The sequence below is a fragment of the Halichoerus grypus genome, chromosome 3 (assembly GCF_964656455.1).
Source record: "Halichoerus grypus chromosome 3, mHalGry1.hap1.1, whole genome shotgun sequence".
Lineage (NCBI taxonomy): Eukaryota > Metazoa > Chordata > Mammalia > Carnivora > Phocidae > Halichoerus > Halichoerus grypus.
The window spans coordinates 17,955,126-18,099,304 of record NC_135714.1 but is presented as its reverse complement, the minus strand read 5'-3'; the positions used below and the strand labels follow the sequence as shown (position 1 = coordinate 18,099,304).

The following is a 144,179-nucleotide window of genomic DNA, read 5'->3' as shown; positions in this document are numbered from 1 at the left end:
TGTATAACACAAGTGTTCAATTACTTCCCTATTGTTTGTGATCCTTTGCTTCTAACAGGGATCTAAATTTTGCAGAAGGCAAACCAAATCTCAAGTCATTCATTGGCCATTATGACGGTGTGCTCTGACATTTGGAGCCTGCCTAGCTCCTAAATAGAATTTAAAATCAAGGGATTTAACAATTGAAAGAAAGGTGCTTGACAGCTAATCAAGGCATTTGGGGAATATTCACTGGGCCTAACAAGGAAAATAATGGGGTCCTCAGTCTCCACCTCCAGGTAACTTCCAAAGCCTGCCCTGCTAAGGTTCAATTAAGATGAGAAAGATCAGGTAACTTTGCAGGAGGACCATAATTCCTGCAATAACAAATGTCAAATGTTGCCATTTTAGCTGTTCTGAGCGACTGCCTTGTTATTTCTGAGGGTTTTAAGGGTAGTATTTGTCAATGGCAGTATCACTGACTTTTCAAAGTAATTAACTTTGTATCCAAAAATAAACTTAATTGTTTAACCACGGTGTATTAGGCACCATGGGAGGGATGTACCACTTTCTTTGGAAATAAATCTGATTCCTTCAGTCTCTAGATTTATTTCTCCAGGAACCGTGTTATTGTCTTGTAAAATGGTCCACCCCTCCCATTATCTCCTCAGTAGCAGTTAGGCTGGGGAGAAAACAGTTATATTGATATATGAAGTTGGAGGCAGATGCCAAGCTAATTGATCTGAGGAAGTTAAATGGGAGAAAATACTTCCAAGAATCAATAGAGGTGCTAATTCGGCTAATTGTTGGATAGTGTTTCTTTTTTAAGTGAACGATTTTCCCAATTACTGTTTATCATGTTGATTTTTTTTTTTTTTTTACCCTGAGTTTATCAGTTTTAACTTAACTAAACCTTCTATGATATTGGTTTCCAATGTGTCTCTGTCCCAGAGTTTTTATCACCAAGCTGGTGACAGGTAGTTTTGCTGGATAAGCTCATCTTACAGCGCAAAAACTAGGCTTGGTCTTTTACCAAAACAACTCTAGTAGAGACAAATTTCTGCCAATGGCAACCAAAACAAAAACAAGAGTCCTTGTCTTACCAGAGTTGATGGACCACCAAATAGAAGTTGAAGCATATATTTAAATTTACAAGGATAACCAATAGACAAACAGAAGATTAAGATCTTTCTAATTAAAAAACTGGGAAGAGAAATGCAGAGCAAGTGGATAATGAACTAATTTCTTACCTGTCCATATGTATGGGAAGAGGGGGTGTCAACGGATGTTGCTAAGATTGAGAGTTCAAGATATGGTCAACGATGGATACAAGGAGTGGAATGTGGGGGAAGAAAAAAAGGGGCAAGGTGAGAGAATTTGTTTTCTTTTTTTAAACCCTTATGTATAATCATTTAACAATAATAATAACATAAACACAAAGGGGTCGGGAGTTTGGAAAGAATACTGAGTAGATGAGAAGGAAAGAGAAATCCCCAAATACCACCCTGTAAAGACTAAAAGAGACCTAGGAGACTAAATCTTTTTCCATTCCCCCACATCACAAATGACAGACTAAGAGACAGATGGTTGAATAATAGAGGATATTACAAACATCGAGACTCAAAAAGGACAAAGCAGAGTATATTCAATTGATATGCATGATATTTTCTTGGAATAATACTTAGAAAGTTCTTGCTAGCTCCCACCCCCAAGCCTGCTCTCTAATGCCTGAAAAGATGGGACTAAGGCTTTCATTCCAAAATGAGGGATACCCTAGGGGAAAATTTACACATTAACTCAGGGTTCTGCTTGAGTAATTTTGACCTAAATTGGAACAAAGGTTTAAATGTCTGATATTAGAAGAATACAAAACTCTGAATGCAGAGATAGAGAAAACTCTGTCAATATGAGCTCAAAAAAGGAATGACCAGAGGCATCTGATACAAATATTTTACATCATAACTCTTTCCTGCTGTGTTTCCTGCTGTCCACTATCTGTCTCCAGCCTCTTTCTTTCTTTCTGTGCAATGGTCCATGATGTTCGAATTGTTTTTATAGCTAAGATCAGCATCAGAATTGGAATTTCAAATAGTTACTGCCAGATTTTGGCTGGGATCTTTGGCAGATCCCCCTGCTGGGGTGTTCACTGTCCTACCAGGGTGGTAATGATACACTTGCACCAACACAACCACTAATGGCTAACCTGGAATAGAAAAGAACTTTTCGAGGCAGAGTTCAGGCTAGGAAGGAAGTTGGAGTTCACTCATTAAAAGAATTCACAGGGAGGTTAGAGTTCCCTCATTAAAAGAATTCACACAAACATCAGAGCACCAACAAATGTCTCCCTGCAAGTAATGTGTTCTCAGGTGAAATAGAACAACTTATTTCACTTCTCAGACAGTCAGCCTACTCATCTATGAAATGGACATACTGGACTTGGCCCTGCCCATTTTGTAAAGAGACCTAAATGTGGAAAAATAAATGAGGCAAAGACTCATAGAAATGCCACGAGAAAGCACTATGCAAATATGAAAATAATCAGAAATCATTCCAAGGTCTTGAACACATTGAGGTCAGGGACCCACAGAGCATTGCATGGAATGCTTGCTGCACATGGTAGATATTCAGATGTGTTTTATGTCTGTGTAATGGAGAGAACAAGGCAAAAATAGACAAAAGTACAAATGAAGATGTAAGTGATTCCATAACATAGCATACTATGTTATGGCATAGCATAGCAAGGGGTTTGAGTAGTCAGTGCCATGATTTTGGAGGACATGGAACCCTCCAGAGGGACTCTGGAGTGAAACTGGAAGAGAAACTTTAGTTGGGCTTTGAAGGACAGGTCAGGTTGGCTATTTATTGAAGAAAAGAGAAGACAATCAAAGATAGGGTCAAAAAATACTTGGTAAATTATCGAATACTTCCAGTATGTCAGATATGATTACCCAGTAGTCCTTTATGTGTATTCTTTAGTCTTACGAAAAACTTTCTAAGGGATAAATATAAATATTAACATAAGTTCCCAATAATTTATATCTCATAGCTAAACCATGATTCAAAAATGTTGAATTGCCTGAGATTGCACAGCTAATCATGGGGAGTCTCGTATGACTGACTCCGAAGTCTTAACCGGAAAGCAGATGTACACACTGGAACCTGAAGACCACCATTCTTCTGACAGTAAAATGTCATTGAGCCCTCAAAGGGTGTTCAGTCCTGGTAGCCCAGAAGAGAGTTTCCTTTGTAGCCTGAACTCTGTGAAAATGCATACATATATAAAAATCAATCCTTATTATTTGCAGACTCTGTATTTGCAAATTTTCCCACTAGCTAAAATTTATTGGCTAAAATCAATACTTGTGGAGCTTTTTGTGGCCATTTGCAGACACGTGCAGAGCGACAAAAGATTGGAGTCTGGTGACACACATGTTCCCAGCTGAGGTCCAAGACAGTGCTCTGCCTTCTTGCTTTAGCTGTCATCCTGGAAACAAGTGTCCTCTTCAGGATCTCTATAGTGCCATGATCTTCACATTTTTGTGCTTTTGGTTGGTGATTTTGCTGTTGAAAATGGCCCCAAGTGTAGTATTAGGGTTCTGTCTAGTGTTCCTTGCACAAGAAGGCTGTGATATGAGAAAGTACATGTGTTAGGTAAGTGTCACTCAGGCAAGAGTTGTAGTGCAGTTGGCCATGAGTTGAATGTTACTGAACCAAAAATATATATTAAATAAGGAGTCTTTAAACAGAAACACACATAAAACAAGGTTATGTATCCATTGGCTGACAAAAATGTGACCAGAGGCTCACAAGAACCTGACCCTGTGTGTCCCCTAGAAGAAATGGTTCAGTGCTCTCCAACTCAAGGTTCACAGCCACTTTATAGACATAACTACCACAAATAACAAGAATCAACCCTATTCCCTTAACCTGTTGCATGCAGTATCACTCATTGGTTGCCTATCACAAATTTACTTACTGGATTTACAAACTCCTACTGGGGATAGAGAAGTTAGAGGCAGGGATAGAGGTGGAGAATGGAATGGATGGGTAGTGTCCTGAGCTAGATGGACAAACATAGATGGGTTACCACCATGGTGAAGAAGACAGCATCAGCCTTCCCAGCTAAAGAGAGCTGGGTGTTTGAGGCTATGGGTATAAGAGATTCCAAAGAAGGCAAGTTGGGGACTAGGGAGAACAGGCTTTAGCTACTCATCATTTTGTCTTTACAAGCAGGACTACAGTAGGCGGTGGCCATTGTACTCAACAAGGAATTACCCAGTAGGACTGCATTCTCTCTAAAACATCTGGTCAACCATCCAGTGAGGGCCAGGAACTCTGCAGTTCCCCCTTCAAGGTCTTCAGCTGTGATTGACCCATCCCAGTCTATGCTTCTAAACCATTCCATGGGCACATCAGGTCAGAGGAGATTGGACAGAGTGTCCAGGGCCTGAGGTCTATTACCACAATTCAAAGCTTTGAGGGTTTATGTTTTACCACAGAAACTCAGGTGAATTTTGTTACACTCTATAATGCACCTGTGCCTATGGGTGCACCAAAAAATAACAGAAAATTAGCACTTTAGGAATAATAGTTAATGTGTGTGGAACAGTGACCATGGGCCAGGCACTGTTCTCTGCATTTTATTTATATTGTCTTTGTTAATCTTCACAGCATGAAATAGTATGATTATTACTGTCATTATATCCTTTTTACAGGTGGGGAAACTAAAGCTTAGGAAGGATAATGACTTTGCCCAAGCTCACTCAGCTAATCAGTGCTGGAGGCATGATTCAAACCCAAGCCAGCTGACCCCAGAGCTCTGCTAGGTCCTTCAAGGGCCAACCACCATTTCCCCTCCTCCACAGGTCTCTCCATGTCCCTATAATGATCTCAGCTCAGTGTCCTCCGAAGTCCTGGAATTCACTGTCTGTACCCCTTCCCTAATGATACACTCCTTATATATTGCCATTCATATTTTCAGTACAACGTGCCTATCCTGGGACTTCTGGAACTCCCAATTCTAAGACCCCCAAGCTTGAAAAAGACAAGTCTACATGATATAAGGCTTGCCAGGGAAATTCTTGGCATTATTTAAGCTAAACAATCAGTTTCAGTATGTCACAGACAGCCTTAAGCCTTCAAATGGGGCAAAAGGAGGACCAAAAAAGCAGTGGTGAGGGGAACAAAATGGAAGAAGGTAAAAATAAATTAATTAATAAACTAAGTTAAATTAAAATTAATGGAGGGAAAGGAAGATGGGATAGAAAGAAAAATAAAGAAACATTGTATATGAGCCTGGGCATAGTAGAGAGGGAACAATCATGGTAAAAGTATCTATAATTGCACGTGTCCCCTGGGTTACCAATCCCACATGGATTGGTCCAAGCTCAAGGCTAGTAATTAGAAAAATGAGCTCTGACCTTGTGTTCACTACTAATTTGTTAGGCAATCTTGAGCAATTTGACCAACTTCCAATCAATGCACCTCACTTAATCAAGTTTCTTCTGCTCATTACCTCTCCTGACCACTGCATCAGATGATTGAGAGAACAAAATGAGTGCATATCGTGTGAAAACATTTTTGGGGAAAAATGCACTAGACAGAATATTCCATTGCACTTCTGGGAAGTATGGCACATCAGCCAAGTCTCCAGTTTAGGTATTAGAGATCCAAAGGTAAGCAAGACCTAGTCTCCACCTTTGAAACACTCACGAGCCAGGGATAAACATAAAATGGGTTAATGCATGCTTTTCGAAATAGTAGGACAAGTGTAATAAGAGAGACATATTCCAGGAGTAGGGAATGGTTAACTCTATCAAGGGAGGTCAGGAGGATTGGCATAGGAAGAAAACACAGGTGTCAATATTTATTTTTTATGGGGAAAAAAAAGGAGCTGATGAAAGACAAGAAGTAAATAAAAATGTCCACCTTTAAACCCATCTATTCCGAATCAAAGTAACAATGTATCTGTTAAAGTCTGACTTCCTTTGTCTGCAATTTTAATCAAGTCCAAAAGGACAATTGGGAGATTAAATCACCACCCACAAAACCTTGATTTATCTAGGGAAAAATGGACTCTTTCAGCCTCCATCCCCTGAGCAGAACAGACAAGCCAATTTTGCCTTTAAAAAATCAACAGGTAGAGACATAACAAAGGTCATATATTACGAGGCTGCAGATGGAAATTCAGCCCCAGCAGTTACATCGACACAGTTATTACTGTTATTACAGCTAAACCTCCTCATTCCGCTGACATTATTAACTAAGACAAACGTGGCCCTGCAGCTTTATTTCATGGGGTAGATCACCTATTAAACCAAGAACAATATCATTGTCTTTTGCAGCACTTCCAAAATTGCTTCCTGCCTCTGAGAGGTGTCCTGGGCTTTTTTTCCCCTTACCATCAAAACAGGCACCATCCATCTCATACATGTTGCTGTATGGCCAGATTCTATTTTGCATATCCCAGTATATCCCTGCAATATCCGTTCAGGTAAGAGACATGCAATTGTTGTAATCATTTGTGAAATCATCAACATGCTCTCTGGCCATCTCATTTAGCCGCTTCCAGAGGGAATCAGCCCTTTAAAAAGCACGAAATGTATCAGGGTGTTTTTTTTTTCCCTTCTAACCAAAAATGTATGTTTCTGGATCCATTCGTGAAACTGATCCCAGAATTTGGGAGTGCTACTTCAATCTGGAGGAAGAAACCAAGTCTCAGACAATGTAGACAACTTGACTAAAGTTACACAGCTATTAAGTGGCTGAACAGGGACTAAACCTGAGGTCAGATAACTTTTCTTCACTTGTTTTTCTAGGGAAAAGGGCTACTTTTTGGAAACAGGATTGTAACTCATTATTTGCTATGTGGGTGATAACTAAAATTCAAGCTATCTTCTTTTGGATTATGGGTCAGGCTGATTTTTGCATGGAATTTCCCTCATTAATTTTACTTTTCTTACCTCCATTAATTTAGTGAGCCAATCTTGCTCATACTCCATGTCACGTGCCTTGGATTTGATAACGGTCCCTTTGTATCAAAGAGAAAAGAAATTCCCTCTAAGCACTGATGATCCTGAAACTGGCAAATATTGACTGTTTTTGAGGGAGCCCTATGTGACCATGTAATTATAAATAAAAATACAGACAGAAATAATTACGGCCATCACTCAACAGCATCCTCAGTTCTTTGGGAACAGTAACCTCAAGAGGCAGAGTCCAGCAAGAAGTTTACGACAATCTAATCCTTAAGAAAGGCGGAATGTCTTTTAGGTTGTGTGGAACTCCAAATGATCAAAGCCATCCAAGGAGGTTTGCCATATGGCTTGAGCTCTTTACATCTTTTCTTAAATTTTTTTCTCTGATAAAACAAACCATCATGTCACTGTTGAACAACAACAAAATAGCGGGACTTGATGTTCTAAAGGCATCAAGGTCGGGAGCCTGACCTGGAAGGGCCTCTGTGGGCCGTTTCTCCCTCAGCCTCCATTCGCCCAGCCAAGCTGGCTGATGGCAGGCAAGCCTGATGAGTGGAGGCAGAGCCCCGTTGTCTCGGTGGTTCCTCTGGTCTGTGGGCAGCCAGACTGATCCAGGGCCAGACCTGGCTCCCCAGCTCTTTGCCTTTTGGCGACCAGCCACCTGGAGTCTGTTCAAATGAACAAGCTGCCTTTTCTTCCTACATATTGGTTTCTCCTCCATTTGAAAACAAAACTCTTCCCCATCTGCTTGCTTCTGGGATCGCCATAATTGCATGGAGGATAATTGGCGGCAACTCAATCTGAGGAAAACCCTGTTGATTCGAAGCACAGACTCAATAAACGTTTGTGTTTCATCGTTTTTCCAAATGGAGCCTGTGTCCCAGCCAGCTTTGCTAATGCAGGAGTGGAAATTAATGGGAGGCATATGAGGAGAGGGGGGAGCATCAAACAGTGCTCCACCATGACCCTCTTTCTTTCTCAGAATCCTCTACTGTCAGGGGATCCATTGATTTGTCTGGATTGTGTCCCCCCTCAATCCATAAAGCACCAAGGCAAATGATATCAGAATGGTGCCCTGAAAGCTATGGGACTGCCAAGAATGGAGTCATTTTCCTGACCCCACATACTAAACTGTGGCCCTGGATCTGAGCCCTGGACTGGTCAACTCCAATAAAAAAGAAAAAAATCATTGCCTTAATACCTAACATTTGCTCTCAGCAATGGCCATTGCCAGCCATGAAAGAAGCAACTCAAGTCTATACACAGTCTGAACAGGGCATTGGGGTCAGAGAGTAAGCTTGTCATTTGTACACCTGGGTTCCAGTCCTGCCTTTGACACTCACAAGTTGTGTGACCTTGAGCATGGCCTTTAACCTCTCTCAGCCCGTGTCTCAGCTCTAACATGGGGGGTTAAGAGTCATTTCTAACTCACTGGGTTGCTGTGAATGAGATCATTCATGTAAAGATCACATTAGTACCTGAGGCAGAGGAAGCTCTGTAAAATGTGGCTATTAATGCTAATTACAGTTGGGGTTCATTCACCTTACTGAGCATTTACTACCCACTCAGCACCCCTTTATCCTCTGGAAATATGTAGAAAAAGCATAGCAAAAGATAGACACAGTTTTGATAATCATGGATATTAGATACTTGGAGACAGACAACACAGAAATAAATTAATAAATAAGATCATGTGAAATAGTAAGAATTTCTACGAAGAAAATGAAGTAGATGGGGTAGAGAGAGACTGGGGTGGGGACTACTACTTCAGGCAGGCATTCAGAGAAGTCCTCTCTAAAGTGGAAATATCTGAGCTGCAACTTGAATGCTTGGTGTAAGAAAGAGCTGGGGCAAAGGCTGGTCACAGGAATGGTCTTGACATGTTTGAGAGAAAGAAGAGGATCACAGAGGCTGGAAAATAGTGAACAAGGGATAAGAGAGACATGAGATGAATCAGAAGACTTGGCTGGACCTTGTGTTTCAAGGTAAGTATGGTCCCGTGCACAATGGAAGGGTATGTGAGGAACTAGCATTATGTGATTTGCATGTTTAAATGTTCCTTGGGGGGCTTTGAGACCACTGTCGTGGGGAAGAACAGGAGCAGACCAACATGAGGCCGTGCTGTGACCTTGTCAAGAGATGACGGAGACTTGCACTAGGGTGGTAGCAGCAGAGATGGAAAGAGGTAGGCAGTATTCAAGTCATATTCTCTTTTAGCAATGTCAGCCAGCCTGACACACATTTTCACTCATCTGATTAAGCTCAAGTTCTTAATTTCAGTCCACAGTTACCTGTCCAGCAGCATACACATAAACCATAGTGAGGACCGAAATGAGATCCAGTCAAGGACTTCTTTCACTATGCCCTATAGGCGGGATGGGGCAATAGGAAGTTCCTTGGCTTTTAGTCAAAAGAATCTAGATTGACCTGGACTCCTTCATCCACTAGCTGTGGTACTTTGATCAAGCCACTCAATGTCCAAACTCTGTTACCTCAACTGTAAAATCCAGGGGCTCATATCAAACTCAAAGAGTTGTGGAGATAATGTATGTAGAAACTGTTCTGTGAACTTTAATGTGGTATTGAAATACAAGAAAGTATTTCCAAACAGAGAGCTGGAACAGATGGTTTTAGCTTTTCTTGATGTTCAGTGCCCAACCACAGGGCCAACTGGGCCACATCTTGTTTGAGTTTCTATATTAGCTTCCTAGGGCTGCTGTAACAAATTGCCACAAACTGGGTGGTTTAAGACAACAGAAATGTATTTTTTCCCAGTTCCAGGGGCTAGAAGTCCAAAATCAAGGTGTTGGCAAGACCATGCTCCCTCTAAAGACTAGGGAAGAGTCCTTTCTCACCTCTTTAACCTGCTGGTAGCCCCAGGTGTTCCTCAGCTTACAGCAACAGTAGTCCAATCTTTGCCTCCATCTTCACATGGCCACCTTCCCTCTGTGTCAGTGTGTCTTTGTCTTCAGATGGCATTCTCCTCCCACTGTTTCTGTTTTCTCTTCTTATTAGGACACCAGTCATAATTGATCGGGACCCACCTGATTGATTATGACTTCATCTTAACTTGATTACATCTTCAAAGACCCTATTTGGGTGCCAGGAACCAGGGATTAAGACTTCAACACAACTCTCTGAGGGACACAAAAAAGGAATTACTCAGCTCTGGACTGTCCTGTTGTCTTGTTAGACAGGAGAGGAATGACCAGTTTTGAGTTTGAGGAGATGTCATGGCCAAAAGGGATTAGAATCCAGGGATTAGAACCACGGGTAGATGGGATAGGATAAGATACATTGGATGTGAAGATTACAAATTAAGCTGGTGGTCCCAAGGAGGGTTGTCAATTTGGAAGATGGAAGGAAAAGAGGGATCAGAGAATAAGCCAGTACTGTAATAAGGGAAGGAAGAGCTAAACTGGTACAGCTGGGGGCAGTGGGGACAGCTGCCACATACAGTGGATACTGCCTGGGCATTCCATCGGCCAGGCAGAGAGTAGGTTACCCCAAAGGAAACAAAGAAAACTCAAGAAAGCATGTTTCAAGTTCTTTAGTTCATTAATTGAGCACAGGTGGAAGCCCGAAAGAAATTAGACTGTAAGTCACTCCGAATTGTATGCGTGTTTTACGGTGGCTCCGTCTGGCAGATGGCCATGTTCCTAGGTAGACAAGTTCAAGAATTTAAAAAAAATTTTTTTTTTCTTTTGTGGGTTTCCTTTTTGGTTTTGTTTTAATAAAACTTCAATTTAAACCCTTTTTGAATATACACTTAACTGTACTAAACAAAGATAGTGAGACATAATCCCCACTTAGTCAAATTTTTTTTCTTTCTTTGCTGGGGGAGGGGCTCTAAGAATTAACTAGGTACATTAAAAAAATATTCAAATGGAGCTTTATGGGATGTTTTCTGAAAGAAATTAATTCAAGGAATGCCGAATTTTATGTAGAAAGAAAAGAAACAGAATATTCTCTTTCCACAAGAAATCATAGTGGCTTTCAGGGATCAAAGCAGTAGGCAAATCATTATCCTAGTGCTGGTGAAATGAAATGTAGACTTTGAATCCATAAAGTGGAACTGACGGTGTTTTTTCATAGCATCAAGTGCTGCCACATGAATTTCACTGTATGTAATGTCACCTACATATGTCATATCAAACCACATTGGCACATATTTATTAACATCAACCTTGTACCCACCTCTGAGAGATACGTGTTAGTGTAGTTTATGTCTCTGTGCTATAAATATGTTTACTGACCTATCTCCCACACTAGACCAAAAGCCCCCCAAGAGCAGGGTCTGACTTTCATCTCCGTATCCCTGGGCCACTGTGTCATCAAAACCCAAAGAATGAATGCTCCTAACATACAAATATCTCACTTTCCCCTAAATCTATAAGAGGGAAACTCTCTGGGGAAGGTGACATCTGAACTGAGTTTGAAGGGAAAATAAAAGAACATTCCAAGCAGAGAAAATGGAATGAGCAAAAGCATCAGGTGAGAATTAGGAGATGGCAAGTCTAATGTCAAGACCAAAAAAAATAGGCTAGAGCCAAACAGCGGCCCCAAGCACATGATCCCATCATGTGGGACTTCCCTATCACTTAGGGCGCAAAATAGAAACAGAAGGCACCCTAGGTGCTTCATCGGGGAAGGATTTAACATAGGGGATTGAAAACTTACGGGATTCTTGGAGCTGCTAGATATGTGTGTTCTAGGCTAGGACTCCAGGAACATCTCCTTGGATCAGTCTAGAATGAGCCACCAGGAGAGTTACACGGACTCTGCCAGCATCACAAAGCTACTACCACTTCTGCAGCTCCACCATGCTGGCCTCCAAATGCTCGGGAAGCTGTGGCAACAGAAACACCTACCTGCCCATGACCTTGTCCAAGAAGGGCAGGAAGCCAGCACCTTCCGAATATTGCACAAAACCACTTGTTGGTAGAACCCAACTCAAATCTAGAGCCTTATCCACAAAGAATTCTAGGAAATGTAGTCTTAATGTAGTTTTCAGCTTTTTAACCTCTCCAACTAGAAGAAAGCTAGTGGTCTGAGGGATCCAAACCACAGTATTGAGAAAACCTATTACAGTATTAAAGTGCAGATGAAAAGAGTGACGGCTCGAGAAATTTTACCTGGTGGTCAAATGCAGGATGAATGAAACAGAATGTGAAAACAGAGAGACTAATACAAACAAATGAAAGGATTTATTTTGTAACGTGGACTAAATATTAATCGGAGATTTTATTTATGACAAAAAAATCTTTTGAAAAAAATATATCTTTCCTTCTTTGGAGTGTGTGTGTGTGTGTATGTGTGTGTGTGTGTGTAAGAAAACTGTTTTATGACTGATAAGGGCATTTGTCAGAAGGGAACAATGAAATACTGATAAGGAAAAAGCGTCCCTCAGTTCAGAAGGACTGCCTACAGTTGTCATCTTACACTGTGGCTTGCTGAAACTTGGAGCCATCCACAGGATTTCTTGAATTCATCCAGCATTTCAAATATCAGCTGCAGTTTTAGGTCAAGCATTGGCTTAAATTTCTATGGGGTTTCTTTAATATGGTGCCTCAGGTTTGGGTATTGGCGAACTGTCATTGTAATTGTGTGTCTAATTTGATGTGACTTTAGTATGTACCTTTCACTAAAACCTCTTGAACAGCTTTTAGAATCCCTGATTAGTTTAGGAAAAGAAAAAAGTTTCTCCCTTAATAGAATGAAATAAAAATGGCCTCATTAGTAGTGAGGCTTTCAAGATTTGTGACAGTGGGAGAAGCAAGTTTCTATCACTTCACAGCTACATCCTAACTGAGCTTCTGTCCCGTGCACCACTTAGGGTGGCGAGGACATGTGTCTTCAACCTGCACTGAATCCCAATGCTGCTCCTTACCAGCTATGTGGTCTTGAGCTAGTTATTTCACTGCTCCAAACCTCAGTTTCATCTTCTGTAAACTGGACATGACATTTATTTTATAAGATGGTTGAAAGGATTAATAAGACATATAATATCTGACATATAGTATTAGTTTTTTTAAAAAGATTTATTTATTTGAGAGAGGGAGAGGGAGTGGGGGGAGGGGCAGAGGGAGAGAATCTCCACCAGACTGCCCGCTGAGCATGGAGCCCTACACGGGGCTCGATCCCATGACCCGTGAAATCATGACCTGAGCTGAAACCAAGAGTCGGACGCTCAACCAACTGAGCCACCCAGGCGCCCCATAGTATTTGTCTTAATAAATGTTAGTGTTCACTTTCTCTCTCCTTTCCTACTGAACCATGTGCTTAAAAAGCATACTGGGCATCTCTTCGCTGCTAGTTCCTGTGTGTATACGTGGCACGTAGTAGGTTCTCAATAACTGTTTTTGGATATTAATTAATGTTAGCGTGGATGGATGGATTGTCCACAACAGCCACGCATCCTCGGAGCCACTGCTGGTTGATTGTCTGGGCTGTACCTGCATGTCCCTAATACTGGGCGGTGAGTGTAGAATGCAGGCTCCAGCCCATGCTAAGGGGTAAAGCAAGTCATTTTCACTCCTGACTAGAACCAACCGGGACCCTCCCTCTCACTGCCACGGGAGACTTGACTTGCATTTGAGGCTCCAGAAGTAATTGTCCTTTCCAACAGGCTTATTTCACAGTCGATTATGCTGTGGCAGCCCCAGACATCCCATTTTAAACATGTATAGCATGTCCTTGAAGAACCCAGTCGCTTCAACAAGAAGCAGTCACTCAAAATATTAAATATCACTCAATCTTCAAAGCAACTTATCATATCAGCCAGCCCCTCCTGAGGCAAGATCTGCTATTGTCAAAAAATAAAATAAAAATAAAAAATACTAGGCTTGGAGGTGCAATCAGTCAATTACAGAGCCATAGTATCCATAGTGCTGGACACCAACAAGGAGGTATCACCCGGTGTGAGGCTCAGACATAGCTGTTTGGCTACCAACATCCGAGTACTTTAAACCAAATAAATACAGGACTCTGATTCTGCACAACTTGTAAGGACTGAGATAGACAGACCCCATCGTCCCGGTGGGAGCCCCATGGCTCGCTCTCCCCTCTCCGTGCCTCCCAGGGGTTATTTATCTGGGCTGTCTAAGCCACCCCTGGTATCGTCAGTGATTGCAGGAAAAAAATGCCAAGTCCTTTCCACTGCTTCAACTCACTGTGGACAACAGAGCCTGGGTGGTTTGGATCAGTCCTGGGAAGTAGGCTGCTAGAGCAAGGCTTTTTTCCCCCTGAGAAGCGCAATTATACAAGCCTTTGATCTTACTTTTATTTTCCTTCTCTAAAGTGAATTTTATGCCTGTGGAAAGTGCCAGGCTGGCAGGCCAGGAAAATGGAGGATTGTACTTGCCAATGAGAAAGGTCAGAGAGAAGGAACAACCTTGCTCACAAAGGTCAATTTTGTCCTCCCTTGTCTAGGGGATTGAGGAGAAAGCAGGCCAAGAATCAGACTGTCTCTTGTCTCTGCAGCAGTCTAAGTTGAAGACTTAGCCAATTTCCTTGCTATACCCTCAGTTTTCCTTCCTGTTGAATGGGCAGAATAGTAAGTGCTCCTTTCCTTCCTCAGAGGGATACTTGAGTGTTTTCAGGTTTGAAGTGCTTTACTTACCAGAGCAACAAGCATGATAGCAACTCAGTCAAAGACAACTCTGTCAGCTTCTGGGTGATAAGGAATGTACACAAGTGAAATCATTCATCTCCATGTGCTTATCAATTTCCAACCATGCTTCCCAGACCATGCCCACCTCTGTGTGGAGTAGACAGAGTTGTAGAAATGGGATCCTGCCCTCAATCAAAGATGGTCTATGAATTTTCTTGATTTCTCTAAAAATGGAAACACGGATCTACCCAGGAAAATAAAACTAAGCCAATGTATAATTGAGAAGGAAAAAAGTTAAACCAAAACGGACTTAGCATAACTTTAACAACTGTAAAGTATTATGAAGGTTGCAATTGCACCAAATTGCTACCACCCAGAGGCTCAGAAAACCTAGGTAAAAGATTGGCATCATTAAACCAGAACGATGACCTGGAGAGGCTGAAATTTAGTCCTTTGAGGAGGGAGCACTGTTGGGCTGGAGCTGGTGTCTCTGAGGATATGTGAAGGGGTAGCTCCTGGGAAAGAAACAGGAAGTAGCAGGTGCCTTCTCCCCTCCTGTCTTGCTCACAGTCTCCCTCTAAGCTCCCTCCACCTGGCAGGACTTAACAGGCAGCAGTGGGCAAAGCAGAATGGTGGTTGCTAAACCCCAGTGCCAGCATCACAAAGAACAGAGAAGGGTCAGTGTGGAGTGTGGTGACAATTCCTTAAAAATTGGCACTGGATGGGGGCGCCTGGGTGGCTCAGTCGTTAAGCGTCTGCCTTCGGCTCAGTTCATGATCCCAGGGTCCTGGGATCGAGCCCCGCATCAGGCTCCCTGCTCCGCGGGAAGCCTGCTTCTCCCTCTCCCACTCCCCCTGCTTGTGTTCCCTCTCTCGCTGTCTCTCTGTCAAATAAATAAATAAAATCTTTAAAAAAAAAAAAAAAAAAAAAATTGGCACTGGAAGATAACAAAGAAGAAAAAGAGATGTGTACCATTTGGAGTTGGTGCTTTAAAGGCACAGAGTAAAGAACAAGACTCTGGAGAAGAACACTGGAATGAGAGGCAGCCAGTAAAAATAAGTAAATAAATAACCCCCCGGAATTCATAAGCAAAATTTGAAGAGGATGTAAACATACTACAGAATGTAAGATTAGGGTGAGGCAGTTGGGGCAGGGACAGGTGGTAGGGAGCCAGATAGATCTTCAAGGGTAAAACGTCAGGGGTATGGACTTTGATTTTAACACAATTGCCATAAATTATTCAATGTATGACATTGTGCAACTTGCTCAAAGTCCTTGAGTTTTATTGTCCACATCTGCAAAGTGGGGATAAGAATGCCATCGATGTTGAAAGTTTAATGTGAAGGGTGAATGAGATAATTCTGTGAAAGAGATTAGTGGAGTGATTCCCGTAGACTAGGTACTCATTGTTTATATATATATATATCTTCAAATCTATTTACACCTATTATTCTCATCAATGATGCTATGAAAGAAACTTACTTGTTCCCCAATATCAACTTTTTCTTTCAAACAGGAGAGTGGAATTTTAAGCTGAATACATGACCATACAGTCATGACTTCCTTTCTCAGCTATGTTTGTAACTATCACCAGTAGACTAAGTTTTGGCCAATGGGGTAATAAGCCAAGTGATGCGGGCAACTCCTAAGTGGTACCTTTGAATGGAAGAGGCCCCCCTCTCCTCTTCTCTTTCCCTCTTCCTGCTGGCTGGAATGTAGACATGGTGTGGAGTCATCTTAGACTTCATGGATGAGAGCAACACCCTAGGAATGGCAGAGAAACAAGATAAAAGGAGCCTGTTCACATGATAACATCACATAGTCACAGCAGCTCAGAATTTATGTAAGAGAAAAATAAACTTCCATTGTGTTGAAGTCACTGTATTTGCAGTGAACTAGAATCTGTCACTGTCTTCGTGGACCTTGCATTCTAAAAGGAAAGTGTAGCTGTTATAAAGGTATGTCAGACAGGATACTTTGGTTTCAAGAAAGAAAAACCAGAAACAGAGGCTTTGAAATAAAGGTTTGTGTGCCTCACATCAAAAGGAATCTGGATGGTTCCAGGATTCATTCGGTGGCTCAGCAATATCAGGGCTTTGTGTCAGTTTCTCTGTGATGCCCTTGGCCCTCTCCTCATGATCTAAAAGTGGCTGGTGGGGCCCCTGGGTGGCTCAGTCATTAAGCGTCTGCCTTCGGCTCAGGTCGTGATCCCAGGGTCCTGGGATCAAGCCCCGCATCGGGCTCCCTGCTCTGCAGGAATCCTGCTTCACCCTCTCCCACTCCCCCTGCTTGTGTTCCCTCTCTCGCTGTGTCTCTCTCTGTCAAATAAATAAATAAAATCTTTTAAAAAAATTAAAATAAAAAAATAAAATAAAAGTGGCTGCCATAGTATCAGCATCACAGTCTCACACAAATAATATGTAAAATAAGAAAAATGGAGAAAGATATGCTCCTTGTTTCTCTTCCTCTTACCTCAGGGTGAAAGTCTTTGACAAGTATCCTTATCACTTTTGGTCTCAGGTCCCATTGGTCAGTATTGGAACACATCAATGCCCTAGCAGCAAGGGAGGCCAAGCAAGCAAGGAACTGACATTTATTTTTATTTTCTGTAGGCTGTGGAAGGTGGGCTTTGCAAAAAAGGAAGGTGTAGGCTGACAGAGCTTTTAGGCATCAATCTTTGCAGGAACCCTCTCCCACTTTCTGTAATTTTCCTGTGGGCAAGTTAGTGGTGAAATTCTTCTTTAAATGTGCTTATTTATGTCCTGACTGCTTGTTGAGTTGTCCTCTTGCATTGCAGAGGAAGTAGGTTAGTGTTAATTACTTTTTTGAAAAAGTAGTTGTAACTACTATTTAATTCAATTCTACCACGCGTCAGGCTCTCTGTTGAGTGCTTGGTACACATTATATCATTTAATAAAGCATGCTTTCCGAAAACTGCTGGTCCTCTGCTTGTTACCTTCCAAAGCGCTGCATTTTAGTATGAATAAAAATAAAGCTGGGTGATAGAAGGCACCGTGAATCAATTTTCAATATGTTCAGGAATCAACATTACAGCAAGCAGACATCTTATTATCTTGGGCAAACTACATAAAGTGTTAGCTTAGCTTTCAGCTATGGCTTCAAATCGATTGTGATAATGGTGACAGAAAGCACAATGAAAAACTGAAACATATCTGGCATTTTCCTGTCAAATAAACTGACCACTCCCTGGGAAATGAGACATTGGTCAAGAATTTAGATCAGTTCACCAGGACCATTCTAGGACTTGATGAAAAGTCCCAAAGTTCTTCCAATTTGCTTAAATATTTGAAGAATATTGTGAATTCTGCCAGTTATTTGCAACTCATGAATTACAATATATTCTACTTTGGACTGTGGGCTTGCCTTTAAATCTGCTGACTTCAAGGGATTAATGTTTGGAGACTTTATTAAAACTGTCACCATCACACCCCATCACCCTCAAGCAAATGGTCAGATTGCAGATGTGGTAGAAGCTACTATGATTGCAATGAAGAAGGTTATTGGAAAGACTGTCCAATAAGGCTAGACAGATTCCTCATCACTCAGCATGGCCCAAGGGTGGTGTCAGGTCTGTGGCTTAGCCAATTGTACAAGGTTTCTTGTCTTGGCTACGTCTACACTTCTAGATGCATTGGCTCAGCACAATCATAGCCTAGAATCATTTGTTCTCAAACTTGAGTAGTCATGATAATCATGTAAAGAGCATGTTAAAAATATGGATTCTTGTGTCTTATTCTAAGATGTGTATCCAGTAGATCTGAGTTAAAGTAAATGATTCTGCATTTTTCATGCACACCCCATGTGGTTCTGATGCAGGTAGACCAGATCACAGATCATAATTGAAGAAACACTGATCTAGATGCTGCTTGGTTGGTGTCTACTTTTCCAACTTTAAGTTATAAAATGTAGTCTTTGCAAGTAACTGTGAAGTTGGCCTAAAAAAGAATTCTTTTAAAACTGAGATCATATACGCCAAGTTATACAATGGTTAGACATCAGAAAAATCAATGCAACCTTACCATGTTGATTGGCATGTGGTTTGTAAACACACACACACACACACACACACACACACACACCAGCCCAGTGACTCAACAGAGGCAGAGCTATTAGAGCATCTCATCTCAATCACTTAACAAATGAATTATCAAGTATATTGGAGACATAATGTAAAGAAAATGTTAAATAATTTAAGATACCAACAAACTCCTACAATCAAGTCACATAACAGTTTTATGCCTACAGGTATAACAAAGATAAACTTGAGATACCCTCTTCCAGGATAAAACCTATATTAATATTTGGGAATATGGGTAAATGTTTGGTAGCCAAGTGCTTCTGAATTCTCAGATCTTACCCTAACAAATATCCTTACTTCCCCATAAGGTTTCCAAGAGAGATACATGCAAAATACAGAAGCAGGATATTTAGCATAATAGAACCACTAAATTAATAGCAACAAGAAATCCTCCTACCACTTCACTCTGTTAAATGGCAGAATTAGAGCAAGTTCGCTTTTGGTGGAGGGACACCCAGGAGGGGCCTTAAATTCCTCCCCTCCTCCTGCAAATCTAAATTATGAGACAACTATACACAGTCAAATCTGTGGGGGGTAGAGAGGCAGGTGGGGAGGGAGCACAGAAGGGAGCATTCAGAGAAGAGAGAGAGAAAAGGAATGGGTAAATATGGTCCTTGGCCCTGACCTAAGTAACCACATAGTCATATGCTAAGAGATACTAAAAAATAAGTAACCATGGCTCTGGGGGATGATGGGTCCTGCCCAGATCTGCTTATTATAAAAAGGAAAATCACAAGAGACAAGGAAAGATGCTATTTCCACCTTTGAGGATGGTAAGCCCACCTGTAACAACAGTATGGCTCCAAGAACTGCTTTGGTCTGATAAATCATATTAGCAATCATAGCAGCATGCTTCCTTGGTGTCAAGTGCAAAAGGGATGGGGTAGTGGCAGTGGAAGAGAAGTCCAAGATTGCTCTGGCTATGATTCACCTGATAATTGGATTTGACATTGAAATGGCATGGTCTGCTGCAGCCTGCCTGACTCCCCCCAAAAGACCCATAATATTTCTACCTCCTATTTCAGGCCTTCTTTTTAGGCTTTGAGGAGGGGCTGTTGGAATGCCTGAGCCACCATTGCCTAGGTGATGACTTGGTTACTTCCTTGGTCTCAGTGCTTCCAGGTTGGGGTTGCCATGGTGTTTCAGACAGTGGGAGACTGGGCTTCCCATGAGCCTGAGCAGCACCAGGACACTGTAAGCCATGAGATGTCTAGTCTGAAGGGGAAACCCTTTGTATATGGCAGCCTTGCCTCTATTGTTGCTGAATTTGGAACTTTCCCAGTGGACCTGCCCAAAATGCAACTTCAAGACCAAAGCATTGATGTCCACTTTAAAGAGAAAAAATACTGAGGAATATTTCATGCCTTGTTCCAAATCTATAAAGAAGAAGGTGTATTGGCTCTGTATTCTGGAATTCTCCTGCTTTACTAAGACAGGCATCATATGGCACCATTAAAATTGGCATTTACTAAAGCTTGAAGAGATTATTTGTAGAATGTTTAGAAGATGAAACTCTTCTAATTAATATGATCTGTGGGGTAGTGTCAGGAGTGATATCTTCCACTATAGCCAATCCACTGATGTACTAAAGGGAGAGATTTGGCTTTAAGATGATATATTTTGCACAAAAATAAATTCAAAACAGATTAAAGACCTAAATGTGAGATCTGAAACCAGAAAAATCCTAGAAGAGACCACATACAGTAACTTCTCTGACATTGGTGGTAACAACTTCTTCCTAGAAATGTCTCCTGAGACAAAGGAAATAAAAGCAATAATGAACTATTGGGACTACATCAAAATAAAGAGCTTCTGCACAGCAAAGGAAACAATCAACAAAACTAAAAAGGAACCTACTGAATGGGAGAAGATATTTGCAAATGACGTATCCAATAAAGTGTTTGTACCCAAAATAAAGAACTTATAAAACTCAACACCCAGAAAATGAATAATCCAATTAAAAAATGGACAGTAGACATTTTTCCAAAGAAGACAGATAGATGGCCAACAGACACATGAAAAGATGCTCAACATCACTTATCATACAGGAAATGCAAATCAAAACCACAATGAGATATCACCTCACCAGTAAGAATTGCTAAAATTAGCAACATAGGAAACAATAGGTGTAGGCGAGGATGTGAAGAAAGGGGGCCTTCTTCACTGTTGGTGGGAATGCAAACTGGTGCAGGCACTGTGGAAAACAGTATGGAGTTTCCTCAAAAAGTTAAAAATAGAACTATCCTACAATCCAGCAACTGCACTACTAGGTATTTATCCAACAATACAAAAATACTAATTCAGAGGGTTATATGCAACTTGATTTTTATAGTAGCATTATCTACAATAGCCAAATTATGGAAATAGTTCAACTGTCCATTAACTGATGAATAGATAAAGAAGATGTGGTACACACACACACACACACACACACACACACACTGAAATATTACTCAGCCATAAAAAAGAAAGAATGAAATATTGTCATTTGCATTGACAGGGATGGAGCTAAAGAGTATTATGCTAAGCAAAATAAGGCAGTCAGAGAAAGACAAATGCCGTATGATTTCATTCATATGTGAAATTTAAGAAACAAATGAGCAAAGGGAAAAAAAAAGAGAGGCAAACCAAGAAACAGACTCTTAGCTATAGAGAACAAATTGATGGTTACCAGAAGGGAGGCAAGTGGGGGGATGAGTTAAATAAGTGATGGGGACTAAGGAGTGCACTTGTGATGGTTGTTGTATGGAAGGGTTGAATCACCTTTCAGGTTGAATATTGTACACCTGAAACTATTATTACATATTAGTATGTACTGTATGGTATAGTATTATGTATGTACTGTATGGTAACTAACCGGAATTCAAATAAAAACCTAAAAAAAAAAAAAAGAAATGGCATGGTCAATCTGTTCCCTCATCTCGACCTGCTTTTTAAACCTTACCCATCTTTTAGGGTTCACCTCAAACCCATTCTTCTGCCTGAAACTGATGTAGGCAATTCTTCCCCTCTGATCATAGGGCACACATCTATACCATTCATTTGTCAGCTCACCTACTGACAGATTATAAATGATTGTACTCATTACAAAGGAGTCTAACCCTTGCATGAATTCATAGAATGATCAGAGGGATCTTAAAAATGTGGCTATGCCTGTGTTCCTAACTGGATTCTCTATTCCTTGAAGACAGCAACTTGGTTTGGAATATTTTTGCAATCTTTGTATCACCTATAATGTATAATCCAAAAATTCCCTCTCTTACAAACATTCAATTTACAAACTTTTGTAGTAACAAAGGTTTTCACTTGGGTAAAAGTGAAGCAATCTCCCAGCCATCAACAGATGGTTGGGTATGGTCCCCTAAGATGTGGTGATCAAGTCTCTCACTAATTAATTGCATGTCTGCAGCTGCATCATGTTATCAACTTATTTTTGATTAAAAAAATGAAAATGCAAGCCTATTTGGGAGAAATGTTTGAGGATTAAAAAAAATCAGAACTGTCAAATAGTCACAGTTCTTTTACAAAACTTTACATAAACATGCTGACAGAGATTGCTTTCAAGTATCTGGGACTTCAGAACAAATAAGCTAATGAACAGCCTTTTGGATCCTGACTTGATCATAAGATAAAGATGATTTTGGACTATCCACTCTATGTTGTAAGGATTCTGTAAATTTTGACCTGGTTTAATTTCTTTGATTCCAAACTAAATTTTAACCCTTTTGAAGGGAAGAAACACATTAACTGCTTCTTCGTACATCCCTCTCAAATGGCCAAGCAAGGCACTAAATAGCATCGTCAACCACAGAAAGAACAAGTTAGAAAAATCATCATCAGTATAAGCCCATTGTAAATATATGTGTATGAGATTCTGCATGCTAACCCAGACGTTTTCCCTTCAAGAAAGTACCCTGGAAATGAAGGGAAAGGAAAAAATATGGAGACGATCTTCAGACCCTTGGGTACAGCCAAGTGTGTAGGTTCAGGTCAGATGGCCTGGTTTCTTCATATGGAGGCAACCATTAAGTATATAAAGTTGGGTAAGTTAGATAGCTATTCTGTGCTTCAGTTTACTCTTCTGTAAAATGAGGGTGATGATAATAGCAGACCCTATCTAATTTTAGACACTCTGAGTCTTAAAAGAAATTAGGAGTTTGCAAACTACAGCCCACAGCCCAAATCTGGTCCACCACCTGTTTTTTTTAAAATAAAGTTTTATTGGAACACACACGAGTTAATGCATGTGAAGTGCTTAGAGCTTTGCCTGTCCCCTAGCAAATGCTCAGTGAGTATTAGGTATGGCTTTTGCAGTGTTGGGAGACATACACTGTAGTCTTAGTTCTGCTGGTCTTGAGACTTGTAATTTTGTTTCCTTATCTGAGAAAGGGAAATATTTAAATATTTAAACCAGATGATCTCTAGCACTAATTCTAACTTGGGTTATTCAGTAAAGAACATGCAGATGGTATCTGAAAGAAAAATATAGACAAGGAAAAAACAACAACAAATTATGTGACAGAAAGGATTCTTCCTCCTCCTCTTATACTCAAAACAAAAAGCAGCGGGACGCCTGGGTGGCTCAGTCGGTTAGGCGTCTGCCTTCGGCTCAGGTCATGATCCCAGGGTCCTGGGATTGAGTCCCGCAACGGGCTCCCTGTTCCGCGGGGAGCCTGCTTCTCCCTCTGCCTCTGTCTCTCTCTCTGTCTCTCATGAATAAATAAATAAAATCTTTAAAAAAAAAAAAAATCTACTCTTAAAAAAAAAAAAGCAGCTAAGAGAGGGAACAGGATACAAGAAGAGATAGTGATACCGTAAAAAGTAAGAAGAGGAAATACTTCACTCAGAGCTCTATTGCTTTTATTAGCTGAGAGACAAATTCACTCAGAACTTTTAATTCTTCAAATAACAGGCATCATAAACACCATTATTTGTCTGCTTGTGCCTGTAGCTTTTTACTGTAATTCCTCAGATTAAAACCACAGCTTCTAATATTACAGGACAAGAATGGAGTGAGAAAGGCTTAATGCAATTCAAGATATTCAAAGGTAAAAAGCTGCAAATGAAAATTATCACAATGAGCAAGAATAAAATTATTATAAAACTGTCACATTTCTAATATTTCATATCACTTCTGACCATAAGCTCTGCAGCTATAAAAGCAATATCTTTTACTCCCCAGTGTGCAGTGGTGATGGTTCGCATTCTTCAAGGCTTATGATGTTAAAATGCCTTTAATTATGTTCCGGATAGCTATTCATAAGGCATTCTTAAACCTCTCCAAGGTCAGCATCTTCCTTCTCACTGATTCTCAGATAATCGCTCTATGATTCTAGCTTCACTGGCACAATATTCATTTTATCCTGGGGAAAGACACAATTGCTGAATTGGTCACACTGGCATCCGGGACGGGAGCAAGAATTGTCCCGGAAGGTTCCTTTGCTGGGCACTTGATGTCTGCATTGGTCTCCTCTGCCATTCTTTAGAGGTCAGCCAAACAGAAAATTCAGACTGGTACTTAATGCAATTCAAAAGTCCAAGCGCTGCAAACAGCCACCACCTTTTGGGGCCATTTGGAGACCCTGAGAATCAAGCAGATGGTAAGCGGCAGAGCCCCTTATAGATTTGTGTTTCTGGTGACACCTTGTAATGGGGAACATAAAAGTAATGTTGAGTTGACAATCGCTGTGCTATGTGGGCACCTTGAAAACTGAAAACCTAAGTCTATCCGTAGTTTATCCTGAATTTAAGCAATTGCTGGCTATGCTACATACAGTGATAGACTTTACTCTCAAACCATTAATTTAAACACTCAGACACCAAAACCCAAAAAAGAATCAACTTCATGGATCACTGGCCTTGTTAACAAGTAGCGAATGGGGTAAGTTATATTTCAGGAGCAGTGGCTCACTAAGTTCTTGTTAAGGGCATAGCAACTTTGGAAATGTCCTTGTTTTCAGGGATTTTCTTTTCATTCGAGCGCATACACCTACACAGGCCTATACATCTGCTTCCCCTCTGTGAAATTTCTAAAAGGCTGTGACAAACAAGTGGGAGTGGGGGAGGGGGACCCAAAGCCAAAGCCAGGCAGAAGGAAGACCAAGTACAAAATGAGATATGAAGTCATTTCCAGGAGCCACTCAGATAATGAGGAATGATTTCATTTTCTTTTAATAACTTTTAATAATAATTTTACTGTGGTTTTTCTGCTTACTGAGAGAAATTTATGCCCATTATAGTAAATCTGGAAAACACAGAGATGCCATGGAATAAATTCTACTACTCAAAGATCATCACTGATAGTATTTGGTATCTTTTCAGGTACATAATCTCTTTTTTAAACATTGTTGTATTGTCAATTTATTTTATATCTGTTCATTTCTAGCCTAGACCTAATCACAGTCTTTAATTACTTTGGTTATTTATTAATTTATTATCTGTCACCCTGCCCCTGTCCCCAAACCCTCCTCTTGCCCTGGAAAGTATGCTTTCAAAAGGAGAAGAGTTTTGTTCTATTCTTTGATTTCATAGAGCCTGGGGACCACTTCAGTACTCAATAGATTATTGAATGCATGAATCAATTGAGATCCAATTGAGCATGTAACATTAAATCTTATATTTCTCTCCCAACATCATAACAGTGTAACGAGCACATCTTGTATGTCACTACATAATCCCCTCAATCTTTCTGTTCATTCCAAGTACTGCAGAAGTGGCTAGTTCCCTGTAGGGTTTCATGAACTTCATGCAAGAGTAGTTGGAGAATGCCTCACCCCCACTTGCTTTGGCTGTAAAATATGAATTACTCCATACTGTGTAATACTTTCAGTATTACTGAATGTTTTAGTGGTCTTACAAATAAAGCTATGATGATCATCTTCACATGTAAAGATGCTCATTATTTAGGAAATGGAATTAGTGAGTCAGTGAGTTTTACATCATAGTGAGCAATTACTTCCAAAATCAACTGGACCATTTTACAGTTTCACTAACAATATATGAGCTTGTTCATTTCATTGCAACCTTGTCAGTATCAAACATTATCTGTATTTCTAGTTTTGAGCATTTGAGAGGTTGGATATAATTTTTTATTTTAATTTGCATTTTTCAGATTTCTAGTATCCCTTCCTTTAGCAACTGCCTCTTATGGAAGATTGAGACTTTTCAGAATTTTGTGGGACTCTGAGTTATACATATCCTACAACACAAGCCAAATCACCCTAGGAGATGGCCATTAGACTAAATGAGGGTTGGAGAGGAAGTCTAAGGGAAGGTTTGAGCTGGAACGAGAAGGAGAAGGGAGCTCTCTAATTGCATAAACATGGATGCCTATTACATACTGGGAACATAGGAAGATAGTGGAGATCCAAAGATGAAAGAGACACGAAACTGTCATCTTGGAGCTAATAGTCTAGTGATCATGCTAAAGAGAGAACTGAATGGCTGAAGAGAGAACTGAATGCCTAAACTAAAGTCATCCTAGAGAAAAATTATAGAAGAAAGGTTTATTAAAGTTTAGCTTTACTGGAAAGGGAAAAAAAAAAAAAAAAAAAACTAGTTCAAAATCTAGCTCAAAATCCACCCACAGCAGGTTAGGAAAAGTGGATTGCTTGGAGTACATTTGGTTGGACTATGAAAGAAGTTAGACAATGCTGGTGGTTTAGAGCTAAATGTACCTGGATTAGGCTCAAGTGATACCATGTGGAATAAATGATCATGCAACATTATAATAAGGAAACCTGAACATAAGAATTAGGCAGCCCAGGTTTCAAGACTGAATTCAACTGCCTTTAGGTTATGGCCTTGGGCATGTTAATTTCTTTGATCTTCTATCTTCTTATCTGTGTAGTGAAGATTATAATACCTTCCTGACAGGGTTGTTATGTAATTTTAAATAAGATATGGAAGAGCCTAGCAAATCATAATGGTACAAGGTAGGTAGCTGATAAATTTCATAAAGAAAAAAATGTTAATTGTTTCTGAAGTTGAAGACAAAATTCCTCTGAGGATGATAACTGTATTTTATTAAGTAAAATAGATCAATGTCCCATTTGACTATGAAGAGATAGACCCAAGACCAGCAACTGAAAATGGAAAAAAGCTCTAAAAGGTAGAAACTATGAAGAAAGTAAGAAGTAACAACCAAACAACAACAGCAAAATGCTGATTAAAAAACTGTCCCAGGGTACCTGGGTGGCTCAGTCGTTAAGTGTCTGCCTTCAGCTCAGGTCATGATCCCAGGGTCCTGGGATTGAGTCCCACATCGGGCTCCCTGCTCAGCAGGAAGCCTGTTTCTCCCTCTCCCGCTCCCCCTGCTTGTGTTCCTGCTCTTGCTATCTCTCTCTCTGTCAAATAAATGAATAAAATCTTTAAAAAAAAAAAAAAAAACTGTCCCAACAACTTTTTTCAAAAATAAGGAATATGAAACAACCACTTAAAAGTTACTTGCTGCATGTTGACTATAGTTACTAATTTTGTATGCTATACTTGAAATTTGCTGAGAGTAAAACTTACATGTTCTCATCTCCAAAAAAAAAAAAAAAAAAGTAAACTATATGAAGTGATGGACGTGTAAATGCAATTGATTATGGTAATCATTTTACAATGTATGTGTGTGTCAAATCATTACATTGTCCTCTTAAATATATACAATTTTTATTTGTCAATTAAACCTCAATAAAGCTGGAATAAAAGTGGCTTTTTCCTAGCTACCAACATCCTACCAATATTGGATGTTGTCACTCTTTAAATTTTGGCAATAAGTTTTGAAAAATGTTGTATTTGATAACTTTAAATTTGCATATTTTATCATTAGTGGGGTTGAAGACCTTCCTCACGTTGAAACAGTAAAAAATTTTCTCTTGAAAAAAAGTTGTTTGCTGGACAGCCCCGAGATACAACCCCTCCTTTTATGTCCAAAACCACAACAAAACTAACACCTCCATTATGGATGTGTTCATTAACTTGATTGAGGGAATCATTTCACAATGTATATGTTTATCAAATCATTACATTGTACATTCTAAGTATATCACAATTTTACTTGTCAATTATACCTCAATAAAGTTGGGGAAAAAACAAATACCTACAGAAAACTTTGCTAATACCAAGCATATTAATTAATATGTTTATATGGATTTAAGATTACTAGCAACTCTCTTTTCTTCCATAGTTAGGACTGGCTTATTGGGGGGGGAGGGGAGCAGTAGGTTAGATTGAGGAATAAAAAATTACATACATATCTAAAATATTTTTATCTACTAATCTTTGCATGTGAATCCAATGCCTTTTCATCAAGTGAAGTTCTTGCAGTTGGCTTCCCTGCCATCTTTCTTACAAAAACTATACCTAAAATGCCTATAATGCAACATTAGTTTTCATTTTGGTTTCTTTAAAGTGGAGCAAGAAATTAAAAACAATTGCAAAATAATCTGAGTACATAATCCTTCTTAGTTTTTACAAATTTTCCAAAAACTTTTACTGTTGTTTTCCCCAGGTTTAATTGAGTGCTCTTTTATTTAACAACCTCCTTTATTGAGACTTGCCATCAATATTTCATAATAAACAAAAGCTCTCTTACTCAACTATTTAATTAGTTAGGATAATATTTCCATAAATTAATTAGTTATACTAAAATAATCTGTAATAAACAACTTTGGTAACAGACATGTCTAATTTTGGTAAGCATACAACTTGACTGGTAGAGGTGTATATGCATAAGTATAGTGGCTTGAAATGACTTATTTCTAGCAGTATGGCTGACTAGATAATTCTGAACAATCTTCCTGGCTAAAACAGCTAAAGTGACAAATAAAACTTATATATTCAATCTTCTAAAAATCATTGCTGAATTAGCACAAAAGGAAGTAATTCATAGAGGCCAAAGAAAAAGTGAAAGCAGGAACCTTGGCAAATAAGAGGATACCAAAATCAGATTATATGTAGAGGTTTCTGGTAAACCCTGGAGTTCTTGAGCTTCTGTTTTGATGCTAGAAAAGGTACAGGGGAATGGAGTTAAAATCTAGGATCTGCCAAAGGATAGAGCCTATGAAGACAAACTCCATGATGCTCAGCCCCCAAGGACTGAGGTAAAAAGAGACAAGAAAATTGCATTTATCAATTTATTGATTCTATGCTGAGTGAAGAGAGAAAAAAAATCATATTTGAGAATTTGCTATCATTAAACAATCTTTATAGAAGTATACAATCCAAATTCATGCTTTCATTTTGGTCAAAAAAAAAAAAAAATCCTACAGTGAAATAAAGTGGTGCTGGGTTACTAATGCTGCCAAATAGCATGAACACATACAAATGTCACCTGGAGGAATCCAACTACAACCTGGGCCTCAAGAAATTCTCACAAAGTGCCAATTAAAATGAGTAGGTTGTAGCCAAAAATCACAAAACACAAAAGTGACAGCCAGCAGGAACAAAGAGATGGCAAGATTAGAAGTGAAAGTCTTCAGTGATTGCAATAATAAGATAGTGAATATAAAATATACAATACAAATTCAATATGTTTAAAAAAATAAGAGAGAAGCTTGAAAATACAGAGAAGAGAAACTATAAAGAACAACTAAGTAGATTTGGAAACACACAAATTACACTCCCAGACATGAAAAATAAATTAATTAAAATTAAACATACAATGAGTAAATTAAATAGGATATTGAAGAAACAGATAAGAGTTTTAGTGAACTGAAAGACAAATCCAAATAAATTATCTAGACTGCATCCTAGAAAGAAAAGTGAAAACTTTAAAGAAGGTAAGAGACATAGAGGATAGAGGGATAATGTCTGACATAAACCTTAATTAGTGGTCCAGAAAGAGAATATATTAGTCAGAATAGGCTAATCTATGATGCAGCAACAAAGTAAGCCCCAAATTTTAGTAGTTTAACAAAATAAATGTATTTCTCATTCATATAAATTTCAGTGTGTATCAGGCAACTTTTCAGGGAAATATCTAACACCCTCAGTGGTACCTCGGGAATCTTATGAATCTTCCACCTCAGCAAGTGGTTTCCACAGTTGCTGCCAAAAGAGAAGAGAAGCCTGGAGGTTAATGGAAGAGGCATAAATGATACAGTGAATGCATAGCACTATTTCTGCCGCTGTTTGCCCTTCAGTCATAAAATCATTCCATTCTTCTACCCACACACAGAACATACTCAGCCCCAAACCCAAGCCCCATCTGGTTATTGACCTCAGCTCATGATTCAAGAATTCTGAGTGATAGTCACTTAGTCTTTCCAAATATGGCTTCTCTTCTAATGAGATCTATGAACTAAAAAGTCACCATTATGCCACATCCTATCTAATCAGTGACTGTGAAACAGGAACAAAATAATTACAGTAAACATTTCCATCTGAAAGGAAATGAATGGGAGACATATAATATAATATACCCTTCACTGAAATCCACTGGGCAGACACTGTGCATGCTCCTTACTCAAGGGAGATTTTCCTTAATTCATCTCTGATTCTCTTCTTTGTCCATTGATTTCATGTTTCATGGTGTCACACTCCATGAAGTTACTCTTTTTTAATTACTATCCTTGACCACATCTGGAATGAGCTTTGGGGGTCAATCACCATTGTGGTCTGCATAGGTTTCAAAACTGACTTTCTATTTATTAAAAGTTGGAACCCAAGGGTTGTTTCAAATCTTAAAAGTCATATGCTTTTTCCAAATCCAGACTCATAATTTCTTTGTCATTATAGGTTTCCTAAAAACTTATTAAGTTTCTGATCTATTTGTTTCCAGTCAGTTAGAGGTGCCAGTAATGATACCAGAAGTACTCTTAAAGACATTGTTTTTGGATATGATTTCCTTATTTTCTTGTCCTTCATACCTCTCTCTCTTGATTTAATGGTAGGTATTTTAAGGCTATCTGGAGCATAGCCTTAAAATATGGGGATGGGGGAAACTATAACATGATTTCATCCTGGATCATTTTATCTATTGATAGGTTTTGCTAGTTGCCATTTGTAGATCTTTTGGCTTTCCCAATTCTGTAGGGTTTGAGTTTCTATTCCCTTTTATTGTGCAAACTGGCCCTATCTCTCTTGAATAAATCCCATTTTCATAACATTGCCACAGGTTGGGTTCTCCAGAGAGCAGATTCTAATGTTGGGTTTAGCGTACAGGATATTTTTTTAAGCACCTTGGGATCAGCATCTGTGAAAGAGAAGGAAAAATAGGAGGACTGAAAATTGGAGGCCCATGACAGTTTCAGCCTACCCCATAGGGAACTCTGGAACTAAAATGGTCTAAGAAAATTTTCACATGCTGGTCCAAAATGCCTGTATGATTATGTATCCGTATTGATCAGTCATTGGATATGAGCCACCCCATGAAGTTTGTGCCTTTGTGAAAGCTAGCTAACTATAGCCAATGAATTCTGTGGAGAGGCTATTATCTGAAGGGTCTCTGTTAATGGAACTTCCAGAAACAGGGGAGTAAGTCCTTCTATGAAGAGAGATCTAGACAAAATATCTTGTCCATACCAGTCCACCCTTGTGTTTCTCCACTATACTTCTCAGCATGTTGAGTAGCAGGTTCTCTAAAATTCTGGTAGGCCTCTCTTCCTGGGGGAAAACTTATTAGAAGGTTAGTGGAATAAAAGACAATCCTTACTGCAGCAGATGGTCTCTGGGCCACAACTGATATACAATGTCTCCATCCTCCACTATAGGATACAATGCATGGATGTCATGGTTGTAAACCCACCTGCACATTTTTTTTGTTATCTACTGGGTCCCCTGGTCTGACACAATATAATGTGGGGTGGACCAGTGAGTCAAAGATTTGTAAACCCTTCAATAGTAGCACTGGTTGAGGTCCTACAGGAAGGAAAAGAAAATGCACACACAGAATATGTATCTGTTCCTATGAGAATTAATTACAGGATCTTTAATGGTAAAAAAGAGCCCAATATAGTCAACTTCCCACTAAAGTGGCCCATTCGTCTCCTCAAAAAATGGTGCTATATCTGGGGCCCTTCCTTGGTATCTATTATTGATCAATCAGACATTTGACAGTGGCAATAGCTATTTCAGCTTTGGTAAGTTTAACTTCATGTTGTTGAAGCCATTCATGGCCTCCACCTCTGTTACCATGGCTACCTCATTCATATGTACATCTACCAGCACTGAGGAGGCCAATGACAGAAAAGTCATTTTGAATACTTGGTTGTTTGGTATCTCTTTCATGGAGGCTGTTCTCTGATGGATATTAGTATGTCCTAATAAATATATTTATAATTAGCTCCTACCCCCATTAATTCACTCACATGTTTCTATCCCAGATCACCCTGTTCCTATTCTTCTACTCTTTCTCATTGCAAATTTCTGACTAACTGTCCAGGATAATCAAATATGCCCTTGAATCCATATATATTTTTTAACCTGAGGTAGTCACTCCTCTGAACACACAAAGTTGATGACCAGGTGCACCACTTATATGTCTGCCAAAGCTGGATGGGAGAGCCATCCCTTCTACCCACATTCTATTGTCCATAACTCAGTCACATAGTCCTAACCTAATTGAAAAAGAGGCTAGACCAGTTACTCTTATTCTGTGCCTGGAGTGTTCAAAGCATTGTCTCTGCCACAGAGATAACAGAGAATGGAGGAAAGGTAATGTTCAAGTCAAGAATTGTTGAGAATTTTCCAGAACTATTTAAAGACACCATTCTCAGAACTAGGAATTGCAACAAATCCCAAGAGGATTAAATAAAAAGAAATCCACACCCCAATCATCATCATAATACTGAAGAACACCAAAGAAAAAGAGGTCTTAAAAGACAGAGTGCCCACAGAGGAACAGAAATTAGACTGACTGATGACTTACCAATTGCAATAATGAAAGTCAGGTTATATTGGAATAATGCCATCAGTGTTATCAGAAAAAAAGAAAGTTGAACTGTTGTTCATGAAAGAGGGTAAAGACATTTTCAGATAAATAATATGTGAGAAGCTAACCTAGCAAAGATCCTCCCTAGATTACAATCTATGAGATGTACTTTACACAAAGGGAAAATGATCACAGATAGAATATCTGAGATAGAATGGTGAGCAAAAAATAAATTAAATGAATAAGACTGAGAAAAATGTGGGTAAATCTAAATCAACATTGACTATTCAAAATAACTACAAGAATTTTTAATTGTTAGAGAAAACTAGAAGAGAATCAAAATGCAGAATAACAGTAAGACTTAAATTAGAAAAAAGAAAAGAGTGATCAAGTATTTAGGGCCCTTGAATATCTGGGAAGATGATAAAGTGGTGGTGGTGGTGGTGCTGTTGGTTGAATAAGTCTGTTAAAGATGTTAGAGTAACAAAAAAATACATTGAGCACATAACAACATCCAAACATAGAAAAAGAAAAAAGAAATGAGAAAAATGATAAACATAATCATATTATTTTACCAACATATAGATCAGAAAGCAGTAAAATAAAACAATATATTTTTAGGTGTATATATCAAACCATAAAGGAAATTTAGAGAGTAATGTAGAGATAATTCAGGATAGTGGTCACCCTGGGGAGAGTACGCGGGGAGAAGGGGCAGCAAGAGGGATACAAAGGAAGGAAGGGAGGGGGACCCAGGTTTCTATTTTTAAAGCTGGATGGTGAGTACCCAGGTAGTTATTTTATTATAATCTTTTAAAGGAATCCAAAATGTTTTAAATATGCTTTTCTATGTATATTTCATCAAAAAATAAATCTACTAAAAAATGGTAAGGATGTGAGTTGATGGATGTGTTAATTAACTTGATTATTGAAATCCTTTCCCAATGGATATGAGCATCAAAGCATCATGTTGTACACTTTAAATATATTACAATTCTATTTGTCAATTAGAGCTCAATAAAACTGAAAAAAAATAATAAATAAGTAAATAAATAAATAAACAAGGAAAATGACTTACAACATGACCTGCCAACTCTGAGTATTCCAAGTGCCATGACTATTAATCAGTATAGGTTGTCAGCACATATATTTTAGAGAAGGAATGGAGATTGTCAATTAATGCAATCAATCAATCCAGAAAAACATTAATCCAGCTATTTGATTAAGTAGAAATCAATTAAGAGTGGTTCCACTCTGAGCATATAAAACTATTTGGATGTGCTCTCTCTGGAGAAGGGAGGAAAGAAGAGAAGACCCAGTAGAATTCATTGCTCCTGGTACAGTTTCTCAGAAACTACTCTGAATCTTGGGTTTGGGTTTGTCTGACTGCAAGGTGTTAGATTCTATACGTGTTCATGGCATTAATATGGTACAAACACTGAATTTCAAGTTTTATGGTCTATGTCTCTTTCTATACAGCATTTGTTCCTCCGTGGAAAGCACAGCAACAGGTTATTGCTTAACAGCAACCAAAAAAAAGATAGTTAATAAGGCTCGTATTTCTTCTAAAGTTGCTTGAATAGTGTCTGCTCAGTTCCCTGAAGAACCTAGGATAAAATAACAGTATACATTTTAATAAAATATGTGGGGATTTTGAACATTAAAACTGCCATTATCAGTATTGCCATTATCAGTAGAGAAGTTGTATACCTAATTCTCCATACATTATGCTAAAAAATTAAAGCATTATATCTAATACAATGTCAACCATAATGTTAATGTAAAAATTAACTATAGGAAAGTACAAATGTGAAAGAATGGAATTCTAAGTGAACAGATTAGAAAGATGGTAGCAAGAAGACATCTTCAGCTTCTAGAATTAATAGTTTCCTAATGTAGCACTCTGAAAAAATCATTCATTCATGGAAGGTCTACCTATCGTCATCTACATTTTCATAAATGATATATAAAATGACTAGTTGTTAAGATGCAATATTAACACCACATTGATAATGAATCAACAACCAAGAAATGCCCAAGAGTATATCCATCCAAACTATCATAATTGGCCAGACCCTGTGCTTTGTTAGAGAGAAATAGGAGAATAAGATGATCAGGATCCCTGCCTCATTGGTGAGTGAAGCAAACAAGTAAAGTGAGTCCCCAGTTCCCAGTTTTCTGTCTCTTGGTGGGTGCTTACTCCAAATGTTAGTTGGTTGATGGCAGTGTGGTAGGTTGAGTCCAAGTGCTTTCAGAATACCAAGGAGTAGGTAATATTTGAGCTGAATCCTCAAGGAAGGACAGGACCTTTCCAAGAAGAGAGATATTCTGCTAACAGAGATCAATGGGAAGAAAGATATGTTTTTTTCATCCAAAATGTACATTAACACAGGTATAAATGGACATGTAAGTCCTGGAAGATTCTGAGTGCTTTAACAGAGGATGAGGGTGGAGATGAGATTGGGAGGCGATTGGGCCATGTAGGAGAACCATCTACTCCACATTAGAGAGTTTGTACTTTCTCCTACAGAAGATACAGGGCTTTGAGAGGTTTGCATGCACGGGAGCAGGCATGCAGGTTTGTATCTATAGGGGGGAGAGCTCCTGCAGCATAATAGGGAATGGATTGGTTGAGAGGTGCCATGCTGTAGGCCCTGGCTTAGTGACCACACACTGATGAAGAAGACACTATCACTGCCTTCTAGGTAGTGGAAACCAAGTGGGGAAGGCAGGTAAAATCAGGGGATGGATACTTGCTATACAAAGGCTAAGTGCCGTGATAACAGTGGTGCTTTGGAAATACACAGGAGGGCTACTACCTCATGGTGGAGAAGTCAAGGAAGGCTTCTAGGAAATGACGGGTGAACTGAGCCTAGGAAATCAGGAAATAAAAGCAAACACTGTATTTTAACTCACAGCTCAGACTACAACCTAAGGTTAAGAGTTCATAACTGATTCTTACCCAATAGTATGTATTTGGGGGAACATGGCAGGGTATATGAATGAAAGTAATTAATGTAATAAATCAATAAAATCATAAGAACAGCATTTAATCTTGTTAAGCACAAGGAATGTTTAACTGATTAATCATACACAATGAACATTTATCAAGGACTATGCATCAAAGAAGCTTCAAGATAATTTTCAGGAGTGCCAGTATTATGCCCGATGGGATTCCCACCTTGGAAAGGGGTTCGAATGGGTCCTGTTTCCCTAAGTCCCTTTGAATACCGAGGTCGCATTTCTGCCACCTTCCAGCTCAAGAAGATTATAACCTAATTTGATGAAGCAGATTTTTCATGCTGGAAAAGAATAAAGGGCTAAAACAAGGCTTATACAAAGTAGGAGTAAGTAGTTTGGTGCAAACTGAAAATTCCATGGGGTTTCTGAGAGATGAGCTGAGAAATGTGGACTAAAGCATCCCACACAGAGGGAATATTCTGGGTAGAGGACCTAGGAATGAGCAGAAGCATGGCTTTCTCTTTTCTCTTTTTTCCTTCCTGCCTCCCATCCTCGCCCCCTCTCTTTCTTTCCTTCTTTCAGTGGATATTCACTGAACCTAGAATTTCTCTTTTAATCAAAACCTACTTCTTCACGGCAAGTTGCTTGCAGTTCCACGAAGCGACACCAAAAGGAGAAACTACGCTGCCCTTCTTTCCTTCTAAATCTAATTCCATCTTCTGGAGACAGGAATAGGGCATTGATCAGGGAATATATCCCATAAGAGGTGATGCTCAAACTAAATCACGAAGGAGTCTAGAAAATACTCCAGGCAGAACTATAGCTCACACCAAAGCAAAATACAGAGTGTGGCATATTCCAGGAATTACAAGGATCTGAGTAGCACAGAGGCTTAGGGTACTAGAGGGGGGCAAGGGGTGGAATCCAAGGAGAAGTGCAATAATGACTCCCAGGATGGGAGACAGACCAGGCTCAAGGCAGGAGCAGTAGCAGAGAAGGCTGAATGGTCATCTAAGGTCCTGCTGGCTAGAGAACAGCAAACAGACGACATAAACAGGTTCCTGCTAGTCCTTCAGAACTGTGTTTGCTAAGCAATTTTGCACACTTGAAAGCAATCTGGGTATACTTAGGCCTTCTGACTATTGTTGGTATTACCTGTAATTATTATTAATTAAGTATATGAATGTAGTGTGGAAATCTGCAGGGTTCATTTTTGTATTTGTCAACTTTTATTTGAAAACAGCAGGTGAAATTCTGATTTGAGCAACGTTTAGCCTCAAACTATCATGCAGATTGTTTTGGTATCTATGTAATTGCAAAAGGCTGCTTTGGTCGAAGCTCCTGAACACTTTTTATTGCTAATTTTGGCAATAAACCTGTTAATTAGTTAATTGTAAAACATTAGTGAATCAAGCAAAAAGAATCCATCTGTTTATAAAATTTCAAAGATCTCTTCTGGGCATAACATTTAAAAACAAGAGCTGGCTTGCACTCTCTTGCCTACTAACTACAAACCATCTCTTTGGAATATTTGTACAGTCTCCACTTAGGACGAAGAGGTGGTATTTGAATGCAACCATTTGCCATATTTGAAGGCAATTTTGTAGGCACATGGTGCTGCATACAAAGTTTTCCAGAACATGAAAAATTAGTGAGGGATATACAACTTTTTCATCCATATCCCAAGCTGAATCTAGAAATAATTAGCCAAGCAGGAAAAGAAACAGAAGGGCATTCCACACAGAAAAGCACACTTATAAAAAGCAAGTCAGAAAAACAACAACAACAACAACAACAACAACAGAGGACTTCAAAAATTCCTAACAAAGAGAATCAGTAGTATGTATAGGAAAAGTACAACAGAAAAGACTGATGGGTTGGACAGGGACCAGACTGTAAACGACTTAAATTTCTGTAAAGAAGAAACTTCCTGCAACTTTACCAACAAAGTTAGAGGAATCCATTGAAAATCTTCCATCTAGTGAGTATGATGAAAAATTTGTTTTTAGGAAATGTTGCGAATCTTCCACCTGGAAAACTGGGAAGAGTCCTGAGGTCTTCCTTGCCTCAGTTCCCAGGGGGAAGTGTAGTGGGAAGCCCAGGAAAATCCTGGGCACCCATGAATGAAGTAGGAGAAAAGGTCACCAACTAAAAGCCAGACTGTGTATAACTAAGTTATTGAGAGCCATTGGGATGTAGGGATGGCTTTAAGGAATTCCTCCCACCCAAAATAACAACTAATCTGATCCCCTGACATGAAGGTGCAGGTCCAGAGGCCATATGGCAATATGAGCAAAACCACCCATAACTGGAAATATGGAGGTTTGGGGTAGGAAACAAGGTTTGGAGTGTAAGACTACCAGAAGCTGGTCCGTGACCTAAAATCATATGCAGATGATGTAGTTTTGATGGAAACCTAATCATAATGGAAGTTACTACATTTGTTATAATCTGAATTTTTGGTTATAACTGCGTCTCGATATCAGAATGATTTCCATTGGGGTTTTTGTTGTTGTTGTTGTTTTTAAAGATTTTTATTTATTTGACAGAGAGAGACACAGGGAGAGAGGGAAAACAAGCAGGAGGAGTGGGAGAGGGAGAAGCAGGCTTCTCCCGATGTGGGGCTCGATGTGGGGCTCGATCCTAGGACCCTGGGACCATGACCTGAGCCGAAGGCAGACGGTTAACGACTGAGCCACCCAGGCACCCCTCCATTGTTTTCTTTCTATTGCTGATCTTCATAGATTTTTTTTTTGTATTCCATTAATAATCTGAATTTGATCTTGGATCTTTAATAAATAAATGTAAAGTTAACAAAGGTACCCTTCAGGTATATAATTATCCAAATCACTCGTTTTTTTTTTTCTTTCAACAACCTAAAACATCTTAAATATCTTTCTAAAATGAGTATAGAGTAGGCTTCTGGCAAAGAGCATCAAAGGACCCCAAACTCAAACATTCTCCTTCATTTATGTTTTTCCCTTCTTGTGGACTTTATTATGTCTTGATGCAACTAGTTATTTTGACATTATGAGGGTCCCAGCCACCAATAATTCCCATGCTCATATTTCTGCCTTATCATAGATTACCTAGTTGTAAGTTGGAATTCCATTTATTTCCATAAGACCTTCTGGCTTTGATATTCCCAACTGGGGAGGGGGGGTCCCAGTGGGCAACTGTTATTAAGTATTCTGATTTGTTCATGAAGTCCTCACTTAAACATTCAACAAAACATGAAGAAGATAAGGTATCATGATGTGATGAAGTAGAAGGAGCACTGAGTTAGGAGTCAGGAGGCTGGTACAGTCTTGAGAGCTGGGTGGCCTTGAATAACACATATAATCTCCTTCAGCCCCAGTGTCCCCAGCTATAAAAACAGGGTTGGACCAGCTATCATTTTAGATTTCCTCCACTTAAAACATTCTGAAATTTGATTTCCCAGGTTGCTTTTGGGATCATCCATTTGCTTCCAGCCCGGCAAGCAGAGGCCAATGCTATTATAACCTGACAGCTGGAGAGAGAGACAAAGAATAAAAGCTTCCCTAAGTGCTCCTGATCCTCCTTTTCTGTAAATAAATGAAAAGACTTCATTTTCCAAAGCAAATCCTGAGTCACAAATGCCTTTTTTTTTTTCATGGGGAGGTAAAAAAAATTAGCATTTAAAAATATGCCAGCATGTAACATTTCGTTTGTTTCCATAATGTCTGATTTAAGGATAAAGATCTTTTTTCAACACTGAAAGCAAAACCTTCTAATTCATCTGGCTTACAGGATCATTTACATATCCAATGGAACGTTTATTTTATCTGACCAGAATTGAAGATGATACAACAGTCTCGGCTGAGATTAAAAATATATAAGGATGGAATATTGATGGCAATACACAATATAGAGAGGAGTGGCCCAGATGATGCACTGTGGATGATAAGAATGAAACAGTGCTAGCTAAAGTAAGATGATAACCTCAAAAGATATAGATTAATGACAGTAGTTTCTAAGATTGAAAAAGGAGAGGCAAGGATAAAAGAGGAATAAATTTAAGCATTTCAACAAAGGATGGAGAAATTTAAAGGATAATGTTAATTGAATTATGTGTTGTAACCAGATAATACTCTATTATACAGAGATGAAAGCCACAGTCATATCAAACCATCTAGTCGCAAGACACCAACTTGAATCTGCAAGGGTTATTTTTAAAGTGGCAGACTCTAATAGGAGTCTGAATTTCAGGAGTACAATTTTAATTTAAGCTTCTTAATTTATAATGGTGATTGACTTAGTTTGATTGCTCAGGAACATATTTCCAGATTTATGACAACACCAGGGTTACTGAATGCATTGTTACTTTTCATCTAGAATTCACTGATTCATTTTATGGCTATTTACTGAGTTTGCCTAGGAGTTCTCCATAATCCCAAATGGCCCAAAGGGCCCTGTTTTTTCAACCTTCATTCATGCAACTAACCTTTCCTAAGTACCTTCTGTGTAGAAAGCATTGTGCTAAAGTTCAGAGCCTAAAAGACACTGATATACTTTTTGAGGACAAGAGCTATATCATCTTTACATTTCTATGCCTAGCAAGAGGGCCTGACCTAATTTTTGTAATTGGTAAATAGGAAGACGAACTGAACATTTTAGGGAGGCAGATATACATGAAACTATGAACTAAGAAAATCAAATAATATTTTATATGCTTAGAATCATGAACTAAAGAAGTTGGAAGAGACTTTATATGTCATTGGATCTAATGTTTCCTAAGTTTGTTTCATGTAATAAAAGTAATGGATGTTACTAAAACAAAAGGGAGTGGGAGATTCCTTGGTCGAGTAAGTCTGGAAGGCAGCTATGCTCACCACCATACCACCAAGGCTGCATAGCACTGGTCAAAGAAGTTTGGAAAAACACAGAATCAAACAAGTTTCTTTACTTCACAAAGACTTTAACATGCTAATTTTGTATTTATTTCAAAATCAGATATAGCACATGATATTTTCAACTTGATTCATCCAGGGTGCACTTTTACTGAGCCACGTCTTGTGAAACTAATGTTCTGAACTGGGAAGGGCTCGACTGGTCCATTTTCCTGGCTTTATCCTTCAATCCCAACCACCTTTCATCTAGCAAAAGAGAACTTTGTAACTCTGCTTAAATAATTCTATGAAGTGATTCATCCTATTTTTTACTTTAAACTCAACTTAGTTAACATATACTGTATTATTAATTTCAGAGGTAGATTTCAGTGACTCATCAGTTGCATACAACACCCAGTGCTCATTACTTCCAGTGCCCTCCTTAATGTCCATCACCCAGTTACCCCATCCCCCCACCCACCTCCCCTCCAGCAACCCTCAGTTTGTTTCCTAGAGTTGAGTCTTTTATGATTTGCCTCCCTCTCAACTTTCATCTTATTTTATTTTTTCTTCCCTTCCCCATGTTCATCTGTTTTGTTTCTTAAATTCCACATATGAGTGAGATCAAACTGTATTTGTCTTTCTCTGACTGACTTATGTCACTTAGCATAATACCCTCTAGTTCTATACATATCATTGCAAAAGATTTCATTCTTTTTGATGGCTGAGTAATACTCCATTGTGTGTGTGTGTGTGTGTGTGTGTGTGTGTGTGTGTGTGTACACATACCACATCTTCTTTATCCATTCATCTGTCTATGGACATCTGGGCTCTTTCCATAGTTTGGCTATTGTGGACATTGTTACTATAAACATCGGAGTACATGTGCCACTTCATATCACTATGTTTGTATCTTTGGATAAATATCTAGTTGGGATGCGGAGAAAGGGGAACCCTCTTACACTCTTGGTGGGAATGCAAACTGGTGCAGCCACTCTGGAAAACAGTATGGAGGTTCCTCAAAAAGTTAAAATAGAGCTACACTACAACCCAGCAATTACACTACTAGGTATTTATCCAAAGGATTCATCCTATTTTTTTAACAAACTGTTTCTATCATTGGATAACCATTAGAGATCTTTTGGAATTTGAGCTGAAATCACCTCACAGTCCACTAAGAACAGGTGTCAGCAAACAATGGTCTGCAGGAAAAATCGGGCCCATCGCCTACTTATGCATGGCCCTCAAGCTAAGAATGGTCTTCATATTTTTTTTAAACACTGTAAAATAAAAAACAAAGAAAAATATGCAGCAATGATCATATGTGGCCCACCCAGCTTAAAATATTCACAATCTGGACCTTTACAAAAGAGTTTGCAGAACCTGTGCTTTAAAGAAGTAGTCTCCAGAATTTTTGAACATGTGCTCTGTGCTAAGGAACCTCAAAGGTAGTCCCAAAAGATCCCTGCAACCTTGTGTCCAAGTCCTTGTATAATCTCTTCCCCTTGAGCATGGACTAGATTTAGCAACTCACTTCTATTAGATTCCATTCCATTCCACCCTATTCAACAGACTTGCTTCTATTCTGTTGTGCTGAATAGAATATGGCAAAAGTGATGGAATGTCTCTTCTAAGATTAAGTAATAAAAAGACTGGCTTCTGACCTGGATATTCTCTTGCCCTCTCTCACTCGCCCACTCTGAGGGAAATCAACTCCCCTATTGTGAAATACGGCCATATTTCTGACCCCATAAAAGGGCAAGGAAAGGAGAAAGACCTCCAGTCAATAGCTAAGGAGGAACTATGGCTTTCAGTCCAACAGTCTGCAAGGAACTGGATCCTACCCACAACCAGATAAGTGAACTTGAAATGGATCCTCCCCCAGTTGATCCTTCAAACATGACTACAGCACTGGCCAACAGCCTTATTTCAAGTTCATGAGAGACCTCGAGCTAGAGGCACACAACTAAATTACACCCAGATTCCTGATCCATAAATACTGTACGATAATAAACATCTGCTGTTTTAAGATGTCATGTTTTGGGATAATTATTACCTATCAAGAGATAACTAACACACATTCCCATTAGTAAAAATTTTTAGAGTGTCTAGTCCAGTCCCAATATATGTATATTTACTTATGAATTATAAACATGCACTCCTACACACTTTACTTTAATTACTAGAAAAGCTTACACTGTTTAAAAAAATTAGGTAAAAATAAATACAGAGGCAAGTTTTAATAACTTTTTATGGGTATGGACCCTACCGGATTGGTTTGTCCATCCCTTGACGTGCCCACATCTACTTTGAAGATCACTGTGATAGAATAACATATAAGATCGACACAAACACTCTCCAAAATTGTAAACATAAAATTTTATTTGTATGATCACTATATCCTTTCAATAGAATCAGATTTTTCTGTCTAAAATATTTTATTTGTTCAGAAGTGTTGGTTCTTCATTCTTGTTAATCAGTGGACAACTCATCACAGATGTCACCTTGGAAACCTATACTTAGGTCTGTAGAAAATTTTCAGATGTCTGAGAGAGTTTGTTCCTGTCTTAAGGGTTGCTTGGCCACTGAAGAGGAATGTTAACAGCTGTGGGAGAAGCAATTAGTGTCCATTCTATCCTGATTGACAATTCTGTAAAATGCCCAGTAGCATTTTCTATGGTTTTACAAAATGGCGACCTTCTGTTTCAGAGTGCTGGGTAGCTATTGAGTTCCGGGTATAGATATCATCATGCGGATGCCCCATGTGGATTCCAATTAGAGAATTGAGCCTAATTTCACTCCCCAACCAGACTGAAATATAAAAGAGACAGATAAGACCTTCATAGTGAAGCATGGACAGAAATTTCAGGCAAGCAGAATACATGAATATCAACTTTTAGAAGCATTCGATTAAAAATGCAAAGGCAGAGCTCTCTGAGAAACTGGGAGGCTCTGGATGAAAGGAGAGAGATTAGGGAGGACGCTGCAATGAATGCACTGTTTTCATACAATGCCCTAATCAGGAGGACAAGTGGCAGTCGTTATGAAGCAATGAGATTCAGAACAATGCCTTTCCCAGGGAAGTAGTCACTACAAAACGAGGCCTGCAGTAGGACAATACTGACTTGTACACATGAAAAAGAATAATTACTTTAAGACACGAGGCCTGACATTTGGTAAGCTTCCTTGGTCCAAAAACAAAAATACTAGAAACTGGAAAGTAGTGGGTTATTTTTCCCTTGGCCTCTGAACTTCCTATTTTTCTCACTATGCATTTCATATTATCCCAATTACCTAAGTTAGTGCATTAATATAGAAATACTATGATCTTCCATTTTCCCTAATTAAGACTATTAGGAAGACATTTTATGCTCTTATTTTTTTAATGAAATTCAATTTAAAGTCACTGTATCAGATCTTATTAGCTGCTACATTATAACATATAATATTTCATTGGGGGCAAAATGCCTAAATCAAAAATTAGATCCAAACTTCAAAAATACAAACTATAATAGTAACATAGTCATGGTCCTTTGAATATATTTCATCCTGTATAAAATAAAACTTTCCTTGTGTCAAGTTTTAATCAAGAATGTCCCCAGGAAATACTATGGCATGGAAGATCTAGGAAGAAATTGTACCATTCCATCTTTTTAATAATAGGGTGTCCAAATTAAAGGTTGTGAATATTTTAAGGATGGTCTGAGAGGTGAATAAAGGAGTTGAGCCACCCCATACCATTTTCTTAAAGCAAAATGGGAAAATTTCATTTTGTTAATACAGCAAGTATACTGGAGTGTTAAGTGCATGCTCAGCGTGAAGCTAATCACAGTGGGACAGGATAACATCCTGGAGGAAGACAGCTCCTGTGCCAGCACACAGTAGTTGCTCAATACACGATTCTTGAATAAATGGATAAAGACCTTCCTCCCTTTCCCAAAGCAACATACAACCGACTTGGAATTAACAGACCTTCCTTCATGCAATCTTCACCAGATGTCTGTGAGGAAGGAAATATTTTTAAGCTAATTTTTTAAAGGAAGAGACTGAGGTTCTTCATCTCAAGGTCAGAGAACTAGAGGGTGGTAGAGCAGGGACTTCAAGATCCTGTCTGTCTGCCTCTGGAGTCCAGGGATTAACTTGGACTTGCATCTTCAGCTACTGGTGTTTGGTCTTCTGAGAGAGAAGGACTGCCCTCAGTGATCTCCTGCTAGTCCTTCAGTCCTGGACACTTTCTCATGTTTTCTTCCCTTGTCTATTACTGTCCCTTAGAAATGCTATAGAATAACAATTCAGTCTCCTGCAGGAAATCTTCCAGCCGTAATTATTAAGACACAAGTAAACATGTACCTCTGAAGCTGGAGGGAAAACCATATTTCAAGTCAAACCTTGGGGGCTACCTGGAAAGCCACTTGGCATGTACCCAGGGCTCAGAACACCACCAGGACAATTGATACTCAGGGATGTTTTCTTTGTCATTGCTGGACAGGAGGGACCTTTCTCAATGATTTTCTGTCACCACATGAAAGTGATAAGTTCTATGAACAGTTTAATGACCAAATAAAGGATTTCTGGAACGCCCATAGAGGGGATTCTCAATTTTGCTGTGCTCCCACTACATCTCACAGATATGCTTTGAGGACACATCGATGTTCAAATTTCCACCAGGGCTCAGAATTGTCTATTTCTCTTGGAACAGCTCAGCACTGGCAGGGCTCAGCTCAGACTAAGGATAAAGCACCTTAGGAAGTTGACGGTCAACAAAATATGGGGCCTTGTTTCTCACTGATGGGGACAAAAAGGTTCTCATATAAGGTCTGATTTTTTTTAAAAGCCCTAATAAATTTGAATAAAAGGAACTGTACAATGGGTAAATATGCCAGAAAATAAAAATGACCCCTGGGATTCCTCAGCTAACAGAAATGAGTGGCCTCACACAGCCACAATAGCTTCTTGTTTGGTTTTTATTTTTGTTTTTGTTTTTACAACATTAACTACTCAAATTATACCATTCCTTCTTAGCATTTTATCACTCTTGAAGGAGGTCAAACCACTCTTGGCCAACAGGCTTCATTCATTCACCCAGAATCGAATCTGACTGAGAGTATGGGCAACTCTGATTCCCCCAAAACTGACTGATTGCCAACTGTAACAAAGACAGGACCTTCTGGAAACACCACAGAATTGGTCACACTCACATTTCTATAATGTCTGATTTGTAGCATGTTGAGAGTCTGCACCGCATTCTTCCCGTAACCGTGGTTGTTGGAGGTTAGAGATTTGCTCTTCACAGCCTCTAGGATGCATTATCCAATCTTTGGACCTCTGTTTGTCAGACATGCTAGATAGAGGGATATGATCATGATGAGAATTAAGCAAGAGTTTTAAATCTCAGAAGTTCTTTTCTCAGTTTACGAAATGCTTTCAGATGTACAATTTGGTCCTTGTAACAACTTTGTTATGGGAACATGCATGCCACAATGAGGGAAGAAGTTTGGAGACGTTCAATGACAAGATTAAGATGATCAAGGCATTGGGGAGCCTAGGTGGCTCAGTGGGTTAAGCATCAGACTCTCTCTCTCTCTTTTTTAAAATTTTATTTATTTATTGGACAGAGAGAGTGAGAGAGCATAAGCAGGGGAAGCGGCAGAGGGAGAGGGAGAACCAGTCTCCCCACTGAGCAGGATCCCAGGATCCCAGGTCCTGAGCTCAATCTCAGAACCCCAGGATCATGACCTAAGCCAAAAGCAGACACCTAACTGACTGAACCACCCAGATGCCCCAGCATCAGACTCTTGATTTCAGCTCAGGTCATGATCTCAGGGTCATGAGATTGAGGCATAGAGCCTGCTTGGGATTCTCTCTCTCTCCCTCTCCCTTGGCCCCTCTCCACTTCCCACTTATGCACTCTCTCTCTCTCAAAAAAAAAAAAAAAAAAAGATGATCAAGGCATTTAAACAGTGGTGCTGAGAATCTACGTAGGTCTTCTGATTCTTAGGCCAATACTGTTTCCCTCCCCACCACTAAGGTTAGTTGACCCACCGGCATACACCAGGGGCTCTCGAAGTACAGGGCAGCAGCATCTGGCAACTCGTGAAACATGCAAGTTCTCAGTGCCTCCCCCAGACCCGCTGAGTCAGAAACTCTCAGACAGGGCCCAGCAATCCAGGTTTTTACAAACTGTCCGGGTGATACTGATGCCCACCGCTGTTTGAGAACCACTGGCATACAGTTCCTATGTATGGTACCGTAAAGTCATCCCAGAAACAGACTTTCTATCAGTAGTCCTTCTAAAAGCTTCCAGAAGACTTCAAAGCCATGAGGGAGCAGAATGTTTAAAGCTCATCCATATCATGCAGGTGCTATGGCCCTTACTTGCAGCTTTTCTTTCCGCTATCCCTATCATCTGGAGATAAAGGAAATGGTTTTCATTTCTTGAAGTCAAGATTGTCCAACTATTTGATTTTGTTGTTAAAAAAAAAACAAACACTTTATTCTATGGAAGTCCTTTCTCAAGGGTCTTCAGGTCCTTCTCGGTCTGCCCAGAACAGTGTTTTTATCCAATTCATGGGCAGCCCAAAGGAGTGACTCCTTCTCCCCACCCCTCACCCACTCCAGGCACACTGTAAACACCTCCTCTTTCAAGGGCTTTATTCCACTAGTTGAAACTGTGCATGTCTTGGATTTCATCGAGAGAAAAGAAGGGAGGTTAGGCTCCCCTGTCATATGCTCCACAGCACTCTGTACTTCTCCTTTACAGTGCTCATCACATTTCTAATTACTTGTTCAATGTCACTGTCTAATTACTTTTCCCCCACATGTTCTCTATTAAGACTTTTAGAGGCCCTAAGCTCTGACAAGATAATGGTGTCTCCTCCAACACCATATGGATTTTGAAATTAGGGGAAAAAAAATCAAAACTTTCAAATAAGTTGAAGGTGTTCAACAGGTTTTGATATTGCCCATGATGACTGCTTCAATGCTTTCCTCCAAATAGCAGAGACTGAGCATACTATTTTTTTTTAATGGGAGGGGGCGCGACTCCTCCTTTGCTGGTGCCCTAAGCACAGGGGTCTTCCTGTTGGGTAAGCCAGCCCCATTTCTCATAAATTGTAAGTTTCATGAGGATCAAGCCACATCTGTCTTAGTCACAGCATGGTCCCAATGCTTGAGCCAAGATGCATTCTTAGGAAAGGTCCGATGAAAGAATAGGAGGGTGAGTGAGTGGATGGATGGAGCAAGAGGAAGAGAATGAGGTAGAAAAGTTAAAGTGACTGGGAGGAAGGGAGGAGAGAAAGAAAATTGGGAGTAGAGATGAGGCAGGCAGGGAGAGAGGGCAGAAAGGCAAGAGACAAATGCAGTTGGTTACTATCTTAATTTTGCGGTAGTTTAAGAGAGAGAGGTCCTGGTACTAAACTCCCTAGTCTATTGCTAGAGCTCAAAGAATCATCTGTTTCATTACCTCTTAATTCTAGAATAAATGTTGCCATCATCCTTTTATAGAATTATGAACTGTGTCTTTATTTACTTACATGGCACAATTTTCAAATACGTGACAGCCCATTGCTCATGTCTTTGTCATGGAATTAGGGAAATGTAGCATAAGCTTTAACTTTGCAGCTGCTGTCCAATCGATGAGGAGGGCCCACCCTACAGATAGCGCTGTGATACATGACGTTGGCTATTCAACAGTTGCAGTCCTTGGGACTTTTGATTTCTATCACCCTGGAAAATGAACAGCATTTGTGCTGACAGCTTTTTTTTTTCCAATTCACCCCTTTCTAATGAATCTATTCTAAACCATGTTACGCATTTAAATAAATTTTACACGCCATATCAAAACAGCAATATTAACAGTACTTGTCGCCATAAAATCCCATGCAAATTACAGAGAACTTACACATGCAATACATTTAGCCAAAATGGGACTTTTAGATGACAGCAATCTTATAAGGTGTCAACACACAGCAATGATATGCAGACCCTACTTTCTACTTTTTCCTGATGAGAACAAAAGTATGCTTTGGCACAGCATTCAAATTCATCAAATAAGCACCCAAGAATGGATTTATTGCACAGGCTAAAGTTGAGTAAAGAAGGCCCATATGCTGTGTAAAAAAGCTTCTATATCTTTAGGTCCCCAGATCCTAATGTGACAAGGATATTATTATCCACTAGAGTCATAAAGCCTTTTATAGAGATATTTCCCCCCTTAGCCCTGTTATTTTAATTTGTGCACAGATTTTAGCACAGGCAATTTCCCGCTGCAAGGGCTTTTCACTAATAGAATTATACTGTCTTAGCTCAAAATGGCCTTTGGTTCTTAGTCCACTGGGCTCAAAAGATTATTTTCTTGTGTGGAGAGCTCTCCATACCACCTGGGAGCCCACCATTATCTGCACCAAACACCCCAATCCTCTACATCCTTCAAGAGGCTACACAGCTGGGCCCAGCATGAAAATGACAACCATTCAAAAACTCCACGAGTTTATTTTCCTCTGGCTGGGCATCTCGGCTTCTGGACTCCCGTCAACGCCATCACAACACATGCCTTTCAATAAAAAGTGATCCTAACAGGATTAAATGTAATTTGGTGTCAATAAGGAGAAGTTTGCTATCGAGCGGAATTATAATAGACAGTATGATCAGAAGGTAGAAAATCTGGAAGGTTTTTAGGGGTGCATTCTACTGTAAAAAAAAAAAAAAGAAACGGAGAAGAGAAAAAAATTTATTCTCAGCCAAATCCTTTCGTTGGTTCCATCTCTCACGCAAATCAATTCACAGTCTGTTAAGGTAATAAGAACCATGTACTGTCATTTACAGAGAGGAAAAAAGAGAGAGAGATTTATGGGAGAATGGAAAACATGGTGTGATCTCTCCGCCAGTTCTTTGTTGTGATGTAAGTGGTAAGTAAAATGCTTTCGGTTCTATATGACATGGAGAGTACAAAGGGCACATGGCAACCACGGCAGATTTACATTTGCTGCAGGATAGTTCCCAAATCGTCACTCTGCAAGCAGTGGCGTTGGGAAGAAGGCAGCCCTCTATCCCCTGTGCAGGGTGGGCCTAGAAAAGTCATGGGAGAATTGAGCACTGGAATGAACTCTAGCCCAGGGAAGAATGAGCCTCCACTGCAAGAAGGATGAGCTGCTTTCTTGAAGCTGCCAGTGGATGCCCTTCGCTGAATCACTGCTTTAGTACAGATGGAAGAAATAAGGAAGGAAGATAGTCATGGAGCAAGAGTGCGTTGCCTGAAATTATTTCCCTGATTTAGAGTCTTCATGTTACTATTACCAGAAAATAATAGCTACCACTTATAAGACATTGTAATTACCACTTAGTGGAGAAGGCTAAGTTATCTTTCCTGTATCGTCTCACTTAATTCTCACAGCAGCCCTATAAAGGAGCTAGTTTTTTTTTTTTTTTTTAATTTTTAAAGATTTATTCATTTATTTTTGAGAGAGAAAGAGTAAGAGAGAGAGAGAGCAAACACACCGGGGGTGGAGAGGGGGTGGCAGAGGGAGAGGGAGAGATAGAAGCCCAAGCAGACTCTCCGCTGAGTAAGGAGCCTGACGCAGGGCTCGATCCCACCACCCTGAGATCATGACCTGAGCTGAGACCAAGAGTCAGACGCTTAACTGACTGCACCACCCAGGTGCCCCAGAGCTAGTTTTATTTTAATCCTCGCTTCACAGCTGAGGGAAACAAAAATCAGAGATATGAGTGAGTTGCTTGAGGTTATGCAGTCCATAAATGCTAGAGCTGCAATCAAGCCCTGGGTTATCTGTCTCTATCTATGTGCTTAACCACCATATCTGCTCAATTGCTGACCGAAAATGAGGCCCTTCCTCCCCTCCCCCCTTTTTTAAGTTGAAGTATAGTTGACACACAATGTTATTTTAGTTTTAGGTGTACAACGTAGTGATTCAACAGTTCTATACAATATGCTATACTCACCATAATGAGTGTAGTTACCATCTGTCACCACACAACATTATTACAATATTATTGACTATATTCCCAATGCTATATTTTTCATCCCTGTGACTTATTCCTTCTACAACTGTAAGTTTGTACCTCTTAATCCCTTTCCATTATTTGTCCATCCCCCCCAATCCCCTCCCTTCTGATAACCACCAGTCTATTCTCTGTATTTATGATTCTGTTTCTGGTTTTTTGTTTGTTTGTTCATTTGTTTTGTTTTTTAGATTCCACATACAAGTAAAATCATATGGTATTTGTCTTTCTCTGACTTACTGACTTCACTTGGCATACTATCCTCTAGGTCCATCCATGTTGTCACAAACGGCAGGATATCATTCTTGTTTATGGCTGAGTAATATTCCATTGTATATGTACATCACATCTTCTTTATCCATTCATCTATCAGTGGACACTTGAGTTGCTTCCATATCTTGGCTAATGTAGATAATGCTGCAATAAACATAGCGATGCATGTATCTTTTTGAATTAGGGTTTTGTCGTCTTATACTGAAATAAAGTTCTCAGACACTGATCTGAGCAGCCGTGCAGGGCTGCCTCCATGACAGACAGCAGCAGCTGAATCTTGCACATAGCTTTTATTTTATTTTTTATCAGAAAAGCAAGGACAGATGCATCACAGTATAGGAAAGGAGTACAAAGGGATGGCAACTATCTTGAAGCCATAAAGCAGGCCTACACCCTCCCCTACACACCGGTATGCAGGGAGGCAGTCATGGGATAAGGGAGGAGTGGGATGTTTGTGGTAGCAATCTCCAGGTGCAGCAAGGGGGACTGAGGGTTACTTTCTTTTATAGCTCTTCACCTATGCCCTGCCCTAGGAAATCATGGGATCCTGTTCGTACCAGGCTATTGCGTTCAATAGCCCGAGACCAGGAACGCTGCTGATGTTTCAGCTGCTTCCAGAGTCACCCTTCAGGGCTTACGATACATTTTCTAAAAATAACTCCACAGCTTTTTGTTTTCTTTGGGTAAATACCCACTAGCGGAATTACTGGATCATATTGATGAGGGAGCAGAAGGCAAGCTGAGGACAAAGCATAAGCAGACACCCTGCAACCTCCCCCCACCCCCCATTCCTGGGTAGGACATATGTGACATTCTTCCAGGAATCTCCCAACTGTCTTAATGTTAATACTTTGCTAGAGGGAAAAACAACCTTAACTTGACAATGGCAAGACCTCTGGTATCTTGTAGGTATCTTGAGAGTCGATCCTCTTTAGCATATGAGAGTTCTCTTGAAACCTCCCTTTTCCTTACTTCCCCCAACTCACAAGTATATGATCACCACTCCTCAAGATCCCAGTGCATCAGCTCTTTCTGCCCATGGGTCCTGTCCCCATGCTTTAATAAACCACCATTTTGCACCAAAGATATCTCAAGAATTCTTTCTTGGTCATCAGCTCTGGACCTCACCCCACCAAACCTCACCTGTATTCCAAAACCACATCAATATGATGTTTCTATTTTTAATTTTTGAGGAACCTCCATACTATTTTTCCCAGGAGTTGTACCAATTTATATTCCCACCAGCAACAGTGCACGAGGGTTCCCTTTTCTCCACATCTCACCAACACTTGTTATTTCTTCTCTTTTTTATTTTAGCCATTCTGACAGATGTAAGGTGATACCTCACTGTGGTTTTGATTGTAAATGCAGCACCTTTATCATGGGAGTAATTTTATTTTGGTAAGTGCCATTGCTGGGAAGAGTAACCAGTTTCTCAGAAGACAGGATTCAAAAACAACATGGCCTGGATGAGTGCAGAAGCAAAGAAAATGTTTGGTATGGACAATGGTAGTCTTAGGAAAGAAAGAAACTACACATCACAACTTTGTGAAGTGAGTAGCTGTGAGGAATGGGAAATCAGCTGAAGTTTTAGAGTCTCAGAGGATCTTAGACTGAAACGTTGCAATTTGGTTAAGTTATGTGTCAGGCTGGCCTACTGAAAATAACCAGGGAGCCAGGCCTGATTCTGCCACATAGGTATCAGGAAAGAATATAGTAGCTTTTGATGTCTGGAAACAGATATGTGGGTTGCAATGCTGGTTCCACTGTTTACTAGCTCTATGGCTTAGACAAGTTATTTACTTTCTCTCTGCCTCAGCTTACTCATCTATAAAACAGGGATATTAACTGTAGAATTTACCTCATGGTTCTTGTAAGGATTAAATGAGTCAATCCATATCTTAGGTTTCCATTGCAGACTACCTAACATCCACTGCCTCAACAATTTAATACACATTTATAAATTGCGTAGAATTGCCAGATATCATGCAAGGTACTGGAAATATTAAGATAAATAAGACCTCAAGTTGTTCATCATCTAGGAGAGCAAACAAACAAAAATATTACATGTAGGAGGGATAGAATATATTGGTGATTACAGACAAGATGTAGCAATTAATTTTTAAATATCTCAAAACTGTAAAAGTACTTAAGAAATATTCATTGCCATGATGAGTTTAAAGTATCACCTAGACAAGGAATGTGTATGCTTGCCAGTTTTCATCAACGGTATCATTGTTCTCTTACAGAGCCATCACTGACTTATCTACATCCATGACTCCAACATGCCCTGACTCATCTTGACCACTGAAGTTTGTCCTTAAAAATATTTTGTAATAAAGGGTGCCTGGATGGCTCAGTCAGTTAAGCATCTACCTTCAGATTGGGTCATGATCCTGATCAGAGTCCTGGGATCAAGCCCCACATCAGGCTCTCAGCTCAGTGGCGAGTCTGCTTCTCCCTCTCCCTCTGTGATCTCTCTCACTTTTGCTCTCTCTCAAATAAATAAAAAAAATCTTTAGGAAAAAAAATTCTAATAATAAAAGAAAACAGAAGCTAACTAATGAAAACTTAAGTAAATTATAAAGAAGAAAAAATTAACTACAATAGCACAACCCCGAGAGAGAAAAAAGGACATATCAAGACATTAACAGTGGTTATAAAAGACAGCTGTCTTTTATCTTGGTATATGTAGGTTATAATATATGCTTATACCCTAATATATTCTCTGAATATATTATGAACTCTTCCATGTACATTTTTCCAGACTTTTGGGAGGAACAATTTTAGATTTGTTCTAAACTCAAAAGAGTTGCAAAAAGAGTACAGAGCATTTCAGACATTCTTCACCCAGCTTCCCCTAATGTTAACATCTTACTTGACCATGCTTTATTTATTCGCCTAAGGAGTTAACATTGGCAAAGCACCATTAATTAAAGACTTTATGTGAATTCCCCAGTTTTTCCACTAATCTCTTTTTCTATTCCAGGATCTGATCCAAGAGACCATGTTGCATTTAAGATCCTGTGTACTTTTCATACATTAATTATAATTATATATTAACTTTTCATATATGCACTTCCTACCTTAAATAGAGCCCTTAACACATCAACTATATTCTGCTACAAGCAGCTTTCTAACTGGTTCCCTCATCCTAGTTTCTTTGCCATCTTTCAACATATTGCTTTTAAATCTTCACCACCCTGTTCAGAAATCTTCAATGTGTTCCAAGAGAAAACCAAGACCAAGAACATCAGACTGTCCACATCCAATCTTCCCACTCGCTTCCCTAAGGTGAACTGGCCTGGGCACTGCCTCCCACACCCAAGGCTTCATGCTTTCCACTTCCATATTTTAACTTACATTATTTATATTACCATATTGTTTTTAATATTTTTAACATTTTAAAAATTTATTTATTTTTAAGTAATCAACACCCAACATGAGGCTCGAACTCAGGACCCCGAGATCAAGAGCCGCATGCTCTTCCAACTGAGCCAGCCAGGCGCCCCTGTTCTTAATATTGTATTATTTCCCTTGTCCAGGAAGCCACATTTGCCCACCCCCATCTAGCAGAGAGCTCGCCCTACTCCTACTGTCTAGAAAATTCACCTGGCATCATCTGTTATCGTTTCATGTCTCCCTAGTTCCCCAACCAGATCATGAACTTCTTTGGAGAAGAAGTGCTGTCTTGTGTGCAGGTTTGTATCTCCACAAACTATTGCACAGTTTAGTTTAATAAATATGTTCTGATTGGGCGGCTGGAAACCTTCAATTCTAATGATTACAAAAACAATGGCAATTTCCTGTTCCTGGCCCAATATGTAAGGAGCTTGGAAGTTATTTCTCCCCTCCCAACAAGAAAAAAGCCGAATGAGCTGAATAATAGCCATTCTTCTTAGATCAGGCAGAGAATTGAGGTCACAAGGAAAACCACTGCCACAACAATTGGAGAGAGGGAAAATCGGAGTGACAGTGAATCCCAACTGACCAGAGCAGAAACGTCTGCAAGACATGGAGGTAGAACCAGAGGAAGAAAAACCTAAACTGTAATTGACAAATTGCTGGAGGATCCATGTGAACAAGTTGGAGAGTGAAAAACAATGGCCCACACTAACTGTGCCCTTACCGTGTCCTGGGAACTGTCTAAACACGTTACATCTATCAGGTTACTTATGTCTCCCAACAGCCTTACGAGGAGCCCATGTTACAGAGAGAAAAACTGAGGTACAGGGAAGTTCAGTAAGTGGCTTGGTTAGTAAATGTCAGAGCCAGGATTTAAATCCAGGTAAACTGTCTCTAGAGACTGCATTCTTGATAAGTACACTACATTTGCCTCATACCAGTTACCAATAGCCTCTCGGGCAAGGTCACATAAGCCAGTCATGTGTCACGTGACATAGACTCTGGGAAAACTGAGGACAACTGGACATTTACTCTCTACAAGAAGCACTCATTACTCATTAACTCTCACCATTAGGCACCACTCTTCCCCGTGACCCTAACCCAGTGCTTCTACATCTCCCCATCTCACCGCTGCCACAATTAATAAGGTGTATTCTCACCTCACGAAGGCCACCATAAAGTGTCTCTATGTCAAATTTTCTTCTAATTTCATTCTTTAAGGCTTATCATGCTTTGTGCTAAGTACGATATCCCTCCCAGGACAACTAGAGCCTAAAATATTGTCATCAGTGATGAATATGTGTTCTCCAGGTAAGGTGTATTGCTAGTAATTAAACAGTATTAATTCTATCAGCTTTGATTTATTCTGCTCTCTCAGTAATGAAGCTCAGTATTCTATTTTCTCTCTGCCTAGCACTGAGCAATAGAATTGGTGTTTAAGGATTATCATATAAATCTACTTTTTGGTCAGTCGGTGTTGGGGAATTTTTTCAATATATTACAAATGTATTCATTATTCCCTCGTTCATAAAAATAATTAAAAGCTATGGCCGAACACAAATTCCCAGAGCACAAAAGCCTGACTGGCAGGCCACTGCCAAATTCCAAGGTTGCTAGCTTCTTAGTTTACGGGTTTCTTAATGAGAACTCGTACCTTCTCATTCAATAAAGGGCTTAGGTGGACATTTCCTGCTGGTGTTCACAGGAGTTATAAAACTAAAGTCCTACACATCAAAATGAAAATGGGCTTCTGTTATTTTCTATATGTTCTTAGCAATTCAGAATTAACTTACCCTAAAATGAAAACTAGCCCCCCCAAAAAACCCCACAATTCTTTAGAAGTGATGCCCGGGATATTAATAACATGTGTTCACATTCTCTTAAAATATAAATAAATAAATAAATAAATAAATAAATAAATAAATAAATAAATAATAAAACAAGGAAGGAAGGTAGAGAGAAAGAAATACGAGTAGATCCAATCCATCATTGTGATATCCAAGTCCCTCCTTAGATAAAACAGACATAAAACATGTACTTTACATGCTTCAGATGACCTTCAAGACATCTGAGTACAGTATCTATGGATTTTTAAGTATAATTAACAACTCCTGTTTTTCCATTTAAAGAATCGGAGTTCTGCTTCCTTGACAGGCAAAAGCCAATCCATCTTGTTTTCAAATGCTAATACAAGCAATTACAAATAACATTAATTAAACTACTACAGAAGCTGTTAGATTTTGGGTGGTGGAGATTTTTTTCTTCACCTAAACTCATGACGATTCTAATTTGCAGGACGAATTGAGGACGCACCCTTGGTTTGATTCGTTTCTGGGACAAAGAGCTGGCCCTTGAAACCCAGCCGAGAGCTGCAGAAAGCCCCTGCTCTGTGAGGAACCCCGGGCACGCTGCAGCAACAATGCTTATTTCACTGGTAGACCAAATGTGACAGATCATTTTATTTACAGCGCGAATATTAATTTTCTGGTTTGGGTAACGAAAATACAGTCCTCATTTGTATTGTTGTAAAACTTGTAAATATGCCCTGTAGGATAAATAACATTCAAAACAACATCCTAATTAAAAGGAAAACTCAGTTGTCTTGCAAGATAATATAAGGAGGGCACATAAATTGTAAATAAGATACATGGTAAAAATGAAAAAGACGGGCTGGATAGGAGAGGAATGAAATAAGATTTGGCAATGTGCTTTTTAAATGAACACAAACTGTGAGATAATGTCTCATTGAACAATAAAAATAACAAAACAGTGGCAAAGATGTAATAGAATTTCCTATGTACACCATTTTAATCTTAATATAATTTTCCCCAGTGCACCCACGTTTATTGAACTACTATGACCATTTCTTTCTCACTCTGTCCAAAGTTACCAAGACAGTGTGCTTTGCTGTAAATAATTCCCTGATTATGAACATGAAAACGATCTAGAAATTGACCACAGTGTTTTTTAAAAATGACATAGTGTCTGCTCAGGGCCAAAGGCCTTATGGGAATGACAAAGTATGGGTAGTTTCCTCAGAGAAACAGAATGAGAACACAGAAAAACACTTCCCCACTTCCTCCTCCATAAGGCAACCCCACACCTTTGTTGTTCTTGTTTTTTTTTCCTTTATTCAAAAGAAGGGGAAAATACTTCTATGGCACCTGGGCCTACAGTGTGCTGGACAGACCAGAGAGCTGATGCCAAAGAAGTTCTGGATTTGGCAGACAAGATGATATGACTTGAGGAAAATACACATCAGTGCATCCTCAGTTTCTCAGTCTGCAAAATGGGGGTGATAATATTTACCTCTTAGCTTCAAGCATGATACACAAATGAATGTTGAGTAAATACTACTCAAATATGGAGGTGAGGGTCCAAATTAGATATATGTGAAAGGTTTGCTAATGTGGACACATTACAACTTACACATTACTACTGACCCCAACTGAGGAAGCTCAGTAAAATGTTCAACTCCAATCCAACCCCATATATATCTCAGACATGTGTAGACATCTTACACTCACATAGGTCATTCAATCCATATATTTTATGTATTTCCTAGGTGTCATCAATGTTCTTATAGATCTTAAACTTTAAAAAAATACCCCAAAGTAGAGACTATGTCCTGCTTATTATTTTGCTTTCATTGGTGTCACTCTGGAGTAGGAATTCTGTTTCTGCTAAACAACCACTTAAACACTTTTTCTTCTATTCACAGTTTAATTTGTTTTATTAATTTATTATTTTTCAAAAATAATTCATCAGGCAAGAGAAAGACATACTTGTTCGTGCATAAAGAAAATGTGCCAAATTCATCAACAAATCCATTTTATTAAATGTGTCATCAATTAATCCCTTTGTTGAATAGAATGCATAACTATATGTGACTAACTTTTAATTCTGATTTTTTATACTAGATTAAACAGTAGAAGAACTTTGGACCACATGAAAATGGATCTACAAAGCAAACAATAGCTGACATAACCAGAAAAACTAGGCTCATAAACAAGTATTCTTATAATACATGGTCCTGCTGTTAGGGCTACAAACCATGAGCATACTATCTTTGTAAATTTTGCATTATTTTTTTCTAGAAAAATTCTAAGGATTTAAATTGAAGTTTTCAAGTTTATCTGATTTCTTAATATAAAAATCAATTTCAGTGGTTTTCTATTCTGTTTTTTTTTTTTTAAAGCCTCATTGATCCAAATGCAAATAGAGTAAAGGCCATCATTAAATATATCCCCAGGCATTCCATATTCAGACTTCATAATCACGGATCAGCTGGTAGGAGATGATTACAAAGGCAATTTGAGATTGTCTAAAGGATCACCAAAGCAGATATCTTTTCCAAAACCAGAGGCCTCTTCTCCAAGAGACGTGGGCCAGCCATTTTTTATGGATGTTCTTCTAGGCCATTGTTTTGGATGATCTTGGCATACACCTTGGCTGATGTGTAAGGCACTCGAGGTCTAGCAAGATCCTCAAAATCAACATGGAAGAGACCAAACCAGCTACTATACCCTTGGATCCACTCAAAGTTATCCAGAAGAGACCATGCACAATATATTTTGCAATTTACTTTATCAGTCTGGATAGTTAATTTAAAAAAAAAAAAAAATGAGAGAAAAGAAAAGAAAAAAAAGGAGGAAAATTATCATCTCTGGGAATTTTTTTTGTGAACATACAAAAATCGCTGACAACTAGTTGGGTATCTTTCTTTTACAGAGGATCACAGAAAAAAACCTCTCAATGCTCTTTTCCAATTTTCTCTTTTAGTCAAGCAGGGGTTCCATTCAAGAAGTTAAATTACATATCATTCTAATTATTTGATTATTCATTCAATTTGATATATGTTTTATTCCTCCATTCATTTACTCAATAAATACCTTTTTTTAATATCTACTACTTTTCAGACACAAAGAAACACACATACACACACAGTTTCTCCCTAGTACCTAGAATTATATTCATTAAAGACCCTGCTCAGCTCTCACTCTCCATAGATGACATGATACTCTATGTGGAAAACCCAAAAGACTCCACCCAAAAATTGCTAGAACTCAAATAGGAATTCAGCAACATGGCAGGATATAAAATCAATGCACAGAAATCAGTTATATTATATACATTAACAATGAGACAGAAGAAAGAAAAATTAAGGTATCTATTCCATTTACAATTGCAGCAAAAATCGTAAGATACCTAGGAATAAACCTCATCAAAAAGGAAAAGAATCTGTACTCTGAAAACTATAGAACACTTATGAAAGAAATTGAGGAAGACACAAAAAGATGGAAAAACATTCCATGCTCATGGATTGAGAGAACAAATATTGTTAAACTGTCTATGTTACCTAGAGCAATCTATACATTCAATGCAATCCCTATCAAAATACCATCAACTTTTTTTACAGAGCTGGAACAAATAATCCTAAAATTTGTATGAAAAGACCCCAAATAGCCAGAGGAATGTTGAAAAAGAAAACCAAAGCTGGTGGCATCACAATTCGGATTTCAAGCTACATTATAAAGCTGTAATCATCAAGACAGTATGGTACTGGCACAAAAACAGACACATAGATCAAAGGAACACAATAGAGACCCCAGAAATGGACCCTCAACTCTACGGTCAACTACTCTTTGACAACACAGGAAAGAATATCCAATGGAAAAAAAGGTAGTCTCTTTAACAAATGGTGTTGGGAAAATTGGACAGCCACATGCAGAAGAATGAAACTGGACCATTTTTTTGCACCATACAAAAAAAGAAACTCAATATAGATGAAAGACCTAAATGTGAGACAGGAAGCCATCAAAATCCTAGAGGAGAACACAGGCAGCAACCTCTGTGACCTCGGCTGCAGCAACTTCTTGCTAGACACGTCTCCAAAGGCAAGGGAGACAAAAGCAAAAATGAACTTTTGCAACTTCATCAAGATAATAAGCTTTTGTGCAGCAAAGGAAACAGTCTACAAAACCAAAAGACAACCTACAGAAATGGAGAAGATATTTGTAAATGTCTTATCAGATAAAGGGCAGTATCCAAGATCTACAAAGAACTTATCAAACTCCATACCCAAAAAACAAATAATCCAGTCAAGAAATGGGCAGAAAACATGAACAGACATTTCTCCAAAGAAGACATACAAATGGCGAACAGACATAGAAAAATGCTCAACATCACTCAGCATCAGGGAAGTACAAATCAAAACCACAAAGGGTACCACCTCACACCAGTCAGAATGGCTAAAATTAACAAGTCAGGAAACAACAAATGTTGACCAGGATGTGGAGAAAGGGGAACCCTCTTACACTGCTGGTGGGAATGCAAGCTGGTGCAGCCACTCTGGAAAACAGTGTGGAGTTTCCTCGAAAAGTGAAAAATAGAGCTACCCTATGACCCAGCAATTACACTACTAGGTATTTACCCCAAAGATACAGATGTAGTGAAAAGAAGGGGCACATGCACCCCAATATTCATAGCAGCAACGTCCACAATAGCCAAACTATAGAAAGAGCCCAGATGTACATCAACAGATGAATGGATAAAGAAGATGTGGTATATACATACACACACACACACACACACACACACACACACAATGGAATATTACTCAGCCATCAAAAAAATGAAATCTCACCATTTGCAATGACATGGATGGAACTAGAGGGTATTATGCTAAGAGAAATAAATCAATCAGAGAAAGACAATTATATGATTTCACTCATATGTGGGATTTAAAAAACAAAACAGAGGATCATAAGAGAAGGGAGGGAAAAATAAGACAAAAGCAGAGAGGGAGACAAACCATGAGACTCTTAACTATAGGGAACAAACTGAGGGTTGCTGGAGGGGAAATGGGTGGGGGTTGGGGTAACTGGGTATTAAGCATTAAGGAAGACACGTGATGTAATGAGCACTGGGTGCTATATGCAACTGATGAATCACTGAACTATACCTCTGAAATTTATATTACACTGTATGTTAAGTAACTGAATTTAAATAAAATAAAATTAAAAAATAAATAAATAATAAAATATTCTTTAAAAAAAAAAAGAAAGAAAAGACACTGCTCAGCTTCTAAATGCAACCTCCAGATAATCCAGAAAGTCCATCACTAAGTAAATTGGAAGAGGTGATAATACTAAGGCTGAGGCAGCCCCAGCTATTACCTTGTGTCCCTATGACCAAACTGAGCCACGTATTATAATTCTGGAAATAGGACCCTAAAGTGAAAAGGATCAACATACAGCTCTGGTTGTACATATATCTTAGACTGAGTAGGCACAAAATGTTATGGCATCCCCTCTGCCCAACATCTAAACTCAGAGTGGTGTTTAAACCCTCGAAGAGCCAAAGCAATGGGCCATCTCTCCCCCAAATACACATATGCACATACACAATATTCTATATGATTTCATTTGTGGATACCCCAAAGCCTATCCATGGACTGTTATAGTAAGATGTCAAAATGTGGAGAATTTTCTAAGTAGTTTTACACTGATTTCCATCATGTTAGGGAATTTAACTCATTTTTTAGTATTTTAAACATTTTAATAAATATTATTTTAGCATTAATATTTAGTAATTAGTATTTTAATTTAATATTTCAAGTATGGCAAAAACAAAACAAAACAAAACTCTGGGGTTGCATGAATTGTTGCATTGAGCATTTCTTTTAAAACCAGAATAAGTAAATTCTATATATGGGATGCACTAATATCTATTTCCCAATGCAGAAATTAAATAAAAAGACATGTTTCCTTTACAAGATAGACATATTCCTAAATAAGCTGGGTGAAAATGAACATTCATATGATATACTAAATTTTAACAATATTAGGGATCATTCTCAACCACAATGACTCTTCTAGCATTAGCAAAGCAAGATCTACTCTACCTTTTTCATTGTAAATCTGTATTTTGGGGGTCTTTTAGAGGAACTATAACAATAAACTACGACACATGTGTACATTCTGAATCATCTTGGAATTTCTTTTTTTTTTTTTTTTTTTTTTGACTATGGATACTCCGTAGACAAAAGGTTCCTGAGCAGTTAATTGATACCTAATCCCTCTGCCTTTGTGCATGGAGGCATGCAAAGTACTGTACTTAGAGAGTGCCTTATGAATGGCCTCGAGGCAGGAATTAAGCCAAGCTAGATTGGCTCTTTTTAAATAAAGTATGGTTGGAAAATGAAATATATAACATTCAAGCACATCAAGTTTTGCAGGAATTAAAACATGTGTAGATACTCCTTCTACTTGTCCACATTGCCATTTGTGTCTCCTCCCCTCTCTGTCAACCACAACTGCAAAATACCAATTTTTAAAAATAATTTTATAACTAACTTAAGTTCTGCATGGCATATATCTAAGAATTAAAATAACCAAAACCAAGTACCAGGTCAGAAAATAGCCATCTCCTTTGACTGCCTTAGAATTCAGTCTGGGGACATGGGAGAATCTGCATAGTTTTTTTCTCATTTGCAGAACTACTGCCCAACATGAAAGCCTGCCGGGTAGAAAGCTAGACAGCTTCTGCAAACATGCACAGCCCCACGGAACATGCACAAAGGATTGATTCACATGCTCAACCAGGGGATAAAAACGATGCCTTGCCTGCTTGCAAGGGAACAAAAGGGAAATGCTGACAAGTTCATTGATAACTGCCAGGAGTTCAGCGGCAGGTACTAAAGTGCCCCAGGATCCTGGTGGGTGTCTCTGCGTTTTCATTGCAGGAACATTCAGATAGAGAGTTACGTGGTTAGGGCTGAGGAGCTGGCCTGCTGGAATCCTTCTCGTTGTGCTACCACCGGGAAAAATGACAAAACCGTGCTAGAGCCTGCATGCCTCTCCTCTTCCAATCTCAAGAACAGAAAGAGACCATCATCACATTTCTTGTCAGTGTGATTTATGAGGTCCCAAATATGAGAAGGGAAAAGATCACTTCTGTGAGTTCTCTTTCTTTCTTGAACCAGAGTTTGCAGGCAAAGTAAACACAGACTGGCAGGGACTATGGATGGGTACAAAACACACTGGGATAAAAATGACAAACATACAGAGCCAGAGTTTGGTTTTGGACTCAAAGGCCAGTGGAAAAGGCCTCACAGTCAGCAGTTTGCATATAAAGATGCAAGGAGAAAAATGTCTAAGATTTGCTAATATATCAAAGTCTTAGGCTGTTCTAATTAGAAGAACCCTGTGCCAGTGTCCATTTAGTCCAAACTAAATGGACACACACACACACACACACACACAGTGCCCAGGTTTAGCCGAACTGAGAAGGCTGAGGGAATAGTCTTTCATCAGACCGCCCTCATTTCTGACAAAACTACAAGTTCAAGGGGTTCCCCAAACCACCCTCAGTTTCAATAATTTGCTAGAAGAACTCACAGAACTCTCTGAAACCCGTTATACTCATAGTTGTGGCTTATTATGGCAAGGGATACAAGTTAACATCAGCCAAAGGAAGAGATGAATAGGTCAGCGACAGAGGGGCTCCAAACATGAAGCTTCAATCATCCCCTCCCCAGGAGTCCTGGGGTGGACATGTGACAATGCACAGAGCACTGCCAAGCAGAGAAGCTCACCTGAGCTTCAGTGTCCAGAATTTTTATTGTAACTTCATTACACTGGCATGATTAATTAATTGGTTGTCCATGTGGATGAACTAAGACTCCAGGTCAAGTGATACTGTATCACCCAAAACCCCCACCTTCAGTCACATTGCTGGTCTTTCTGATGTTACTAGCCCCACCCTCAACAAGGACATTCTGTCAGGTATGACACAGATTTCCTCCCCAAAAGCTGAGGGCAAAGGCCAAGCCATTATCTGGGCAAAACCCAATTCTTTACTACACACACACATGCACACACACACCTTTTAGAAGTTCATTATTTCATGATACTGTGCACAATCTTCTCAAATTACTGGTTTATGAAGTGCCGTGATTATGCCCATGCTTGTCACATTACAAAAGGCTAAAAATTGGGCACTCGGCTTCAGTAGGATTTATTTCCCAACAGTTTATAAACAGAGATAGCCTTTGTTTTCAAGATTAACTAGGACTATATAAGACATCCATGACTGTGGCATAACAGTTCAGCTATCAAACAAACAACTCATCCACAGACCCAAGCTGCCGTGGTGAGAACCAGTGGAAAGGTTCCAGACAGTGATAAAGGCAGCAGCTCCACAGAAGAAAAATGACAGAGAGAAAGCTCCAGCAAGGAGTGAGAAGGAAAAATAGAAGCATCTAGATTTCTGTGTTCTGGTAATGGCAGACGACATTATTTGAGCAAGCCCTCCTAATGAAAACAAGTAAGCATGCTGCATAGAATTTTAAAAGCAAATCTTCAAAACAATGAAATGCTGACAATTTCATAGGGAATTATCAGGCCAAAGCAGAACGAAGAAATGAAGATTGATAGGCATGGCAGCTACTTTCACCTCATGGAGTTCTCCAATCTTAGGAAATCAGAATCTTTTCCTATTTCCTGGGGTGAGGTTAAGCGTCAAAGCCCAGAGATACATGGCAGGAAATCCGAGACCGCACACAGACAAAACTAAGATCCCCAAAGACTAATCCCTCAAGGGAAGGGTGGGCCAGAAACAAAGCAGTCAATGAAAAGTCTCAAGTCATCTGGTGGTTCAGAAAACATCAAGTCTGGATCTTGAATAGAGGTGATCCCATACTGGGATTACCCAAGTGCCTAGAAGATGCACATTCACATACTTTCTGAAAGGAGATACCTATATTCTAAACCTTCGACTATTATCACAAACATTTTTAAGTATAATCATCAGCACATAATCAAATATAACCAGAAAGACATGGGAAAGCAATGACAATTAGAAAATCAGCAAAATCAACAGACAACAGAAACAGGGGCACCTGCGTTGCTCAGTCAGTTAAGAGTCTGACTTTGGCTCAGGTCATGATCTCACCATCCTGGGATTGAGTCTCATCAGGCTCCACACTCAGTGAGGAGTCTGCTTCTCCTTCTTCCTCTCCCTCTGCCTCCCCCCACACCCTGCTCATGCATACTGTCTCTCTCTCAAATAAATAAATAAATAAAATCTTTAAAAAGGGAAACAAAACAAAAATAACCAGAAAGACACGGGAAAACAATGACAGAAAATCAGCAAAATCAACAGACAACAGAAACAAACCCACAAAGAGCTGTTTTTAGAACTATCAGAAAGACTATAAAATATCCATGTCACTATGTTTATATCATAGAGATAAACTTGAAATATCTCCAAGGTTCAGGAACCCATAAAAAATGATGTGGCAGATTTGGGAAAGGAAACTAACACTTGGGTTTGAATCTGCGATGCAGCACTTACTAGCTGAAGGGGCCTCTGGTTTCTTATGAGTGCGATGTAGACACTATTATCTGCTTCTAGAGCTGCTGTAAAGATTAAATGGGATAGCATGGACTCCAGCACAATACCTCGCCCATGTCATTTTCCTCTCTGGCCACCCCTTGGGAGAATACAGAATCCAACGTAAAAATATAGTTTGATGCGCCCTCTCCCCATCAACCCAGATATTTTGATGAAGTCGAAACGGGGTTTCAATGAGCATCTGGGACAATGTAAAAGGGGAAGAGGAGTCAGAAGGACAAACTTAAGTCTAAGAAAGTGTAAGGACAAAGGGAGAGGCACAAACTGCATAAATCTGAGGACAGGGCTCTTTACATCAGTTAACAAACTCCTTTCTTTTCTCCAGGGTGACATCTCAAAGTCACTGCCTGGCTTCCTGCCTCCCTGAGTCCCCGGAAGCAGTTCAGAGACCTCTACGACACTGAGTTTCAGATGTCCAAGCTCTCAAACTTCTGAGATGTTAGTTGAGTGGGTGCATCCTGGGCTTTACTTTGTGAGCAGCAAATCTGATCCCAGGTATGGAAAACACTAATAGAATGGGTCTGAGTCAAAATCCTTAAGTGGTACGTGGCTAAGTCAATGTCATAACAAGTCCAAAAGGCAGGATGCAAAACAAGCTCAGATTCAAAGTCATTGAAATAAAATGGGAACAGATCAAAGACAAAGACAGAAGTTGCAGAGCAGTCTTGGGGAGTGTCTGCAAAGGGTCATGGAGTATTTTCTATTTGCATTAACTTATTGCTGAATATGTGGTGTATAGAAGAACCCGGCTGATGAAAAAACATAGAGCCAAAGCAAACATCAGTATGATTACTAATCCAGCAGGGCACTGTTTCTCAAAGTGTTGGCTCTGACCATCTGAACCACTTGGAATTACCTAGGGCATAGCTAAAAAAAAGTTTGTTAACCCCACCCCAGATCTACTAAAATCAGAATCTTTTGGGTTGTGTTATAAGCTAAATTATGTCCCCTCAAAATCCAGATGTGGAAGCCCCAGCCCCTAGTACCTCAGCATATGACCTTATGTGGACATAAAGTCTTTAAAGAGGTGATTAAGTTAAAATGAAGTCCCCTAATCCAATGGGACTGGTGTCCTTCTAAGAAGAGAGAAGTCACCAGAGGTGTGTATGCACAGAAGAAAGACCAATGAGGACAGACTGAGAAACTGGTTATCTGAAAGCCAAAAAGAGAAACCTCAGGAGAAATCAAAGTTGCTGACACCTCAATCTTACACTTCCAGCTTCCAGAACTATGAGAAAATAAATTACTGTTGTTTAAGCCACCCTGTCTGTGGCATTTTGTTATGGCAGCTCTTAGAAACTAGGTTGAGATCTGAGAATTTCTGTTTTTAATAAACAACCTGAGTGATTGTTACACTTAGTCAAGTTTGAGACTACTAAGCCTAGGATAAGCTCTAACAGTCCACTACAATTTTTTGAACAGAGGCATCCCTCTTGAGGTTATAAATGTAGATGAATCCCTCAGCCCCTCAACACTCATAGCCAGAGAAGCCCTATGCCAAGAGACACAGCAATGTGCAGGCCAGGTCACACCACCTTTCAGAAATAGGGGACCATAAAGAGACCAAGGTAGGAATCCTGCAAACTCAGGAGTGCCAAATGCCTGTCATCTGCCATTTAATCAAAGCCTCACCTTCATGAGACATCTTTCCAATTCACCATCTGTAACTGGATGATTGGTGGCTCCCTGTAAAGATCTATCCATCCAAAACCTGTGAATGTGACCTTATTTGGAAAAAGGGACTATGCAAACGCAGTTAATGATCTTGAGATGAGAGGGATGCCTGGCTGCCTTGGTCAGAAAAGCATGCGACTCTTGATCTCCAGGTCATGAGTTGAAGCCCCACATTGAGTGTGGAGATTAGTTAAATAAATAAAACTTAAAAAAAAAAAAAATCTCAAGATGAGATCGTCCTGGATGATGGTGAGTCCAAAACACAATGACCAATGTCCTCAGAAGAGAAGAGAAGGGGAGAAGACACACAGGGAAGAAGGCAATGTGAAGACACAGGCAGAGATTGGAGTGCTATGTCTGGAAGCCAAGGAATGCCAAGACAGCCACCAGAAGTTGGTGGACAAACATGGCACAGATTCTCTCTCAGAGCCTCCAGAAGGAACCAATCCTACTGGCACCTTAATTTTGGATTTCTGGCCCCCAGGACTGTGAGAGAATAAATGTCTGTTGTTTTAAGCCACCAAGTTTGTAGTCATTTGTTACAGCAGCCACAGATCATGCACCATACATGCTTTTGTAGAGTAGTTGTCAACTGGGCTCCAAGTCCCAAACCACCCACCTGATTTTGCTGAAGGCTTGTGAGAATCTTTTCTCAAGGCCAAAGAGAGAGAAATCCTTCCCAGGACACAGTTTGAAGCAGATTTTCTGGTAATTGCCCCCACCAACCTTGCAAATACGTTTCTCTGAGCTTAGTTGAATTGCATAGAGCACTACAGCTGGAGGACAGCTTTAGCTGGGTAAGAGTGCCTGCAAGGGAACTGGCACACTGTCTTTCCCTTTCTTTGGAAAAAATAAATTAAATAAAATAGAACAACATCAGGAAGATCTAAACATAGAAAATGCACACCAAGCCCCCCACCCCAACTCCAGGTGAATATCAGTGGCTGGACAGCATCTGTGAAAATGTCCAAATAATCCCAACACAGGAGGCCCCACCTGCACATGGGAACTCCTAGTAGCAAAACCTATGACTCTCTGAAAAGAGAACCTGAAAACCAAAGGCTAAGTTTTAAATATTTTATAGGAAAATGCCAATTAGCCAGAAATAAGCTGTAAAGATTTCTTAATTATCTGTATTGTTCCTATTACTTACGTTAGACTTGGGAGGAAAAAAACTGCAAATAGCAAGCAGTTGAAAGGTATAAAAAATATATTTTTATTTAGTTATAGAGCTGATCTAAGGATAGGTACACATTCATGTCACCTTCTATAATGTCTCCATCAATATTACTTTTACAGTTACCCCTGTGAAATAGAGAAGTTCTTATCAAAACCAAAGTTCTAAGCAAGTGAAACTCTCTTCTAGGGGCGCCCAGGTGGCTCAGTCAGTTAGGTGTCTGCCTTTGGCTCAGGTCATGATCCCAGGGTCCTGGGACCGAGCCCCGGGTCTGGCTCCCTGCTTCTCCCTCTGCCCCTCCCCCCCACTCATTCTCTCTCAAATAAATAAATAAAATCTTAAAAAAAAAAAAACAACTCTCTTCTACCAGAAATCCTTCCTTCCCCCTTTCCCTCTTCCTTTCTCCCCTTACTTTCCTTCTGGGACTTACTTTCCCCTTCTGTAAAATGGAGGCAACAGTATCTTTTTGCTAGGATTGCGGTATTAAATAAATTAATACATATAAAGCTCTATGAATAATGCCAAGTTTATAGTAAACACAACATATTCTACTTGTTGGTACAGTTGTTGTTGTTGTTACTTCTCTCCGAGTCTGGAAGGGCGATGAATGAAACCTGTTTTATCTCTACCTCCCATCTGGCTTCAAACAGCTTTCAGAGGATGTAGAGTCAGCAAAAAATGCTCAGTGCTGAGAACCAGAGAAATCAGGGCATCAAGGGAAAGAGCAGCATCTGGGCCAGGGTTTGTGCTCTGTGGGAAAGGGTCAGTTGTGGGTCATGAAAAATAAATCACTGAAGACAAGGACCTTAGGGGGAAGCTGCCGGGAACACCGGGTGCTGCTGAAGCCTCCCGGCCTCGGTGTGCTGGGAGGTGGGGACCGCATCACTCAGGGTTTCTGGGATCCTACGACAACAGCCACCCTACACTTATTAAATAAATATATATTGTGCTAGCACTGGGAATATAATGGAGAGCAAAATAAACAACCCCTCTTTTTGTAGAGCTTAACAGCGCATGCGGAAGACATATCTTAATCCAATTACCACCCTGTGATCCTTTAATTGCAATCCGTGAAGAGTATTATGGAAGGAAAGACATGGGAACTGTGAGCGAGAACAACATATCAGCTCACATATATTGAGCATTTAGGTACTGATTCAAGCATTTTGTGTACACATTAACTCATTTCCTCTTTACCGGAGACCTATGAGATAGACATTATCATTGTCCCCATTTTACAGATAAGGGAACTGATGCACGGAGAGGTGAGGTAAGATTTACAAAATTCATACAGCAAGTATGAGAGAGTTGGGGTTGGAACCCAAGCAAGATAACCACAGAGGCTGCATGCCGAGCCACAACACTCTACTGAGTCCTGCCTGACTTGTGCTGTGGTGGGAAGATCCAGCTCGGTTAGCAAGGGCGGGAGAACAGGGGGAATGGAGCAGTTTCCTGGAGCAAACGAGCTGAGAGCTCAGCATTCATTGGGGTTATCTACTGCCATCAGCCAGGGTTCTCTCGTAATTTAAGTAACAGAAACTGACCTTGATTGATGAAGCTTAAAAGGGTCAAGTTGGAGAAGTAGGCTCAAACAAAGATCTCAGGACAGGTGCCCAAAAACACAACTCAGAACTGGTGGATGGAGGAAGCTTCCTGAACTGCCACTGACCCAACGGGCACTAAGTCCTGCAGCGCATTGCTGCCGAGACCCGACCTTCCTGCAAGCAGAGAAGCCACTACTTCTGCACCAGAAGCTGGACCTGACGACCATTCTCAAAAGCTGGATGCACGTGCTGCTATCCTCACCAGCACACTAGGTTCTGCCTTCCCCAAGCTGTTCACTTTCAGATTATCTTCTCACATGGACAAGTCTGATGGGCAGAGACTAAATCACAGGTGTGTGCCCTTGCTCTGACAAAACCTGAGGAATGTCCTTCTCTACCTGGGCTAGACAAAACTCTTATATCTGGACATTCCTCAAGTGTAGCTGGGGTGTTCAACAAGGGCTAGGCAGCCAGAAAACATGACAGGTGTCCACTTCACTAGATGAACAAGGACAAGAGCAACCCGAGAAAAATGAACCACTATGTGAAAGATCAGGCGTGGGAAAGTTCACAGCGTATTTAAGGAACTCCAAGAAGGTGGTGGTTCAATGGATCATAAAGACTTATCAAGAATTCATAGAAATAGAGAGTAGAATGGTGGTTACCAAGGGCTGGGGCTGGGGGAAATGGGGAGAGGTTATTCAAAGGGTACAAATTTTCAGTTGTAAGATGAATAATTTGGGGGGATCTAATATACTATATGGTATTTATAGTTATTAGTTTGATAATTATACTGTATTATGGACTTGAAAGTTGCTAAGAGAGTATATTTTAAATTGTCTCACCACAAAAAAATAAATGACTATGTGAGGTGATGGAGGGTGTTAGCTAATGCTACAGGGGGAAATCATTTCACAATATATAAATGTATCAAATCAACACACTGTACACCTTAAACTTATACAATGTTATATTTTAATTATATCTCAAAAAACCTGAGGGGGGAAAAAGAAAAAAGAATAGTGGAGAGAGAGCCATAAGGCAGGGGACATGCAGGTCCTTATAAAGATTTTAAGGATTTTGATCTTTATCCCAACCACATTAAAAGTCATTGAAGGAGTTTAAGCAAGGGAGTGACTTTAGCTAATTTGCATTTTTAGAAGATTACTGTGACCTCTATGGAGAATAAATGTGAGTGTAGCAAGAATGGAATCCAAGAGCATATTTAGGAGTGACTGCAGTAAAGCATGAGGGAGATGATGGGAGCTTGGTCTGGGGTGGTGTCAGGGAAGACGAGAGAGAATCAGATGGATTAAATAGATATTCAGATAAAATCAACTGGACTGAACAATTCACTGGAGATCAGTGGCGAAGGAGATAAGGTAGCAAAGATAACACGATTTAATGGATATCATTATCAGTCTCTGAGTTCGGGAATACTGGGCAAAGACAAGTTTTGGAGGAAAGGCAGAGAAGGTAATGAACCAAACTCTGGTTATGATGACTTTAGGTTTCTCTTTTTGATCTCCAAATGAAGAGTTGAAAAAACTCAAAGTAGAATCTGAGATGGAAATGTGAATTTTGGAGTCATCAAATAGTGGAGGTAATTGAAATCATGGTTGTCAAACACAATTTAGAGAATAAGAAAACAAGTTGTTGGTGCAAGCCTTATGGTATTCCAACATTTAAAAATAAGCTGGAAAAGGAAATTGAGGAGGAGGACCAGAAATATTCTATATCCTTGACCTGATATAACCATAGATGACACTTTCTGTGGACATAATTTGACCAGTCACACAGCTGAAGAGGGAGAATTTGGAAATGAACACTAAGGCTGTCTGACTCCAAAGCCCACAATGCTTCTATCAGAATAGCATGGAAAGATTGTAAATCTAAGACTGTGGGTGATACACAAGGGTCAAAGCCACTATGGGAACATAACCAGACCATGTGGAGAGCATAAAGTAGGTGGAGGTAGATAAGCACCTGTAACATCAATATCCTAAGAGCAAAAATCTAGTGCTTATAGTGTAAGGAAAATTCTCAAGTCTTCTCCACCCCTTTCAAAATCCCCTTCTATCACTCCAGGAAAGATTCAGGATCCAAACCAAAAAAACTTGCCCCCATTGAGAAAGAGTAGCACTCAATTTAGTGGACAGCAATTGGTCCAGGATTTGCTGGGATGATAGTTTTAAAGAGGATCAGGTTATGAAGCAATGACCTACATAGGTAGGGGTCTCTCTTTCATGCACTCTTGAAGTCAGAGTGGTTAAGATAGCATGGATTCTTTCCCCTTGGAACACACTTTGCCAAGGCACATACTTTGTTCAGAGTCTCTCTTTTTCCTATTTGACAACAGGCCCATAGCTTCTTGACTTGCTTAGGCCCAGGACAGAAGCAGGTAGGGAGAGTGGGGGAGGGAGGCACCCTCTCCTGTTATCTGCTGCTCTGGTCCTATTTCCTAGGGTATGAAATAGTGCTGTTGGTTTTTATCCTATTAGAAGGATAAGTTCAGAGATCCTAAGATGAATTTAGGAAAAATTGTGGGTTTTTAGTTTGTTTTAACTCTGGGCTTTAGACTAACTCTAACCTGTCTCTACCTGGGCAAAAAAACTATGCCATGTGATTCAGCCTAGCTCACTAAACTTCTGAAGAGAATGGAGGACCATGACCCAATTTAGATCATGAGTCCTCTTGTCAAATATCATATGGTGACTCCAAAATTTATATCTCCAGCTCCTTCATCTCCCTTACCTGCAAAATCTCTATATAATTGACTAATTGACTTCTCCCCTTTCGGTCAAAATGACATTTAAACTTTAACATATATATTTGTACACTAATGTTCAAATCAGCATTATTCACAATAGCCAAAAGATGGAAATAACCCACTGTCCATCACTGGATGAATGGTTAAATGAAATGTGCTATATTCCTACAATGGAATATTATTTGGTATTAACAAAAGAATGAAGTTCTGATACATTCTACAATATGGATGAACCTTGAAGGCATTATGCTAAGTGAAATAAACTAAGCATGGAAGACACGTATTGTATGATTCCATTTATATGAGGTATATACAATGTCAAATTCACAGAGACGAAGTAGAATAGTAGTTACCAGGGATGGAGGGGAGGAGGCAATGGGGGGTCATTGTTTAATGGGCACAGTTTTAGTTTGGGGAAGATGAAAAAGTTCTAGAGATGGATGCAGGTGATGGTTGCACAACATGAATGTACTTACTTAGTGCCACTCACCTGTACACCTGAAAATGGGTAAAATGGTACATTTTATTTTTGTGCGGTCTAATTTTAAAATTTTAAAAACTGATTTTAAATCAATTTAAATAAATACAATGTAACATGTATAAAGTAGAACTCTTGCTTTTTAACCCATTCCTCAAAACTGCCCCCCACCCAGCTTTTCTAATCCTAGCAAATGGCACCATCTATCTAATTCTTGACACCAGGCACCTAGAGGTCATGCTCGATTCTCCTTTTGCTGTATTCTCTCCCACTGCCAGTCTGTAACTGGTTCTGCCTCCATCCCCCTCTCTATCCCTCTACACTACCACAGTAGCTTCCTTACTGGTCACCTGCCACAACTCCTATACACAATATAGCCAGAGAGTGTAAATTTTTGAAAAACCAGTTTAGCTTATGTCCTTCCCTGCTTAACTTCCCCACTCAATGGTTTCCTATCTTACTTAGTGCAAAATTTGACATCCTTATATGACCTTTAAGGCTCTGTATGATCTGGCCTCTGCCTGGCTCCCCTCTGCCTTCTCCTTGCTGTCTTCTACCTCCATTGTCCAGACACACTGGGCTTCTTTCTCTTCTTGAAATGTGCTGAGTTCTTTTCCATTTCATGACCTTTACCCTGACTTTCATTCTGCTTGGATCACTCCTCTAGGTCCTCACTTTATGGCTCTTTATTGCCAATGGGTCTTAATTTAAATTCATCTCCGTAAGCTATCTTTTCTGATGCCCCAACTTAAAGTTTTATTCCCAACCACCCCATTGTCTCTCATATTATCCTGTACATATCTTCTCTGTGGCCCTTATCATTACGTGAAAATGTCTTATTCATGTATTTACTTATTTTTTATTGTCTATCTTCCCCAGAAGACTGAAAATCCCATGAGAAAAAGGGACATCTGTCTATTATCTTCAATATGCCCAACCCTGAGAACAGTACTTAGCACATAGTAGATGCTAAATAAACACTTGTTGAAGGAATGAAGAGAGGGAGGGAACAATATATGGAAGGAAGAGAGGAAAGAAGGAAGGAAGGAACGAAGGAACAAATGAACAAATGAGGGGAAAAAGGAAGTCCTCTTAATATGATCTTAGTAAGACTCTGGTTGGACTATTACCATCTGGATATTAGAATCATAGCATCTTCAGGCTGAACAACCAAGATTCAATGGGTATTGATTACAAAATCCATTCCCAACACCTGAATCCCTGTTACTACGCTGCTGGCTGTCCCTATCCAGCCTCTGCTTCCAGTCCCAACCTGGTGATTCCAAGTCTCCATCCATTCAGACCTGAGATTCCTCATCACTTTCCGTTAGCCTCTTACTCTCTGACATTTCCCAAAAGCTTCTCCACCATCTCAGCTGCTGCTACCACACTTCACCTCTGATTCCTAATATTTCTCAAATAACTCTTTATTTGGACCTTAGTTGCATGTCTGGCATAGTCCTCTGGAGTGTTTGCCCTTCTTGAGAAATCTGGGAGCTCTCAACCCTCTTGAGCAATGTCACTCCACTCTCCTGGACACAGTATGAGTTTGAATGGTGGCTCTTGGTGCCAGAAATCCCCCAGGGTACCAGAGTAGAGCCCCAGGAGAAAACATGTCCCAACTTATAACTTTATCTGTAGGCCTGAGGCACGCACTTTGGAATAACTATCATTTTTTTAGTTCATAAGAATATTGATCTTCTGTATATAGAAAAAGTCCATCTCTAATAACTATAGCCATCTAAGAATAGCCCTCAAAGAAAATTGCTGGTGCCCCAGATAGAAATATCAGAGTCCCACTTTTCTATACACAGGTGAAAGGCTAAGTTCTAGGTTCTATGGCTCTAGAAGTGGAAAAATAAGCGGTATGGCTGAATAAAAGTAGTATAACTGCCTGTGAGAACAACAACAACAACAAAATGTGTAGTTTTGCTCTGAAACTGATTTAGGGCTTTAGAACTATAATTTGTTAAACCGAATCCTGAACATATAGACTAATATTAATACTTCCTTCTTAGCTTCTTTATTTAATTCCTCCCTTATATCCACAAAACACTTCACTAAGCATCTACTAAACGCAAGTTATTGTTTTAGGCAGAGTGATTCTCATAGAGGAGAGGAAAATCTGATGTAGACCTTACCCTCAAGGTCAAGTAGTCAAGTAGAAGAGAAAAGCCTCCACATAGTTTCTCTGATTTGCACATTCACTGAACACCCTTAACTTCCCTTTTGTAACATCAATAAGACATGGAACTAACTATTTGTTCATTTTCTGTCTTCTACTCCAGACTCTAAGCTCCACGAGGGCATTAAGCACATGGATCTTATCCTGGTGAAGGGTGGGTGTTTAATAGAATATTGCTTAAATGAATGAATGTTACAAATGTATACAGAATACTGAATACAATGTCACCAATAGAAGAACAGAGAAAAGGTGGTTCTCAAGAAGGCAAGATTATCTTCTTGACCACAGTAACAAAATTCAATTCCAAATTCCTCTTGTCCAAATAAAGAGAAAGAAATATCTTCTTCCAACCTGATCAAATCACTGCTCATTTTGCACTCTAGAATATTTCTGTGTGATCACAAGGACCATGTCTCTCATCAGTTACTGGAATTCATATATATATAATAAATGTTGAATAAATTATATTAAATGCCCCTCAAAAAGCCATTGTCAGAGGATTCAATGCCACCTTTTGCTAATGACAAAAGGAGAGTAAGCAAGCATTAGCATTATCCTCACCACAATAACACCACAAAAACACTTCAAGTGTTTGCATACAGTGGTCACTATAATGGCCTAGAGTCAGGAGATACAGGAAAGTGAGTAACAGAGAGTTGAGAAGAAGGAACAATGGCATCTCTTTAAACTGCGACTGTGTAAGTTTTCATATTGCTGGCACCAAGTTCAAGCCCAGGTGGGTACACCTCACCCAGACTGCCTGTGCTGGCCTATTGTACAAGTCTCGCTAGTCTGCTTTTTAAGGACAAGGAAGGACACTGCTTGGTGATGTGGCCACAAGCTGTTCAGGGAAGAGACTTTGCTCAGCACATTTCAGCTACTGAGCAAGGCTGGACTAGTTTCACATAAAATAAATAATCATGCAAAAGCAGATTCGTTGTGATAGGGTTCTGACAACTGCTCTGAGAGGCAGATCCTTGCAAGCCCATCTTTCAACAATGAACTGACCCAAAGATCCAGGAAAGCTCCAGACAGGACCATATGGCCTGGAATAAAACATATTTCAAACTCTGTTTATTATGCATATCTTTCAAAGGTTCACTACTCTGTGATGAAACATTGCACCTGCAAAGCTTTAATAAGCTTCCCAAGCAAGTACAATTATAAAATCGCAGGCACCTGAAGAATTTGTCTTCTCTTACACTTAGCTATGCACTGCCCACCAATGACTGGTCTCATTCTTTTTAATTATATAGGTTTGCAGTATTTTGTAAGCTGTGATCAATACTTAGTCAGAAAATAGAACTCCTTATAGACCTCAGCATGAGGGCCATGAAATATCTCTCCTCCTAAATTTTAGGGACTCCAACATTATTGCATATAGAACCTTCCAGGATGCCTGAAAGGAATAGCAGCAGCTCAATCATGCAGCCCTGCAAAGACAAGAGAGCCTCTGACATGAATTTAGGTTGGGCTTCATTCATCAGCAGTGGCAGGGGTGGAAGGGGCATGAACAGTTTCCCCTCACAAGTGAGCTCTGTGACTCTACATCCAGTCCAAATATTTGAGAAGCACAGTTTGTTCATTATTCACTCAACAAATATTCGCTGAGCAGCAATTATGTAGACTATGTATAGACTCCAAACTAGGTGCGGTGATTCAGCGATAAACAGCACATAGCTTCTGCCCTCAGGAGTTGATGGTCTCATTGGGAAGACAGACTCAAAAAGAACTGATTTGGAAATACAAAAAGACACTAGAGGGACAAAAAAAAATGGGGTCATTTAACTCTCCTGGGAACTTCAGGTACAGCTTTCCAGGGAAATAGGCATCTGAATCAAAATTTGAAAGGTTAAGAATTCACTAGCTAGTTAAGTAAGAGAAGGTATGAGCCATATCAGTGTTGGAACTCTGCCCGCATGTCAATTTTAATGGCCTGTCTCAAGACTACAAGCATTGTGATACAGTTTGGGGCCATGAGTTCTGTTTCTATCCTTGCCTCTAACCAGCTTATGCATTAACAAGACATGTGTCTCTGAGATTGCTCATATGATCCAGTGATGGGTTTAGAACTGAAGATCTTTATAGGTCTATTGGCACTAAAATCCTTCTAAGGTTCTCTCCAAACTAAGGGTCTACATGAAATTTGGACCTTTTTTATTTCTCGACCCCAAAACAATGCACAGTGGTATATCTTGGGATTGAGAAGTAGATTTTACATAAGATAGCTTAGCCTAATCATTATGCAGTGTGATGGAGTGGCTGAGTCTTACTGCTAAGATCCTCTTACTCCTCTTGAACCTATGGCCTTGCATCAAAAGAGACTCTGGATTATATGATAGAAGGATAATATCAGACTCGGCCTTCAAGAATGTAGGACCAATAATAGTAGATGAAATAAAGACTTTGACTATGAAATTACATGTAGACCTAGAGACATAAGAAAAAAGTAATTGCTGCTTCCTAGAGGTACTGATGATGCCATCAGTAATATGCAAGAAGATGAGCTTTTTTTTGACCACAGGTTGTTATTTGGCAAGTGCACTGAGGGAATAAAAGAGAGGAACAGAAGGGAGAGAGTGAGGGAGAGAGGGGGAGGAATAAAGGAGAGAGGAGGCAAAGAGGGAGAGGGGAAGAGAGGGAGGAAGGCAGAAGAACATTTACTTACTATAATCAACAGTGTCCTTAAACTGTTTTTATCTCCAGGCTCTCAACAATGAATCACAGTACAAGCCAGGGCATTATCTTTCAAGGCTTTTTAGATTCAAGGAGAACAGCAGAGGATTACAAAGATAGCACCTGATACTTCCCAGGCGCACAGAAAAAGGGACAGCTATGATATATTGCTAAACACCATGTTGTTCACAGCAACCCTTCAAGACTGATGTTGTTATGTCCATTATATGGATAAAGAAAACGAAGTTCAGAGAAAGTTAAGTGTGTTCAAGTTGAGCAAGAGAACAGGTGACAGAAAAAGGATGAAGACCCAGCAGTCTGCCTCCAAAGTCCATGCTCTTTCCAAGACCCTATTTTGCCCTCTTCCTAAGTCATCTTCCTGAAACCCCTGCATAGGAGGTAGAGATTAGCCATTTTTGTCTCTGTCCAACCTATGCTTTGAAAGACTGTTGATCACAGCCATGTAGGTGGCCATAGCAGATGAAGTGTCAAAGGAATTCTGGACAGGTATCCTGACACTGAGACACTGACAGGTGCAGGTCCAACCAGTGTCTCTTTTTATTTGACCTCACTGCCTATCATATATCTGTTAGTCTTTTCTGGTTTGAGTATTAAAAAGACAAAAATATTCCTAAGAGGTGTCAGGAGAAAGGGAGAGAGAGTAGGGAATTGGAAACCTTTTGTTTTACTATGAACTATAGACAGAGAAAACCATCATTCAAAGAGAGAATGGAATCAACAGATTTTTGTTTTTCCTCCGGCTTATGGTAGAACTCTATATTCTTTGAACTTCATTATTTTTCTTGATAAATACTGACTTTGTTTGAATTTTAATAAATCCACTTTTTTATGAGCTACTTCATTGAGGTTCAGAAAAGCTACACACCACCTCTCCCACACAATTTTTCATTGACCACCTTGAAGAACAACTTTCTTGAATGAAAGATGGGGTGAATTTCCTCCTATTTTGAAGCTAATAAGACACTAGTAATTCACATTTGCTGCATGTTTACTGGATACCAAGCACTTAAGAGTTTTATATGCATATTTCATTTGCCCTTTGCAACAACAAGATAGATACTCTTATTATTCTAATCTTAAAGCGAGAAAAATGAGACTTAGGGAGGCTGTGTCATTTGTCCAAGGTCACGTATGTGATAATACATCTCAAATATGGTCTCCTTTGTAAACCTCTTGTAGAGTGGAGTGGATTAGCAACTTGGAAATGATTCTGGAAGGACAACTACATCATCTTATTTTTATTGGATATTTTTATAATATTATATTGAATATAATATTTATTCTTTCATTCAGTCAATTTTTTTTTTCCAAGCCACCAAAAATACAGAAACAAGTAGGATGAGATCAAAATCCCAAAGGGTTCCTCTGTCTTATAAAGAAAAAAGATACATAAGGGAGTAGTTATGAAACAATGTAATCAGAACAAATACTGCATGTCATGGGGCACAGAAGAGAAACTCCTGACTCAGCAAGCGTATTGAAGAAAGGAGACATCAGACCTTCTTTAGTGTAGATAATGCTAGAATAATCTTAAAGGGCAGATAGAAGATAATGAGGAAGAAAGGGCCAGAAAGCACAAGAAAAAGACAAGGACATGTTCTGAGAACTATATCTAATTTGATATGACACAAGCATTGATAAAGGCAAAAGGGCAAGAGTAACCCTGAGAAAGTGTGTAAAAAGTGTGTAAAAAGCCATGTCATGGGAGACCTTCCTTGCCATATGCTAATAAATTGGAATTTGATGCTGAAGGCAATGAGAAACCAGTTTTAAGAAGGGGAATAAGAAGACTGAGTTTGCATTTTAGAACAATGTTCCAGCAGACTGGAGACTGGAGTCAGGGAGGCCAGTTAGGAGGCTGCTGGAGCCTTATAGTTAAGGAAATTGCAGTGGGATAAGGAGGGACCAGATACTAGAGATATTAAGAATCAAATCTTATAGCCAACTAATTGGGAGGAAGAGTTTAATATGACTCCCACATTTATAGCTGTGTCTGTTGTGTTAATAAGAGAGAGAATTCAACAGAAGGATCATGTTTGGGGCATTAATAGTAATAATGAACAAGGGACTTTACAGTTTACAAATGAAATTTACAGATATGATTTTATTAGTGCTTTAAACAACCATATGAGGGCTAGCCCCATATCAGAAGGGAGTCCTGAGCAGAGAGGCCAAGTGACTTGTTCAAGCTCCTACAAGTAGTAGAGGGAAGAACTAGAACTTAAACCCTTTCTAAATCCCATTTTCTTTCTACTATATAATCCAACACACATAATAATAGTAGCAGGGTAGTAATGATGATAGCTAATATGTGTTGAACCCAGGTTCTCTTCCAAGAACTTTATATTTATCAACCCAGTTGATTTCTCGCCACAACCACATCCAGTGGGCATTGTTGTCTCCATTTTACAGCTGAAGCAAATGGGGCGCAAAGAGGTGCCAGCAGTAAACTGTATCAGCTGGGGTATACCTGTCACCATTTCCCCTGTGGGGCAGATCCAAGCGCCATGGCAAGCAGAACCGCACAGCCATAAGTCAATGACATGACCCCTTGCATTCCTCACCAGACATCAGGTTTCTTTCAGAGCCTATGGTCTAGAGGAAAAATCCAGACCCAGGTCCTCATCGTTTTAACCCATATATGAAAGATGAGAACCATTTTCCCCCCAACCCCAATTCTTTGAGTTGGCGAGGATATCCAGGACCTCTTTGCTGGGCCTTCTGAGAGCCAGAGCCAGGCTCTGTTGATCCAGTTTGAGTTTTCAACAGGGAACCATTTTCCAGCAGCATTAGTGTGCTGGGCTGTGCTGTCCTGGAGCGGGATAAACAACCTCAGGCTTGACTGCCCAATGCATCAGGCTGTGCAAACAGCCCTCCGGAGGACACTACTCACCAAAAGCCCATTAGCCAATTACTCAGAGCCCGTTTAGTAAATGAGCTCTTCCTGTGTACTGATTGGAGCCCTGTAAAAGTAAATTTGCAGTGAGAAGCTAGCTCTCTGTGGTCAGATCCCTCTCTGGTGCGCCTCAGAACCAGGTCCTGGAGAGGCAGGACGGCCTGGGGTATAGACTTCGGTGGTACAGCTGGTGCTCAGCAGCTATGTGGGCATCAGCATGTTATCTGGCCTCAGTTTCTTCACCTGTGAAATGAGGATTATAGGGCCTATTTCATGGGACTTGGGGACTCAGAGAAGTAATACACCTATGCCCAGCACATAGGAGCTATTCAATAAACGTTACCTGGTATTGTTTACTGCCCTTGCCTATTTATGTGGAACAAACCACCTTATTCCAAAGAATGTAATATAAAAAGGTGAGAGGAAGCAGTATAAATTTATTCAGGTTTGATTACTCAAGCTTCAGTAATGTATTTACTCAGGGTATCTGTGATGTCTGCTACACTCCTTATTTGGCAATTAAGATATAGTTTACTGTTAGTTTGCATTACTATGTCACTAAGTGACTTTTCATATACCTAAGCATTAATTACCTCATCAGTTCGATTTCATGCTCCTTGAAGACAAGTTCCAGGTATCTACATGCACCCCAGTACCATCCAAACATTAAGTAGATATTTGTGTATTATTGATGTCCTTGAGTAAATTGTCATTCCTGATGACAAGTGAGTGAATATTGGTGTGTTACTACCTATGAATACTTAATTCTTCAAGATTGAAAGTTTCCAATGAATTTAATCTCTATTCATGATTTGGCGTCAAATTAGGCATACATAGTCAAACCCATAGGGCAAATAGTAATAAAATAAGCTAAGGCAAAAATTTACTCTACTCATGAATCATAGTTGTTTATTTTATGAGGACTTCAACACAAAGTTAAAGTAGATGAATACTAAAGCTTTCATTGTCTTAACTCCCCTGGAGCTGGGCAACAATTAGCCTAAGAAGTAGAATAGACTCTGGAAACTAAATTAAAGTTCTGCCTAAATTAACTGTTAATTGTCATGGAAGTTGTGCAAACTTGATCAGACAATCTCATTGTCTGCTAAATGTTAAGACCATTTTAGTATACGTGAAAATAATGTGCTTGGTATTACTGAAACCACATTAACCCAGCAGCCATTTCATGGGGTTGAGTACCTGATGATGATTTATTAAAAGTTATAGTTTTCAAGGTAAATATTGGAAATAATAACTTTGTAATGTGGTAAAAGCCAACTCTATTTAATCTTCTTAAATTTCATCCTTAAAAGCCTAAAAATAATATGTTAATTTGTTTAAAGGAAAAATAAGAAAAAACATGTCACGTCTTTCGTTAAGCATAGGTAACAGTTGAATGGAAAATCAGACAAACAGACTACCATTCAAACAGGCTTAGGTAAAGAGTTAAGTTACCCTTCATTATCAGGCTTCTACGGAAATAACTTTGTACTTAAAAAAAAAAAAAGAAAAGAAAAGAAAACCCTGAAATAGCTTCCTTTCTTTAGCAGGGTCATTTTCCTGATTTCACAAGCCGAAGCAAATACAATGTGACTAGCTAATTCCCAGCTGCATAAAGATTTAAATCCATGTCTGAACACTGGACAATCAAATTATGTAGTAGTACAGTAACCAGAAATAAACTCAACACATAAATGCAGTTTATTCAGTATCATTAACACAAATAAAATTTACACCTACAGTCCTGTGCATTAAAAATAACTTTTCCCACATCAAATAGCAATATTTTGCTATGCCAATCAAATTAAACCACCAGAACCATACGGAAAGAAATCAATTCTATAACAAACCTTTGAAAAGTACGGCATTTATCATGTTCAAGACAGGTTAATTCCAGTTCTAAACAAACTTTATTCCAAAGAGGGGTTTTTGTTTTTGTTCTATTCTTTGCTGGAAATGTACTTAACACAAATATTCTGTCAATCTAACCACAAATCCCTTTTCTTCCACCCTACGTGAACGAAAAAGAGAGAGAAAAATAACACACACACACACACACACACACACACACAATCTTACCAGACCCAAATTTAACTGTATTGATTTTAGGCAAAGTGGGACTAAAATCCTATGCCAAGAATGAGAGTCTGAAAAATTCTGGTGAGAAATGTTTATAGAAAAAGCCATGTCCCCTTGTTCCCTGTCAACAGCGCTTTGGAAACTAATTGTAAAATCACCTTAGGAAATGTACTTGACTAACGGGAGAGAACCTATCTTTAATGGCTTTTGGAGCTCTAAACTCCACAGAGCTCTACCGATGAAAACTGATAGCCTCAAGTAGAGCCCTAACCTGAACAATAACTGCATCATTCACACTACCTGAATCATATTCCTAAATTAGCAGCCTCTGCAGTCACCATTAGCTCATATTTGAAAGACATAGTCAGGACCAGTCTTCCAAATCATGTACCACAATAGCCTCATCTACAAGTTATGAGCAGATGAACAATACAAATGAGGCAAAAAGGAACAATGTCTGCTCTAAAGTGCATACAAAGTGGAATGGAAGGAACAGAAATGCATAGGGTGCACATTTTAGAGCAAAAAGAGACCTTACCAGTAACCTAGTCTGGTCTCGTAGCTTCCATCACATGAGAGAGTGTGGGAGTGGAAATGCGGAGTGCAAAAAGGTTTCCCTCTGGCAAAGAAAAAATGAACGCATGGTGCCAAATGCCTGTGGGGCTTTTCAGGGTTTGTGCAAGTACATGGTTGTTCTCCACGAAAATGGAAACAGTCTAAAGTACTGTGTCAAAATTAAGAGAGGAACTGGCTTTTCAGCTGGAGATTTGAAATTTGCATTTAGTTAAAACCGGTGCCAGTGGACTGAAACATCAAAGTGAGTTTCTTTGTTTTGCCTTAATTTTACCATATGCATCCTAATGAATTCATCACACATTCACTTATTAAGTCAGCAAATATTTACGGACAGCTACCAAGTATCAGGCATGGCCCTGGCTGCCGGGGTATAGCAATGAACCAAGCACAGAAAGTCTCTGGGAGGGGGCAGTCAATAAACACGTGCAGACATGTATATACCAGGTGTTGGTGGATGACATAAAGAAAAAGAAATCAGGGTGAGAGCCAAGATTGTCAGAAGATGCTATTTTATGTAGAATGGTCAAGGCAGCCCTCACTGATAAAGTGACATTTGAGACAAGATGTACCAGAGAAAGGGAGCAAATCTTGAGAATATATCAGCTAAGCATTCCGGGCAGGGGAAGCAGCAAGTAAAAGCATTTTTGACACGTACAGGGAACAACAAGGAGGCCGGGCTAGATTTGAATGATCAGGAGTGAGTGGGATGTGGGGACGAGATCAGGTGGGGTCTTGTGGGCAGCTGTAAGGACTTTGGACTGCATGCAGAGTGAGATGGAGTCATTAGAGTGTTCTGAGCAAAGGAGTGGCATAATCTGACCTGGGTGACATGGAAAGAGTGGAGCACTAGGGAGCAAGCAAAGGGTACTTTAGAGAATTGCCACTAATTGGTAGCGGCCACTGCCCCACAGAACTTGTTCTTTCAAGACCTCAGCTCATCAACCACTACCACACCACTACCAACACCTCCACCCAACCCAGTAGGGCTAAGCAGAACCAGGAGGGGAGAGGGGTCACCTTATGAATGCACAGAGCAGCAAGCAGCCCCTCTTCTTAGACCTCTCCAACATCTCTTTCTGTAATACTGAGGGGACCCAAATATCCTCCCCACCTCTGCAAAGTCAGGGACTGTGATCATTTCTTGCCTGAAGTCCTGAGCAATGGGGTCCTCAGAGTGCCCAGTGTTGCAAATGTGGGACCAAGGACAAGAGCAGGATGACCGAGGAATGACAGGCAGTGTTTGGGGGCAGCCTGTACACATACGGTTTACCAAAGCAAAGATTGAGAAAGCCCTTCTCGGTGAACCAGTGCCAGAAAATAGAGGGATTCCAGCACTTCCAAAAGGGTCACTCAGTGAAGGAGGGGACCCTGCAGCAAGAGGCCACACAGTAAGTGGCCTGTCCATGGCGTGGGCTAAAGCCGGCAGGAAGAGGTGGACACTGAGCCAGGTCTCCTGGACCAGCATACAGTGTAGGGCAAGTATGAAGAGAGCGCTCCCGTGAGCACCCTTAAGAGGTAACTGTGCCCTGCCACACAGAAGGGTGACAATCAGTTGATAAACGAAGGCAGACTAAAGGACTCTGAGAAATCCTGAAAAGCCCCTTACCCTGAAAGTATTGCTTTTTATGTAATAATAGTACTCTAGGGATATCTCATTGAGGAACTTGCAAATACAGTTTTCTCTGCATACAGTTCAAATTGTGAAAACACCCCAGTGAAAATTTTCTACATTAAAAAAACCACCACCATGAGAGAATGATTAAACAGAGCTTATATATATTCACCTTTTACAGAATTAAATTCAAAACAGTTCAACACAAAGTTTTAATGGTTCTCTCATAGAGTCGTATTCACTTGCTCTTGGGGGTTTTCTCCAAATTTTTGAAAAGGCAAAAATAACACTTTCAGAAATGGACTGTTTGGTTTTTTTTAATCATATATATGATTAACCTAAGAAATACCCTCGTCTTTAGGAAAAGCATTAGAATGGTTCTAGGCTGCCTCTGCCTTTTTAACTATGATTTGATGAATAAGTCACTTCACTTTTAGAGATTAGGTCCTCATGGGTGAGCTGGGATGTAGAAAGTGTTCCTAATCTGCAGATCTACAGTCCTCTGGGGAGGGGTTCCTCCTAATATCACTTACCTCCCATCCTTTTACTACTGCAATGTAACCTGGAGCCCACTTGTGAAGTTCTCATGGGCATCTGTCAGTTTTGCCTACCTTGCATTTACTTTACCTCCCACCAACCACTGGTAAGAACACCCCAATTTTCATGGAGAAATCATTGTGCCCACAGTCAGTATATATACATAGTTTGGATGGGACTGGCCACATCCCGTGAATCCAGGTGTTAACACCAAAACTATTTCTGGTCAATCAACATTTTCCAAAACTAAAGTCACAGTGATTGGTTCAAGGATGAACTCCTGATTCAAGTTGTCTAATCAGAGCTAAGTCAAGCATTGCCCAGAGAAGTAAGAGTAAGTTACTCTCTTCCCTCTGATCTTGATCCTAGAAGATATAAGCCTAAATCTGCCAGCAACTATCACAAAGAGAGAGTCTGAGAGTTGAAGAAAATCCAGATAAAAGCAGAATCAGGATATGGAGAAGAAATAGATCTCTTTAAACCACTAAATACAGTTAATTTGAAGAACTATCCTTGGATCTGTCACTTGAGCAATAAATTTCCTTATTTCTGTTTTTTGTAACTAAAACCAGTTTCTGTTACATTTTTTGTACCTGAAAGAGATGTGTCTGATACACATGGTCTACAAATTGAAGAATTTATTCAGGTTAATACATGGATGTACAAGTATTTCTATAACATATATAAATAATATGCCAAATAAAGTATAAATCAATGTAAAACTTTTCTAATTTTTATTAGGATTTTCTCAATCAATACATAGCAAAGGTACCGTAGAAAATTTCACCAGTCCGTTTAGGTTCTAAAATCCTATGATGTTTAAAAGCCTTTGACTTACATAAATCAAGGTATACACCTGTGCACAAAATGGTACAGGGGACATTTGTCCACAGAGATTAATCAATAAGCAGCTGTGTACTTTTGCCTGATATTGTGAAATGTGATAACTTTTAGACAATGATGTTACATTGTGGGTTTTGTGGATTAGAGACATGGAAATAAGGTTGTGAATTCTGAGTAAGAACAAAAAAAAATTTAAATCCAAATGATGCCTTTTGTTTTGATCCTTCCTTTGGTGCCAGTGGAGATTTCACACTGGGTAATATAAATCACCAACGTGCTAATTAAGCTGTGTTTCTCACTGTAAGGTCTTTCTGTGCTTCCCTCAAAGTGATAACAAATAGAACATCATCATTTTCCTTAGATCTGAGATCACAAAATGTCCATGAGCAATATACAGTTATAGTGATGAAACAGCCAGCAAAAAACAGGCTTTAAATATCACCCACCACAAAACTTGGAATACAAAATGTGAAATTTGCAGAGGTAGGACTAATGGGGTGATTTCTATTTTTCCAGGAACTGAACACCCAGTCCATGAACTGAGCACATATAATACTTAGAAAACAGTCCTAGAGAAAACTGACAGATATATAGGGCATTTTATCTTGTATTATGTGATTTGTAGAAGTAATCTCAACTGGAAGTACTTCAAAGGAAGGCATTAAACAAGTGTAAAATAACTAATCTACAAGTATTTATTAAGTGTTTGCTATGTAGCCAGGCAAATCCAAGGTGACTGAGGAGGAAATAAGAAAGTGCAATCTAAGGACCCTGTTGAGAGTAACTTGCTAACTATGTCCCCCTCTTTCAGCCTCATCCCCCCCACATGTTTCCAAGGCTAATTGATTCAAAGCACAGTATGACTCACTTCACTGTCCAGCTCAAGCATCTCCAGGGTCCTCTGCTGCCTACTAAATATATTCTGGATTCTCTTTGGTTGGCATGAACTAATCCCAACCTAATCTCCTAGCCTTACCCCCCAGTATTCCCCTTTGGGTGACATCGATACAGGTTCGCATTTTTATCTGAGAAGGAATTGGTTCTAGAATAGTTATGAGAATGCTAGCAACAATGATGACGGAGAGGAAAAAGATGAAGAGCAGGAGGAAGAAGAAGAGAATGGCATTTTTTGACTGGTTGCCTTGTGCTAAGTATTAGCCACTGTTCTAAGCATTTAATGGCCATAAGTCTCCTTATAACCCTATGAGGTAGATACTATTCTCATCCCCACTTCTTTCTGTTGAGGTGAACTTGACATAACATAGACTTAAGCATTTTAAAGTGAACAAACATTTAGTACATTTACAATATTGTGTAACCACTATCTTTATCTGGTTTCAAAATGTTTTCATCAGCCTAAGGAAACCCCACATTCGTTATTCAGTTGCTCCTCATTCTCCCCTCCTCTCAGTCCCTAGCAACCATCAATCTGCATTCTGTCTCTATATCATCTACATTTTTAAAGATTTTTTTTTAACTTATTTATTTGAGAGAGAGAGAGAGGGAGAATGAGCAGTGGGGAGGGGTGGGGGGGGTGAGAGATAGAGAGAATCAGGCTCCCCACAGAGATGCAGGGCTTGATCCCAGGACAGGGAGATCATGACCTGAGCCGAAAGCAGATGCTTTATTGACTGAGCCACCCAGGCGCCCCTCATCTACATTCTTAAAATGAGAAATTCAGTCTTAGAGAGGAGAGGCTACTGGTCCGAATTCTCACTGCAAGGAATAATGAAGCTGGAATCTGTCTCCTTCCCTAAAACAACTAAGCTATAAGGCTTTTGCAACACAATTACTTGAAGAATAAAGTTATCGTGAATACAGAGACTAGAAAGAGACTGAATGATATATGTTGGGGAACTCATAACTTTAAAATAAACTAGATCCCCCACTACCTGGGAGAAACAACATGCCAGCTCTCATTACCCTGAGAATCCCCCAAAATTCCTTTCTAGTCAGTGCTTGTTCCCACCATTTATGTATTAAATAATATGAATTGAACACCTACTATGAGCTCAGTGTGTAATTCTCAGCTATAAGCACAGTCCACTAAACTTTTTATGCCTTTAAATCTTCTCAAAAGGGACAAAGTTCAAAACAAAATATCTTTAAGCCCATACACGCCACACTTGGCAAAACGGGCCATTTTATTTCTTTCATGTTGGGTTCCAAGTTCTTTTGTAGAATATAGTATGACTATTATGTAATACCTTATAGAGAAAAGGTAAATAACCCAAACTACAATATGATATGCACACTGCAATATTATAATTACATAATACTATAAATTATGGTAATTTAACACAAATCCAAATATAATATTATTATACATAGGAAATCATACAAATTAACGTTAAAAGCATCATGTTCTAAGACATCTCACCTGACCCCTAGATGAACCACTACAGTGGCTGTCTGACTTAGGCCCCTAATCCCACCCCTGCTACTGGTATCAGCCCAGGTACACCTGAGACAGAGATACAGAACCAAAGGAGGAAGCTGGAGAGAGAGAGAATTAAGAAATTGGCTTGCATGATTGCGGGAACTAGGAAGTACAAAGTCTATAGGGCAGGCTAGGAACCCAGGAAAGAGTTAGATTGCAACTCAAGTCCCGAGACAGTCTGGAGGCAGAATTTCTTATTTTTTGAAGAACCTCAACCTTTTTCTCTTAATTCTTTCAACTGATTGGATTAGCCCCATCCCCATTATAGAAGGTAATCTGCTTTACTCAAAGTCTACTTATGTTAATCACAACTAAAAGATATCTTCGTAGCAACACCTACATTGGTGTCTGATCAAATATCTGGCCACCATAGCCTACCAGGTTAACACATAAAATTAACCATCAAACGGTAGTTATGGACTAGATTTTGTTCTCCCCCCACCCCCAACTTATGTTGAAGCTCTAACCTGTGACTGTATTTGGAAACAGAGACTTTGAGGAGGTAATTAAGGTTACATGAGGTCATAAGGGTGGGGCCCTAATCCTATAAGACTGGTGTCCCTATAAGAGGCGGAAGAGACACCAGAGACCTCTCTTTTTCTCTCCCTCATGCACACAGAGGAAAGGCTATGTGAGCACACAGCAAGAAGGCAGCTATCTAGAAGCCAAGGTGAAAAGCCTCACAAGAAATTAACCCTGCTAGCACTTTGATCTTGGACATTAGCCTCTAGGCATGTAAGAAAAAAATTTCTGCTGTTTAAGTCACCCGGTCTGTGGAGTGATAGCCCTGACAGACTAATACACAACCTAAATCTCTTCCCAGTGGAGTATCCAGGGGTTCACTGAGAACACACACTGGACGCTGCTGTCCTCTGCACAAAACCTTCCAATGACTCCTACTGCAGTCAAAGTAGAAGCCAATACATTAAAGGCCTGCCCTGCCCTATGGGATCTGTTCACACAGGTTTCCTCTCTTTCTCAGTGACTTCTTTTCCTCACCCATGCTTTTCCATCCATGCTGCCCCTCCTTGCTATTCCTGGGCCATATCAGGTCAGATCCCAATTCACAGATTCTGTCCTGGAGCTTCCCTCTGCCCAGGAGCTTTTTGCCGAATGTTTGCACTCTTCACTCTAATTTCCTCTGAGTCAATCCTCAAACAACCCCTACTTGGTGGTCCTTACACTGCAACCAGCCTTCACCTTCACTCCCAGTGTCACTCTGCTCCCAGTGTCTCCGGCCTCCATGTGCCCACTCCGCTTTATCAATCCTCTCAATCATCCCATGAAGAAAGTGCTGTTATTACCCCCATTTTATAGATAAAGAAACTGAGGAATAAATGGTGTAATTATCTTGCCCTTGCCTGTTAATCCCTGAAGAGAGTGACCAGGGTTGGAAACCAGGCTATCCTACCCTAACTCTACACCCTTCATCACTCAACTACTCTATCGCTGTTTTGGGGAGAAGGAAATGCCACTTTTTCCCCAGCTTTACTGAGCTATAATTGATAATATAACATTGTGTAACTTTAAGATGTACAATGTAATGAGTTGATGTAGGTATCTATTGGGAAATGTTGCCCTGGCAAACACTACTTTCAGAGTGAGATCAATGCATCGGACATAGGCCATACCCCAATGCCAGTGCATACTTTTTGCACGTCATTTCATTTAACTGCCAAACAATTTTGTGAAGTTGACATGGTTCCCTTTATACAAATGTGGAGACAGCTTTTTAGAAGAGATTAGGCAACACAGCAAATGAGAGAATTCGCATCTTCTTCCAAAATCTAGGTCTCCACTACTCTACGCTATTGCTAATCATCTACTGTGAAACTGTGTCCCGTAGGGTTAAGGAGATTGAAACTCGCAGAAAGTCTAAAGCTTGTTTTTCAGAGAACTGATTCCCCCTAACCAGCTACTGGGCCTTTTCAGACCCCACCAACAAATCCACTAGCTGTCTCTGCAGAAGCCTGGACTCAAGCTCAACTGATATGGTTCCAGCCTAGAAACAAGCAAGGTCCTGCAATCCTTACCAGAGATAACAAGCGCAAGACCCCATTCATTTTGTACCAGCTCTAGGAGCATGCCCATAGCCCCTTCTCCTTGTCCTAAAATAACCTCCTGACGTCACAGGCTGCATTTTGCCTCATTCTGATGTTTAGTCTCCACCCTAAAGTGAACATGGGATGCATGGTACATACGGCTTGCTTGATGCACATACTCCCCCCCCAACTTCACTCATGAATAATCTTAACTTTCCCTAGCCTTCTATCAAGATGTATGCAATCTCCACCCCTATGGTTATAAAAAACTTGTTCTCTCCCCCTTTGGGGATGCAGATTTGAGGCTTGCCCTCCCATCTTCTCATTTGGCTGCCTCTCAAATAAATACTTTCCTTGCTGTGTATCTGATGTCTCAGTGATTGGCTTTGCTGTGTGTCAGACAGATGGACTTGGGTTCAGTTACAGCTATGGATTATATGGGTATTACATAAATATGAATTTGGAATGGTTAGAGGTAAGACTCCCATATGAGTTGGGGCCTTCTCAAAGACAGAAATTAGTAGTTTGGGTGTATACTTGTATACAGGGGCTGATGGACATATGCTTTATAGGATCCATTCCTTGTGGTCAGAGCTAACCTTTACATAATGTACATATTTTGAGCTGAGGGATCCTAGAAAGTCTGTTACAATGCATGTAATTCCATCATTAAAAATGAAATCTTTGAGTTATGGCATTACTATACTCCACTAAACCTTTTAAAATTACAACAGAGTATTTTCTAAAACTCTTTCTTTTGTGACTAACAAAGACCCAGACCTAAACAATAAAGGGAATTTATAGACCTAGGTTGAGAGACAAGTCGGCCTAAGGTAAGGTTTGATCTAGCAGCTCAAATGATCTCCCCAAGGACCCAGGTTCTCTCCATCTGTCTGTTCTAACTTCTATGATATCTGCTTCAGTCTCAGGATTCCCTCAGAGCCCCTGAAGCTCCAGGCTCTCCCCTAGGGAATGCAACACAGTGTCCAGAGTCTCAGACTTCCCTTTCCCATACCACATGAGGAAGACCAAGTGTCTCCTTTCATAGCTCCAATGGAAGGGAGGAAAATAATCTTTGTGGAAAGGCCAACAAATGTCTTCTTGCATCTCTTTATCTCTGATTAGGTTATACCCATTTCTATGCTCCAATCAGAGTGTCTCAGGAATGAGATTCTCTGACTTGAACTAATTAGAGCTCTTCTTTGAAGCTAACGATGGAGCCATTCTCGCTGAAATTAGGTGGCTGAAATGGGGACCAAATGAATTGCTCGAAGGAAATGTGGGACGATGTTAGAAAAGCTACCACATGTCCACTAGAAAAGAGTAAGATATAAAACCATTTTAGGTTTTTAATACTTTATCAGGATATCGGTCTATCCACTGATTGCCAAGTGTGGCACCTGACCTGATACAAGACAATGAGCAGAAGAGTGTGCAGAGGATGTTAATGTGGGTGGGTGTTGGGGGGTGGCCTTTCATCTCCTGAAGCGAGAATTAGTAGAGCAGGCATATGCAAGAACTGGGACAACCTGAGGGGAATTGAGTGCCTTAGGTCACCCTTGAGTATCAGAAGTTATGAGGCGGAGAAAGAGGAGGAAGGCAGAGAGGTGCGAGAAAGAGGAAGAGGTTTTACCTACCTGACAACTTTGCCTTCTCTGGGAGGAATGAGCTGTAGGATGGGCAGGCTACAGAATGAAAAGAGATTCTGCAAAAACAAGCATACATTATAGAAATTCTCAGATGGGATGATCCTCCCGAGAATTTTGTTATATCCTAGCTAATTAGCCAAGGAGATAATTCATTTTACTCTTGAGAATCCTGTTTTCCCTGAGGAGGGGATATATTCAAGGTCTGCAAAAAAAAAAGAGTCCCAGACTACTGTGAGTGTTGCTAAATACCAAACATTCCTTCTCCCTGGCTGGAGCCCAGCAAGGACAAAGCAAAGACAAAAGATCTGGCTTTGGGAGTAACCACTCCCCCCACACTTTGCTCCACCTCCATCCTTCTGATCCTCCTCTCCCCTCCCCTAGCATTTAGGCCTGGAGATAGCTTACAGCCCGGGAATGCAAATCCTGGAGAGAATTCCTTTTGTTACTGCCAAAATACACAGGAGGGAGAATCAGGCAGTATGACGTGGGCGCAACACAAGGGAACAAAAGGCATGCCCAGTGCTCAGTGAATTAGAAGAGCCTTACTGTGTAAAAATGGGTGATAGCATCACAGACCTGTACCCCTGAAACAAAAAATACATTATATGTTAATAATAAAAAAGAAAAATGGGTGATAGCTGACAACTGCAGAGATGCTCTTAAGTAACACAGTTTTCCCCAGTACAGAACAAAGCTGACCAGAGTCAAAATGAAGGTGTGGTTACACCTAAAATCAGGATGTAGCAAGAGAAAGAAGTTCAGCCGTGGAAACATAGGAGTTGGACAGAATTCTGGACCAAATGTGCGCTCAGCACATCCGGGGACTAAATGCCCTAGACAACGAGTACAGTTTTTTGTGCCCTCCTTGGAGGAATGGCATTAGATTAGAGGTGGGTGCATCAGGCTACAAGATGCTCTTAGTCCTTGCCATGCCTTGATCACCTAGCCAGATTTTAAGATTTTCTTCTGTTTCACTTACAGCTTTCTTCCAGAAAGAGAATGTGTTGATTAATTGCTACAAATATCTTATGTCCTTGACAGTTGTATTTCAAGTCATAACTTAATAAATTGGCATTTGGGTTTATATATCAGTGTCTTGCAAGTTGCTAGATACGTGTCTATTACATGAGAAACTGATATACTCTGGGAATGCTGACAACACTTCATTTTCTGAACAAGCACAGCTGAAGAGCAGAGCCATCACTGGCTAGGATAATGTCCTCGGAAAGGCCTTGCCCAACTGCCTGGATGGACTCTCTAGGTGTCGTCCCTTTTGCTCATGCCTTTGAACCACAACAGCAATGCAGGGTGGTCAGCAAGATCAACTTCATTCCAAAAGATCAGCCTCCACTGTAATTAGAAGCTTGGGAGAGACCTTTATGTGTTGAAATTTTAGGGCCACTTCATTCAAATAGTAAAAAGTCAAAACACCATACAGGATTTAAGAGCTGTAGTGAGTCCTCATTTTACAAGTGATGACAAAGAGTCTCAAAGAAGTCAAGCAAGTCATTTAGGGTCACATGTTTTTGACAAAAACAGGACCCAGGAGTCTTGGTTTAAGTCTTCTTCCACTGTACCACAATGGTCCCTAAAGACCATCAAAGTTATCGCCATAGCCACAAAAAGCCATCTTTTGCATTCATAGTTGTTATTAAGTGAATTAAATTTGTAAATATAGCCAATTCCAGTCTATGTCCTCCCTCTACCAAAAAGTATAGATATTTTTCATTGCATTTCAAAGGTAAAATGCTCTGACTAGTATGTAATCAAATTATAATTACCCTGATGGGTCTTTCTTGTCCTTATTATAATGATCCTAAGACTTCATATCAAATTTCAATATAGATAAAGTGAAATACTAATTTAGGAAGTTGTCAGCTCAACATGAGTTCTCATTTTTACATGACACACAGTAAGTTGCTGATAATGTCACAGACAGTCAAGTGTTAATTTTGGTATCAGGAGATTATACTGTTTGGCTACTTGAAGAACTGGCATGTATCCTTTTATTGGGTAAAGAAAATTACACAGCCCACAGTATTTTCCTTTTTTGTCCTGGCTGATGGGTGACTCAACAGTAAACGTAATGCTCAATCACAGGAATTATTCTAGACATGTTTTGGGATATTTGCATGCTTCACTCTGAGCCAGCCATACTGGGCTCAAGCCACCTTCAGGCAGAGCTGCCCAGGAAGAAACTATGTAGGGATGATGAAGAGTGGAGAGTCTGGTAATGGGTAACCTATGCTACATCTGGGATGAACTAACTAAAATCTTAGCAAGATAAACATCCAGAAAATTAGAACAAATAGTGTATCGGACTAGAGAGAGAAACCACAGACAATAAAATAGGAGTGAAACACATGTTAGCTAAAGATAATGAAATCTAAAGAAGAAAGGGGCTAACCAGGACAAAAATCATGTGAATTCAGTATAAGTACTATGTTTGTGAGTGTCTTGATTGGTTTCCCAGGTTAGATTCCTAGAGAGTTGTTTTCCTTTAGTTTGGCACCTTTGTTACTAATCCGTCTAATTAAACATGTTAATTTTGTTTTAAGCCATGTCTATTCCTATATGAAAGCAAGTAGACAGAGTCTAAAATATGTGGATGGGCTATCAGTGACCTTTCTTTAAAAAGCTTCACTCTAGGCAGTCATGTGCCTGGAGTGTCAAGGAACAGCAAGAAGGCAAGTATGGCTGGAGTAGAATGAGGCAGAGAGAATAATAGCAAAGATCTAAGAGTTTGAAAAAGAAAGGTTTTCACTATTATGCTGTGTGAAATGGAAAGCCATTAAAGAGCTCTAAGCAGGATATTTATATGATCTGACTTATGTTTTTTGTTTGTTTTGTTTTGTTTTGTTTTAAAGATTTTATTTATTTATTTGACAGAGAGAGACACAGTGAGAGAGGGAACACAAGCAGGGGCAGAGGGAGAGGGAGAAGCAGGCTTCCTGCGGAGCAGGGAGCCCGATGTGGGGCTTGATCCCAGGACCCTGAGATCATGACCTGAGCCGAAGGCAAACGCTTAATGACTGAGCCACCCAGGTGCCCCGATCTGACTTATGTTTTAAGAGGATAACTTTGGCTGCTGTATGATAGAGAAATGGGGAACAAGTTAAGAGCCTGTGTCCAGGAAAATATGATGGCACCTCACACCTAGGCATTTGTAGATAAAAGAGAGAGGGGAGACAGAAGAAAGAGAAAAGACAAAATAGGTTTTGGTATCAAGTCATTGTAAGTATGGAATTACCATGGAATGAGATACTGTGCCAATGCATAGGACATACAGAGGATGAACAGGACACGGTGGCTCTGAGAAGTCACAGTCTAGACAAGGAGATGGACGAGAAGCAGGATATTAATAAAAGCAAGTTCCGTTTCTTATACGCTCACTTTGTACCAGGCACTGAACTAAATATTCTACAAACACAACATAACTCAGTCCTCATAATGACTTGATGTGGTTGATACAATTAGCCCTACTTTACTGAAAGAAAACTAAAGCTCAGCAGAGTAAAAGGACTTGCCCAAGATCTAGGAGCTGAGAGATAGAGAACTGGTTTGAACTCATGTCTGTCTAACCTCAAACTTACACTCTTAACTACTATATTTTAGTCTACCTCTAGCTCAACTTAATCTGAGGAAGTAAGGTGGGCAGGATATATGGAGCATGCCCATGAGTACAGGGAGCAGTTTACCTATGACAGAATGATTGCACGATCACTTTTAATCCATAAAACAAGAAGGATGGACTCAATGATTTCCATGGTTCCTCTCAGCCCTAAAAGCCTATAATTTTAAAACATGGTGATGCTTCTTTTCACTAAAGTGAAAGTCATTTTTACTCCTTAAGACTGAATAGCATAAAACACAATTCTCTTATTTACACAAAGCTATTCCAAGCCAGGCTGAATTGATCCTCAAGCCTTATACTTTGCCCATTTTGAAATAGAAAGGGCATTAAGGGTAAAAAAAAAAAAAAAAAGCAGTGAACATAGAAGGGTAAATGAGGAAAAGGAAAAGGCACATCAAGGAAGTAAAAGCATAGTCATAAATAAGCAAGGGAAATAAAAAGGAGGTTTGGAAAATTGTCATGTTCCAGAAAACTGAAGCATTTTTACATCTTTTATACAGAGACACCTTGGTTATTGATGAAAAAATTCAGTGACAACTAAAAAAGAACCCTGCATGTAAACAGAAACTTTAATTTTCATAGTCTTTCTTGTTCCAAATCCTAGTTTGTAATATCACACCTTCAATTTATCACAATAGCAAAATCATGAGAACATATTTTCACCCAGAGAGGACATAAATCATGTATAGCCAGAAAAAGATAATGCAATATAGTTATGTTTGCCTCTGATTTGGGATATGTCTGTGAGATTAAAGCAAAATTTGGCCTAGATTTAAGGACTCAAAAAAACAACTTTGGTTTAATTAGGATGTAACAAGCAGTGTGTTTTTCTTCATCATCATCACTAAATTTACAGTGGGCTTCCATCATGTATGTATCTCTGCAGTAGTGTGCAGCTATGGGCATGTCACTTGGTTTGCTGATGTTGGAGGCAAAGTTACAGTGAAATGGTCACAAGGTGTTCCATTACCATGAAAAGGAAAGGAAAAGCTCTGAACTCTAGTTTTTAAACCCTGCTTCATGGAACCAGAGCATCCTAGTCCTTTTCTCTCTCTGTCTCTCACTTCATCCTCCTTTAGATGGCTCCATATGATGTCATTTATGTAATGACACCTCAAATTTTCATTTGAAGCTTTTAAAAATGTGTAAAACTGCATCTAAGATTATAATGAATGGGTTAGATGTTTAAAGATATAAATAAAATTGAAGACTTTGCCCCGTATATTAGAATCAGTATTGTTTCTAAGTACTTTCTGGGGATTGATAGGGGAAATGACATTCATTTATTATAATGGCTATTATTTTCTTAAAACACATGCTAAACAGGAAAACTGCAAGAGGATGTTCAAATAACATAAACAGACAGCTCACAGAAGAAATTCAAATAACTGATAATAAAACATTTGGTCTTCTCTGAAATTAAATTAAATATAAATGAAAACAAAAACACATGCAGATAGATAGATCGATCGATCTCATGTCAAATTAGCAGTGTGTTGCATGTATGTGCCTGTTTTAAAGACAGTACTCAGTATTGGTGAAGATGTGACTAAATAGGTATCCAACAAGAATTAAGGAAAAAAAGTTAATTTTTAGAAATCAATTTGAAAATATATAATGAAACACATTAAAGTGCATAATTTTGACCCAGTAATTTTCTATCTAGAACTGTATCCTAAAGACATAAACAGAAGCTGGGTATAAAAGATATTCTCCAATAAATAAATAAACTAAATTAAAATTAAAATTAAAGGTATTCTCCAAAGATTTACCATGATTTTAGATAAGCTGCAGTGTGAGCACATACATCTAATTCTCCCAATCCTCATATTCCTATAGAATATTTCAAAATACACATATTAGTGATTCTCAGCATTTTCTGTACATGAGAATCTCCTGGGGAACTTGTAAAATCCCCATTGCCCAGGCCACACCCTGGACACTTCAATTAGAATCTCTCCATTGCAGCATTATTCACAACAGCCAAGACATGGAAACAACCTAAGTGTCCATCTATAGATGAATGGATAAAGAAGATGTGGTGTACATATATAACGAAATATCATTCAGCTCTGAGAAAAAAATGAAACCCTGCCAATTGCAACAACATGGATGGACTTCAGGGCATTATGCTAAGTGAGATAAGTCAGACAAAGAAAAACAAATATTGTATGTTCTCACTTATATGTGGAACCTAAAAAAAGCCAAACTCATAGAAACAATAGAATGGTGGTTGCCAGGACATGTGGGGTGAGGGGAATGGGGAGATGTTGGTCAGAGGGCACAAACTTGTAGTTACAAGATAAGTAAGTTCTAGGGATCTAATGCATAGCATGATGACCATATAAACAATACTGTATTACATACTTGAAAGTTCCTAAGAGTAGAACTTAAATGTTCTCACCTAAAAAAAAAAAAAAAAAAGTAATTACATGAGTTGATGGAGGTGTTAATTAACCCTATTGTGGTGATCATTTCATAATATATACATACATCTAATCATCACCTTGTGCACCTTACAATTATACAATGTTATACATCAATTACACTTCAATAAAGTCAGAAAAAATAAATTAGAATCACTATATGAGATAAGGATGTTAACTAAAAAAAAAAAAAGATTATTTTCACTGGGGGTGGAATCCAGGTGTCAGTATTTGTTAAATCTCACTAGTGTTACAGGCAAGATTAAGAAGCAGTGCTCCAAATCTTTGCTCTCAAGAGAGCAAAAACTAGACTATTAAAAAGGAGTGATGTAGGGGTGCCTGGGTGGCTCAGTCGGTTAAGCATCTGCTTTCAGCTTGGGTCCTGATCTCAGGGTCCTGGGATGGAGCTCCCCACTCAGTGGACAGTCCGCTGCTCTCTCTCCCTCTGCCTACGCCTCTCCCCAACTCATGTTCTCTTTCTCTCTCTTTCTCTCTCTCTCTCTCAAATAAATAAATAAAATCTTTAAAAAAAAAAAAAAAAAAAGGAGTGATATAGAAGCAATGTTTTCTCCCTGGTGAGAATATGCAAACTTCCATTTTAATATTTTTAATTTCCCAATTTTTTTGCTTTTCCAGCTAAGATCCTTTAAAAATCCTTGCATACAATACTAAATGAACACTCTAGGCCCTGCTGGCAAATCATTCTTAGTGACTTTAAAGCAATGGCTTGGGAAAGCTGTCTCCCTCATGAGCTCCTTCTGTACTATATCCCTTATGCAGAATACATTAATCTGAACTACATTTGGAGAACATATTTTTAATCTGGATTAATTTTAAGGTCAACAAATGAAAAGAAAGCACATACAAAAAGACTTTGGCCAATGGAAGAAGTAACGAAGTCCCCAGACTATATAGCAAAGGAATATTTTTTAAGGACTGTTCAAGTGTCTTGTATATTTACTAATATAGTATGAAATCAAACATTAAATATCTGGGGCTGTAAATCTACTCAGGGTCAAGGTGGCTCCCAATGTTCTGTTAAATAGCCTAAGGAAGCATATTAATCCCTCAGATCACTGTGATAGCGGGTGGATCAGTGACTACAGCAGATATTACCTACATTAATGAGGTTCCAACACACTTGTTTCTGAAGTGTGTGAAAGAGAGAGAGGCCATATCCATGTGACAGCTGATGTAGGAAAAGACGTTAGGGTTCAGAGGCGATGGCCAAGAAAGAATTCTTGAGACGTCTTTGGTGCAAAAAGGTGGTTTTATGAAAGCACGGGGACAGGACCCGTGGGCCGAAGAAGCTGCACTGGGGTCATGAGGAGTGGCCCGTTATATACTTTCAAGTTGGGATGGGGTTAAGGATAGGGTTAAGTCTCCCAGGTATTTTGGAAAAAAGGTTTCCAGGATCCTGAGGGGGCTAACTATTGTTAGGAAAGGTCATTTATTACTGTTTAGTAAAAACTCAGTCATGAGACCCTTCAGATGTATAACAGTGGGTCCTATGCTTCAGGGACGATTGCCAACATGTATCCTAAGGGGTAGAGATAAGGGAAGTTTCCAAAGGAATTTTGATATGTTAAAGTAGGCTTACCGGATACTGGGGGTTGGGCCAAGATTGCCTTTTGCCCTTAGCAAAGTATTAACACCGAGGCAGCTGCGTCCCTGGAGGAATGTCACTCTGCCTGTTTCACAGACTTGTCAATGAGCTGTAGATAGTAAGGAAATTTAATAATTTTTCTTCTGACTTTGTTTCCCACATCAACAGCCAACTTCATGTTACTGACAGAGGCCAGAGAATTCAAACCAAAATGTTAGGTCATTATGTGATATCCAGATGAAACCACCCAAACTGTTCCATTCAGACGTTTATTTATTAATGTTCTCTACTGTGTGGAAGAAGGTTTCCAAGTCAAACACTTTGTGATTGATTGGGGCACATCTGACTTTAAAGAATTAAGTGTGCTTACCTATAATTCCGTAAAGTCTCTACTTTATAATTCATGTTTTTGTCATCAGTGAAAATCACAGAGATCCAATTCTAATGCAAAAATATTTATCTTGACAAAATTTGATTAAATAAAGCCAACACATGTCATCCTGAGCTCAGAATTCCTATTAAACTTTCAAAACCAGAAGAGAAGTGAGCCAAAGAAAAGAAACTTGCCTATGCTAGAATCTTTTATGTCACAAAAGCAAAGCCAGAGCTCCAACTGGGGGACAAAAGTAGGACTTGGCTATGAAGTGGTATTCTGCACCATGTCCGTACTGCTGGGCATAAGGTTAAGTGTGACCAGTAGGTTGGCGATGTTCTGGGACTTCATAACTTCAGACTGCTCTAATGTGAAGGATGTGAGAATTACATTAGGGCCTTGGCTAAAACTCCCTGAAATTCTGTGAATTTAGGATTGGAAGATGATCATGTCCAGACAGCAGCTGTGCTTTATATATTTCTGTATCCTCCATGGAAGCAAGTGCACTGTGGGTACTCAATAAATATTAGGCGATTGCACACACTTGTGGAATGACCCTCCCACATGGGGCAGACAACCTCTCAACAGTGTCTTTGACAGATGGGCATCTGGCATCTGCTTCCACGCCATCTATTGACAAGTATCCAATGATCTCCTGAGGACGTTCATTCCCTTATTCAGCCCCACTAATTGTTAGAAAGCTCTGTCTTATGTTAAACTGAAACTTGCTTTCATGTAATGGGCCCCCACTGGCCTGAGTTCTGCCCTCGCCAACAACACAAAATGAATCTTTTTAGTCTTGTACCTGATAGTTCTTTAACAGTTTAACAAAAACTAAAAGCCCTCTCCCTGTTATGAGATCATCCTAGACATTATCTTCTGGGTATGATTTAGATTGTTAATGTTAATGCTCAATGGTGCCAAGGATGGAAGATAATATTCCAGACAAAATTAAGAGTGATGCTGTTATACCTTATAATCAGGAGATCTGACACTGTGAATACAAGTAAGGCAGATTTTTAAACAACTACAACACATACGTTTGCTTCCATGAAGCATATTCAATAATGTATACCAGGCTTCTAGTCTTGACTCCTTCCAAATTTCGTTTCTGAACCAGGAATCTGATCATGTCACTTCCTTGCCTAATATTCTTCAATGATTCCCATGACTTTCATTCAATCAACAAAAGTTAATATTGAGTTCCTATTATGTGTCAGGAACTATGCTATGTCCTGGGGGTGGGGGCAGGGGCAGAAATGATCAGGGAAGCATGGTCCCTTCTCTCATCAAGCTTATAGTCTATGGAGATGTGTCAGGAAACCATTAAACAACTAAGAAATACAATTTTGGATAAAGAAAACAGGTAGAAACTGATTGGAAATGAAGGTCATACATTAGTCAGATCCTCAGGGAAAGCCTCTGTGAGGAGGTGAAATTTAAGCTAAGGCCTGTTTGATGAAAATAAACAAACCACCATAAAAGTAGCAGCAAGCTTGTTTTTGTGCTCTCCCCTAATGAGCTTTTTGTCATCTGCAAATTGGAAACGCATTCCCTCAACTCTTTACCCAAATCATTGATGAAAATGTTGCCTGGGACAGGGTCAAGAAGGGAAGTTTAGGCACCTAAGGGAGTTTCCTGCTAGACTGTCTCATGCAACGTCTAATTGCAAGGACTTTGCAAAGCAAATAATAGGCTTTTAAGATTTCAAAAGCAGGGCAGAGTTTGTCCCCTACCAAATTCCCATAGACAACAGAGGGGACATTGCACTGCCTCTTGTGGGGTTGTTTTCCTCTCCAGCAAAGCCACCTAAGGAGTACCAAAGGAACTTTCCATGAACACATTTCAATGTATTGGCACTTGTAGTGCTAGCCTCAGTGGGAGGCTCACAGCATGGCACCTCAGCCCAATGCCATTCAAGCTTCCTTACCCAGAGCAAAGACATATATGTCTCCCTGGACAGCTTGCCTTCTCCAGTAGCATACTGTTGAGTTAGCAGATGACGTCTGGTAGGAGCCTGTGCTGTATACGTGTCTACATAGGAGGAGCTTGAGGGACGTGTTCTGGACAACAACACCTCCATACAGTATCACTTGACCCTGCCTCTGGTCCTCTGTGACCTGGAAAAGAAAGGAAGCCTACACATCTTCCCTGTGTTCCTCATTTGCAACGTATTATCTCTGAAGAAGACACATTTTTTTTCCCAACCCCTGCCTTTAGCTGGAAAGATCTCATGTGAATTCTAAGCACAAATCTTTGATTTAGATTACAGTTGCTAACCTGTTAAGCACGCTCATTCACCCAAACTCTTGATATCCTGCGGGTTTTCTTAGTTTGGGTCCCCTGCATACAGGGTGACTGCTCTGATCATGCAAGTTCTACTTTGAGAAAGTATGGAGGACACCCTTGAAATAAAGTGATTATAGATTTGCTTCGTCTTTGCGACCATTTCCCAGAAAATGTAGTGTTTTAAGGAAAGGGAACCTCATTCTAAATGGTACGAAGACACCAGGTGGGCTAGCTGAAGGCCTGCTTCATAAACTCCCATGTAAGAAATGCCTTTCAAACATGAGCTACTCAAGGATATTCAGTGCAGCACTGTTTGTAAAAGTGAAAAAAAAAAAAATTGTCCATCATCTGGACTCCAAATATCTGTCACAGGAGAACAGAAAAATAAATGTGGTGTGTTCACATATCAGAATACCATAGATCCATTAAAAAGAATGAGTTAAAGCTAAAAGTATAAACATGGTAAATCTTAAAGAATGTATTGTTGAAAATGGATAAGTATATTGTGAAGCGATTATGTAAATGGTATAACGCACAAAACAATATACAAATGGGTTATGGATACATACATTTGTAGCAAGATGCATATCTAGTGCACAAGCAGACACACATCAACTTCAGGACCTGGGTTATCCAAGGTCAGGGAGGGAGCAAAGGAGATTTGGACAGGAAGGGTACAAAGGGGTTTCACCAGGGTCAATTTTATTTATTTTATTTATTTTTTTAATGTAAAATACATGTGGCAAAATATGAACATTTGTTAAATCTGGGTCACAGTTACATGGATACCTGTATTTTTCTGTATGTTTGAAATAACTTTTTTTTAAGTGAAAGAGAAAGGCAGTTAAGCTTCATTTCCCCAAAGGAGCTACTATGTTGCTTCCCCTCTGATGAGATCCCTATTATTCAGCGGCTTTCCAATTTTTCTTCTTTTAGCAACAGAGTCTTCCTTTCAAATGAAAATTTTTATGGATTCCTAATATATACAATGAATAAAAACTGAGGTGCCCTGGAGCCCCACTTTCTCACCCTCCCTCTATACAAACTTACAGTCCCCAAAGATATCTCCATGGAACCCCAGACTCCACAGAGCACAACTTGAAATCACAGATGTAACTTTTGGTGAGTCCCCTTTGACCTGGATGCCAGGACGCTTCGAGCTAGTTTCCAAGCTTTATGTCAACAATCTATGGTCAGAATGTTTGCATTCTTCCCCTTTTCCCTCCTTCTTCAGCTTTATTAGCTGGTATTTCTTTTTATCTAGAGCCTGAATATAATAAAATGGCCAATCTTCAATAATTGACAAAAATTAATACTTCTCAACAAGTTTAAATTGGCATTTCTTAACTCTCCTTTCTACCATTATTCTCAATAACAGATTTAACAGTGCTTGTGTTAACCAAAAGATATTTTAAAAAATAGAAACACGAAAAGAAGAGAATTTTTTCAAGAAGCAAATCTCCCTTAAATAAAAGGGAAGTAATAAAAGACTTCGGGTGAATGCAATTACACATATTTATAAGAGAATACAGCATTAGTAATGTCAAAAGTCAACAAAATAAGATACATCATATAAACACCCTTCAACTACTGACCAACACAAATATTTAATATGACATTTTTGTGACTAAAGATGTATCAGTACGGAAAGCTAGTAAAGATATTTAAACTTCGTCCTTAAGTTTTAGCATTATATTTATATTAACATATATTCATTTGTTCTGCCACATGGTCTTATACTATACTTAGGAAAATGTCACATTTTGTTAAAGAAGCCTATTCAATAAAATATTGCAATTGACCATTCTGATATACCAAAGTTCAAACCCATGGTTCCCAAACAATTCAAAATAGCCCTATAATGCAAATATAGTTTGTTAAACATGAAACATATTTGTGGTAGCTAAATAGATGTAAGTTTGGTGTAGCTAAAGAAACAGTGATGGTGATACCATTGAGTTGCTGGCTTTCAATATATGTCTATATAATGAGAAAAAATCACTTTGGGGTAAAATTACACACAATAGCATGAAACTTACCTTATCAAATGAAGGACAGCTACCTAGTGAGTTGAGTCTCAGAGAAATCACAGGATTATAGTAGAATGCTAATCGTTGCTTTCTGGCTATGCACCCAGGCTTCCTATCCTTACCTAGTGCTCGCCCTGACATTACCAAGGAAGACTTCTACATTTTGACAGGAGCACCCTAGCCAATCCTGCCTTCACACCAGGGCCAAGAGTTGCCTGGTCTTGGAAAGCAAAATGAAATCTTCACCAGTTATTTTTCCCTTGGTCTTGCTCTCCCTTTAAGGGGGACAATCAGCCTCCTTCTACTGCCACTGTTGAACTCATGAAGCAAGTGCTGAGGATGTCAGCTGGGATGTGAAGGACATCATGGAAGAGAAGACTGTTGTGTTGGAAGAGGGATTTCAGAGCAAGGCAGGGATTTAAAGGCAGGCAGAATGAGGCCAGACAGAGGGAAACCAATGAATATTATGTCCTATGGTGATCAATTAAACAACTAAAGTCAATCAGCTTGCCTGAAAACGAACCATATTAACTGAGATCACAAAGGGACAATAATAGTGATAATTTTTTGAGGAGATTATTTTTAACTCAAGTCAGTTGTTAAGCCATCTTTTAAAGCAGTATATGACCTTATTTGGGGCGGGGGGGGTCAGATGAGGGGGAGAGAATGTGTGAAGTTCAAAAGACCACAGAAATGATAAAATGCATGGTGAAGTTTTCATCAGGAAGGTTATAAAGCCTAAAAAGCCCAATGAAAATAAGTCTCAAACATGATTGGATAAGAGTAAAGGTTGATGAAACACCAAGATAGATTGATTACTAATGTCAGTTGTGATGTCCATCTCTAGAAATCCATAGGAAAAGAACAGACAACCCTCAAGGCTAGATTTAGTTACTCATCTGCACAAAATCAGATGGGATGACCAACATTATGACCTTGTGATAAAAAATATGCACACAGGGCCTTGTATAGAGTATTATTTAAGGATCTTTAAGGACTAATTCTAGAATTTCCAACAGGCAAGAAGTCAACACATTGGGTCTGAGAATTGATATCAGACCCGTGTGAAGCGAATGCATCTGGCAAATGCCCAGTTTATCTGTAGGGCAGAATTTGAGTTCCAACAACATACAATAAACTCTTTATTAGTCTGACAGTCAGGAAGTAGAGTGCTCCAGCTAATCAAATATTTTTTGTTAATTGTTACCACATGCAGAAGGATTACAAATTTTTAAAGAATGAGAATAAATTAAAATACACTTAACACTGAAACTAAACTGATTATAATTTAATCTTTCTCTAATTATTCAGAATGCATTTCAGGGTCATCAAGAGAAGCATAAATTATCAGTGCTTGATGACTGTGCAGGAAGTCACAGTTTTTCTAAAATCCTGGTTAATAGATGCTGGGTAACAAAGAATTCACTGCAATAGTTATCATTTGGGGGATTTATACACTAGGCATTTTTCTAGGATATGAAGTATGTCATTAATCCTCACCAAAAATAAAATTTCACAAATGATGAACTGATATTCATAGAGTCAGGATAACAGGTCCAAGGTTACACAGCACGAAAGGGTGTCAGAGCCAGGTTTTGAATGCAGAACTATTTGTCTTTAAAGAATATGCTCTTTCGGGGCTCCTGGGTGGCTCAGTCGTTAAGCGTCTGCCTTTAGCTCAGGTCCTGATCCCAGGGTCCTGGGATCGAGCCCCGCATTGGGCTCTCTGCTCGGTGGGAAGCCCGCTTCTCCCTCTCCCACTCCCCCTGCTTGTGTTCCCTCTCTCGCTCTGTCTCTCTCTATCAAATAAATAAATAAATAAAATCTTTAAAAAAAAAAAAGAATATGCTCTTTCACTGTGTCAAATATGCAAATCCTTGTTGTATAGAAGTATTCATAAAAAGTGCTGCCTGTCTGTACAAAACTTACTCACAATGGGTCATGCCGTTTGTTCTCCCAGAAATGCTGAAGGGTATTTCTGAGTCACTCTTGACATTACTATCATACATTCATGAGGGCAGCAAACTTTGGCCATGAAATATTTTTGAAGTTTCTTTTTTAAATGAAAGGCCAACTGTTCATTCAAAGGATCAACAACATAGACTGAACATCTTTGGAAGAATAACGTTTTAAGAAGACTAAATCAGCATGGCCTCAGCCACAGAACAAAATGATCTACCAATAAAGGTATACACACTTCATATACACTCATGTACTCCCATTTTATTCAGTGATCTAATTTTTGTGTTATTTTGCTAATTTTTTTTAAAGATTTTATTTATTTGACAGAGAGAGACACAGCAAGAGAGAGAACACAAGCAGAGGGAGTGGGAGAGGGAGAAGCAGGCTTCCTGCAGAGCAGGGAGCCCGATGCGGGGCTCGATCCCAGGACCCTGGGATCATGACCTGAGCTGAAGGCAGACGCGTAACGACTGAGCAACCCAGATGCCCCGTTTTTGCTTATTTTTAACTATAAAACATATTTGACTTGATTATTAGTCATGAAACAATGTGGCCATTTAAAATTATTGAAGACTTTAGGCTGGGTTTAAACCCACTAAAGAAATGAATTCCACTTGTTAGGGGAGATAAAGTTATTGCACCAACAGATGGAAGGCATCCCTCCTCCCATCATCTACATTTTGTCCCAAGCTCATTAATGTTTTCACTTGAAACATTTATGGCTTCTTGTTCACCTTCACTCACCAGCGCCAATTAAAATTCTTCAAGGTTCAAATGCCTTTTCTCCCTCCACCCATGATGGTTTCACTTATCTCTAAAGCAGGCATGATTCCTATAATGGAATTTCACAAACAAGGGGGGAAATGTGGCTGAACTTTAGAATGGTACAAAATAATCTCAGGCCATGATACTGTTTCATTAGCTAATCTCATTCACACACAGGAGACTTTGCTGTTGCTGAGATGACCCTATTCAGGGAGACAGGCCTCCTTCTCCCTCCTCTGCACATAGCATTTCCAGATAAGCCTCAAGAATTTCTTTCTATTCTGAAAGAAACTACTTTCATCTCCAGCACCAGGCTGATATTTTCATTGTATTGAAGAAAATCCTACCTAAACAGTAACTTGGGGTAAAAGGAACCCTGATTGGAGTAAACTCTGTGTTCAAAAGTTCCAAATAGAAGAAGAGACTTCCCAGCTATGAAGTCTCTCTGCAGAATTATGGTGGGAAGGTAATTTTGAAAATGGCTGCAACCTTATCCTCTTTCTAATTCAGGATCTCGCCCAGACACAAAAGTTTCATGCTCAAGTCAAATTTAAGGAAAGTGAGAAATCACTGCACTGCCTGACTGAATTAAATTATGCATTTATGGCAAAGCTTAACTGTCTTAAAACTTGATAGATTAGGTGGGGCTTGCCATGATCATGTTTTGAAAGGTGATTCTACTACTTGTGATTGTTACTGCCGTGCACTTGTTCAGCTGGGGATTTTATTCTAATGCTCTGGACTGATTTATTCATTCTATTTCCTCTCTGAGATTTTTATGTTCTCTACAGTAACTTTGTTAAACTTGAATCTGGGTGACCCTTCTGACTCTGAACTCCAAGGGATAACTTTCTCAGGGCAGGAAAAGTAAGGTTCATTTTCAATATGAGTGAATAGAAGAGGAAACTCCCAGACTGAAGGTCAAGAAAATGTTACCTGGAACCTGAATCAATATCGATAGAAACAGTTCATTGAAGAGTAAGGTCTTATTTTATGTTCAGCTAAGAGAGGTGTTCACATTTCAAATTAAGGAGCTAAATGAGAAGAATGAAGAAAGTTAAAAAAAAAAGATGTTAATTATAATTCCTTAGACTTAATTTTATAGCCTAAGAAATTATTGAGAGTTCTAATAAAATATGATCCTTGACATACCTGAGTCGAAAGGATATTTAGAGGGTCACAAAATTCTTAAACTGGAAGGATGCCAAAAGAATAGCTAGTTCAACCCTTTTCTTTTTCTAATGAAGGAACTGAGGCACAGAGGAGTTAAGTGTATTTATATACAGAGTTTAAAAACCTTCAGCATAGATTTCAATTACTGTCTCAGCAAAACCAAATTTAGTATCAAAAGGGTATAATTAGCACCTATGCATAATACCGAAGAATGAAAATTATTCTCATAATAGCAAAAACAATCCACTATTTCTTTAAATAAGCAAAATGGTGGTATAAATCTAATATTTTGTTCAAATTCCCAGGAGTTATTCAGTTTTCCTGTTTGTTTAGACTCAATTTCCTAATCAACCATTACGCATTTACCGACTGGCTACTGAATGCTAAGTATATAGCTCAAAACACTTCAAAATTGAATTCTGGTCAAATTTTGTCATTCAAAAATGGTAAATAAAATCTTTATACACAATGACCCTGTCTATGAGTGCTTGTACATTTATATAACTTCCATTTCTTCTGAAGACGGTTTTCCTCCTTACTTCCAAGGATTATAATGGGTCTTCAAGACTCAAAATATCTCTCAACTCCCATCTATTCAACTGTCTTTTTTTTTTTAAGATTTTATTTATTTATTTGACAGAGAGAGACACAGCGAGAGAGGGAACACAAGCCGGGGGGTGGGAGAGGGAGAAGAAGGCTTCCCGCTGAACAGGGAGCCCGACTCAGGGCTCGAACCCAGGACTCTGGGATCATGACCTGAGCCAAAGGCAGACGCTTAACGACCGAGCCACCCAGGCGCCCCTATTCAACTGTCGTCTTCAACCTGCACTTAATTGCAACAAGGCTGCAATTGCACAAGGAGCCCATGAATCAGTTATGGCACCAATTTTTAATGTCCTTATTCATAAAATCGCTGATTTTCTTCTACACAGAGGCAGGCCTGCTATTGAAAAAATAATACAGGATGTAGTTAACCAGTTATTCACCCAATCTGGGAGGGCTGACACACACAATATTTACGTCACTATAGAGCGACTGACCAGCATAAGTAACACCAAAGTTATAAATAGGTAAGATAAGAGCACAGAGAGAAAGGTTATGAAACTGTGAAATTAGCACTGCTTATAGTCTAATTACCAACACTGCAAATGCAGACACTCATTTCTTTTGTGCACCCAGAGCTAATCCTCACTGATGAACTCACAAGACCTTGATTTACAAAACATAATGTCAATGTATTAATTTATAATGGGGAATATTCCTTTCTAAGCCCTGGGAAACTCATGTGAAGCTTCCTGAGTAGAAATGGCTAACACCTGGCCATCCACTTCTCCCTATTCTTTCCATGAACCCACAGGTATCCAATAGAATCTTTATTAACACCATTATTAATTTTATTAACACTCCTGCCAATCACACTAAGATAAATTTTACTAGCCTTGTTCCAAAGCAGTGCCTTTTCATTCTCAAGATAACTAAAGGTAGGTAGTAATCAGGTAGTAATCAGGTTATTTCAGAGATCAGGAAATAAGAGCTAATGTAAGCAGATGCTTGAGGACCACTTCACCTTGGCCCCGGGGAAAACCTGAGAAGTTCACCTTCTCTCAATTCCAACAGCTCTCTCATCACCTGAATATTCCACCGTTGCGCTCTCCTGAAACAGGTTAAAAAAATCATTATCTCTTTAAACCCATGTTTTAATTTCCTTTGGATATATACCCAGAAGTGGAATTGCTTCATCATATGCTAGTCTATTTGTAATTTTTTGAGGAACCTCCCTACTGTTTTCCATAATGGCTGAACCAACTTGCATTCTTGCCAACAGTGCATAAGAGTTCTATTATCTCTACATCCTTGCCAAGATGACAGCCAACAGATAAGCACTCCTATGTTTATTGCAGCATTACTCCCAATAACCTAAGATATGGACACAATCTAAGTGTCCACCAACAGATGAATGGATAAAGAGGGTGGTGTGTGTGTGTGTATGTGTGTGTGTACAATGAAATATTATTCTGCCAAATCTTGCCATCTGCCACAACAGGATGGAACTTGAGGGCATTATGCTAAGTGAAATAAATCAGAGAAAGATAACTACTGTATGATATCACTTATATGTGGAATCAAAAAAGGCCAAACTCATAAAAACAGAACAGAATGGTGGTCACCAGTGGGTGGAGGGTGAGCGAATTGGGGATATGTTGTTTAAAAGTACAAACTGGGAATTCATAATAAATAAGTTCTGGAGAGCTAATGCACATCAGAGTGATTATAGCCAACAATACTGTATTATAAACTTCAAAGTTGCTAAGAAACTAAATCTCAATTGTACCCAGCACAAAAAAAGAAATAATTATGTAACATAATAGCAAACACTATGGTGGGAATCATATTACAATATATAAATACATCAAATTAACATGTACACTTCAAACTTACAAAATATTATATGTCAAATATATTTCATTTGAAAATCATTATCAAATCCTTCCTCTTTTTTTCACCTTTTTCAAGATTCCACTGAGTCTACCCTTCATATTGGAAAAGTAGATTTTCTCCAGATAAATTATGCCTCAATTATTTTATAGGTCTCTTTTACAGTTATAAAAATAAAACTGAGCTTCTGTTTGCTGCCACATCACACAAAAACTACTGGACAGATTGTCATAAAAAATGGAGAAGGTAAGTTTGAAATAATCTGAATATTTTTTAGAAGGCTTTACAGTAGTCTTAAAATTCACCAGGCCTGAGGTAGTGGGGAACCTTAAGTAATTATCCCCTCAGAGCAGGTGGAGCTGAATTAAAAAGAAGCTCAAAGGAATGACCATCTGTAGGGGCACAGCGTAAGTATTAGAACGCTACTGAAGGAGAAGATAAAGAGTGGTTGTCAGTCACAAAGCACAAGGGCAGATTCTCTGAGTTGTGATTGAGCTGCTTCTCACTTGGGCAACTCCATGGAGCCTATTCCCATGAAGCAGATGCATCAGGTTCTGTTTCTTTTTTTTTTTTTTTTAAGATTTTATTTATTTATTTGACAGAGAGAGACACAGCGAGAGAGGGAACACAAGCAGGGGGAGTGGGAGAGGGAGAAGCAGGCTTCCCGCTGAGCAGGGAGCCCGATGCGGGGCTCGATCCCAGGATCCTGGGATCATGACCCGAGCCAAAGGCAGACACTTAACGACTGAGCCACCCAGGTGCCCCAGGTTCTGTTTCTAAGAGGGTGTATCTGCTAAATGGTCAATGTCCCTAATCATATCAGTATGTGCCTCACCCGGGTAAGCCTGGCCACGTAGCTTAACAACCACCACATGTGTGTGTGTGGTTCTGAGTGTGTGTGTGTGTGTGAGATTCTGTGTTACAACCCGCACCCAGGTAAGCCTGGCCAAGTAGCTTAACAACCACCATGTGTGTGTGTGTGGTTCTGAGTGTGTGTGTGTGTGTGTGTGTGTGTGTGTGAGAGAGAGAGAGAGAGAGAGAGAGAGTTCTGAGTGTTACCAAGCTCTACACCAGTCATTTGGTCATAGCACGTGTTCTCTAAAACCCCTAAACAATTAAAGCATCACAGCAGTTTAGCAATGTGCAGAAAAATAAAACCATAGAATCTGGGAATTGCAGATGTTGAAAGCAACTGGATAATGAGCACCAATCCCTTCTCTTTACAGTGGAGAATACTGAGGTCCAGAGTGTGGGTTTTGGCCAGAGTGACAGATGTCCTTACAAGTGTAAAGTAAATGTGTCAATATGAATAAAATATCTAATAGTTTAAGGTATTCAGAGCACATAGGGACATAAATTGTCTCATTTTATTTCACAACTGACTTTGGGTTAGGCAGAATAGTAATTAGCATTAGTCCCATTTAACAGGTAAGGAAGATGACACTCAGAGTCCTAATGATAACTGGCCCAAAGGCACATTACTAGAACACAGGACTTTGTCTTCACTCTCCAAGCCCTGCAGACTTTTTACTCTGCCATGCTTTATATGAATAGAACGTAAAGGTAAGTGTGCCACTGAACAGAAGTAGGGGAGAAAAAAGTCAGGGAAGGTCATCTGGCATCTCTCTGTTTAAGGTGAACTCTGTAATCTCTGGCTGTCTGAGTTTGTCTGTGGTCTGTGTAGGTTGGTGGACCACAAATATATTGAAAATTGTTTTGTTCATGACTTTTCAAATTCCACAGGTCTGCACACTAGCACACACTAACAATTCTTGTGCACAGCCTTCTAATCTTCTTTCTTCTCTATTCTGACCTTGACTAGCTGTCATCCAGTTCAGCCAGAAGCAACAGTACCCAGTGGATCTGATATCCCACCCCACATGTATCCAAAACTGTGAGCTGTCTGTGAGCTATGAGATGAACTGCTTCATTGGGGCTAAGTTGATAAAGGTTTACTTTAAGAAGCAATAAAGCAATAGATAGGGAGTGGAAATCTATATTGAGGTACTTGGGTCTCGATTCTGAGCTTGCAATGGATTTTTAATTGGTTAGTTTTTCTAAAAGGTCAGTGTATTAACCTTTGAGATCTTTCCTTAATTCTTAGGATTTTTTAAATGCACATTTAGAAAAACACAGGTGCTTAACACATTTTGTCCAGTTAAATGGGCCTCTGTGATCTGAAATTGACATAGGCAGGTGGCTGCCAGGTCTGCACTACTTCGGGAAATGGATGTATTTCTCCTTTACCGGCTCTCCATGGGAAGAAGAGGAAAGGGGAGGGAGGATGCTGACAGACAACAGCAGGGTGATTCTGTGCTCAGCATCTTGTCTTGGTGGTACACCCAAGCTGCAAGATTTATAACCTTCTTGTTACAATGCATCAGCTTCAACACTTTCAGTGAAGTCTTCAATAACTTCGATGACATCTTGCTGAGGGGTTTTGTCATTAAAAGCCTAAAGCTGGTCATTAACAAACCTTCTCTGCAATCATCTACTGCTGTGCTAACTCAGGCATGGATCTGACTGGAAAGTTGGGCTGGCTCAGAAACTTTCCAGAAGTCTGCTTTCTTTCTTTCTTTTTTTTTTTCCCCTCTATGGGGTATATTTCTTTAGGGAAAGAAAATACAGTCCCCAATTATTTAATCATTTATTTCTCATTACCCATTGGCTAACTCATCTCTGACAGACACAACCAAATTCAACAAATGTGTAGAACACCTACTGCATGACAGAAAAGGTAGTCAGGGCTGAAGATAAAATCATGAAAAAGACACAGTTCCAGTACAGAAGGGTCCACAACCCCCTTCAAAAATTAGCCACCATTTACAGAATCCTTTGTAATGTGCCAGACTCTGTATTTAGGCTTTATAAGCATTACCTTCTTCACTTTTCACCACTTTTTAGAAGACAATGGTCTTATTATCCCCATTTTAAAGATTAGATGGCTGAAGTGTTGTCTAAGAATTATCCCAAAATTATTGAGCTTGTGGGTGGTAGAACCACGTTTCAAACCCATGTCTTGTCTGACCTCCAGCAAGTTCACGTACTCCAAACAACAGGATTTGGGCTGGGAAGAAGGCAAAGGCCATGGCATTCCAGGCTGAGGAAAGATCGTGTGCCAAGTGAAAGGCAGGCCCATGCTGGGCACATCCTCAGGCACGTGAGGAACACGTATGTGCCTTTCAGGAGAATTTAGGTCATGGCTGGAGTATTACCCATTGGGAGTAACCTCCCCTGCTTCACACACTTCCTCACCTCCTCGGCAACATTCAGATTACTGAGGCATCTATTTGTGTATGTTTACATATGAACTTAAACTTGTCTGCCGGCTCTGGAGCAACGAGGACTGGTGGAAATTCTATGAATATAATAGAGATTCATATGATGTGACAAAGGCTTAACTCTTTGAAGATCACTGCTTTCTGAACTTCTGCAAAAAATTCATGTGGCCGAGCAATTCCAGCTACCCAGTTGCTTGATGGTTATTTCTGCTGCCAATGATTTAATTTTTCACCTAATCTGGCAACCTCTCTGATGGAAATAATGAACGGAGGGAGGCCGTTGCTGCTTTCCACTCCACAGGAGTCAACTGTAGATAGCGAGAGGGCCAAAGTTACAACATTCATTCAGGGGTTCCCCAAAAAGAATGATGGAGAAACCTGCAGACGTGCGGGAATATTCTGCTATAACTTAAATACTTGGTGGAAAATTAAAAAAAAAAAAAAGTCTTGGGATGACATTTTTAAAATAACAAGTTAAATAACTTGGGGTGATAAATATATCCTTAAGAGTACACATTTTGTAATAATAGTAATTATTACCATTGATTGAGAGCCTACTGTGTGCCCGGCAATTGCTGGTTGGGGGTGATTACATATTAGCTCATTAAATGGAATCTTTACAACAACTCTGTCAGGGGAAAGTGTTAATCCACTTTTATAGATGAACAAACTGAGAGTTTGGGAGGTTGAACAATTTGTCAAAGGCCCCTCATCGAATAACTCGCAGAGCTGAAATGTAAGCCTAGTTATATGTTATAGCAAGTTTTTTGTGTCTCTCCTGTGTTGCTTTTCTCTTATCTATATCTACATTAACTAAGACACAACCTATTTAAAGGCATTTAAATAATGCAATGACTAAAAAGGCATTAGCTGATTTCTCTCTTTTTTTTCTTGAAATGACATTTTTCCTTTTTTTCTTTTTCCTTCCCAAAAGGAAATAGAAACATTAGCTTACTCTTTACTGCTCAATTAATTGCTGTGGGATTGTACCTGAAGAGATCAGTAAGACCTCCAGGCGGATGTCATTGATCCAACTCTAGTGTCATTCTGTGCCTGTCCGTATGTGTGATGTTAGAGAGAAGGCTTTGTTTGTGGGGATCACAAAGCCATCATCCATCTGACTCCCTGGGTTCTGGCCAGCTCTCACCTGCAGCGCTTCCCACGAATGTCTTCCTTGGCCTGTTATTATTTTTAATTGCGCACAGGGTGTTTCTTACTAGTAAAGTTCTTGCCAATCAAGATCATCAGCACTACCTCAAAGGAGTCTCAGGAAATTGATTAGTAAATTAAGCTCCACTCCCCTGACGAAAGGCAGGATAGGGGGCGTCTGAGCGGTGTCCAAGGTCATAGGACCTATTGGCTCCTGCAGGAGCAGCATGGAGCCCTTTTGAAGAATCTATGCAAGTTCTGAGTACCAAGGGTGAGGAAAAGGTTCTGTATGGTATGACAAGCAACCACGCTGAGTCAGAAAGCCCTGAACTCACAGACCTCATCAAACACCAAAATAGTAGTAGCAGCATTCTGCTTGGTTCCAGGAAATATTAGTCACTTTGTGATCCTGAACAAATGACTTAGCTAGCCTCTCTGAAACTCAGTCTTCTCATCTGTATAATAGGAGCAATGACCTCATCTCACTGCTTTGAAAACGAAGTGATATGATGGTATCAGTTAACACTCTTTTTGTTCCAAGTGATAGAAAACCAATCAAATTCAGGTGAAGCAGAAAGAGCATTTCATTATAAGTAAAAGTAATGTCTCTCAAGATCATGCATGCAGCTGTGTCTGAGGAAAAACTGGAATTAGAAGCTCTAGTCACACCCTGAAGCTCTCCCTGTTTCTTGTCTCCACTTCCCTCGATGCACCTGCAGCTCCCCTTCACACTACTCCTTAGCTTCCGTGGCAGAACACAGCCACCAATGGCTTACAAAGCTACATTCCCCTGCCCAACCTAGGCTAAGAGACAAAGTGATTGGCCCAAATTCTAAATCTCGGTGAAGAACTGGGACTGGCCCAGCTCATGTCATGTGCCTACATTTAAACGAACCAACTCTGTGTTAACAATGAGGGGTATTCTACTTAACACGGTTGTCCCTGTGGTAAGCCTGAGGATAAAAAGAGGTGGATATTTCTTGAAGAAAAGGGAATAATTACTAGAAAAGAGTTTCACCAAGATTAAATAATTGGGGTCTACTACAACAATATATAAGAAATTGCTATCACTATACCCACTCCAGAAGAGATAACATGTATCTTTTTTTGTCAATAAGTAGATTTCTGCACGTTTGAAAGGCTACATTTTTAAAATGTAAAGCAAACATAATATTATGTGCTAATTACAATGAATATAGATCATCTAATGTTAAAAATCAGAAGAGAACATACACACTGTGAACAATTAATGTTTTAAGTGCCTGGTATCTTTTTCCATCTGTTTAAAGACACTATTGAAATTCAACAAGTAGAAAAACAGAATTTTGTTTCTAATCCTATCTCCTCTCCTGCCCCTCAGAAACTCAAATCTTCTCACATTTTCCACTTTCACCTTCAATTACTTTTCTATGTTTAAGTTGTCTTAGTTTGTGGGTCGACTACCTTTTTTTTTACTGTTAAAGATCTAAGGGACTGTATTAAAATACTTAAAACTATTTCAAAGAACAATGAAATGCCATTATGTTAGTACTGAACAGAGTACCATGCTGGAAATGAAGAAAGTCAGTTTCTATTTTTCTCTCTTTTCTCAAAAATACACAGAACAATTTTGGACAGGTCATTTGTGGTCCTCGTACCATCCATAAATCTGCCTGTTGGTAACTCTTACTTTCCTCTTGGAATGAAGCTGGGAACATCAATGGATGAATTATGAATAGGGCCATTTACAGGGAGAAGGGGGAGTGGAATCTCAGAAAACTAGACATTTCCTTTTTTTCTTTTTTTTTAATCAGAAAGTGAATTCTTACCTAGAGAAAGAATTTCATTTGGTTCAAATCATAGGAATCCAATTGCTCTCTACCAATAAACTCCAAGCCAGAGTGAGGGATTGAGTACAATATATTTTAGGTTTGGGAAGGAGACCATTTTGTGTCACTTTCCAGAATTCCTCTGGCTGATTTCAGTATATTACTGATTAATTTTGAATAGAATAATTCTAGGACCTTTCAAATAGAATGATGAGAGAGAAGTGTGCCTATCATGGTAAAAAAAGGAAATTGAAAGTCTCATTTTTGCATTGGATTTTGTTTCTGTGTCTATGGTTCCTTTATAGGGAGGAGAAATTAAATTTACAAAGCAATAGTGTTCCAAGTAGATGCTGGAATGGGGAAATTAACTGGTGTCAAAATATGTGTTACCAGTTAAAGATTATTCTTTCACATTTGTTTTCAAATATGAAAAGAATTCCATGGGGAAAGAGCAGTTGTCAGAATAATAACCTTGTCTTGAAATAAAATTCACAGATTCTATATGACAAAAACATGTTCCTAAATGGCACTGTTTGGTTGCAGCTTAAATGAAACATACAGTGATGGAAGACTCATTTTAGGCCAGAACTCATCGAAGGCCATTTTAATATTTATTGCATAAATGCTTAATTTTGATCCTTTAAAAAATTCTGTCAATTCATTTCTTGATAGTTCGGTTATTAAAATATGTAAATAGGCATGATGCAGTTGTTCAGTGCTAATCTTTTTGTAATAACTAATGTTCTCTTTCAACAGCCACCACCCTCTGTTCATGTCACCTTCACCCAGGAGTCACAAAATATGGAAGACAGTCTCTTACTTGATTAAATTTTAGGAGGTTGAAGCTAGGCCAAAATCCTCACCTTCCTCTTTCCTAAATACTTTTTCTCCTCTCTCTTAATTACACTGATTTACATGAATTTCAGCTTTACACTGATTTACATGAATTTCAGCTTTCAAAATCATTACACTGATTTACATGAATTTCAGCTTTCAAAATCATTGATCTTTGCTGAATGCAAATAGGCACATGGGAAAATTATATTAAGTTTGCACAATTGATCTTTCATCATTTCAAATGGTACCTTTGAACAGTTCCTGAAATGTCTGTCTGAAATACTCCCAGAGCTGAGTGTCATCAAGAGATGCGGGGTCACCCTGGGGAAACCCATTCTCAGTGATGTAAATTACAGGGTTATTATATGTATCCTGGAACAAGAGAGTGTAAGTTTTATTCCAGTTTTATTCCAAACAGATGTAAAAAAAAAAAAAAAAAGACTCATAAAATCAGGTGCTTTACCCTCTATCTTCTCTAAGCTACAACCCAAAACTAGTTTTCATCAAATTGCACTGACCCTATTAACTTAATTTTCCACGCACTGACCTTTTATGACTAACAATGGAAAAGCAAAACTGTGCAAATGTCCATGAAGACAGTCAAATGATTCTTGTCATAATGAGAAGAGAGAAATATCTTTCTTCCATCAGCATCTGCTGATTGTCACTACTCTTTAACCCCTTGGTCCCACCAACAGCTACACTCTCTATCCCCCCACAGAAAGGGTCCTAAAAAATCATTAACTTAAAATTTTAATTTCAGCTACCTGGACTCCATCCAGATAGCAGAGGCCCAAAAAGGATCCAGCTATTTCAGTCCTTAATATGCCTTTTAATAATTACAGTTGTGACATCAGCCTGGAAAATATGTCCAAGCTATTCCTATGCCCACAACTGACTTTAACAGAGAATCCCAACTTTAATCATGGTATTGAAGCCCCTTATCAGCTAGTTACTTCTCACCAATTTAAATCCTAATCTCTCTTCTCAAGCCAACAAATGTATAACCTACTGCCTAAAATCATTCTTTTTCCAAGTTCACACATATGTCTGTCTTCCCATTTCTACATATTTGGGTATACATGAACAGAAACAATGTGTTTTACCTTAATGTACTGCAGTACTTTACGTATTCCCCATGGCACCACGTAGATCCAATCCAAACTTCTTATCCAAGTTGGGTCTGGAAAAACTTGAATCTCCACATCCTGGAAAAAAACTAGTTCTCCTTTCTTATTCTCCTGGTACTTGACTAAGTGAGTTGTATAATAATGCACAGCAAAGAAATCAGCAGTGCCTTTAATCATTCTCTTCTCTTCTTCTGTAAATTCTGGAAACCTTGATGATGGATAGCCTTGCTTTTTACTCATGAAGGCAATCTGGGACTTGACAACTTCCGGATAATCACCATCAGTAAATACGGGTTTAGCAAAGAAATTCAAGCAGAAAGCAAGGGCTCTTTTAGCAGCTTCCTGGTCAGACACTGAGTTGGGATCTGCTGGTTCCACCCAGGTAGCAAAAATTGCTAGGGACACCACGCCCTTCTGTTCTTTTCGGAATAAGGAATCGTAGCTGTGCCAGGATCTGGCGTGAGCTTTAATCAAATTATAAGCTGCCTGATAACTTCCAGTTCCAAAGTGAGGTACACCAGGAGGATATATTCCAAAATCATATGCCAGCAGGGCAAAAACATTAGGCTCATTTATGGTGATCCACCGCTGGACTGGATCTCCAAAAGTACCGAAGCAAAACCGGGCATATTTATCAAAGGATTCAATGATTGCCTCTGACAACCAACCTCCTTTGTCTTCTAAGGCCTGAGGCAAATCATAGTGGTAGAGGGTCACTATGGGCGTAACCCCATTAGTTAACAAATCATCAATGATCTTGTTGCAATAGTCAATTCCTAAGAGAAAAACAAAAGGGCAGTACTCGAAGAAAAGTTATTTTTAGAACATTGACAGTAAGTAAAGACGAGGAAAGGATCAGGAATAATTTCCTAAATAACTTTATCCAAAATAAGGATTTGTTACTTCCTACATATCATCAATTAAAGTTTGGAAGGAAACATTCAAAATTCCAAGGAAGAATCGGGGGGTTGGGGGTGTATCAGAAGACATGGAACACATATGTTCTGACAGGGATACATTTGGGCAAGTTGCTACCACATAAATTTGTGTTATGGCCACACTTATTGAATTTATTTTGTTTGTATGCTTGATTTGTCTCTTAACCCCACTAGAATACAAGCCTCATAATAGCTGGTGCCTTATCTAATTCACTTCTGGTTCCCCAAATCCTGGAACAATACCAGGAATTCAGTAGATACTCAATAAATATTAGTTGAATGAATGAATGGTTCTCAGCGGTATTAAATATAAAGTAACAGAATCGATGGCTGCCTGGGTGCTTCTCCAGATATATTAGTCTTATAAGTCTAAAAAGGAGACCCACTGAGCATGAATAAGAGCTCCCAGAATGTGGGTTACAAGGGCAGTTGGCCAGAGGCTTGGCATGTTAAGGAACATGGTTGGGGACTTTGCTTCAAGATCCTGACGTAGTCCATGAGAATGCATAGCCACCCCTCGCTCTCAGCTAATTCTGCAGCACAGCAAGTGTGTTGGAGAATTTTTAGGATTGAGGCAGAGTTCAGAGAAATGTTATTAACTTAGAGATACTCTGCCTCAGAAACCAATGCCAAGAAGATGTTGGGTCCAACCTAATAATGACTCCTAACTGGAAGAGACTTACTGGGGAGAGACCAGTATTAGTGCATCATGTGATTTTTATGTCTAAGATTATGGAAGAAACTGAAGCTCAGGAGAGAGAAGCTATCCTATTTTGACATTGTTTCCTGGATAATAATTGTAAATTCATATGTAGAATTGTGTTTCTTTCAAAGTTTGTCTAGAAGTAGGGTCCCTTCCTCTCTCTTTTTTTAACTTAGTATCCTCCAATTAAAAAATAATTCAGACATTTGGATTAGTTTCATTAAATCATTAATTTATTCATCCCTCAAATACACATGTATAGAGAAGCTACTATATGCTGGACTTACAAACATATGTAAGATATATACTGTCCTTGGCCTAAGGGAGCTTCAATTTTAATAGGGACTACAAATAAATTCATAAACAATTATAATACAGTATTATATTGGTAAAGATAAAGTGCAGAATACCATTTAAGCATAGGATAAGGAGTACCCATTCTAAACTGAGAATATTTGAAAATCTATTTTGAAAGCAATATAGCATCATGATTTCTTTTTTTTTTTAAAGATTTTATTTATTTATTTGACAGAGAGAGACACAGTGAGAGAGGGAACACAAGCAGGGGGAGAGGGAGAGGCAGAGGGAGAAGCAGGCTTCCCGCTGAGCAGGGAGCCCAATGCAGAGGGAGCCCAGTGTGGAAGGAGCCCAATCCCAGGACCCTGGGATCATGACCTGAGCCAAAGGCAGATGCTTAACGACTGACCCACCCAGGTGACCCAGCAACATGATTTCAAAAATGAACTACAGCAACAGGCTACCTAAATTCTACCCCAATTCCTTCACCTACTTCAGTGACCTTAGGCAAGTTACTTTATCCCTCCGAATTATCTTTCCCTGTCTGTAAAATGTGGACAATAATAGAAACCTACTTTAATAATTTATTCCAAGAGCTTAAAGAGTTGATAAATGGAACATGGTTAGAACAGCTCTTGGCATAAGGTAAGGGCTCAGTACAGGTTAGCTATCATTTTAATAATTATTGTTACTGCTGTCATTAGTGACATCTAAGCTGACAGTCAAATGATGAATATAAATTACTCATGTAAGGGAAGGAAGAACGAGTGATCCAAGAAGAGAAAAAAGGGAAACAAATACATGAAAGAGTAAAGGAGGTGTGAAAATAAACAAAGACCACCTAAATGTGAGCAGTCTATTTATTCAGTTTGCTGTACCAAGGGAGTCAGCCATCATCCATTGCATTTGACAGATACTCAAAGGCTGTCAGGGAAGAGGGAAAGCTTTATAGTGACAAAAAGGAGGGGAAGGAGAAGGCTTCAGTTACCTTCTGATTGGAAGTTTTTGGCACAGGGAGGCTGGAGGTGAGATAACTAGAAGAGGGGCATCCCAAGCAATCACTTTGGGCCACTTATTTGGCTTTCCGTGGTTGGTCCTAAGTTGGAAGCAGGTAGCAGGGGAACAAACCACCACCACCAACAACAAAAAACAGAAAAGTTGGCAGATGTTGATCAAGTTCTGATTATTCTGGACCAGTTGCTGCAGAGGCTGTGGTTTGGCTTCCTGGGTTTCTTTTGTGGATCAGAGTTTTATTATCATATATGGACTGGCCATTGTTTGCTTGTATATTGTAATTTAGCCAAGTATGTCTCTGTCTGGGAACTCTAAGTTCAGTATAATGAGAATGTATAGCTGAGCAGAGAAAGAATAAGAATGGTAAGAGATAAGCAGGGTAAGCAGAAGCCAAATTACGCAAGGTCATGTGTTATCCATCTATCTATCTATCTGTAAGAGTGGATATTTTTAACAACAGCTCACTTTTTTTGCAAACCAGAGCATAATGTGAATCATGCATAACAACTCCATACTTGGAAGACCCATTTGTATGCCATTACTCACTTGATAAACAGAATACCCCAGCCCCAAAAAGATGTCCATGCCCTAATCCATGCAACATGTGAATATGTTACTTTACATAGCAAAAAGGATTTGCAGATGTGATTAAGGTTAAGTATCTTGAGATGGGACGATTTCTCTAGATGGTTCAAATGGGCCCAATCTAACTACACAAGTCCTTAGAAGAGAAAGAGCAGAGCAGAGGAGTAGGTCAGAAAGATAGAACAATAGAAGAGGTAGGAGAGGTAGCAGCTTAAGAAGGACTCAACCCACTATTGCCAGCTTCGAGAATGGAAGAAGGGAGCCACCTGCCAAGGAATGCAGGTGGCTTTCAGAAACTGAAAATGGCCCTCAGGTGATAACCATCAAGGAAATGAGGACTTCAGTCCTACAACCACAAGAAACTAAATTCTTCCAGCAATCTCAATGAGCCAAGAAAGGCTGTCCTCTAGATCCTTTGGAAAGAAATGCAACCCTGGAAGCATCTTAGTTTTAGCCTACAGAGATCCATGTCAGACTTCTGATCTCCATAACTCTAAGGTAATAAATTTGTGGGCTTTTATTGAAATATAATCGATATACAAGGTTATATTATTTTCAGGTGTAAAATTTGTGCTGTTTTAAGCAGCTAAGCTTATGATAATTTGTTGAAGCAGCAATAGAAAACTAATACATTCACAAATATTTATAAAGGTTTTCTAATCCCCCTCAATGAAAGAACATTCCACCATCCCATCTCTGAGCCTCAGCAAGCCCACTTGTCCTCACTAGTAAAATGTAATATCCAAAGATGGTATGATGGAATCATTTTGGAATTTTCATAGCCAATTCCTTCCATTGACTCTGAATATAAAAATAATATCAGCTTTCATTTATTGTATTCATACTATATGTACCAAATGTCACACATTTTGTTTAATCCTAGCCCTAAGCCCAAGAGGTGGGCATTTTTATCCTCACTAAGCATCTAAGAAGACCGAGACTCAGAGAGAGTGAATACCAGACTTAAGCGATAATGTTGCCATATGGCACTACCAGCATTTAAGCCCAGTAACCCACTCTACCTCACTATGAAGCCTGAGCCTGTCCTACCATGACATTCCACTTCCCATGAATGTTTCAGAATCAGAAACATGGTGACTCTGTTTTACTAGTCTTCACAATCACCTATTTTGGAGCTGATTCATAATATCAGATCCTTTTTTTTTTTAATTTTTGGAGGAATCAATGATTTATCTCTTGTAAGCATCATTAGATATGGCACAATCATTAATGATGGCAATCAGTGTAATTCCAACAACATGATAATCTTTAGTTGAATTGAAGATTTAAAAAATTTTAAATAAGATTTTTTTCTCACTTATCAGCTTGGCAGAGCAACAAAGCATTGCATAATTAATATTTAACATCCCTGAATCAAGTACTTCTGGTTTGCACAGAGCACTTCTGGCTTGGTGCTCTAATGCAATTTTCCCATGAAACAGTGAAGTGAGGTTTTTAAGAGCAGAGTTCCAGAGTCAAACAGTTCTGCCAAAGAATCATGGAATCATGGACAAATCACTTGGCCTGTCTATGCCTAAGTTTCCTTATCTGCAAAAAGGGCATATTATTAGTGCCACCTCATGAGTGTTTTGAGTATCAAATGAGAACAAACCATGAAAGGGTTCTTTAGCTCTATCAGCATAATTCACTGGTAACTAATTCTCTGAACAAATGTATATTTTTAAATGACCACTTGTTACCAATCTAGGGATCTTAAAACTTTTTTTTTTTTTAAAGATTTTATTTATTTGACAGAGAGACACAGTGAGAGAGGGAACACAAGCAGGGGGAGTGGAAGAGGGAGAAGCAGGCCTCCCATGGAGCAGGGAGACCCATGCGGGGCTCGATCCTAGGACCCTGGGATCATGACCTGAGCCGAAGGCAGACGCTTAACGACTGAGCCGCCCAGGCGCCCCAGGATCTTGAAACTTTGACAGTATATTTGAACCCTGTTCTGCTTCTGGTATTTAGGACATAACTGATTAAATATTAAAACTTCCATAGCCTTCTTTCATAGTTACTATCACTTTCTCTGATTTATTTAAGCCCATTTCTTCTTGTTTGCTGTGGTCTCAAATGGCCATCCCATCTGCCAAAGCTACTTTATAGTCCTGGTTCCAAACCAATCAACCCAGACTCTCAACTCCTTGATTCTAAACATCTCTGAGAAGTGAAGACAATTGGGCAAGATTCTCTTTTTCCATGAGGAAATATGTCACAATAATATGTCACAAGGAAAGAGGTGTTTCCCTTGTTCAGTCGGCTATGGCCAGAAGCAGAGCAGGTTTATGTAGAACAAAGAAATGGGGGAAATTCCCTTAGAAGAGGAAATGGCTAGGACTTGCAAAGATAATGTCTCAGTACAGAAAATAACTGAACTGGAATCTCGCTAGTCAAACTATAAATGTCTTCATGTAGAATTAATTTTGGTCAAGTGCCTACCATGTATCACACATGATAACTAGGTCACTCCCCTCTAGACTCAACCACCAATTAATTTCTTTAATTGCCCTAGGTTCTCTTAGCACACTGCCTGGATTAGTCTCTGCTGCTGTAACAAATTACCACAATTATAGTGGCCTAAGCCAACACAAGTTTATTATCTTATAGCTCTGGGCATCAGATATTCTAAAATCAACATGGCAGCAGGGCTAACTTCCTTCTGCAGGCTCTTGAGGAGAACCCAATGCTTTGCCTCTTCCAGCTTCCGGGGCTGTCTGCATTCCTTAGCTCATGGCCCCTTCCTTTATCCTCAAAGCCAATAGGGTAACATCTTCTCTCCTCTCAGTCTGACCTCTCTTTCAGTTCCTATATCTTCTCTCTGACTCTGATTGTCTTGCCTCCCTCTTGTAAGGGCTCATGTAATTACATGGGGACCATGCAGATAATCCAGAATAATCTCCCCATTTCAAGATTTTTAGTGTAATAACAACTATAAAGTCCCTTTTACCATGTAAGAAAATATATTCACAGTTTCTAAGAATTAGGAATAACATCTTTGGGGAGCTATTATTCAGCCTAACGCACTGCCCAATATGGAGCAAGAGGTTAATAAATGTTTCTTTAGTTATTTACTTTACCATTCCTGCTAACGGGGCTCATATTTTAAATACTAAAGTGAGTAAGAAATTCTGCATAAACATTCCTTTTTTTTTTTTATTTCCTATACTTGGGTCCCCTACTAATCATGTGAAACTTGCATTTGTGGCAGATAGGAAAATTCACTTGAACAGCTGAGAACTACAGAAATACGTGATTTCAGTTGCCAGCTCAATCTCTTCTTGTTAAACCTTGAAAACTTGACATTTGAAAGAGAAAGGCTGTGTAACAATTCCGCTTCATAAAATATTCTTCCAGTTTGGGAACATAGGATTTTACAAGTTTCCAAATGTCCTCTAATCAAGCTTTAAAATAGGGAGTTGAACACACACAAAAAAATTGGGGTGCCTTATAAAGGATGGTGACAAGGGTTTTCCAATTCTTTACATGCTCTTTGAGAAAATGTTTAAACAGAAAAAACAAGTGATGCCCTTTCTGAGTTAAAACAGTTCCCATTGCTTCAACAGATTGAGCAACCACTTACTGAAATTCTGCCTCCTAGAAGTACCCCCAGTGCCTCTTGTTCATGGAAAAGTCTGTAATATTAATTAGCTATAACTCTACAAAAACTGGGACCAAACATAAAGAGTTCAGTGCTGGGGCACATGATCTCCATATGATATGTGCATGAGTGATCTCCCCACACTGTTCAAGTGGCCCCAGTATCTCCAGTCTCCCCACCACCACCCTCCAGCTTTTCTGCTGCCCTGCTCCTGGACTGCTGTGCTCCATGAACTTCTGTACATCTCAAGTTCATTTTAAATAGCTTGGTATGTTGACATAGTGGTACAGTAATCCCCTATCTTGGGGGCAAATGTGTTCAGAATTTTTGGATTTTTAGAAAGGAAATACAGAGCAAATACCATATATTAAGTTAACCCTCCCAGTGGGTCTGGGTCAGTCTCCCCTAATATTTCTGCAGTAAAATATGTAAATATTCTTACCAAGTAGAATCACCTGAGATTATAAAAAAAATTTCACAAGGGTTTAACATCCAAAATATATAAAAAACCCATAAAGCTCAATATCAAAACACAATGTGATTAAAAAATAGGTGGGGAACCTGAATAGACATTTTTCCAAAAAAGACATACAGATGGCCAACAGGCACATGAAAAAAATGTTCAATGTCACTAACCATCAGGGAGATGCAAATCAAAACCACAATGAGATATCACCTCACACCTGTCAGAATGGCTATTATCAAGAAATAACAAGTGTTAGTGAGGATGTGGAGAAATGGGAAGCCTCATGCAGTGTTAGTTGGAATATAAATTGGTGTAGCCACTATGGAAAACAGTATGGAGATTCCTCAAAAAAATAAAAAATAGAACTACTGTATGATCCAACAATTCTACTTCTAGGTATTTACCTGAAGAAAACAAAAACACTAATTTGAAAAGACATACGAACCTCTGTGTTCATTGCTGCATTATTTACAATAGCCAAGATATGAAAGCAACCTAAATATCTATCGATGGATGAATGGATAAAGAAGATGTGGTATATGTGTGTATGTATGCGTGTGTGTGTGTGTGTGTGTGTGTGTGTAATAGAATATTACTCAGCCATAAGAAGGAATGAAATCTTGCCATTTGCAACAACATGGGTGAACCTAGAGGGTATTATGCTAAATGAAATAAATCAAAGACAATTTCTGTATGATTTATTTACAAGTGGAATCTAAGAAACAAATGAACAAACAAAACAAAATGGAAACTGTCTCGGTAGATACAGAGAACAAACTGATGGTTGCTAGAGAGGACAGAGGAAAGAGGATTAGCGAAATACATGAAGAGGATTAAGAGGTACAATCTTCCAATTATAAAACAAATAAGCCATGGGGATGTCATGTGCAGTGTAGGGAATATGATCAATAATATTGTAATAATTTTGCATAATTACAGATAGTAACCAGATTTATTGTGGTGATCATTTAGTAATATTTATAAATGTCAAATCACTATGTTCTATACCTGAAATTAATACAATATTGTATGTCAGTTATTCTTCAAATAAAAAAAAAACTGCCCCATCAATTCAGGTTAGCTTTTGTTGCCAAATTAGTTTTAGAACTAAACTTGCTAAAAAGGATTCAGTATTCAAAGCTTTTTGGACTTTAGAATTTCAGATAAGGGGTTATGAACCTGTATTACAAGTTGGCAAGGGGGTGGTTGTTTTGTGTTGTTTTTTCAAAATTTTTCATTGTTTACCATCCAAATGGAAACTCAGTGAAAACTCCAAACTCCTAGAATCAGGAGGGTAGAGATTCAGTGGGTATAGTTAAGGAAAGGCCATTCCAGGCAGGAGAAAGAGCTTAAGAAAATTCCCACAGAGATGGAAAATTGCAAAGTATGTTTAAAAAGTAGAGGGTTATGTGCTTAGGGAATTACATGGAGCAATTACATGGGTCATATGCATAGGGGAACTTCAGCCTGTAATGTTACAGAGATGAATTAAGACTAAGTCAAATAAAATATGGAATGATATAAGAAGGAGGGTACACTATATGTTGAGTCTTGGGATGACTAAAAAAATTTTTTATGAGGGGCACTTGGGTGACTCAGTCAGTTGAGTGACCGACTCTTGGTTTTGTCTCAGGTCATGATCTCGGGGTTGTGAGATCAAGCTCCCAGATTCGGGCTCTGTGCTCAGTGAGGAGTCTGCTTGGGATTTTTTTCTCTCTCCCTCTCCCTCGTCCCCCCACCCTTCTCAAATAAATAAATCTTTAAAAAATTTTTTTAAATCTTGCTTTGTTTTTAGCAGGAGATGATGCAAGCCAACATGACTGAAGGCAAAGCTTTAGGCAAATTCCTGGGGTGGCATTTTGTACAAGGGATTAATGGACAGAGAACAAGTGAAAATAGGTAGACCCAGCAAGGGTATATCAAAAAGTCCTTGATGAGAATGATAAACCTCTAAAGCAGGGCAGAGGGAGAGAAAATGGCCAGGAGGGAGAAGTTAAAGAGACGTAAGTGGAACGGATCATAGTTAGCAACCAATTAGATGCAGGAAGCAAAGAAAAGAGATTCAAAGATGGTGCTGGAGAAAAGAGAAGGCACAGATAGATGATGGATGAGGAAGGCGGGAAATTATTAACTCACTTTTAAACTAAACAAATTAACTTCTGTTCAAAGTCAGAAAAAAAAAAAAAACTGGCCAGTGATGTCAAGAAAGTAGACATTCAACCAGCAGCAGTTAGGGGAGCTAATGTCTTTAGAATCGAGCAATGGACCTGCTAATCTTGCGTTGTCCCTATGTGGGGGAGACAAGAGGTGCAGCTGCGTTTCACAATGTCCAACTTAGCCCACCTTACAGAAAATGGACATTGCAAATACGCAAGTACACAAGCCCAGCTAGCAGTTGTTATCACAGGTTGTTCTTACTATGTAGGTCAAATGGAACTCCTGACCATCAGTGAAGGCACAGCAGCTGAAAGGGATGAGCAAGCAGGTGCCTTCACTCAGGCCTCACCTAGTCCCAACCATAGGAGTAGGGTGAACAATTTTCCAGGACAAAGTAGCAATAGAGGTTCTTTATTAAGAAACCTTTATGTTGTAGTAAGGGGTCACAAAACTTTTCTTGGGGAGTACCAGGTAGTAAATATTTTAGGCTTTGCAGGCTCTGTGGTCTCTGCCCCAACTACTCAATTCTGCCATTGTAGCGGGAAAGCAACCACAGACTAAATGTAATGAATGGGCATAGCTGTGCTGCAATAAAACTTTATTTACAAAAATAGGAGTCAGGCCAAATTTGGCCTTCGGGTCATAGTTTGCCAACCCCGGTGTATGGAAGGAACTAGCCAGACCTTAGGTTTAAATTCCAGATCCACCGTTTACAAAATATCTGGATTTGGACATACACCACTGTAAAATGTGACTAATTATACCTTCCTCACTGACTGTGGGAATTAGAAAAAATGTATGTAAAATGCCTCATAAATAAAAGGCATTCAAATAGGGCAGTAGTCTTTTTAATTACAAAACTTAATAAGAATAATAGCTAATACTTTTTGAATGTCTTGATATACCAGCTACTGTATAAAGCACTTTACAAAGATTATTTCATTTAATCTTCCAACAACTCTCTGAACTAGGAACTATTTGAGTATTCCTTTCTACTTGTGGGGAAACTGAGGCACAAAAAAAACACCCAAGAGATGCTTCCACAGATAGCGAGTGATGTAGCTGGCCCTTCGTTCCCAGTGAAGCAGACTCCAGATGCCTCAGTGCTAATCTCTGTGCTAGTTAATTTGCTCCACTAATTCAGCTCCAATCGAAATGCTCAAAATCTTCTCAAGTTCTGCAGGGCTTTTTATAACTCTTCACAGCACAACACGACTGAAAATAGTTTAATACATAACTTTTGGAAATTCACCTTTAGGTTAACACTCAATAATATCTTCCATAAGTGAAACCCTTATTCCCACCCCTTCCTGCCCATCTATTTGTCCCCTCCCAACACATGTCTCCAGTTCAGGGAAAACAGAATTACTATTAAGAAAGCTAATGCAAACCCATTTCAAAAAGTTATCCTATAATCACCCTAAAAACTTGCAATTTCAAAGCTCCACTGCAGAATAGCATACTGGATTAATTATGCCAGACTGCAGCAATAACCTTGAATTAAAGCTGCAACCTTCTATTTTTAAGAAACACTTGCCTTTCTGGTTGATGAAACCTGTCGTCCCATCAGGTAACAGACGTGACCAGGAAAGAGAGAAGCGGTAATGAGTCAATCCAAGCTGTTTGATACATTTCAAACCTTCCCCCCACAGAGTGTAGCTGCCACAAGCTACATCGCCAGTCTGGTTCTTGAAAACTCTCTCTCCTCCCTGATGGGTGAATGTGTCCCAGACACTAAGGCCTTTTCCATCTGCATCCCAGCCTCCTGAGAAAAAGAAGAAAATGAAACAGTTACACTCTTGACATCAAGAGGCATATATGGAATGTAAATATTTGTCGCCAAAAGAACATACCTCATTAACTCAATGTACCATATTTATAACTTTAAAATATGCCTTTAAAATAACATGCATGAGCGAGTTATGTGTTTAGCTGTCCTTGATCCCTGAAGCTGACTGGTGGCAAATGAAAAATTATTGCATGGTGATGCCGCATAGCAGGCTTTCATGGTTCATTTTCTGAAGATTTCCCAGCTGGTAAACAGAGGCAGGCCCCAGCTTATGAATGTCTGAGTTGCAAATATCTCCTCCTGGCCATGACTGACAAGCCTTGTCCTTGTTGCGCCTGACAGAGTCTCAGGACCTTGTCTTTGGTCCTCTACACTTGAACTCTATTCTCCTGTTAGCTAACGATGGAAGCTGCAATGGTCCAGTCAATTATTGTGGGGAGTGCACTAGCTTCTGCCAATGTCGACATATTAGTATCCTACCTTCGTTCATTCATGCCTCCATTAATTCCACAAATGTTATGTGTCAGGCTCCGTGCTGAGCACAGGAGACAACAGGGTGCACTCTGCTGGGCTTCCTGTCCTTGGAGAACTAGCTATGGGCAATTGCAAAACAGCCAGGGCAAAAGCCTTGCCAGAAAACCAAGGAGGGGCATTCATTCAGATGTGGGCTAGAGTCAGAGGTCTCTTAGAGAAATGACTTTTAGACGGACACCTAAAGGAAAAATTGGGTCATCAGGGTGAATTGCTGGGAGGTGGGAGTGGGGATAAAATAGAAAAAAAGAGAAGTTGGATCCAAATAAGCCCACAGGAAAGAGAGAGTGCTGCACATTAGAAGAACAGAAAGTAAAAATTACATTTGGAATATCTGTACACATAGAAATCTTATTTAAAATGTAGTTAGAATCCATTTTATGGTATAAAGGAGTAATTTTAAAAATCTCATGACTTCCTAATTTCACTTCTAGGTACACACCCTGGAGAAATGTTCATGTATTTTCACAAAGAGATTATGGGAGATCATTGAGGCAGAGATGTCTGTAATAACAAACTCCTGGAAACAACTCACATTCTACCAACAGTAGAACAGATAATTAATTTGAGGTACAGTTACACAGAGGAAACACGAATCAGCAGTTAAAGGGAATGAATCAGAGCATCAATAACCCTACGCTACAGTCTCAATGTTTGTATCCCCCCAAATTTATGTTGAAATCCTAATGCCAATGTGATGGTAGGAGGAAGTAGGGTCTTTGTCAGGTGCTTAAGTCATGAGGGTGGAGCCCCCATGAATGAGTTAGTGCCCTTATAAAAGACCCCACAGAGTTCCCCAGTTCCTTGTGCCATGTGAAAATGCAGATGTCTGTGATGCAGAAGAGGGCCCTCAACCAGCCATGCTATCACTCTCACCTCAGACTTGCAGCCTCCAGAATTGTGAGAAATAAATATTTGTGTTTATAAGCTATCCAGTTTATGGTGTTTTGTTATAGGCCTCCAAATGGACTCAGCCTCAAAACAATAAAGCTATACAACCAAAAAATTTGAGATTCAAAAGAATGTATAAATGGTAGAATTTAGATTTTTAGGGCAGTAAAATTGTTCTACATGATACTGTAATAATGGTAGATATATTTATCAAAACCTATAAACTGTGAACTTTAATAATAATGTATCGATATTCATTCATCGGTTATAATAATTGTCTCACAGTAATGCAAGATGCTACTAGTAGTGGAAACTGGGGAATGGGGTATGTGGAAACTCACAGTACGTTCTGCTCAATTTTTCTGTAAACCTAAAATTATTCTAAAATATAAAGTCTACTGATTTTTTAAAGAATATATATGTTTATCATGTTTTATATATTTTAAATACGTAAAACAATCCATGTATATTCTGAACATATACATATGAGATAAACATACAACATGCCTGGAAATTATCAATTCAGGCTAGTGGTTACCTTTGGAGAGAAAAAAGGGTAATAGAACCAGAAAGGAATTTGACTGCACCTCTTACGTTTCATTACTTAAACTGGGTTAGGGGTATTTGGGGAGCTGTTTATTACACTATTCACAACCCTTTTTATATGCCTAAAATATTTCATAATGATTTTTATATAAGAAAGAAGGTCACAGATAAACTAAACAATTATAGGAAGGTCTTTCAGGTCCTCATTTAGCACCTACTTACTCATATTTTGTGCACAATTCAAACTGAATAACGTACTAGTTTTTAGACCAACAAAAGGACAGCATAGGCTATAAATTATGGGAGGGGACCATGGGGAGACAGTAGAGATGGTAAAAGAAGGAGCTCTGACAAAAGCAAAAATAACAGTTGAAATCAGGGTAGATACTAACTATCTATACAAAGAAATCATGAATATTAAAAAATTATTGTACTCTGGAGTCATAATTTAGAGGCAAAAGTGGTGATCTGGTGGGATAGTAGGTAACTCAAAAAAGTGATCTGGTGGGATAGTAGGTAACTCAAAAACAAAGTGAGAGAGGTAATTCAGAGGCACAAATGAGTAGTGATGCAGGCTTTTGTCCTGAGAGCATCTGCCAAGCCCAGATGAGGTGAGCTGCCATTTTAATGGCCTTGTGGGACAAGGCGGAAAGGAGACAAAGTCTAAAGCTTACCAAGGATGGGAAGCCTCCACGAACATGCTTACATCAGGCTGGCAATGAAAGGGCTCCACACCCCATACAAGAATAAGGAAGAAACAAACCCCACCTGCGAAAGAGACAACAAAGCAACCAGCTTGACACACAGCTGGGTGGAAGGGACTCCTCAATGGTTGCAACAACCATCCAGCCCTCCAACCACTGAGTAAGTGTGAGAATGAAAGAAGGTTTGTCAGACATATGAGCTCTCATTGGACACTGAGAAAAAAGTTTCATCCCACTGGATACTACAGGAGGATACGTTTCACCAGAATAATCATGTAGACCAAGAAAGATAAAAATCTAGGATCCAGGAAACAGGTTTTCAGCAGAAAAAAATCAAGAAAGGGAAATCTCCGGGCTAATAATAAAAAGAGACCTCCAAGGACATCCCTGTGCAGCAAACCCAGGGACTAACCAGCCCATGTAAGCACATCACAGGCTGTAGGAAATAGTTCTTCAAGAAGATTAAACTAATAGAATATCTAGTACAATTTTTTTTAAAACGATTTATTCATTTATCTGAGATAGAGAGAGTGAGAGTGAGAGAGCATGAGTGGGGGGGAGCGGCAGAGGGAGAGAGAGATGCAGGCTCTCCACTGAGCGGGGAGCCTGATGCGGGGCTCAATCCCAAGACCCTGAGATCATGACCTGAGCCGAAGATAGACGCTTAACCAACTGAGCCACCCAGGTGTCCCTAGTATGATTTTTTTAATTATAAAAATTTATTATGAGAGGCACCTGGGTGGCTCAGTTCATTAAGCAGCCAACTATTTCGGCTCAGGTCATGATCTCAGAGTTGTGATATCGAGCCCCACACGGGGCTCTGCACTCAGTGGGAAGTCTGCTGGAGATTCTCTCTCTCTCCCTCCCCCTCTGCCCCTCCCCCCCAAATAAATTTTTAAAAATTTATTATGGAATTGTCAACATGCACAAAAGTAGACAGAATAATACAGCAAAGCCCTGTGTACCCATGGCTCGGCTTTAGCAGTTTTCAACATGGTGCCGATATTATTTCATTTGTATCCACCCAAGCTCCTTCATTCAATCTGTAAACATTGCAGTATGTGCTCTGACAAGAGTATTTTTTAATTGTGGTAAAATACACATAACGCAAGAGTAACCATCTTAACTACTTCTAAGTGTACAGTTCAGTGACATTAAGTACACTCACGTTGTTGTGGAACCATCACCACATCCATCTCCAGAACTCTTTTCATCTTGCAAAACTGAAACTCTATACCAAGTTAGCAGTAATTCCCCACTTTTTATGGTATTGGAATCATACATGGGGGTCAGTGAAAGCGGAAAGGTAGAAGGAGAGAAAGTGGACAAATGGGTAAATCCTCACTTTTCACAGTGAGAAGTCAATAGAATATGCCTACAACAGAACTAAAATCAAGAACTAATAATATAAGCATGTTTAAAATACAGTAGTCAATGCCAAAAGGATTAACTGAAACAGTTAAAGGGGTTTCCTCTAGGGAGAGGAACATGGAAGGGGACCAGGGATTGATGGTTTCTGAAACAGTCTCATTTTGACTCTTTAAATTATTTTATTATATAAACTTGAATTAGCATGAAAATTAAAGAAATAATATTAAGTGAAACATTAGAAGAGGATGATAAATAAAGACATTAATAAATATATGGATAATCTGAACAAGCTCTTAACATATAAAAGGATAACAAAATGTCTATTTTGTGAGAATTAAAAAGAATAACTAGATAGAACTAAAATACTGAACCAAAACAACATATAAGCACAAAAGGGAGAAATCAGAGTTAAAGTGTTCTCAAGTCCAAACTGGAATTTATTGTTTTAAAGAAGAGTCCAATGCATCTATAGCAAAAGTTCTGTACCAGGCTCAATTCTACACATTATATATATGTTAACCCTTCACAAAAATATTATGAAGTAACGGCCATTATCACCTCCATTTTCAGATAAGGAAACTGAGTGAACAGGGTAAGTAACTTGCTCAGATTAGCATATACTAAAGCTGAGATTCTAACCCAGGCAACTGAATTTCAGAGCCCATACTCTTAACTGGCAGGCTAGATGGGGAAAACTAAACAAGTAAACTAAAAGAAGGATAAGAAAATCAAAAAAAATAAGCATAGGGTAAGAAAAATAAAAGCATAATCCATAAAATAAGATGGTATGACAAGATATAAATTATCACTTATAACAATATAAGTCAATGCACTATATTCCTCAAATAAAAGACAAAGATTACCAGATCAGATTAAAAAAAAAAAAAAATATCCAGTGGTATACTGATTACCAATATACCTAAGATATAAAAATACAGAAAAATTTGAAAATCAAAATATGGAAAAGATACCCCTGCCCGCCCCCCCCCCCGCCCCCCCATCAAAAAGTGAAGGACTTCAAGGGGAAACTAAGTAAGCATTCCTGGAGATAACGTGGACCACTACATGACAGCACTATTTTAAATATGTATGCACCCAGGAGTCTGGTTTTCAAACATGTGAAGCAAAAATTAAGAAACTGAAAAGCTAAATTGACAAATCCATTTCCATGATGGGAGATTCTGATTAATCTAAATTCTATTGAACATTTAAAAGCAAAACAAACTAACAAAAAAACTCTACTCTTGCAGAAATTATTCCAGAAAATAAAAAAGAATTCCTCAATTCATTTTATGTGGTTAGAATAACCTTGATACCAAAATCTTTCTCAGTAACTGAAAAAAGAGAGAATAAGGATAGCAGACATTAGCGATCTTGATCTAATGGATATATATGACATTGCACAATAATAAATACTACAACTGAAGAATATATATTTTGTCAAGAAGACAAAATTTTATGAAAGTTGAGCACAAATTAGTCCATAGATAAAGTCTCCATAAATTTCAAAAGTTTGGAGAAACAGAGATGACAATCTTTCACCAATTTTATTAGAATTCAAACACTAAATAACATTAGAAACCTCCAAAAGTTGAGGGGTGTCTGGGTGGCTCAGTCAGTTAAACATCTGCCTTTAGCTCAGGTCATGATTTCAGGGTCCTGGGATGCAGTCCCAGGCCAGGCTCCCTGCTTGGCAGGGAGTCTGCTTCTCCCTCTCTCTCTGCCCCACCCCTACTTGTGCTCTCTCTGTGTCTCTCTCTCAAGTAAATAAAATCTTAAAAAAAGAAAGGAAGGAAGAAAGAAGGAAAGAAAGAAACCTCCAAAAGTTGAGGAATCTAAAAAGGTACATCTGAATAACTTAAGGCTTAAAGAAGGCATAATGGTGGTCACCAGAAAATATTAAAAACTTCATAACAGAAAGATAAATATGAAAACATTGTGGTATCTAGTTTAAGTGGTATTTAGAGAGAAAGCCTTAATTCATACATTAGAAAAGAAGCAAGCCTCAGAGTTAACATGCTAAGTATCTCACTTAAATGTGTAAAAAAGAGAGAGAAAGAGGAGGAAGAAGAGGAGGAGAAGGAGGAGGAGGAGAACAGAGACAAATAAATAGGAAAAAAAATAAGGTAATATCAGAAATAATAAAATAGAAAACAAACCAGGATAGAGAGGATTAACAGAGGCAAAAAATGATTTTTAGAAAAGTCTAATAAAATAGAAAAACCCCTGCAAAATAATTTTTTTAAATGAGAGAATATAAAAGTAGTATTAGTAATGAAAAGGGGAATAGAGCTACAGAAACTGCCGAGATTATAGTATGAAAATAGTATATTATTTTTAAAACTTTATTAAAACATGTTCGAAAAATTATTTGGAAATGACAAATTTTAGGAAATTAAACCTTAACAAAATTGATTCAAGGAAAAGTGAAAAACCTGAAAGATCTTAACTGTTCCAAATTAAATCAGTAGTTAAAATGTTCCACAAAGAAAATGCCATGCCAGTTGGTTTTAATATTGATTTCTCTCAAACATTTAAAAACAAACAAACACACAAAAAAATCCACTGTTGTATAAATTATTCCAAAAAAAATTTTGTTAAAGAATTTCTCAATTTATATGGCTAGAATATCCTGATTTCAAAACCAGAAAGTAACATTACATGGAAGGAAAAATTAGAAGCCAATCTCACTCATAAACATATTTGCAAATGTAGATAGACACATGGAAATTTTTTTTAAATCTAAATTGAACTTCAAGAGATAAAAACTACAATGCCTGAAACGAAAAATACACCAGATGGGATTAACAGCCGATGAAACATTGCAAAAGAAACGATTAGTGTATTTGAAGACATAGCAATAGAAACTCTCTAAAATGAAACATGAGAAAAAGGACTCAAAATGTAAACAAAAGATCAGTGACCTCTGGTACAACTTTAATCAACTTAATATACATGTAATCAGATTCTCCAAAGGAGAAAAAAAAAAAAGGAGGGGACAAACATTTTTTGAAGAAATAATGACTGAAAAATTTTTTTTTAATTTAATGAAAACTATAAACCTAGAAATCCCAGATCAATGAACCCCAAGCACAAGACAAATGAAGAAAACTATGCCAAAGCATAATCAAATTGCTCAAAAACAGTCATGAAGAGAAAAATCTTAAAAGCTGCCAAAGGAAAAAGATATAAAATGTCTAGAGGAACAAAGATAAGAATACGGTAGATTTATTGTCAAAAACAATGCAAGCAAGAAGACAACAGAGTAACATCTTTAAAAAAAATGAAAGGGACAAAAATCTGTGTAACTAGAATTTTATACCAATAAAAATATGTTTCAAAAATGAAGGCTAGGGCACCTGGGTGGCTCAGGCGTTAAGCATCTGCCTTTGGCTCAGGTCATGATCCCAGGGTCCTGGGATCGAGCCCCGCATCAGGCTCCCTGCTCTGCAGGAAGCCTGCTTCTCCCTCTCTGACTCCCCCTGCTTGTGTTCCCCCTCTCGCTGTGTCTATCTCTGTCAAATAAATAAATAAAATCTTAAAAAAAAAAACTGAAGGCTAAATACTTTTCCAGACATACAAAAGCTCAAATAATTCATCACCAGCTAACTCTTAATACCTTAAAGGAAGTCCTTCAGGCAGGCAGCAATGGATGCCAGATGAAAGTATGGATCTACACAATGGAATGAAAAGCACCAGAAATGGTCATTACATGGGTAAATACATAAGATTTTTTTATTATTCAAATCTCTTTAATAGATAATTTATTGGGTAAAGAAAAATAATGTAGTATAAAGTTTATAACATACGTAGGCATAAAATGTATGGTGACAGGAGCACAAAGGTCAGGAAGGGAGAAATAGAAGTATGTTGTTGTAACAGTCCTTAGTTATGCATGAAGTAGTATAATACCACTCGAAGGTAGACCGTAGCAAGTTAAAGATGTATACTATAAATCCTACGGGAAACACTAAAATAATAAAACAGAGGGTTATAGTTAGTAAGCCAGCAAAGAATATATAATAGAGTCATTAAAAATAAGTTATCTGAGAAAGACAAAAAAGAGGGAAATGAGAATAAAAGACAGAAGAAATAGAAAATAAATAGCAAGATGATAGATTTAAACCCAACCATATCAGTATCACTAAATGTAAATGAGTCTAAACAATTGAAAGGCAGAGATAATCGGATTGAATAAAAACATCAGACTCAACTTTATACTGCCTACAAGAAGCCCACTTTAAATATTAAGACAAAAGTAGGTCAAAAGTGTCAGAATGAAAAGAAGACATACCATGCTAATTCTAATCAAACAAAACTAGAGGGGCTATATTAATACCTGTGTAGATTTCAGAGCAAGAATATTACTAGGTATATGAAAAGTCATTTCATAAAATTAAAGGGGTCAATTTATCAAGAAGATTTACAATCCTAAATGTTTATGCACCTAATGACAGAGATCCAAAATACATGAAGCAGAACCTAATAGAACTGACAAAAATAGAAAAATTCACGATTGTATCTGGATATTTCAATTAAAAAGACCAACAAGACTATATAAAAATGGACAAAAAGATGCAAACAGTTCCTTCACAGAAGGAGAAACACATGGCTAGTAAACATTTAAAAAAATGTAAGAGATCATTAAAAATCTGGAAAATGCAAATGAAAACCACAATGAAATACCATTCTACACCCACACAGTTGGCACAAATTTAAAAATTGGGCAATATCCAGCATTTGAGAGATTGGTGCATGGCAGCAATGTTTATACACTGCTGGTAAGAGAGCAATACGGAAATATTTAGTAAAGTTGAAGAAGCACATAAACCAAAACCCAATAATTCACATAGCACCATATACCCTATTTCTACAAATGCAAACCAGGAAACGTATATATCCATGATTCCAACAAACGACAACAAAAACCCCCACTGGAAATAGCCCAGATTTCCTTTGTCGGGACAATTAATCAATAAATGAATAAATAAACTAGAGAATAGTCATACAGTAAAGACTACACAGGAGTAAGAGTGGATGAACTACATCTATTCAGATCAACATGCATAAATCTCCCAAATGTAATATGGAGAAGAAGAAAGCAAATTGCAAAAAATATACATAATATATTTCCATTTACATAATATCCAAAACATGTAAAACTCACAATCCAGTTGATAGCAGACAAATAAACTCTTAGACTGCATCAAGGTAAAAGTTGTATTAAGATCATGTAAAAACACTACGGAGGAATCAAGAAAAGCATTTGAGTTACTTTTGTCATTGGGAGTCAGACTTGCCCAAGAGAAACATTTTTTTTTAAAGATTTTTATTTATTTATTTATTTGACAGAGACGCAGCGAGAGAGGGAACACAAGCAGGGGGAGTGGGAGAGGGAGAAGCAGGCCCCCTGCTGAGCAGGGAGTCCAAGGTGGGGCTCAATCCCAGGACTCTGGAATCATGACCTGAGCCAAAGGCAGACGCTTAACGACTGAGCCATCCAGGCGCCCCCCAAGAGAAAGATTTTAAGGCAGGTGTTGAAAAAATGAGTAAGAGTTCTCACAGTGGACCTGATAAGGAAAAAGCAAATGCATAATTCAGTGGTAATGCTCAGGGTGAATTGCAGAAAGAAGGCACTAGGGATCCAAAGACCCCCAGTTAGCTGGTTATTGCAATATTTTTGGTAAGAAATGATAGGCTTCTATATTTTATTTTTTTAATAATTTGGAAGAAAATAAAATTGTCTCTGAAGTCCTTACCATGTTAGGACATGGAAGGGATTCCCACAAAAATGTAAAATACTGATATTACCTACCAACCTAAAATCAAAGATTTCCAAGGCTGCAAAGTATGACGGAAATAGCACAAGCTCTAGATCCAGTAATAGCTGAGTTTAAATCCTGTCTCTACCACTCACTTCACTTTTCTGTACATAAAAAGTGGGAGGATAAGATCTGTATCATGGGGTACTAGTAAAAATCAACTGAGCCAAAGCAAAGGTCCTAACAAGGTACATGGCAGAAGGTATGTGCTCAACAAGTGTCCTGTTTCTTCTCTTCTAGACTCAACACAACAAACACTAACTACATTTACACAAAAAGTGACCAGTTGCTCTTTTTCTCTTCTTTTGGCAGCCTGCTCTTGATACCATAGTGCATACATAGGAATTACTCTAAACATATTTGCAGACTTGTCTGTGATTAAGATCCAGTGTCCAGCCTTGCATGACTTGTCTGTGGGGCCCTCAGCTTCCTGATTTGGAAGTCATCAATACAAATGGGGCCATGTCACTTTCACTTTTGCCGTAACAATGCCATTTGAGAGGACATAGATCTATGTAGATCTCAGTCCTCTGCATAAAGGAAATCAGGTCAAATAAAAAGTAAGTGTGTGAGCGTGTGTGTATGTGTGTGTGTCCTCTTCCTTTTTTTTTTTTTTTTTTTTTTTAATATTTTTATTTATTTGAAAGACAGAAAGAGGGAGAGATGGAACACAAGCAGGGGGAGTGAGAGAGGGAGAAGCAGGCCTCCCGCTGAGCAGGGAGCCCGATGCGGGGCTCGATCCCAGGACCCTGGGATCATGACCTGAGCCGAAGGCAGACGCTTAACGACTGAGCCACCCAGGCGCCCCATCTTCCTTTAAAAACCAAAAGTGGCATTACCACGACACCACTTTTTAGAAGTATTCTCTGACTCCCCATCAGAACCACGCCCTCCTGGGTGCACCCTGGGTACAATTAACACAGAGAGTTGAGTCATCTTTAAAAATACCTTTGCCTCCTTCACACTTGGAGCTCTGTCAAGGCAGGGGGCCAGGTTTCACTCTTATCTGTGTCTCTCCAGGACCACGAATAATGTTTGAAAATAAGGTTTCTCAGCTATCTGAAAGTAGTACGTTCCTAGGAAACTTTTCATAACCTGAAAAGGCGTAAAGCGAAGAGTACCCCCTGCTCTCCTAAGGTTAGCTTATGCCACGTCACTTTCATAAAAAAAACCATTACCATACTAATGCAGATAAGTGGCATACCATGAAGTTTAGGAAAGTGGAGGTTACCTGTAGTAGGTGCTGAGTAAAACAGTTTCTGTGAGGTGTGTTCAGCATAAAACATAAATATTGATGTTTGCTATCTCATCACTTCACAGAAATATGCAGAAGTTATTTTAATGCTTGTACGTTATTGCAAATTATTTGAGAAATTAAATGTGGCTAAAAATTCAAGTAGTTGCCATTTATAAATTATGATCTGGTGTACTTTCAGACAAAAAATATTTGTTTATTTTTGCAATTAACATTCAAATGTATTAGACATAACTATTCTATGTGGAACTTTGAGGTTATGGTGAGCAAAGATTCCCTGATCTACTAACAGCACTCTGTGTCCAAAGCTAATTCAGAAGGGACAGAGCCTCCAAAGTGACAAGACAAACCACTAGACTCTATGGAAATGCATTTCAATATCATGTCACAGGAGGATGGAGGGTTCCAGAAAAGATGTCTCCAAGAAAAAAAGAGAGAGAGAGAGAAACTGATAAAACATCTGATGTGTTTGAACATGTCAAGAAACAATTTACATTTCTGGCCGACAGTGTGGGGATGAATTAGTGAAAGAATCCTAGAATAGGAAGCCACCAACAACAGACAATTATTAACTCTCAGGCAAAACAAAAACTGTACAAGACAAGAAACTCAATCATAGGATATTAGGTGGCTCAGTCGTGCACCATTTTTACATAAAACAGTGATGTAAAAACTGAATGAAGATTTAGACAAAATTTGTTAAACAACCAAGTGGGAAAAAACGGAGACGAAAAAGTTTGCTTTGTGAGTATGGTACTAGAACAGGCTGAAAAAACCTCATTTTACAAAATCGGAAGCCGATATACTTTCAACTAGAATACCAAATAATGACTGTATATGCATGCTATTTAGAAACATAGAAGTAAGTACTAGAAAAAGATGGTGAAAAGACTCAAATATGTTGGCTTTAGGGAACTAAGTAAGAAGTTGAGAGAAGTGACATAAAAGATCTTTCTTTGTTGTCGGGTGTTATAATTCTCACAGTACTATTTGAGCTTTTTTTTTTTAAGATTTTATTTATTTTGACAGACAGAGACAGCGAGAGAGGGAACACAAGCAGGGGGAGTGAGAGAGGGAGAAGCAGGCTTCCCACCGAGCAGGGAGCCCAATGTGGGGCTCGATCCCAGGACCCCGGGACCATGACCTGAGCCGAAGGCAGACACTTAACGACTGAGCCACCCAGGCACCCCAGTACTATTTGAGCTTTTAAACCATTGTACATGTTACTAAGATAAAATTAAAAATTAAGTTAGAAAAGTCAAGATAACCACAAGAGAAAAGAAATTACAGATCTAAGTCAACCCTGTTTGGAGGTTAGGAGTGGTGTTAACACCCAGAGGCATGTGAGAATGTGCCAGTATGCTTCCCATTGTCCCAGAGACTGGGCTACTCTGATATTTAGTGGCAGGGCCAATGATGAAGGCCTGCCAAGGGCAGGACAGCCACACACAGAACCAAGAAATGACGAGACCAAATGCCAACAGCACCTCCAGTGGGAAACACCACACTCAATGGGAAAAAGAGTAAAGAAAAATATAATGGGGGAGGGGGAGGTAGAAGAGAAGAGGGAGAAGCAAAAGGAAACTATCACATTAGAAAATATAAAATAATAATATGGCAGAAAGAAGCTGAGACCTTGGTAATCACAAACCCACTAAATAGTCCTGTTTGAACAAAGTGAAGGTGAAGAGGAAAAAATATTTATGATGTAAATACTGATAAAAATAAAGTAGACTTAGGACTATTGATATTGTGTAAAAAGGCATCTGGCTGGCTCAGTCAGAAAATCATGCAACTCTTGATCTCAGGGTAATGGGTTCGAGCCCCATATGGGGTGTAGAGATTATTTAAATAAATAAAACTTTAAAAATTACATAAAATGAATATAAAGGAAAAGCATTAAATGGGACAGAGTAATATTCTCATATTAATAAAAGTTACAGCCCACCAAAACCATATAGC

The 144,179-nt window shown here is 39.2% G+C and overlaps 1 protein-coding gene across 1 annotated transcript; it reads right to left on the bottom strand.

Annotated features, from left to right (window-relative positions):
- Window positions 1-58,430: 58,430 nt before the first annotated feature.
- On the bottom strand, window positions 58,431-134,983 carry LOC118546477 (cytosolic beta-glucosidase-like). Its single transcript, XM_036109215.2, has 6 exons — window positions 134,938-134,983; window positions 130,846-131,073; window positions 119,524-120,323; window positions 118,666-118,789; window positions 115,771-115,778; window positions 58,431-58,625 (listed from the first exon to the last, which is right to left on the bottom strand). The coding sequence occupies exons 1-6, from the start codon at window positions 134,981-134,983 to the stop codon at window positions 58,431-58,433; spliced, it is 1,401 nt and encodes a 466-aa protein (XP_035965108.1).
- Between the last annotated feature and the right edge of the window lie 9,196 nt (window positions 134,984-144,179).

Excerpts from the sequence above, each read along its gene's own strand:
- LOC118546477 (XM_036109215.2), bottom strand. The coding sequence starts at position 134,983 with ATGAAAAGAGTTCTGGAGATGGATGTGGTGATGGTTCCACAACAAC. Across the intron at positions 120,324-130,845 it reads AGGTTTCATCAACCAGAAAG|GAATTGACTATTGCAACAAG; the intron begins GCAAGTGTTTCT and ends TTTTTCTCTTAG. Across the intron at positions 118,790-119,523 it reads AAGTACTGCAGTACATTAAG|GATACATATAATAACCCTGT; the intron begins GTAAAACACATT and ends CTCTTGTTCCAG.